General features: G+C 35.6%; 5 protein-coding genes across 9 annotated transcripts; 2 read left to right on the top strand and 3 right to left on the bottom strand.

Annotated features, from left to right (window-relative positions):
* The first annotated feature begins 8,033 nt into the window (after positions 1–8,033).
* Positions 8,034–31,588, top strand: prkag3b (protein kinase, AMP-activated, gamma 3b non-catalytic subunit). Its single transcript, XM_056464748.1, has 13 exons — positions 8,034–8,147; positions 12,029–12,071; positions 15,144–15,256; positions 15,483–15,564; positions 18,830–18,888; positions 21,623–21,668; positions 21,753–21,807; positions 21,895–22,021; positions 24,344–24,509; positions 24,607–24,644; positions 26,277–26,423; positions 26,522–26,695; positions 31,327–31,588. The coding sequence occupies exons 1-12, from the start codon at positions 8,130–8,132 to the stop codon at positions 26,636–26,638; spliced, it is 1,011 nt and encodes a 336-aa protein (XP_056320723.1). The 5' UTR covers positions 8,034–8,129; the 3' UTR covers positions 26,639–26,695; positions 31,327–31,588.
* A 2,862-nt stretch (positions 31,589–34,450) lies between these two features.
* On the top strand, positions 34,451–81,340 carry fer1l6 (fer-1 like family member 6). Of its 2 annotated transcripts, XM_056464741.1 has the most exons (42): positions 34,451–34,550; positions 36,146–36,225; positions 36,412–36,529; positions 36,627–36,681; positions 36,781–36,912; positions 37,002–37,064; positions 37,138–37,216; positions 37,303–37,459; positions 39,265–39,451; positions 40,574–40,766; positions 41,149–41,453; positions 41,585–41,693; positions 42,787–42,943; positions 47,133–47,253; positions 47,344–47,444; positions 48,341–48,431; positions 48,744–48,863; positions 48,958–49,110; positions 49,345–49,522; positions 49,756–49,880; positions 52,861–52,995; positions 53,086–53,232; positions 53,803–53,910; positions 56,184–56,345; positions 56,447–56,618; positions 59,744–59,865; positions 60,444–60,566; positions 60,652–60,697; positions 60,780–60,824; positions 66,833–66,909; positions 67,031–67,159; positions 67,250–67,390; positions 70,028–70,155; positions 70,249–70,419; positions 70,504–70,658; positions 72,952–73,094; positions 73,223–73,311; positions 73,880–73,978; positions 75,436–75,677; positions 76,245–76,402; positions 77,962–78,062; positions 80,128–81,340. In XM_056464741.1, exons 1-42 carry the CDS (start codon positions 34,516–34,518, stop codon positions 80,306–80,308), a joined length of 5,433 nt encoding a protein of 1,810 aa, XP_056320716.1. In that variant the 5' UTR covers positions 34,451–34,515; the 3' UTR covers positions 80,309–81,340. The 2 variants fall into 2 exon arrangements, with proteins under 2 accessions (XP_056320716.1, XP_056320717.1); XM_056464742.1 differs by lacking the exon at positions 60,780–60,824.
* si:ch211-67e16.4 (uncharacterized) lies at positions 80,430–102,856 on the bottom strand. 4 transcript variants are annotated; one of them, XM_056464746.1, is made up of 6 exons: positions 102,169–102,856; positions 98,921–99,361; positions 88,327–88,374; positions 87,847–88,046; positions 87,605–87,764; positions 86,636–87,396 (listed from the first exon to the last, which is right to left on the bottom strand). In XM_056464746.1, the coding sequence occupies exons 1-6, from the start codon at positions 102,707–102,709 to the stop codon at positions 87,293–87,295; spliced, it is 1,494 nt and encodes a 497-aa protein (XP_056320721.1). In that variant the 5' UTR covers positions 102,710–102,856; the 3' UTR covers positions 86,636–87,292. The 4 variants fall into 4 exon arrangements, with proteins under 4 accessions (XP_056320719.1, XP_056320720.1, XP_056320721.1 ...); XM_056464744.1 differs by lacking the exons at positions 86,636–87,396; positions 87,605–87,764; positions 87,847–88,046; positions 88,327–88,374 and adding an exon at positions 80,430–83,754; XM_056464745.1 differs by lacking the exons at positions 86,636–87,396; positions 87,605–87,764; positions 87,847–88,046; positions 88,327–88,374 and adding an exon at positions 80,430–83,754 and having other exon boundaries at positions 98,921–99,358.
* An 11,004-nt stretch (positions 102,857–113,860) lies between these two features.
* On the bottom strand, positions 113,861–122,690 carry si:ch211-67e16.3 (uncharacterized). The gene is made up of 5 exons (XM_056465160.1): positions 122,591–122,690; positions 119,313–119,636; positions 119,024–119,202; positions 114,890–114,937; positions 113,861–114,789 (listed from the first exon to the last, which is right to left on the bottom strand). Exons 1-5 carry the CDS (start codon positions 122,643–122,645, stop codon positions 114,673–114,675), a joined length of 723 nt encoding a protein of 240 aa, XP_056321135.1. The 5' UTR covers positions 122,646–122,690; the 3' UTR covers positions 113,861–114,672.
* Positions 122,691–127,081: 4,391 nt separating this feature from the next.
* Positions 127,082–131,026, bottom strand: LOC130234992 (T-cell-specific surface glycoprotein CD28-like). The gene is made up of 4 exons (XM_056465353.1): positions 130,978–131,026; positions 130,178–130,522; positions 129,031–129,182; positions 127,082–128,032 (listed from the first exon to the last, which is right to left on the bottom strand). Exons 1-4 carry the CDS (start codon positions 131,024–131,026, stop codon positions 127,955–127,957), a joined length of 624 nt encoding a protein of 207 aa, XP_056321328.1. The 3' UTR covers positions 127,082–127,954.
* Between the last annotated feature and the right edge of the window lie 13,153 nt (positions 131,027–144,179).

Below are 144,179 nucleotides of genomic sequence, written 5' to 3'. Positions count from 1 at the left end.
CTCAGTTAAGATTTGGCCCTTTTGAATAAAAAAAAATTATAATAATATTGTAGAGCTTGACGATTTTCTAGCCTTTCGTAAAAATAAAAAAGTACATTTTAAAAATCCATGGATAACAATAGTAGCCAAAATAGTATTCAAATTAATTTTAATATGGGCCACTTATGGGCTTCACACCTTTTTATTGGTCATTTTGTGTTTTAAGAATAAGGTCCAATATTTAGAATACAAGTTGCTTGTAAAATATTTTTCTCTATTTATGACAGTACAGTAACTTTAAGATGACTTTATTTACATCAGATTGTATGTTTTCTTGCACAACTGGGGGTTAGATATACAGTTAGTCAAAATTATTAGCCCCCCTTTGAATTTTTCTTTTTTTTATATTTCCCAAATGATATTTAACAGAGCAAGGAAATTTTCACAGTATGTCTGATAATAATTTTTCTTCTGGAGAAAGTCTTATTTGTTTTATTTTGGCTAGAATATAAGCAGATTTTAATTTTTTTAAACACCATTTAAAGTCAAAATTATTAGCTCCTTTTAAGCTAAATTTGTTTTCGATAGTCTACAGAACAAACCATCATTATACAATGACTTGACTAATTACCCTAACCTGCCTTGTTAACCTAATTAACCTAGTTAAATCTCAAGTTAAGCTGTATAAAGTGTCTTGGGAAAATATCTAGTCAAATATTATTTACTGTCATCATCACAAAGATAAAATAAATCAGTTATTAGAAATGAGTTATTAATACTATTATGCTAATAACTCTGACTTCAACTGTATATATTTGTTAGCATTGGCCAAAACAGATTAACTGAAGTTACACTGAAGCGACAGCCAACAGAGGATTTTGCTTGGTCTTAAAGCCTTTTGATGGCTTTCAATGTGTTGTTTTCACTGTTTATGATGACATAGCAGTCAATATAGGACAAATGAGCTCATGTATGGGACAAATTCTTGACCTTTGTCCTTGAGGGGTGGGTCCTCCGAAACCACTCAAACCCTCCCTGGCTACAAGCCTGTCTTGGAAAAACAAAATAAATTTTTTAATTGTGCTTGTCAATGGTTTGAAAATTTAAAGAAGCTAAATGAACAGGGATTTGTTTATTTAGTTCATACTACACTGATATGCAAGTGCAGTGCTTCAGAGAGACTACATGAATATGTATATTAACTGGGCTTTTATTGACAGGAATCCAGCACTAGAGGATCAGGCCTGTGATCGGATTTATAGGGTCGGACAATCTAAAGATGTTACAATTCACAGGTGAGGAGCTGAGGAGCAGTAATGAGCTGGGTTTCCATCAGCCTGTGTTAATACAGATTTTAAAGAATCACATGAGAAACAAGTGAATACCAAATTTAAAAAAAAAGCCTTAAATTTGCAAAAATGTTTTCGTGACCTCTTGAGGTGGTTTTGGACTTCTGAGACAAAAGGTTATTGTGAATAATGAGAGAAAGCTATAACTTTTATGTGAATGCATTGTTCACTGTTGCTTACTAGGTTACCAATACTGCAGTCAGCCGCTCTAACCCCTTTATGGAAATGCACCAAATTTATGTTTAGGATTTTTATTTATTATTTTTTTTTAACTTTGAAAAGATTCACTTCGCATTAGGAGTAACCCAGCTATTGACAGCTATACAGTCAAGTTGTGGCTCTTAGTCAAAATCAGCTTGACGAATAAGACATGGTAATAATAATATGGCATGTAGCACAGTTTTATTTCAATTCAAGAAAACCTTAAGACCATATTAAAATCAAGTAGTTACATTGATTGCATGGTGTCATGGGTCAATCTCTTCACAGGTTTGTGTGTGACAGTACACAGTGGAAGACAAGATCTCTTCTCTCCAGGAGAAGAAGAAAGAGCTGGCTCAAAGTCTTGTCTGGAACTGGATCCTCATTCACTAAACTGTCTCTGGCAGATCTCAGGGTCATCTTTGGTGTGTGATGTACATTTTATTTCATGAAAGACATATTACTCTGTAGTCATTGTTTTGTTAAAAACAATATTTTTGCATGTTTATAATAAATAAAAGGCATGTAACTAGGTTATCTCCTGTTATACAATTTTATTATCTGTTAGTGTCTCTGATGTTAAAGGTGCCATATATTCCATTCGTTCAATAAGTTAAGTTGTTGTCTTATATCTACATTGTAGGTATGTGTCTTAGGTTAAAAAAATTCTCCAGAAAGTTTTTTTTTTTAGGATCAGTCTTGAATATTAATGTCGCTCGCTCTTTCTCAAACAGACAGTCAAAATAATAAGTTTGTTTTAACAAATAAATGTAGATGTCTAGTTAAGTCTTTTTAACTTAATGGGTGGAGATTTATTTAACCTACAGTACATGGATTGAGTGAGCTAGTTAATAAACCAGAGTAATGTTACCGTTTATTTTGTCTTCAAAATATGAGGTCAGAAAATCAAAATCTGCTGCTGCTTTCATGGCAATGCATGCATTCAAACTCACTCGTAGGCCCACACAAAATCTGCACGTGCAGATTTCCGCAGATTTTTAGCCCATCATCGATTCTGTTTATTTACTTGTGTAAATGTGTGTAAATTTATATTTTAGTTTTGAAATTATTATTTTTGACTAATATGAAAATGTTCATATGATTTATGTACAATACAGTTTGTGAAGTAATATTTTCTGTCTTTTAGTGGATATATTATTTGAGAGAGTTGCTTTTTTACCAAATAAAGTGGATCTACTTGGACTTAAAAAGTTAAAAAGGTATTACTTTTTATTTTATATATTGAGGTTTTAGTTATTCATTCATCCATTTTCTTTTTGGCTTTGTCCCTTTATTAATCTGGGGTCGCCACAGCGGAATCAACCGCCAACTTATCCAGCATATGTTTTACGCAGCGGATGCCCTTCCAGCCGCAACCCATCACTGGGAAGCCCATACACACTCATTCGCACATATACATACACTACGGACAATTTACTCTGCCCAATTTATTTGTACCACATGTCTTTGGACTGTGGGGGAAACTGGAGCACCCAGAGAAAACCCACTCAAACGCAGGGAGAACATGCAAACTCCACACAGAAACACCAACTGATCCACCGAGGCTCGAACCAGCGACTTTCTTGCTGTGAGGTGATAGCACTACCTACTGCGCCACTGCGTCGCCGGTTTTAGTTATGAAAGTCCTAAAATCATTCTGCATAAATCTGCGCAGAAACAGAAAAAAATGTCTGCAGATTCTGTCTGGCCCTACTTATTGGTACCATTACCACTAAATAAAGTGCATAATCAGTACCTGAGGTGATCATTGTCTTAGTAGTTTTATGCTGTTCCTCAGCCATAAGAAATAGACCTGAAACCATTTATATAAAATAGAAATTTCAGGTGATGGTAATTACAAAAACTCCTTTTAACATGTAAAATATTCCTTTTTTTCCACATCATCATATGTAGTTATGTATGCTTGATAGTCAGGCACGTTTGCTGCCATTGGTGTCATCAGAGGAGGGGCTACGTGAAAAGTGTTTTAATTTTGGACTGCAATACTTAGTTCAACCACTGGGTGTCATTTTTACATACTACACTTTTAATAAAGGGAATTTCTTTTACTCCAGAAAAATGACAGTAAGAGTTGCGAGATACATGATTTAGCAGCCTACATGTGTTTGTTGAAGCATACACAGCAATTTCACAATAAACATAATAAATTTAAAAAAGATACAAATAAAATACTTTATGCCTCTTCAGGATGGAGCTGAATAAATGTATAATTTGTATATCCTGCATTTATGGCTTTTGAACAGATGCCTTGTGAAGTCTTTGCTCAGTAAGGCATAGTAAACAATCTGCATTTCCTGTTTTCTAAATTAAGTCCCACATTCATTTATTCATTTTCCTTGAACAGCGGAATGAACTGCCAACTTATCCAGCATATATTTTACACAACGGATGCCCTTCCAGCTGCAACCCAGTACTGGGAAACTTCCAAACACACTCATTCACACACAAACACTATAGCCAATTTAGTTTATTCAATTCACCATACCACATGTCTTTGGACTGTGGGGGAAACTGAAGCACCTGGAGAAAATCCACATGAGCAGGGAGAACATGTAAACTCCACACAGAAATGCCAACTGACCTAGCTGGGACTCAGACCAGCGATCTTCTTGCTGTGAGGCGACAGTGCTAACCACTGAGCCACTGTGTGTCTCGTCCCACATTCATAGTAAGTTAAATATAAACTTTTTGATTCACTCATTTTCTTAATGAATGAAAAACACATTCTTTATTAATCTGGGGTCACCACAGTGGAATGAACCGCCAACTTATCCAGCACATGTTTTACGCAGTGGATGCCCTTCCAGCCACAACCCATCACTGGGAAACACCCATACACACTCATTCACTACCCAATTCACCTGTACCATGTCTTTGGACTTGTGGGGGAAACCCGGGCACCCGGAGGAAACCCACGCGAACATGGGGAAAACATGCAAACTCCACACTGAAACGACAACTGACCCAGCGTAGGCTCGAACCAGTGACCTTCTTGCTGTGAGGTGAACGTGCTACCTACTGCGTTGCCCCTAAACTTTGTGATGTTATTTTATAAACTCATTTCGAGAGGATCGCGTGGTTATGATTGTTCAAAGCTGGTCTCGCATCAGCTCATAATTGATTCTCCAATCAGATGATTCCTAACTCGTTTTGAATAACCAGTTTTCTTATCTCAATATCTTCATCTTCAGGCTCATAGTATGGACATTTTCATGTACTGAACTTATTATCTGACTATGCTTAGCTACCCAGATTTTCTATAGGGCACCTTTAAAGCCGATATGTATCAAAACTGACCCAGGGAATGCAAACACTGCATCATTTGACATAAGTGTCACCCAATTTAACTCTTGTAGACTCTACTAATAAGCTGGCAAGTGGACTCAGTTGTTAAGTCAGGATAACACACAAAATATTAATTGGGGTTTCCTTGGACAGGTTTTAAAAGAATTGGTTATGTAAATAGATTTTTTTTACAGTAATACTGTCTTGAATAACGAAATGTTCTGTTTAACTTTTTAGGTCGAAACTGAGGTAACATTAATTATTATTTTCTATCTTAGATGAGAATTTACTAAAGTTGGTGTCGTGGATATTTGGTCACCTTATACTAAGATCCAAACTCTCAAAATAAAAAGGCAGCACCAAGTTCATGATCTTATTTGGCAGAAAACCTTTTTAAAACTGCTGCTCAAACACCTTTATAATTCAGAAAATTCAAAAGGATTTATTTATGTTTTTATTAAGGCTCTATAATAACATAGGGTCATGAAAAAGGTTATGAAGTAGTGATATTTAAAAACAAATATATATATATATATATATATATATATATATATATATATATATATATATATATATATATATATATATATATATATATATATATACACATAAATGTTACAAACTGCCAATAGGCTGAGTAACACACACACACACATTTATTTCACTATCTTTGCGATGACATTGCATAGACGTCCATTGTTTTCAAATTAGTGTTGTATATTGTATGTAATGTTGTATGTTGTAACCATGCTGTCTATAATCTAAATCTATCCCTAAACTCAACCCTCACACAATCAAGTGCCAATCATTGTAAACTAATCAAATGCAAGGCAAGTTTATTCATATTGCACATTTCATACACAATGGTAATTTAAAGGGCTTTGCGTAAACAATAATAAAAGAAACATAAAATATTAGTAAATAAAAACAACAGAGAATGAAATTATTAAAAACAAATTAAGATTAAATTATGTCAAAAGCAGGCTTTCAAAGAAATGAAAAAAAAAAAAACATAATAGTGCAATGAGATGTACAGTGCTAATTCAGTAAAGGCACAGCTAAATGTGTTTCAAGAGTTCCCACTTAGATATGCTTGGCGTATAAAGCAGGTTTGGCATGCTGTCCCGGGAGAGAACCCTGAGCTCTGAGATATTTGAGCCCAGGACTCCCGCCCGGTCGATAAGCATATCAGGAGATCCGAGATCAGGTAGGTCTCGAGAGCTCCACCTTTAGAAAAGGGAGGAAAAGGAGGAGATGGGGTGGAAAGGGGGATTCTTCCAAACGAAGAAAGAAACAGTAGGGAGAAAATGATCCATTTATAGCAAACTAGGATCATTCTGATTGGATTATTACTGATTACAGATAAGTGGCCAGACGTGCTCAATCATATCACGTGCTCCTCTCGAAATTAGTTTATGAAACTTCACTTCAAGAGTTCCCACTTAGATATGCTTGGCATATAAAGCAGGTTTGGCATGCTGTCCCGGGAGAGAACCCTGAGCTCGGAGATATTTGAGCCCAGGGCTCCCGCCCGGTCGATAAGCATGTCAGGAGATTCGAGATCAGGTAGGTCTCGAGAGCTCCCCAAAATGCTATCAATTCGGGACAGCAGCCGTGTATTTTGAAGAATTTTCCCCCAAAAGTTAGAAAGGTTTTGCTATATCCGGCTGCTGGATATAGAGGTTATAGAAAGTGAAAGAGGCTAGGGAGCTCCAGCTGGAGCAAAGAGTGAAGCAGGGGGGTGGGGGGAGGGTGACTAGTGGAGGGGGGCCAAAAAAGGGGTGGCCAGGGTTGACTCCTTACGAGTCAAAACAAAATATGCTCGAGGAACACTCCTGACGGAGATAGAGCTGGGAAGTGGCAGTGCTATATATAAATATATATGTATATATGAGAGTATATAAATAAATATATATATATATATATATATATATATATATATATATATATATATATATATATATATATATATATATATATATATATATATATATATATATATAAATAAATATATATATATATATAAATATATATATATATATATATATATATATATATATATATATATATATATATATATATATAAATTTATATATATATATATAAATATATAGATATTTATTTATTTATATATATTTTTATATTCATATATATAATATATATATAAATATAAATTATATATAAATTTAATTAATTAATATATATAAATATAAATATAAATATATATATATATATATATATATATATATATATATATATATATATATATATATATATATATATATATATATATTTATATTTATAATTATATTTATATATATTAATTAATTAAATTTATATATAATTTATATTTATATATATATTATCATTAATTTAATAAGATATTTTTCTAACTAATGGGAACCGATAACTCTCTTTAACAGTAGTCTGAGATCGTTTAATTTTAGGGTAAAAAGCTATCACAATTCCTTTAATTGCAAGCATCAATTTTTTGTTAGATTTTTTTTCAAAAATGTTTAAATACTCCGCTATTTAAGTTACATTTTTGCTTATTTGATTAAATCATTTGGTTTTTTGTAGTTCCATATATTCAAGTTCATATATAACTTGGGAAATTATCTCTCTGTACAAACCTTAAGAATATCATATCAATAAAACAGTACAGTCTGCTCTTAGTGCTGCAGAGTTGGAAATTCAGCAGTAAATCTTTAAAAAACAGTATGTGACGTATGTAAACGTAGAGTCAGAGCAATAAAAGAAACCCTTAAAAGCATTTACTGTAGTATCTATTATACTGAAAAGGCCATAAGGTAAGACACTGCAGGTAAAATCATTTTGTGTTTTATTCCAATGTTAAAAGATCCTAAATAAACTTTTAATCATTTATTTTGTCGCAATTTATCAGTTACTATCTGTAGATTTTAATTAAATTGTGTGTTTATAAAGCTCTGAATATTTTCTTCTGTACTGAGCCATAAATATTCGTAAATCTGTACAACAAACTGCACACCAAACTGCACAGATCTGTGTTCTTATGGAGGGATATATCAAAACAGATTTGACCTAATTATATACAGCATTTTAGTTATTTACAGGAGTGTTGTATGTATACACAGCTACAAGTGTTTCTCCCCCCCCCCCCTTCTGTGTCCAGCCCTCTGCATGCCTGGGCCGGCTTCTCTCCTGATTTAGACCACACTCTTCACACAGCGACAGGAGCACAGCTGAAGTTATGCTCGGCTCAGGACAGATCGAACACTGAACGCGTTCGGCTAATGCTGGGACCCCAAAACCATGGACCCTCTGACAGAGGTAAGACCCAGAGATCAAACTGTACATACAGTGAGTCATAGTCCAGGAACAGTTCAGCCAGCTTATTGAACATGAACACATTATTGTATCAGCGTTATCTTAATATGTTTCCTAAAGTTAAAAGAACTAAAAGTCTATAAACAAACTGCCCCCCCCTCCTCTTCAGGCAAGTGTCAATGTTGGTTGTCAAATAGTGGATTTACCAGATAACATACAGTAAGAATAACAAGTCTTTCTGGTTGCTTTGCACATTGTTTATGTTTGAGGTTATTTTTGGATAGTCTGAGCAGTGCACGGAGACAAGGCCTCTGCGGAGATCAACTTTAATGTGTGGTTGAGGTACAGTAGGTAGCACGAAAACATTATTTCTAATAATAATTAACTACATGTCTATTTCCTGTAGAAAAAAATCTAATTGCATGGAAACAAAAGAGTTGAGAGATTTGGTGCAGGATAAATATGCAGGCCTCACAGTAAGAAGGTCGCTGGTTTGAGCCTTGGCTGGGTCAGTGGGTGTTCCTGTGTGGAGTTTGCATGTTCTCCCTGCGTTCGCGTGGGTTTCCTCCGGGTGCTTCGGTTCCCCCCACAGTACAAAGACATGTGGTACAGGTGGCTAAATTGTCCTTAGTGTATGAGTGTGTATGAATGTTTTCCAGAGATGGGTTGCAGCTGGAAGGGCATTCGCTGCGTAAAACATATGCTGCATAAGTTGGTGGTTCATTCCACTGTGGCAAATTCAGATTAATAAAGGGACTAAACCGAAAAGAAAATGAATGAACTCCACATGAACTAAGAATTTCATTATTCTGCAGAAATATATATTGATAGTAGGGCTGCACAATATATCGTTTCAACATCCATATCATTCGCAATAGTCACATTATTGTATTGTAATTCATCATTTACATGAATTTTTGATGCCTGTGATTGTATAATGACTTTAAAAGCATTTAGGTATAAGAGATTGTACAGTTTGTGTCCTTAACTACGATTAATTTTATTAAATTATTTTTATTTTAATCCTTCAGTTAATGTACTTAAATACTGTAAGACTTAGGAAATGATAAAACACTTTATTTCAATTGTATCTTTGTATTGATTGTATTTATAAATTATGCATGAAAATACTCACAAATACAGAAATGCACTTCAAATAGCACAGACCACAACAAAAATGTGTCAAAGGGCCCCAAAAATTTTCTGTTTATTAGATTGTATGGAGATGCACTTCCACTGCTAGAATCATCCCAATCAATCTAACATTATATATTTTTTCCAAATAGAGATTATTAAGTGATCTGGTTAAATTGTATTCATATCGCAATGTATATCGCAAAATAAAAAAATTGCAATGTTAAATGTTCCTAATATCCTGCAGCTGTAATTGGTAATACAGTATATGAGGAATGTTAAGTTCAACTTAATTTATTTGTTGTCATAAGACTGCAGGCAATATTTGAAGAGTTTAGATGCAAAAACCTTTAAATGCTGTTTGATTTTTTTTTTTTTCTAAAATGAGCATTTTTCTCAGAGTCCTGTGTGTAGGCTTAGTAATTTTACTTGTATAGTGACGAATAAGTTCTTTTCATTGCCTTTAAAGTGAAGTAACTGAACATAAACATAGGAGGCTGAGAAAAAATGCTCATTTTAGGAAAAGAATATACCAAGATACATTATATACATACACAATTATAGCTGTTTGTAATAACCGCAATATTTAAAGAAATATCTCTGGAATGCTTGATTCTGATTATACAGTCTGATTTGTCAGTTGACTCGATGGGGTATGTCCAGGAATGTTTACCGCCATTTTGCAATGGAATAATAATTAGGCATGGGACAATAACTGGTTTCAAGGTTTACCGTTGTTTTAAAAAAGTTACGGTTTTAAAACCGCTAAAATGTTCTGATATACTGTTCCTAAGGCATATGTAATGTATATGTAAAGGATTTTTGAAAACATATGAAAACTAATGCACTAACATCCAAGCATGCTGTAGACCTGAACAGTGCAGTATTGCAATTAATGGGAAAAAGGGGTTGTTTTTTGCTCAGACTTTTAAAAAGAACTTATATTAGAGTAGTAATCACAAAACCGTGGAGCTGTGATGTTTTCAAACCGTCAGAATCTTATACTGGCCCACCATGCCTATCTCAATTCAATTCATCTTTATTTCTATAGTGCTTTATTATGTAGATTGTGTCAACGAAGCTTAACATAGTAGATTATAGTAAGTTGAAACTGTTTCAGTTCAGTTTTCAGAGTTCTGTTCAGTTCAGTGTGGTTTAATTTTCACTGCTAAAAGTCCAAACACTGAAGAGCAAATCTATCGATGCGCAGCTCCACAAGTCCCGAACAATGTAAGCCAGTGGCGACAGCGGCAAGGAACAAACTTCACCAATTGACAAAAGTGAAGGGAAAAACCTAGAGAAACCAGGTTCAGTTCTGCACGACCATTTCTTCTCTGGCCAAACTTCTTGTGCAGAGCTGCAGTCTAATAATAATATAAGGTTACTGTAGACTGCATCCAGCCATTTTTCTTAGTAAAAGCTTAGTTTAATTAAAGCTCTAGTAAATTATTAAAGTAGTATTATTATTATTTGTGATTAGTACCCATGTAATAGTTGTGTTTTAGCAAAATAAAGCACTTTAGTCTTTTAAATTACAACTGCTGATAAGCCTGTCTGGCTTTATGCTGCAAGAGCAACTGGTCAGATGTTCATAATCCTTTACTTCATCCAGGATTATTATTATTTTTATGATGATGAAGAACCTAATGTTTGCATGTGTTTTATTATTATTAATCGATAGAAATGTTTTGACATGTTATGAAATTTGAAGAGAATCGACACACAATTGCATCAGTATTTTTATGATGTTCAGATTAAGTAGTTTCATTAGGGATAATGTGCGTTCACAGTGTAATGCTAATCAGCTTTTATCACTGTATAGAGTAGTATAAAATAATAACATTTTCTCCCTTATTCTACAATAAGAAACCACATCACTTTACAGAAAGAAGTTATTTCAAACACTCAATTGACGCTGTTGTAATTCTTTTGGATATGTGTAGTAAAAAATCTAATACCGCCATGGCTTTATTCAGATCAATGGCATAATTGCTAGTGTGCTTTAATAATTAATTAATTAATTAATTAATAATTGTATTAATTAATTAATTAATTTATTTATTTATTAAATTGTTAAGTAATTTATTAATTAATAAAATTTTAATTAATTAATTAATTTATTTATTTATTAATTTATTAATTAATTAAATTATTAATTAATTAATTTATTTATTTATTTATTTTAAACAGTTCAGCATATGAGCTAAAAAAGTGTCTTTGATTGCAGACAAACTTTAGAGCTGCTTGGTTTATTTTATTCCTCTATTAAAGTAAATCGTGCCTAACCACCATCATTTCTAAATAAATGAGTGTTTTTGAAACTCTGGGTTAAATGAAGGATTCAGTAATTTATCGCCATCTGCTGGTGTTATGTAGTTACCTGCTTAATAAATCACTGAAGAATTCCAATTACTGCCAAATAACACGATTACTGAGGAGGCTAATTTATGTTATGTAAGTGAAAGCTTACATGGTTTAATAATTGTAAATGCATCTCCCCTGTGTGTCCAGCAACAGAACAATCGATCAAATTCAAGCACTGGAACTAACTGTTGTTTAATCAGTAACTGTAGCTTAGTTACCAAAACCAAATATGGTGACAAAATACTCGGCGAGCTGACTCTGATGCTGATAATTTTAAGCAGGTTAAAGTATAAGCTACACAAAATTATGCCATGTCCTCTTCACTTCATTTGACTGCTTTTTTTGTATCCGGTTTTCTTAATTAAAATCTGTATTATCTGTTTTAGTTCCCATTTATGGAGGATGAGGGGCTCACCATGAAGAGGACAGGTATCTATCAGTATCTTTTTTTTTTTACAATAGCAACAGTCTCAAATTCAGCTTAAGTCAAGTGTTGCTGATTTTATCCTCTTGTTTATTTGACACATTTTAAAATATTGTAGATATGTAGCTTATGCACATCTCTGAGACTGACGTTGATTGTTAAACTGATAATGATTAATTAAAAATTGAAGTAATGGTTAAAGACCCTTTGTTGGCTCTCCTTGCAGTTATACTCTCCCAGTTTTGATTATTAAACTGATTATTAGAATTAATGGCCACACTTTATGTTAAGGTAAAATCCTTGCTATTAATAAAATATTAACTGACTTTTAACTCAAACTATTTATTAATATGTATTAAGGTAATAGTTCGGTTTAGGTGTTAGGTAGCGTTAGGGATGCAACACTTTATAAGTACTTTAAAATAAAACAATAAACAGCCGATATTGAACTTTTATCAAAATAATTATTACTAAGAACAGATTTTTTTCAGTAAGGGTAAGTTTATGATGTTAAAAATATGTATTTTGTATTTTCATTTTTAATTACTAAACTTATTATTATTATTATTATTATTGTTGTTGTTGTTATTATCATTATTATTATTGTTGTTATTATTATTTCAGTGTTTTTTCCATTAAGTCACAAACAATTTTTTTTGGTAGGCTAAAAGTTCACCAAATGGGGCAAGTAGGTCTCGCTGCCGCCTGGAGACCTACAAGTGGGAGGGATTACCCCGCAAGTAGATTGGGTGACCTCTAAGTAACCACAAGTAGATTGGGTTTAGGTGGTGTAGGTGGAGCAGATATTAATAAAACACATCATGTTACTGTGAGGTTGGGTTTAGTAATGGGGTAGGTGTAGACATTCACAAAGCACAATATTGGACTTTGTGTCATGTACAAGACTTAAAATAAATATAAATAAATAAAATATTAAATAAATAAATAAAACTCCTGGTTTGTGCAGCCCACTTGGAGCTCGAAGGCCCACCCATTTGTAGCTCAAGTCTCATGCACTTGGAGCTGCCTCCGACCTCCGTTTATACCCCTCATAACCATTTGTGGCAGAGAAATATGGTGACAAATTTTGCCAAATGGACCATTTTTAAAGAGCTGTATACAGTTCTGTATAGCTGTAGAAATGTAACCTTTTTTATTGTATTACCTAAGATAGCTTGTTGCTGACAGAGGGATGGTGCATTTGACATTTTTACCATCGCTGTAATCAATCTCTATTTGTTTCTTTTTTGGGGGGGTAACTGGAGCTATGACATATGACTATTTCTGTGAACCTCACAGGTCCATGACTTATACGGTATGTCACAAGTGTGAAGTATAAGCTTCGTCTACGTAACTTATATTTGCATTGATAGTTTTTTTTTTTGACCTTTTTTTTCACTAAATAAGTCTATTTTGTTTTTTTTGTATTGCTGTATACAATCTTCAATTTAAAAAAATCTCCTTTTTGAACTATTTTTTAACTGTGTCCGACCCTTCCTATCTGAACATACAGCTCAACTCATTGTTCAAGCTCTTGTTCTCTCCAAACTGGACTATTGCAACTCTCTACTAGCCAGGCTTCCAGCTAATTCTATCAAACCTCTTCAGCTGCTTCAGAACGCAGCAGCACGAGTGGTCTTTGATGAACCCAAAAGAGCACATGTCACTCCGCTACTCACCCGTTTGCACTGGCTGCCAGTTACTGCCCGCATCAAATTCAAAGCTCTGATGTTTGCTTACAAAGGGACCTCTGGCTTTGCTTCTTCGTATCTGATCTCACTCACATACTGCAGTTGTATGTGCCCTCCAGAAATTTGCGTTCTGTGAATGAACGTCGCCTCGTTGTTCCATCCCGAAGAGGGAAGAAATCACTTTCCCGAACTCTCACATTCAATCTGCCCAGTTGGTGGAATGAACTCCCTAACTACATCAGAACGGCAGAGTCACTTGCTGTCTTCAAGAAACGACTAAAAACTCAACTGTTTAGTCTCCACTTTCCTTCCTAATCTTAACTGCCTCTCTGGCTATACCACTAACTGTACTCTCTCTCTCTCTCTCAAAAAAAAAAAAAAAAAAATTTTACTAATGCTTAGCTACTTAGACTTTACACACCTGAAACTTGTTTATAGCACTTGTTCACTGCTGGTCTTATAGTTGTGTAAATTGCTTTCTTGTCCTCATTTGTAAGTCGCTTTGGATAAAAGCGTCTGCTAAATGACTAAATGTAAATGTAAATGTAAACTGTTTAAATGACAAGTGTGAATGATTGCTAAATGAAATAATTAACCCTCAACCATCCTTTGCGTAGTAGCTCTTATGTGTTCAAGTGTGAACACTTTTGGGCACAAAGGTCTCATGTACAATATGATCCCATTTTTTTTTAACTTTTTTTTTTTAAACAAATGCCATATCACTTTTTTAAAAAACAATACCTCAATTTAATTTTTTTTCATATTTGTTAAGTTCTTCAGAATGTTTTTTATGCAAAATATGCATATTTTATGCTCCATATAATATTTATTTTCCATCAGTAAAAATATGTAATTCCAGTAAGTCCAAACCCTTAAAATCTGTTGGTTTATGATTGTGAAAAAAAATAAAATAAAAAATAACAGCAAAAAGTAAATTGTTTTCAATGGCATTTTGGCATTGTGCTTTAATAAATACTTTAATTGTTATTTTTATTGGACAAATAATAATTAAAAAGCTTGTATAATAATAAATCATGCATATTTTGGCACAAAGACAAAATCAACGTTTTATTTTACAACATAACCTTGTTGAAGTCGAGTCCTCTTTTTTTTCTGTGTATGTGTGTGTGTGTTTCGATGGCAAACTTACAAAAACTAGCAAAGTTCAGAATGCCTCAGATTAAGGAAGCTATTAAAACTAAAAAAGTCTAAACTAATTGACTTTGCCCAAGTTCTTTGAGATGCTTGGGGGTTAACCATCTTGAGCTCCAGTAGCGATGTTAGTCTTGTAGTGTTCATAAGATAACACGCATGTATCAGGACTGTAGTTTGTCAGCAGACTGACCGACCTGCAGCAGGGGTCTCCCTCTCTGTCTCCCTCTCTAGGGCCTCTCCAAGACCCTGATGCTGACGTGTACGCCAAGTTCTTCATGAGTCACTGCTGCTACGACGCCATTCCAACCAGCTCCAAACTTGTGGTCTTTGACACAACCCTGCAGGTGAACTCATGTCACGATTGTGCAGTCCACTTTCAAAACACATGCCTAAACGTTTCTAGAGCTCAATCCTGCTGAATCATGGCCCTCCAGGAATAAAACCAGACACCCCCAGCTTAAGTGCTTATGCAACGTCCTATACTAAAGTCTTTGAGTAGATTGACTTGCATCAAAAATATTCACACCCTTTCCAGAGCGCAATTGCTGAAATATGTGATGATGTGTACAGGTGAAGAAGGCATTCTTCGCTCTTGTTGCAAACGGGGTGAGAGCGGCACCTTTGTGGGACGACAAGCTGCAGTGTTTTGTAGGTGAGCAAATGTTTGAGTTATGCCAAGTCTGTTGACAAAAGTGTCACTGGCCCTGCTGCGAGCCTGCATCAGATTACTGAAATCTTATAATGTCACAACAATATCTTAACCCATAAATCTAAGAAAAGCAAGCAGGATTTACAACATACGCCAAAAGCTTCAGGATGTGCAATCCTATTAAACCAGATTTTAACTTTTGATACATGTAGAATAGGAAATGGGTTGGTGATATTGATTTTATGGATATAATACAATGTTTTTGACAGATTCTTCACTGGTTTTGAGTAAACGTAAGCATAGGCACTCATGAAATGCAGTTAGAAAGATTTGTACAGTTTAAAAGCATGTGGCAAAATCTGACCAAAATTTAAAATGTCTTGTAAGTTTAAGATAAGCAAACAAGAAATGTCTCTGCTACATTAAACTAAATCTATGATGACTGTTAGGATTGAGGCGAAATGAACAAAGTATCGGTCTGCATTACAGTTAATGAAATAGTTAACATAAAAATAATTGGGTCATCATTTACTTAAAAGATATTTTAAAGAATGTTGAAAACCTGTAACCATTAACATCCATAGTAAGTAAGTAAGTAATCTGTTTTTATATAGCGCATTTATTGTGTATGGCCATAGACCCAAAGTGCTTCACAATCATGATAGGGGGTCTCGCCACACCACCACCAGTGTGTAGCATCCAGTTGGATGATGCGACAACAACCACAGGACAACGGCGCCAGTGCATTCACCACACACCAGCTATTGGCGGAGTGGAGAGACAGTAATGCTGACAATTCGGTGGATGGGGATGATTGGGAGGCTAGAAATGTAAGGGCTGACAAAGGGAATTTGGCCAGGACACCGGGGTTTCACCCCTACTCTTTACGAGATGTGCCATGGGATTTTTAATGACCACAGGGAGTCAGGACCTCAGTTAAACATCTCATCCTAAAGACAGCCCCTACTGACAGTTTGGTGTCCCCTTCACTTTACTGGGGCATTAGGACTCACACAGACCACAGGTTGAGCGCCCCTGCTGGCCTCACTAACCCAACTTCCAGCAGCAACCTAGATTTTCCATGTTGGTCTCCCCTGCCATAGTAGGAACAACAAATACTATGCAAGTCAATAATTACAGGTTTCCAACATTCTTCAAAATATATTCTGTTGTGTTCATTAAACTAAAAAAAGCTAACTAAAGTAAAGTGAGTAAATGTTGACAGATTTTCATTTTTGGGTCATTTTTGGGACCTTTTGACTTTTGTAATATATATATATCACATATTAATTATATATTAATTAATAATAATAAATTAATAATAAATTTTTAATGTCTTGTTACTCAGCATTATTGATCAATTTTGCAATCTTTAACTGCTACTAAAAATTGTATAACTAAAAAGAAATCTAGTGTTTGTTGTTGTATTGTATGAAAATGTTATTTTTATTGTTGTTTGACCAAACTATTCATTTCAATAACGCATCTTTGCTGTCGTACATGTAGATATTATTAACTTATATTTAACCAGCTACTTAACAGAAATTGCATAAACTGTTACCAATGAAATATTATCAAACTGTTTTAAATTGTATAAGAGTTTTAATTTTTTTTATTGAACGTTTTCATTTGAAGATGATTCATCAAAGTGTGTTTATAAATAGTTCTCGTAAAATGTTTTCAGGTCAACACTGTTCTTTTGAACTTATTATGATCAAGTAATATTAAAATCAGTGAAGTTATTCCACTAAATATAGCATTTTTATGCTTGTGAATTAAACTTAGAAGTTAAAATGTAAAAACAAATACAGTAATAATGTGAAATTTGATTACAATTTAAAAGAAATCTTTTTGTTGTTTGACCATTATTTCATTTTAGCCAACACAATTTTAGTATTTAGCGTTGTCTAAAATTTAATTTTAAAACTCTAATAAAAAGACTATTCTTATAAATTGTAATGACATTTCACATTATTATTGAGTTTATTTACATTTTTTATCAAATAAATACACTCTCAGAAAAAATGGTACAATGTTGAACCAAAGAAAGTACCAAGCCTTGTCACTGGGGCATTATCTTTTTATGGGACAGAATTGTACCTTAAGACAAAGAAACAAATTTGTAGCACTACAGTTTGTACCTTTATGTACATGATTTGTACTGTGGGAAACCCAAATGTACCTTTGGTTTTTAAAACCTGCAGATACAATATTGTACCTTCATCAAAGGTACAAATCTGATCCATGAAGGTACCACTACAGTGACAAGACACTTTGTACCTTAACAGTGTCAAAAATTCTTACCAAACATTTAAAATGCCTTAAACGTTTAGTTTACAATACATGTAGTTTTAACTTTTACCAGTTGTTTTGTATTATTTTATTATAGAACTTAATAATTAGTGTTTAGGTTTCTTTAAACGTATGCTTTTAAATGATGTTTCATTTTTTAATATGGAAATTATTCATAAAATCACTTTGCCTTTCCAGTCATATTTATTTTGATACATATTGTAATAAAGAAAGAGTTGTCCAACACTTATGTACCTTTAATATGAGAACAACTGTGTACCTTCATTTCAATTGTACCATAAAAGGCACAGAACAGTATCATAAGAGGTCTTTTCTGTACCATATACGATACTATTTTTACAAAGGTACAAAACTGTTCCTCTAGGAACATTATTTTTACCACCGTGTACCTTTTTTTTCTGAGAGTGAATAGTCTTAGTGAGCATAATAGACTTTCAGGAAAAAAAAAAACATTAAAAAGCCGTTTAAAACATTGCTGTACAAGTGTCTGATCATGTATACATACTGTACATGAATGCCTGTGCTGACACAGCTTTGATTGATAATACTCAGCACCTCATCTTCTCCACCGGTGTCAGCGTCTAAGTTTAGTGTGGCTTCTGGGGGACGTGGTGTCTGGTGGGAAATGGCAGGGTAAAGCTCTAATCCCCTAAACCTTCTCTAGGAGTAATAATAGCCATGCTAGTGAGAAAGCATATCCTCCTACTGAAAGGAAACCTGGGCACAGGAGCGCGTTCCTGTTTCAGCACATAGTGACATTTAGTATGTTTATGCTAATGATAGCCTTCTTGATACTTTAATTTCAAGCTGTGATTTGCTTAATAACTTCATTTAAATGCAGAGCTGTCTGGTCAATTTTAGATATGCTTGTGTGAATTAATTGTTGAATCTGAATTGAAATGAGTTTAAAGCTGCGTGTTCACATTTCTGTTCTGTACTATTTGTGTCTTTGCAGGGATGCTTACCATTACGGACTTTATCAACATTCTCCATCGTTACTACAAATCTCCATTGGTAAACTAGCATGTTTTTGTTTCCAAATTTAAAGTCACAGTATGTAAGATTTATTCATTAAAATATCCAAAGAACACGTTTAGCCATGGGACGATAACCACAGTTATAGATATACCACGGTTTGAAAAACTCAAAGTTTTAAAACCACCAAAATTGTCTGCCATACTGTTCCTAAGGTATGTGTAGGATTTTTTATTTACTTTTTTGTTTTTGTTTTTAAAGACAACAGTATCTCCAGCAGAAAAGATATTCAAAGATGCTGTTTTAAGTTGTGAAGAAATCTGTTTTTTGGAACCTAACGAAGACAGCAAAAGTCAATGATTCATTTGAATTATTCAGCCTGACATGTTTACTGCTCCAAAATATTTTAAAAGTTTCTCAAAATAAAATACATTGTGTTCAAAGGGGAAAAAAGTTTTGTTTTTTACCCAGACATTTAAAAAGAATATTCTTTAGAGCAGTTATCATAATACTTTTATTTTTATCCAAGGTTATCATAACGTCAGAATCTTATACCGGCCCATGCCTAAACACTTTATTGATTTTACTCACTGCTCTTATATTATGCCAAATGATTTAAAGGATGTTCAAATTAAGAGAAATAAGCTACATTTTAAAATTGTTATTAGTTTGTTTTAGGAGTTTGGTTTGCAGAGCACCCACTTTTTAAATACATATCATATTTTCCTGACAAAAAATAAAATTCAATACATTTCGCTTGCTTTTCAAAATACACCTTTGTTTGTTGTGAATTTGCACCCTCTAGTGGTGAAAATTGCTTATTGCGTCTTTAAGAGATACTGGGGATAGTTTTGAAACATGACTAATATTACGTATATTTAATAAGAAAAAGGTTGTAACACTTTAAGCTTTTGTGACATGCACCAATACTTCAGCAATGTATAAGCCTCATCTAAATTCACATAAATGTTGAGTAAAATAAATATAAAAATAGAATTTATGGAACAATTAACTTATACACTACTGTTCAAAAGTTTTTACAATATTTTTTTTTATATTCATAATTTTTATTTATTTATAACTTTTATTCAGAAAAGACACGTTGAATAGATCAAATTTTTGATGTTCTTAAATATTTCTCTTCCACATTTAAAGTCAAAATATGTAAGGTTTATTCATTTCAAAATCCAAAAAAACTATTTTACAACATTTATTTTACTGGCTCATGCACTTGCATTATGCCAAATGTTTCGAAGAATGTTCAAATTCCAAGAAATAAGTAATTTTTTAAAAATCTGTTATTAGTTTGTTTTAGGAGTTTGGTTTGCAAATCACCTACTTTTTTATACATATGATATATTTTCCTGGCAATAAATATAATTGAATACATTTTTCATGCTTTTCAAAATACTAGTCACCATCTCATTAAAATACGTCTTTGTTTGTTGTAAATATGCACCTTCTAGTGGTGAAAATTACATACTGTGTCTTTATATGTTAGGCAGTGGTCTCAAAATCAATTCCTGGAGGGCTATGCAGCCTTGCATAGTTTAGCTACAACCACCTCCAACTCACACCTGCTTAATAGTCTTTAGTAGTCTTGAACACCTTAATTAGTTGGATCAGCTGTGTTTGATTAAGGTAGGAGCAAAACTGCAGATCTGCGACCCTCCAGGAATCTAGTTTGAGACCTATGATGTAAGGGAGACTGGGGATAGTTTTGAAGGTTTGTACTGAATATTGCTGAAAACTACTACTACTACTACTACTACTACTAATACATATATATATAATATATATATATATATATATTCATTCATTCATTTTCTTGTCAGCTTAGTCCCTTTATTAATCCTGGGTCGCCACAGCGGAATGAACCGCCAACTTATCCAGCATTTGTTTTACACAGCGGATGCCCTTCCAGCTGCAACCCATCTCTGGGAAACATCCACACACACTCAATCACACTCATACACTACGGACAATTTAGCTTACCCAATTCACCTGTACCACATGTCTTTGGACTGTGGGGGAAACCGGAGCACCCGGAGGAAACCCAGGGAAACAGGGAGAACATGCAAACTCCACACAGAAACACCAACTGACCCAGCCGAGGCTCGAACTAGCTACCTTCTTGCTGTGAGGCGACAGCACTACCTACGCGCAGTACTACTTCACTGCGTCACCCCATATATATATATATATATAAAGTTTTTTTAAAAAGGTTATAACACTAAGCTTTTGTGGCATGCATCACTACTTCAGAAATGTATAACAGTATGTATTGGCCCTATAATAATTCCAAAAATGCTGCGAGTAAAGCAAATATAAAAATAGAATTTGTGGAACAGTTTACAAAGCGACAGTCTATGGACAACTAGATATCTGGTTAACTTGTACACTCCTGTTTAAAAGTTGCTTTCATCAATACTTTTTAGATTCAATTTTTTATTTATTTATATCTTTCATTCAGAAAGGACATATTGAATAGATCAAACTAACATTTTTGATGTTAGAAAATGTTTCTCTTTCAAATAAATGATCTGAAGGATCATGTGACACTGAAGACTCAAGTATTGAGGCTGAAATTTGAGCATTGATTTACAAGAGTCAATTGCATTAATTTCACAATATAATTTTTTTCTGGGTATTTGTTTTTAAAAACAATATGCAAGCTTGGGAAGCATAACAGACTTCTATTCAAAATGAATCAATAAATTGAGAGTTAGAAATCTGAAATGAACAAATATCACATTCATTTTTTCCATTTTAGGTTCAGATCTATGAGCTGGAGGAACACAAGATTGAAACGTGGAGAGGTGTTGTGTTTTTTGTTGAGGACAAATTTGCAAATCACCACACATGGTAGTGTTTTAAAGACTTGTGTTTGTTTCCTCTTTCAGAGACCTATCTACAGTATTCCGTCACCTCCCTGATTAGCATCACCCCTGACTCCAGGTAAAACCAGGATCTCTACACCACTTTATTATCCTTCATTATTCTTCCATCTTTCTAGTAACAGATGAATGTGTTTTCTCTTCACAGCCTCTTTGAAGCCATATATTCCTTACTGAAGAATAAGATTCACCGGCTACCTGTCATCGATCCAGAAACGGGGAATGTCCTCCACATACTCACACATAAACGCATCCTCAAGTTCTTACACATCTTTGTAAGAGCTTTTTATCTTTTAATTTATTTCAGATTTTTTTTTTATTTACATTTTTCATAATTGCATTAATTGATGAGTAGTACTAATGTTTTAATGATGTCTGTGGACTCTATTCATATTTTTGGGTTTCTTAGCACCAAATGTTATCATAGCTGGCTGGGTAAACAAAGTGCAGCGATTTAAATAATTTTTTGTGTTTCTATTTGCTCAAATAATAAAAGGAAAACTCAACATTGGTGATATCAAGACTTTCAGAAAAAGGAAAATAAAAATAATAGTGTGAGGCTGATAACTGCAGCCAGAAGAGAGAACGTCAAATTTACTGCCCTGCCCATAGACACTGCATTAGAAACACCCCACATAATTGTTAATTAGTTGTTGTTGTTTTTTTCATTTGATGCAAGGATGATAAAATACAAAGTATAGCTTTATAAATGTAGTTCTGTGTTTTAAAAAATATTATATCAAATGCATATGAAATGTTAAATGCATCTTAACTATCTTATGAAAAGGGTCTATTGTCATGAAATAGTGGCTCCAGTCATATATTATCAGGTACATCTTGTTAGTACCAGGTTGGACGCCCATTATGCCCTCAGAATGGTTTAGTTTTTTTGTGGCACATATTCAGCAAGGTGCTGTAAACTTTCTTAAAAGATTGTAGTCAGTATTGACATGAGAGCATTAATGTGCTCGGTTGGGTTGAAATCTGGTGAATGTGGAGTCATTTGAGTTTAGTTAACTCACTGTCAAGTTCGGGGGACAAAAACAGTTTGAGATTATTGGAGTCTTGTGACTTTTATGTGTATGTAAGCTGTCACATTCACCGTTTTTGTACAATTTTCAGGGGCAAAATATCCATTTTGATAAGAATATACACAATATAGGTGCAAAGTTATTTGTTAACCCTGTTAACCAACTGAAATCTCATTGGTTTATACTGACTTCTTTTCAAGTTGTGTGATGCTGCATACTCATTCTAGAGCTGCATCAATAATCACATTTTACTCTAGTAGGTACTATATTTGGATTTGAATTTACTGGACTGTTAGAAAAGTACTTTCTATGTAGTATGAATGATGCAGCCTAGATGTCATTATAAACTATTGTCATATTAGCTCACAAAAAAACTTAAAGGGGTGGTCCAGAGTGTATTTTTAAGGCTTGGTTGTGTTTATAAGATGCAAAGCAATCTGTGCTCATGTTTCATTTGTAGAAAATCACGTTATTTTTTCAAATATCCTACTTTGATTATATTCAGCTACACAGCTAACCTGAAAATGACTGTCATATTTCTTAGTTCCTCTAAAGACCCACCCTCAAGAGGCTGTGATTGGTCAGCTAACATAATGTGCTGTGATTCACAGATCAGCTCTGCTTCACCAGGATGCGTCTCTGTTATAACATTACAGCACCTCTGGTCACGCCCCCTTCACTGCGCAGGGTGTATGTGCATAACCTAAAGGGTTTATGACATCATTAGCCCGTTTGTATTTCTTGTATGTACTTTTGTAGTCCCCTAACTTCGTTCACTAAGCCAACTCTGTAAAAGTCAATGTCTCCCCTTGCATTGAACTTTGATCCGCTAACATTTAGAGATGTTTAGAGATGTTTATGTTCACACAGCTACACTACGAATCAACTAAAGTTTAAAATATGATATCGTAGTGGACCACCTCTTTAACTCTTACATCCCAGTCTCAAAAAAAAAAAAAATTACAATATGTCTATTTTTTAAATTGTGATTTGTATGAAAATGTACAAATCATGCTTTTAAATAATAAAAAAAGACATTAAAGGCATGACTCACCCCAAAATGAACAATTATATCATCATTTACTGTTTACACCATACTTGTTCCAAACTTTTATGAGTTTTTTTTCTGTTGAACACCAAAAGATATTTTTTAGAAAGCTTGAAACCAGTAACCATTGATTTCCATAGTATTTGATTTTCCTACTATGGAAGTGACATGTTTTCAGCATTCTTCTTTTAATATTCAACAGAAGAAAGAAACTGATAATGCTTTAGAACCACTTGAGTGTGTGTAAATGGTTAGTCAATTTTTATTTTTGGGTGAACTATCTTTTTGAGGCACACCCCTAACCCACTACTAAAATGAACTTACATGAGGGTTTGTCAAATTAGCCATCATTTAGCCAATGAAATATGTAATCTTGTTAAAAATTACAGATTGTTAACATCCAGAATGACTACAAATTACTTTAAGTGTATGTTTGGCACTTTTAATGTGTATCATAGTACAATGAGTTAAACCATAACTGTGTGTTTAATGATGAACATTTGATTTGTGAATCTCAGGGCTCGATGATCCCAAAGCCACGATTCTTACAGAAGCGGATTGAGGAAGTGGAAATCGGAACTTTCAAGAGCATTGCAACTGTCAAGGAGACAGAAACTGTTTATGATGCTTTAACGATATTTGTAGAGCGACGGGTTTCAGCTCTACCCGTTGTCAATGAGCAAGGTACTACGCGTAGCTGTTTGAATTAGTTTTTCTGAAGCCAACTGAATTGCACACCTTTTACTTCAGAGTGGTCATTGAGATTTTATCTTCTCTTTAGGCAAAGTTGTGGCACTTTACTCCAGATTTGATGTCATTGTACGTAGACCCACATTTACACTTGTATCATGGGTAACACTTTAATTTAGGTCACAATTCATACAATTAACAACTGGCTTATTACTTGACTATTCACCTTTTATTAGCACTTATAAAGTATGATTTTATTTTACGTTCCTAATCCTACTCAAAACTTAAACCCAATTTTTACCTTACTAACTATTGATAAACAGCTAATTGGTGGTTTATTAAGCTAGTAATATTAGTTAATGGTTTGTTAAAACTGAGAATTGTGACCTAAGGTGTTACAGCATCATGTAATGTATGTATTTCTTTGTGTAATAAACAACAATTCTGCATGCGAAAATCATGTCAAAAAACTTTAACTTAAAGTAATTTTTTTATTATGTAAAGAGATACACAAATTACCAACCCTGGCTCTTTATGGATATGTACCCCTGTATACAGGGTGGGCCATTTATATGGATACACCTTAATAAACCTATTGGGAATTTCACAAGAAAAAACAATAGTGTGCTTGGTTTTAACGTAACTTTATTGTTTCATTGGTTATTTACAAGCCCCCTCACATATACTAATGTGCCACTAACAGGACATTGCTATCACCAACCATTCCTATTTTATTAAGGTGTATCCATATAAATGACCCACCCTGTACATTACTGAATTGCTTCCCAATAGGTAGTTTTTTTTTTTTTTTGCAGTTTTTGTTTTCACGAATTCACCAGAGTATGCTATGTATGCCTTTTCAGATTTCTCTCACGAGTGCCATTCGTGACATTCTTCTTGCATAAATCCATCAGAGGCAAATGTGTACTCTTTTTCAGATCTCAAGTTTTTCTCACGAGTGACGTTCGTGGCCGCTCTTCTTGCGTAAATCCACCAGAGGCTGCTGTGTATGCTTTTTCAGATTTCAAATTTCTCTCGCGAGTAGCATTCGTTCCTGCTGTTCTTGTGTAAATCCACCAGAGGTCACTGTCAACTGACTGACTGATTGACCGACCGACAACTGATATCCCCAACCACGCCCTTCCCTAAACCCAAACGATAATGTTTTCCAAAGCACTGATTAACCCGATCACCCCGTTCCCTAAACCCAACCAACAGTGTTTTCAAGAGCAATCCAAAAAAAGAGAAGCTGCTTGATTTTTACCACGTTTTCAGATCTTACCCCATTGTCACCCTGTTATTTACTTGTTTATTTGATATTTTTGCGTTTTGTTTTTGTCTTACCTGCTTTCTTGAACCGTTTTTCACCGGAATTGAAGCTCGTCATCATGGTCAACTCCGCTCTGCCTCACAAGTTCGCCAACGTACACGGCGAGCTACTGGGCAAACTGGTAAAAGCGAAAAAGCTGTCCACATGGAGGTAAGCGGTCAGCTGGTAGCGCAAAATGGAACAGCGGCATCACACCACCCAGTAGCGTTCGTTTGAAAGACGAAATCCAGCCATAAATACCTCCTGGCTACATAACTCGTGTTCTATAGAAATGTATACAGGGGTATGAATTCACAATGAGCCTGTGTTGCAAATGACACAAATACAAAAGAAAACAAAATCAACACTTGATACATGCAAAAAAAATACATCCAGTATATTAAATTGAACGTTGGTATCATCTGCATTACATTTTGCTGATTGTTTAACAGAACTTGGCTGCGCAGAAAACCTACAACCATCTGAACATGACGATGCAGGAGGCCATTCAGGGGCGCTGGTGTTGCATTGAAGGGGTGCTGAAGTGTTACCCTCACGAAACCCTCGAAACCGTCATCGATCGCATTGCTGAGGCAGAGGTCTTTGAACAAAGAGTTTCCATGTGATCTTATTTCTCCAGTCTTTCTATGTAATGGCGTTCAAGAACTTCTTCATGTCGCCGACTTCTTTATGTCAGGTTCACCGTCTAGTGCTGGTGGACACAGAAGATGTGGTGAGGGGAATCGTCTCGCTCTCGGATTTGCTTCAGGCATTGGTCTTGACTCCTGCAGGCGTTGAAGCACTCTTCTCTTGACACCAGTGGAGGGCACTGTTTCCATCATGACACTCATTTCAGATCCTCTTACAGCAGGTAGGTAGAGCTGTTTGCTGACTGCTGTATTAATCCTTCAGATAAAAAAGTCCCTCTGTTTCTGAACACACCTCTCTATGTATACTATCATGGTACATTCACATGAAAAACTTAAAACTCTATTTATCTTTTTGTCCATTTGTTTGCATCATATCTGCATGTTGCGAGTCTAAAAAACACAAGCTTATAAAGGAATAGTTCACCCAGAAATGAAAATTACCTGATTGTGTATTCTCCTTTATGTAGTTTTAAACCTTTGAGTTTGTTTTATCTGTTTAATACAGTAGAGGATATTTTCAATGCTGTAGTTGGCACCCATTGGCTTCCATGGTAGAAAAAAAATGGTCAATTGGTTTTGTGTTCAACAGAATTAATAAATACAAATGGGTTTTGAACAAGTAAAGAGTGAATAAATTATTTAAATTTGGAGGTAAACAATGCCTATAAAAATATCTCCATTTAAGCTGCAAAAGCAAAATTGTGAAAACTTCACACTCATGAGTTTAACATGTTTAGTATACAGACTAGAGGTCTGCATTCTCACGGCTGTACCGCAGGAGCCGCAGGACTCAGCCAGGGGTGCGTTTCCCAAATCCATCGTTAGCCAACTAAGGTGGCAAGTTCCGTTGTTACAAACATAGTTCGTTGATTTACCGTTTCCCAAATCCATCGTTCCAACGAACATTCGCAAACTGCGTCGCAAACTTGTATGCTTGCAACTACACCTCTGGAGCTGTAGTTAGAAACACAGTTCCTGGCTGTGTTCTATTGCCACTTATCCCTCCTATGCCCTATTAGTTTATAAATTTCTAACATTCAAACATCAAAAAAAAAAAAAAATCATTAAAGTCATCACTCTGAGGTGTATTTTGCTTTCAAAGTATTTTTACAGTTCAATTTTAGCAATCTTCATGTTTACAATTGCGCTCCATTCACAGTGCACTTTGAAAACACTGATGTTCTTTTGAACACAGCCGTGGCTCATGATGAAAGCTATAGGTGACCTGTTATTTAAAAGCATAATTTGTTACATCTCCAAAGCTTGTAAAAACAAAAAAGCATAGCATATGTTAATGCTTTTGATTTATAGTAGGTTATTTATTAAGTATCTGTACTGTATATGACATGGGCCTGTTGGTTAGCACATTTCTGCAGTGGTTTACATGTGTCAAATAGTAAAAGTAGACTTTTAAAAAAATAAATAAACAATATCCTACTTAATAATAATAATAATAATCTTCACCACCATCATCATCATTATTATTATTGTTATTATTATTAAAGTAGGATTTTTAATAATATTAAATAATAAATAAATAAATATTATAATATTTAATAATAAATAATAAACAATAAATATTAAATTTCATTTCTTAATAAATAGCCTAATTATTTATTTATATGATTTAAATATGATATTAGAATACATGTTAGCTTTTGTTAGTGATTTTATGTTTTAGAATAGAATATGTAATGTTCTCAATAATATTTGTAAAGGAAACACAGGCCCTATATGTGCCATTTACATTATATTTCAATTAATATAAAAAACGAGTGCATGTTTTTACCAAAACTAATATTGGATTTGTTTTTAAATGCATGTGCATGTAAACCAATATAATTTGCACAAAGAAATGATGGGGTTCTTCTCTAAAAAAGTTGTAATCACCCCATTTAGAGCATCATTATGGGCGTTTTACGTTATAACTAACGTGGGTCAAACGATGGATCTGCGATAGAGAAACTACGGGTTTTGGGAAACACTCGTCAGTACATCGTTCTTTTTCCAAAGTATGCATCGCAATATGATAGTTCAGCCGCGAGTAACATCATTGTTTGGGAAACGCTCCCCAAATTTCCGAACAAAACACGGTAGCGGTTGGTAACTCTGTAATTTAAACAGGATCAGCCGGTCTAACGATATAGCGTTCCTGAGACATAGAGAGAGAGAGAGAGAGAGAGAGAGAGCGGGCATCTACAGTGGTGCTGTATGTCGCTTGTCATAGGCTGTCTGGACTCTGCTATGTGTGTAGAAATAATGCTGATATGCTATATGAAACACAATCGGTAGTTGGTAAATATATTGAGTGGATATGTTTGTAAATCTGATTCTAAAAGAGTCAGTGCCTCACCAGCCACAAACCTCACCACACGTCCCTGGTAAATGCCTCATTCAGACTAGCAGCAACTTCGTAGCTGCCTGTCACTCTGAGTGGTGACCTGCTGCAATCGCAGGTCTGTGTAGGTCTATACAGCATGAATACCATCGGCCTCTGAGCGAGCTGAGAGAGGATCACGTGAGTTATATTGGTGCTCCTATTGGCTGTCGCTCAAGAAAGTTGCTCTTCATTTGTATAAAGTTAAAAGTTTCTCATCATTCGCAACTTTGTTGTGTCGCTCGACATGCCCACCTGGTTGCCAACGGTCACGGTTGCTTGCGTAGATGGAGGTCGCTGGAAGTTGCTCGCTCTTTGTTGAAATGAACAGTCGCTTGACGCTTTGCTGCTGCGAGTCGCTTGTATTGAATGAGGCCTAAGGCAGGTCTCACTCAGGTCTCATCACAAAGAGGCAGACAAAACTGACATTTACCCTATAATCCTTGCACAGCCTACACTTTTATTTGTTATCTCTCTCTTTTGGTAATACCAAATTTTAACATGAGATTTTGAAAATCTGATCTAAATTTAGCGGGAACAGTCGGGTCGGGTAGAAAACGGGGCAGGTCAGGCAGCGGGGGGAACAAAAGCTTAATATACAGCGGGAGTGGTCGGGTGCAGAATAAAACCAGGTTGGAGCGGGACTAAAAATTCAGTCCCGCGCAGATCTCTAATACAGACAGTACTTCCTTCCAAAGTTTTACAGTTCCACAATTGTAAAATCAAGCAAATGTCACACAAATCCAAGAAGCTGTCATGTATTGCCTTGTGCTACAGGTGTCCCGAATTGTAGACAATTCCCACTCTCCCAAACTTAATTTCCTGTCACTACTATTCTATTACAACAACAATGAATTCCCACAGATGCTGAGCAGGTTTAGGGCACATTTTTTCCATTTCAATGCAATTTTCTATCCCGCAGTGCTTTTAAAAATGTATTTATTTGTTTTTTTTACTAATAATAAGTTGTTTTTGACCATTTGTTTTAAATGCAAATAAGCAGTTCCAGCGTTATGGATGTGACATTTGCAGTAAAAATGTAAAACATAAATTCACATAGTAGGTATATGTTAACATTACATTTTCCAAAACAAATAACCACAGAGTTAATGAATCAGAAAAATATCAATCTGTAAACATTTTTTATATTTTAAATGAGGAAAATTAACATGCGTTATGGATGTGACAAAAAAGTCTGCGAGTTTACAGTATATAACATACTTTGTTGAAATTCTGTGAATTAAGCTGCACAACCCAAGAGAAACAATGCTAATCAAAAGTATAAGAGTTGGCTCACTATGGAAAAAAAATTAGATTTATTTTATTTTTTGGATTTAAAAAGAAAAAGCTTTGTTATGGAATTGACCGATGTGAAAATGCCACTTGTGTGACTTTGGTAAACCAAATATAATTGCTTGAAAACATTGACAGAGAGATTTTTGAGTATTTTTAGTGTACTGTTAAATACAAGCCTACACAAAAAAAAACCTAGACAGGGTCTTGCTATTTTGGTGAAAACATTATTTGTTTATATTTTTATGGCAAGGTTGACATTTGTATGGAATTGCGCAGATACACGTTCTGTGTGAATGGTCCCTTGGACACATTGTGTGACATTATCACAACTGTCATTCAGCCAAAGCTCTTTGAAAGAGATGCTGAATGATAGAGTTAGTTCAGAGTTTAACAGAAGGAAACTTTCATTACTTTGCTTCTGTCTGCACTTCACAGATTTTACATGTGTTCTAATAACAATCAGACATAATATTAAGGAGAACCTAATATTCACACTCCACACTTCTCTTGTATGTTTTAGTCCTGATTGTGAAAGCAAAAGTTTGAAAATTATATATTACAGTGGATATGCAAAATCTGTTATTTGTATGATGCAGAAATGTGCAAAATCCTGTATAGGGAAGCATAAATACTTAACAGTGAAAATAAACAATTATTGACTATGATATTGTGTTTGTTTAGGCATCGCCAAGTAGTCTGGCATGCATAATGCAGCATTTTTGTCTTTTTTTTTTTTTAAGATCCATGTAGCCAGGGATTGTTTTCATTTGTATGTTAAACTTTTTTATAATTGTTTTTAGTGAAATGTACTATGCTTGTGAGGGTTATACAACCACAACAAAGTTTGCCACTAGAGCAGTAGACTTTAAGACGCTCCACCATTATACCTTATTTACCCTGAGTGGTTGCGCATTAGTTCCTTTGTGGTTCATATTACACCTTTACAGATTATATATCATATATTATAAATTATAAATGATACGGCCTCAGTAATGACTTTGCTAAGAGTGTATTTATCTGTTGTGTCATCAGGTAAAGAGTACAATGTTTGCTTAAGAGTGCATAAACCGTTCAGGTCTTTCAAATATTTGTTACATAATAAAAGTTCTGCATGGACATTAGCGTAGATCAAATATTAATGAAGATTAATGCTTGTTCTTATGTTTGTTTATTCTTCAGATTTTTGTCACAAACCAAAATGAGCCATGAAGTCGAATACTCGAAGACAGAAAGTGTAAATATGTGTAATACTGGTGGCACTTTGGGATTTTATTCATCACTCTAAACATGTCTAATCTCATTTGGAAATTTTACTTGTGTATATATGTATAATTTATTAAACAATTGCCACAAAATCATTTGTATCATGCAAATTCTATGTGAGATAAAACTGCAGACATTTAGCATGTAATAATGTTAAGACTTTATTAGAAATTTAAATAAATTGTTCACCCCAACATTTCCTGATTATTCTCTCACCCCAAGCCATTCAAGATGTTTTGACAGTGTTTGTTCAACTGAATAGAAATGAAAATTTTAAGTATTTTTATTTTTCCCATCTGATACAAGTGTAACACACAGTAAGTATAACTTTAGCTGTTCAGAATTCATATTTAGGCAGCTTCAAAAGTCACATGACCGCAGCTGATAAATAAGCCTCTACTCCAATCAAAACAGTATTTTTAAATACAATTCACAATACACATTAACAGGACAGTTTAATGCATGAACTCTTGAGTAACCAAGCGTTACACAGCTGAAATATTTTCTAATATATATTTTAAAGGCACTTCACACCATTGTTGTGATTTCTGTAATTAAAGACGCAAGTTAATAAGAATACTTTAACAATGCAACATTAAGGCTTTGTCGTTAGTAAAAGTAACAAAGGCTGCACTGCGCTCTAGCGTTTTGTTTTTTGGTGCGTTAATCTTATTAATAATAGCATTCACAACCTCATGATGCACGCTCTTTAAATAAATACATATATGCTCACTGGCCACTTTATTAGGTACACCTTATACCTAATATGGCTTGGACCCCATTTTGCCTTCAGAACTGCCTTAATTTTTCGTGGCATAGATTGAACAAAGTACTGGAAATATTCCTCAGGGATTAAAGTCCTTATTGACATGATAGCATCACGCAGTTGCTGCATATTTGTTGGCTGCACATACATGATGCGAATCTCCCGTTCCACAACAGCCTATGTTGCTCTATTGTATTGAGATCTGGTGACTGAGGAAGCTATTTGAGTACAGTGAACTCATTGCCAAGTTCAAGAAACATGTCTGAGATGATTTGCGCTTCATGACATGGCATGTTATCCTCAGTTTCCTGTTCTTAGCTGACAGGAGTGGCACCTGATGTGGTCTTCTGCTGATGTAGCCCATCCGCCTCAAGGTTGGACATGTTGTGCATTCAAAGATGCTCTTCTGCATGCCTCAGTTGTAACAAGTGGTTATTTGAGTTACTGTTGCCTTTCTCGAACCAGTCTGGCCATTCTCCTCTGACCTCTGGCATCAACAACGCCCACAGACTTGCCTCTCACTGGATATTTTGTATTTTTCAGACCATTCTCTAAACCCTAGAGATGGTTGTGAGTGAAAATTCCAGTAGATCAGCAGTTTCTATAATACACCAACCAGTCTGGCACCACCAACAACCATGACGCATTCAAAGTCACTTAAATCGCCTTTCTTCCCCATTCTTATGCTCGGTTTGAATTGCAGCTGATCTGGCTTGACCATGTCTACATGCCTTAATACATTGAGTTGCTTCCATGTAATTGACTGGTTAGAAATTTGCGTTTACAAGCAGTTGGACAGGTGTACCTAATAAAGTGACCAGTGAGTGCATCTTTACATTCTTAGGTGATAGAAAACAGACGTTTTGGCACAATTCCTCAGTCCATTGTTTTAAGTAACCCACTCCTCCAAAAGCATAAAAAAGATTCTTAAACTGTAAAATCTCTTTACATAAATTATTAAACAAATTACATATTCATGCTTGTATAACTTCTATTTTTTAAATGTTATTTGTGACATTTTGTTTTCATATTTTAGTACATGATTAAACATAAAAAATGACCCAGCCTGCTGATGACAAATACAGAGATCAATGTTTGAGTAGCATATTTGGTGCATATATTTACCAGAGGTGTATCCTTGTACATCCTGCTTTTCACTGTCAGCAAACAGTGTAACAGCCTAGTTTGCTTCAGGTGTGCTGCTGACCAATTTGAACATCCAATTTAGTATGTGGCTAACACCTTTGTCATTAATTAAGACACGCATTTAAATTACACACTCAAAATAAGAAATTAATTGGTTGATGCTGTCTAATTTTACCGCCTGTTCAAATAAAATTACACTCTTAACAATAAGCCTATGTTTATACTAACGTTACCCAAGGCAGTAATTAGCATTTACTAATAATAACAGTGGCTTTTATTATTATTGTTATTAGTATTATTATTATTGTTAGAATTATTATTATTATAGTCACGCTTTACAATAAGGTTTCATTAGTTAATGTATTTACTAACATGAACTAATTATGAACAATACTTGTACAGAATTTATATTCATAGTTCAACATATACTAAAGCATTATTGAGATCTAAATTGTTAGCATTAATACACCATGAGTGAACATGAACTACAATGAACAACTGTATTTTCATTAACTAATTTTAACTAACATAAATACTGTAATGTTTTGTTCATGTTAGTAAATGCATTAACTAATACAACCTTATTGTAAAGTGCAACCATTTTTATTATTACTATTATACAAGTTAAACATTAAGCTATTTAACATGTACAATAGCATGTTAAGAATTATTTGACATCAACCTAGATTAATGCTGCAAACTTGTAATATTATTGAATGATATGCATTATATATTGTGTATGTACGCTTACTGTAATGTCGTATAAGTTCAGATGGAGGAGCTCGATTGTCAGATGTTGTTTTATGGCCTCTGTGATATTTTTATTCAGATAAGGACGAATGTTGGAGCACGCAGGTCATGCATAACATTACCCATCTTAAAATCATTATACAATGCTTTGCTATAAATTTAAATCTTTTACCACACAACTAGTATCTTATTTTTGGCAGTGAAGTGTTTTGTTGTATTAACTATAGTTGTAAATGCTGTTCATGGACCTCTTCCTGAGTTTCCTTAAACTGCACACATGCCACACTCTTCCACCCCTGTTTGTAATGCAATGGTTCAGCAACAGAAAGTCAAACAGACGTTTGGGAGGGAAGTGCAGCTCACTGTCTTGCTGGATATTGTGGCTTGCAGTCACAGATTCTGTGCAGGATATTGAACTCTTTGAATGAAATCCTCCTACAAGAATGGACCAAGATAAAGAGAGCACTGCACCACATGGGTGAGTTGCAAAATTAATTATTAATTGGTTATCTAAATAGCTAAGTGTTATTGTTTTTATTCTGTTGTTAGTTTTCACATTGGCTTACCTAATGAAAATTGTAACTTTGTCAAAAAAAGATATTTGTATTGCACTTATGTTAATTATGTTTGTATTGAACTTATGTTAATTACAAAAAAGGTTACAATAACATTTTATTTTAAGTACCATTCCTCACTATTAACTAGATATTTGCTGTTTATTAGTATTTGAAGTACATATTCGGCATTGTTCCTAATGCCTAAACCCAACAACTACCTCAATAACTGTAAATATGCAGCAGATTAGGGGTTGTTGTTAGAAGGGATACAGATGCGGCCAGATGTTAACAGGAATTATTTATATTATTTATTAAGTTACCCATTATTTGTACTTTATTAACGTCTACCTAAACCCAACCCACACAGTAATGTAAAAATTTATAGCAAGTTTTATAAATATACCAAGTATTATTCATATTATTTGTTAAATTACCCATTAAATTGTAATTTGTTAATGTCTACCCCAACCCTAAATGACCCAACCTCACAATAATGTAAAACGTATTATAAATATACCAAGTATTTTTCATATTATTTATTAAATTACCCATTAAATTGTAATTTATTAACGTCTACCCAACCCTAAACCACCCAACCCACACAGTAATATAAAAACATGTATCAAGTTTTATAAATATACCAAGTATTATTCATATTATTTAATAAATTACCAATGAAATTGTAATTTATTACCCAACCCTAAACCACCCAACCCACACAGTAATGTAAATATGTATACCAATTATTATAAATATACCAAGTATTATTCATATTATTTATTAAATTACCCATTAAATTGTAATTTATTAACGTCTACCCAATCCGAAACACCCAACCCACACAGTAATGTAAAAAACAGTAACTATTGTTGTACGGTAATCGCATTGTTGTAATTCAAATAATAATTATTATTAACTTTTGGCTACAGATCTATCTCTTCTAGACTTTGCTCAGATTAGGATTAGATTATTGAACTAAAAATCACAGTTAATAATTTGTTGATAATGGGAATCTTATCTTAAATTTGTACCTTAAATTTAAGTGTGACACAATTTTCACCTTTAGGACTAATTAAAACTGCAAATCATTTATCTAAACAAACTGTAATTTAAGGTAAAGAATTTAAATCTATGAAATTTTGTGAATTGGTCTCATCAGGACTGATACTGGTAAATAAATCTACATAAGTGGAAGTGTAACAATATTTAAATATACTTTTATGATGTATGACTTTTTTTGTCCTTTATTTGACCTTTGTGCAACTTTTTTAAATGAATGCACAACGGTAATACCTTAGCGGAATAACATGTCTTCACATTTTCAAAAACCCTCATGTTGTAAAAAGAAACTCAAATATGTTTTGAACAAGCGTGAGTAAATGAGAACAGAATTTTAGTTTTTAGGAGAACTATCCCTTTAATTAGACTTGTGGGGTAATTAAAAGCAAATGTTGTGCTTTTATTTACTTTGTTTACTACTGTATGACTTACAGAGTTTGATGCTTCTTTTTTGTAGCAAGAAGTTTGGAATAAAAGTAAAGAAGAAACATCGGAAAGGACACAAGGGTGTTGTAATCTCAAACAAAGGTGCTCTAGGTAAGGCCATGAAAGCAAACATGTGTAAGTAAGTATGGTGAGAAGTAAAGATGTTGATCATTTCACGAGGATTATCAGCCTTGTTTTGTTGATACAGAATAGACAGACAAATCAAACATGCTACTGCTACCAAAGGTTTGCTTGTGAACCAGTTGTGACTGAGTTGGTTTAATCATTACATGATAGAGGCTGAGGCTGAAACTAATCCTGAAGATCCAGACGTGATAGATGTACCACAGCCTGAGTTTGCTGAAGAGTCCACCTCGGCCCATGCTTCATTCAAACAGATCGCTAACACTAAGAGGCATGTCTTATTTTCTTCTCCAATCTTTGAATAGTGGAATGTGTTAATTCTTGTAAATTTGTGTGTTCATCATTTGAATTTTTTGTACTTTTTAAAGATGTAAAGCTGTGTCCAAGATCTTGGAAGGTGAAAGCAAACCACAAAATTTCCAGGTACAAATTGTTTTACAGTTACAGCTTAAAAAAATAAGAATTTAACAGTTTAAGTAGCCTCGCCAGTACCTAGAGATGCCAAAATCTTTTCTTCCTAAGATTTCCATCAATATAACAGAGGTCAGGCAGCTGGTTGGGGACAATATAGACCCTAGTGTTGTGATTGAAATTGGAGATGATAAAAAGCAGACATCGGTGAAAGAAGGAACCAACGCTCCCTTTTACAATGAGGTGATCAACCTCTTTAACTTTTAGACAATCTCTGAAATCAAAAGTCTTCACAGACAATTTTTAATTCTCTTTGTTTTCTCACCCAACAGTATTTTGTGTTTGACATATATTGCAATCAAGATATCTTTTTTGACAAAGTCATTAAACTATCAGTAAGTATTAACATAAACACAATAATGTATTGCCATAACCTTGAGAGCTTATATAAATGTACTTTCCCCAAAGGTAATGCACTCAAAGATCATGAAGAGCTACTGTGTGGGAACGTTCAAGATTGATGTTGGGACTGTTTACTCCCAACCTGGTAATCACTTTCAGTGTCAGAAGTTGGTGAATTGTTTGGTTATTTTGGTTTTTATAACCTAAGTCTTGTGCTTGTGGTGGTCCCAGGGCATCAGTTCATCAATAAGTGGGCCACACTAACTGACCCTGCTGATATCCGCGTTGGGGTGAAAGGATACCTGAAGTGTGATATCAGTGTGTCTGGAAAGGGAGATGTTGCACCACCTTCCCAGAAATTCAGTGATGCTGAGGAACAAATTGATAAGTAAGATCTCAGTTTTGTATGGATAAAATCTGGATGTTGAATGCATCTTACCTACCTATACCTACTACAACCCTAAACCCAACCATCATCGTTATTAACGTCTGTAACTACCACAACTCAAAACATAACTATCACAGTTATTATTAACGTCTACACCTTCCCCAACCCTAAACCCAACCATCACAGTTCTTAACGTCTATATCTACCACAATCCTAAACCCAACCATCAACGTTATTAATGGCTATATTTATCACAACCCTAAACCTAACCAGCAGTTATTATTAATGTCTACACCTTGACCAAATCTAAACCCAACCATCACAGTTACTAATGTCTACACCTACCACAACCCTATACCCAATCATCATTGTTATTAACGTCTACACCTTCCCCAAACCTAAATCCAACCATCAGTTATTAACATCTATACCTACCACAACCCTAAACTCAACAATCAGTCATTATTAATGTGTATACCTACCACAAGCCTAAATTCAACCATCATCGTTATTAACGTCTACACCTACCCCAAACCTAAACCCAGCCATCAGTTATTAACATCTATACCTATCACAAGCCTTAACTCAACCATAAGTTATTTTTAACGTCTATACCTACCCCAACCCTAAACCCAACCATCATAGCTATTAACGTCCACACCTACCCCAAACTTAATCCCAACCATCAGTTATTAACGTCTATACCTACCACAACCCTAAACTCAACCATCAATTATTATTAACGTCTACACCTACCCCAAACCTAAACTCAACCATCAGTTATTAACATCTGTACCTACCCCAACCTTTAACCCAACCATCAGTTATTAACATCTATACCTTCCCCAAACCTAAACCAAATAATCAGTTATTAACGTTTACACCTACCACAACCCTTAACCCAGCCATTAGTTATTAACGTCTACACCTACCCCAACCCTAAACCCAACCATCATAGCTATTAACGTCCACACCTACCCCAAACCTAAACTCAACCATCAGTTATTAACGTCTATACCTATCACAACCCTAAACTCCACCATCAATTATTATTAACATCTATACCTATCACAAGCCTAAATTCAACCATCATAGTTATTAACATCTACACCTACCACAACCCTAAACCCAAGCATAGTTATTAATGTACACACCTACCCCAACCCTTAACCCAACCATCACAGTTATTAATGTCTATACCAATCATCATCATCATTAACGTACAGCTGTGAGTTGCTAAGGCTTTCATACTTGACGCGCTCGCCATTGTATTGTTTTTTGCAACCACAGGGGCGATGCCGAGTAGGCTAACTGTGATGACAAAATAGATGAAGTCAGCAAGTGGAGTTGCATGGTGGAGTTACTAAATGAATGAATATAATAATATATCAAGTGAATTGGCTGTGGATAAATTTGAAGAAAGCTCATGAAAATATTTAATGAAAATGTTCATGAATATTCGGTATCTTTCCAACAACATCTCGTTGTGACATCTCGCATGGTTCAATGGGATCTCGATAACTAACTAACTAACTACAAGTTATGCCCCTTCATGTTACACCCCTGTCTTTAAGTCCGCAGACAAATACTCTTGATGTAAAGTGGTTCATTCTAAAACCTCTCATTTTGTCAGATTGCTTCAATACAAGGCAAGAAAGAGTTGAGCTGTAAAACTTGCAGGATGTTTTTAGCGTACATTGATCATTTTTAAGTCAAATGGTAATTTAGATTTTTTTTAGTCTCCCCTATAATATTATTAAACAAGATATATTCCCATGAAAGTGAAAAGGTTTGTCTTCCCCTAGGCACCTCCTGCTTCCTGAAGGCTTAAACCCAGAGCGGCCGTGGGCTCGGTTTTATGTGATCGTGTACCGAGCAGAAGGTCTTCCCAGAATAAACTCCAGTATTATGGCCAATGTGACCAAAGCTTTTGTTGGAGACACAACAGCCCTCATTGATCCTTATGTTGAGGTGTCATTCTTTGGTCAAGTTGTAAGTTCACAATCTAATGCTTACTACAAAACTAATACACTTGTCATTGTTACTTGCCTGAATACAGTATTATTTAGAATTAAGTGAAGTTTATTTATAGAGGATCACGTGCTTATGATTGCTTGTGGCCGGTCCTGCATTATTCAATTTATGATTTACCAATCAGACAATTCCCAAGCCACTATAAATACCCTAAGTTCCATATAACAGCCATCTTCATTTTGAAGAATCCACCCTTCTACCCCAATCCTCCTCCTTTTCTGGATGGGTGGCATGGTGTCCCAGTGGTTAGCACTGTTGCCTCACAGCAAGAACATCACTGATTCTAGTCCTTACCAAGCCAGCCGACATTTCTGTGCGGAGTATACACGTTCTTCCTGTGCTCACATGGGTTTCCCCCAGGTTCCTCGGTTTCTTCCCACTGTCTAAAAACATGCAACTCAAGTTATTTGACTTATCCAAATCGTCACCATAGACATGCTCCTAGTAAGTAGTTATTTCTTAAGAGCAATCACTATCTGTTCATTAGCTACTACAGCAGGGGAGGCCTCAAGATCTACCTGAGCTCAAACTCCCCTCTCGCCTTGCAAACGCGAGGGAGCCCCGGGCTCGAGGATCTTATGAGCTCAGGACTCTTTCCTGGGACAGCATGCCAAGCAAGCTTTATAATCAATCATCAGCTAAGTGTGAACTCTTGAATAATTATATAAGTATTTACAGCCATATAATGTGGTTCTTCAACTTAATTGTTACTTTCTTTTCCAATTGTGGTGCAGTGCCTTTGTAGAGATTTTGTAAGTAAAGACCTGTTCTGTTTAAATGACTGGTGCTTTTTGTTTTTTTTAGCAGTGTGCAAAATATGTATATTCCACAGACACCCTAGGGGTCCTTTGGGGTACCCTGGGGCTCCCAGAACCCAGAAATGTGAACACACTACTTGGACTATTGACTTAAAAACTGCGTAGAATAGTTCATCATTTTGCGAACTTTATATCGTTATAGTTATATCATTATATTTATCATCCTTGGTGAGGACAGGTCAGTAAGTGTGGTTGTAACCTATAGCAAGACCTGAGTAACGATTCTTTCTGACACTCCTTTTTCTTCTTTCCTACTTGAAAGGGAAGGACATCAACTCAAAAGAGCTCAGCAGATCCAGTGTGGAACGAGCAGGTGGTGTTTAAGGAGATGTTTCCTCCACTGTGTCAGAGATTAAAGATTCGGGTTCTGGATGAAGGAAGCATGAATGATGTGGCCATTGGGACTCATTACATTGATCTGCACACCATATCAAATGACACTGATGGAGACAATGGTTCGCCATTTGCTTACATTGTAAAAAATAGTTTTGATAAATGCGCTTAAAAATAAAGGTTCCTTATTGGCATCTTTATTATTATTGATGGTTCCCTAAAAAACCTTTAGCATCTATGAAATCATTTCATTCATTTTCATTCATAGATTATGAAAATGCTCTTTACACTATGAAAAACTATTTCTTTGAAAAACTTTTTAGTAAAAAGGAAATCAAAGAGGTTCTTCTGTGGCATCACTAAGAAAATACTTTTTTGGTTCTTCATGGCACCTTTAGGTTTGAGAGTGTAGTGTCCATAATAGTTATTTACATTAGAAAAGCAAAATATCAGACACCTGTAAACAAATGTTAGTAATTAATTAGCATTCTTTCATCATTCAAGGTTTCTTGCCCACATTCGGGCCAGCATGGATCAACCTGTATGGTTCTCTTCGTAATTCGACGCTGGTGGATGACAGCCAGGAACTGAACGAAGGTGTTGGTGAAGGGGTGTCCTACAGAGGCAGACTCTACATAGAGCTAAGTGTAGAAATCCTGTCTGGAGGAGCTGCTGAATCCAAATCCCTGCTCTCAAAGTTCAGTCCAAAAGATGCCAAGGGTGGGAAAACTGGTACCGGAGCAGGAGGTGAGGAGGAGAAGTCCAGGATGATAGGACCGGAAGTGATGCCAGTGGAGCCACCGCAGAAGGTAAAGTGTTTGCAGCAGTATTTCTACTTTTTACCCTATACTTTTATTCTGTCCTCTTCATTTTCCCCAATTCTTTGCAATATAACAAAAAGCAAGTGAGTATATAAAGTCATGTTTACCTTTTAATTTAGATGAGAGATGAAGACATGGAGACTTTCCTGCTTTTTGGCTGTGTATTTGAGGCCTCCATGATCGACAGAAAAATCAGTGATAGACCAGTCACCCTTGAGTTCACCATTGGTAACTATGAATATTTTAATCTGGGTTGCTTAATCTTCAGAAAATTTTCATAGTAAGCTTATCAGAAAATATAGAGAAGATCCAGTAGAGATTACCATGCAGTTTTATTGAATTAAACAGGCAACGGTAAGACAGGAGGGTCAAGATTGTGGCAGCAGGTGGTAGCATAAACGTGACTGTACTCCTTCTCCAAAGAGCACTTCCTGGCACTATCAGAGGGTCTTACTTGTCAATTGAAATAAGGGACAGATAAGGCATAAGCATCTCTTCTCCAGGCCATGACCTTCTCAGAAGACCAAAAACTGGAATCCACATCGCCTCTGAAGTTCACAATATGTTTGACCAATTAAGTGGGCTCCCTATTTTAAAGTTGTGACACTGGGGACCTGGAAGATGTGGATTTACAAGGGAATTAAAAAACTGATTTCAATTTAGAAACATGAAAGATTAAATTAATGCTCGTGTTTGCTGGAGGAGGTTTAAATTGGAACTGCAACTGGTCTAAGGATTTTGGTGACTGAATGGGCCAGTAAATCTGAAAGCAAGCTTGTTATAGGCAGAGCAGAGATGGATATCTTTGGAAGAAAGCCAAAGTTTTTTGACAAATGATGTTGCTTCAACCAGTAGCGATCATCCTGAGCCTTTCCCTCAGATGTAATGTAAGCGTAAGCGTTGACAGATGACACAGTGACTTTGGATTTGCAGTGTGGGGAGAACTGTTGACTGATAACCTAAGCTACACTCAAGTGGAGAATTGGAGGGCTGTAGATGAAACTGCCAAATAGTGTGTACTCCACCCACTAAAACCATTGGATTCAAGACTGGTTCTGAGAAACCAAACATTACACCTGCTCTATATCCCAATTGGCCTTCTCTGACTGACCGTTGCTCTGAGGATAAAACCAGAGAAAAGACTAGCACTCACTCCATGTGACTTACAAACCTCTTTGCAAAATTTGGTCAATTATCCAGATTGTCAAAATTGGGATGATATTAGAACAGTTATATGATAGGACCACATTTTAGTAAGGCATAATTTATGTATAAAAGAAAAAAAAAGTTGTTAGCAAAATATGTGCACTTGTCTGTCCAGGTAACTTTGGGAACTTAATTGATGGTGCTGCACCACCTCCATCAAGAAAGAAGCTTGACGATGTATCAGTGACTGCTCCTCTACTGGACACTACAGCCACAATGCCCTGCAAATCTACTACAATACCAGAAAGGCCTATTTTTGGAGATGCACAGAGGTTGTCAGATCAAACATCACCTTGCTCAGATAAAGAGATTACTGATAATTAATTTATGTATCCATTTTCCTGTTACACTTTAACTATACTGTACATGTAAGTATTGAGTAATATTAATTAACTTCATGTACTAACTAACTAACTAACTAACTGTGTGGCATTGTTAGGCTTGCAATTTAATACAATACAAGTAATGTGCTTATAGTGTACTTGCCTACAATTTACTGGATATTTAAGGTTACTATGTGGGGTAGGTTCAGGGGTAGGTTGAAAGCTCAGAGCTCAGCATTGGTGGTAGTTCAGCATTGTGGTCAGCAAGACATAATGTCTCATGAATATCTATCATAAAGGATAGCGCAACATCAGCCAGACAAGTTTGGAGGTTTTCTCGATAAGCTTACCAATCAATAATCAGTTTCTTCTTTTGAGCAAAGGCATGTCTTGTCCAGGGAGCTCTAGTCTGAGTGATCATATCAACTACCATTAGAATTAGCCTACTTAAGTCATGCACATCTTGTTTAGAAACCACATTTGAAGGTTCCAGAAGTATGGATGAGGGTGCCCTCATCCCTCAGAAAGGAGGGGAATTGTGAGAAAGGGACTGTCATGAGAAAACTAATTCCAGAACCAAGTAGGCCAACACGGCACAATCAGAAAGACTTGCTCCTCATCTGTCCTGACCTTGGACAGTGTCTGTTTGACTATGCTCACTGGGGAAACACATGTTTGCATAGACCTTGCAGCAAATTGTGTGCCAGTGGGTCCATCCTGAGAGGGGCCTTGGTCAGGGAGTAAAATAATGGGCAGTGGGTGGTATTGGGAGAGGCAAACAGATTAACCCGAGCCTCTCTGAGCTGATCCCAAATCAGCTGAACAACCTGAGGGTGGAGTTTAAATTCCTCCAGGATTGTAAGTGGACAGTGTAGTCCTTCATCCACATGCTTCTTTTCAGAGGAGGGAGAGGTACTGAGATGCTCGTGCAGCACCAAATCTTTGCTTCCTACACATCTTTTTCTTATAGCTTACATTTATATTTCATATAAATAAGAATTACAAAAAGAATTACAAAAATAAGAATAAATAAGAATTACAAAAAACTGTAAAAGTAAACATGGCTAATGTGACCAAGCCCAGCTCCAACCTGAGAAAAGCGATGGTCAGTGCTGGTGTCAACTTTTCTTGGTTCACTCAACTTGACCTTGCTGAGGTGTAAAAGCACTGTGTTTCTGTAAGTAATAGACCACATTTCTCGGATCAAGCCACCTCATGTAAGGGGCAAGGGATTCTTCTAGGCCCACAAAAACAGGGAATGCCCAAGGACGAGGACTAGGACTTTCAGGGTCAGGCAGTACAAAGTAAAATGAAGATGAAAGTACGTTTCCTTTAGGTTGCAAACCAATACAAAGGATAGACATATTTAAGAATGTGTTTCTGCATTAACATTTTGAATTGCACCTTGTGAAGGAAGCTTTCCAAAATGTGCAGTATTGATAGTAAAAGAGCCAGTATTGGTCTTAATCATACCCAAAAAGTGCTAATTAAGTATGGGCTGTAAAATCTAGACTTTATCTTGGCTGGAGGGACTGGCTTGATTGCATGGGGATGGCTCTGTAGCTGGCCACTTGTTACTTCCAGCTGAGGAAGATTACCTTATTCATCATGTCTGACTGCATTTGCACTACAGAATTTTGTCTGCATCCTTCATCTCTGCCATGTTTAGAGAGATGTCGCTCCTGTACTGAGTGTGGACATTACTTTCCCCAGGGAACACACAGCCATCTTATTTGTTATTAAGGTGTAATCAGTTTTAGTGCACAGAGCATGCATTAGCCCTGGAGAAGACTTACCCTTGTACATGTCTTTCAAGGGACATATTCTGGAAGGTTTGAATAGCATGCAATGTATAGACAACCTGACATACAGCATCGTAAGCAGATCATATCTGACTTTAGATCAGCCTGAGCATTCGGGACCCCAGTGGGAGGAAGAACAAATGACTCGTCACCATGACCGCTCAATCTCTGCTCATCCTGTCTGTCCCTAATGAGTAAGAGGTCCATACGCTTATTTCACGCGGCCGGCATTTTAAAGAACCAAAGCGAGGCTGTGGTGGGAAGAAACGCGGAAGTATAGCACTGTAAACAGTGCAGTGACATGCTGTGGACTGCAAACCTCCAGCTGTTGCCGAGATTTCAAAATACAGATATGGTGTAAACATCACTTTAATATCAGTCAGTACGTTTAATTTAAACAATTAAAAGCAATTTAGCATCAAACAACATCACAATCTCTTTAAGAGTAATATGCTCAAGTGTCCTCCTAGGCTTCAGTTCATGGCAGCAGGTAAACAGAGGGGACGCTTCCCTGCTTCAGCCTATGTAACTTGGTGAGCGATAAACACTGCAGTCCTCTGTAGCACACCCTCGTGTTGTCCCGGTACTGAAGTTTTAAAACAGTCTAATTCCCGCTAAGTTAAAATTGGAGCGCCGCTGAGCGCGGATGACTCGACTGATCTTCACGGCTGCTTCGCGATCCAGTCTCCATGTATCTTGTGTTTGCACTCAGTTTACCGCTCTTCACCCAGGGCAAACACAGATACACAGAGACTGGAGCGCAAGCGCGAAACAGCCATAAGGATCAGTAGAGTCATCAAGCAGATCGCTCGGCTGTGTTTGTGCTCAGTAAACAGCGGAGAGTGAACTGATGACCTTCTCGGCCAATCACAAACATATCAGTTGAGCACGTGAACCCAATGGCCAATCAGCGCTGTTTTAAGAAAGCCATCAACAGTGCTTTAAATGTTAGCGGGAAATTGACAAATTTTCTTTTAATTCAGTAACGTGACAAGTCTAATATAGTGAAAGAATCAGTTCATTAACTTGAGTTTGATAAATGGCATCTAAAACGTGTGTTTGGGAAAGAAAACGTTAGCTAACTAGTGCCGTTTCCCTTAACTTAGCTCAAAATGAGCTCTGATATCCCTTTATATTTTCACCATTCATTCAGAATGGACCTTCGGGTCACTCAGAAGGCGGTGAAATGATAAATTTGTGTCTCTTTCTATTCGCTGATAAGATATACAGCCAAGTACACAACGTTCTAATGTAACTCCCAACGATACTTCCGGGTTTCTTCCCACCGCAGCCTCGATTTCGCTTTTAAAAATGGCAGCCGCGTGAAATCAGTCTATGGAGGTTACTTGGCGCCATATCTCCCATTGTGATCATCAGATTACCTTGAGTTTAAAAATGTTTACTAACAAGAAGGCCCTTCTGATGAAGGCACTATGGTTTTAACAAAGGGATCACACTATAACACAACCATAGACATACACTTGCAGCATGAGCTACTCACAAGCAGTCTCCACATGCTGGCTGCTCTTTATTTTATTTTTCATAATTATTTTTTAGGGGTTTTCACCTTTATTGATAGGACAGTGGAGATTTACAGACAGGAAAGTGTGGGGAGCAGAGATAAAGGAAGGATTGGCAACGGACCTCGAGCACCTCGGTGCTATGTGTCGATGCACTAACCATTAGGCTATTGATGCCAACCTGGCTGTTCTTTTATATAGACAAACCAATGCTCAATGATGTGCCAAGAGACAGCAAAAGAGACGCTGTTGCCGCCACTGAATGCAACTTTCCACATACTGATAAAGTTCACTGCGTTAACCTCAATTTTCATACAAACTAGTGCTGTATTGGCCCACATGGACCTAGAATTAGTTAATTCCTTACATTTTATATAGCGCTTTTCTGGACACTCAAATCGCTTTACACATTGAGTGAAGCCAATTATGATATGGGGATGGCTAGAAGGCCATGATGGACAGTGGCCAGGATGCCAGGGTTAAACCTCTACTCTTTTCGACGGACATCCTGTGATTTTTAACGACCACAGAGAGTCAGGACCTCGGTTTTACCGTCTCACCGAAGGACGGCGCTCACTTAGCGGTATAGTCCCTGTCACTATACTGGGGCATTAGAACCCACACAGACCACAGAATGGGCGCTCCTGCTGGCCTCACTAACATCACTTCGAGCAGCAACCTAGTTTTCCCATGTGGTCTCCCATCCAGGTACTGACCGGGCGCAGCCCTGCTTGGCTTCAGTGGGCGACCATGTGAGAGTTGCAGAGAGCTAGTTATCGTCATGAACCAAACAAAACTAATAATCTTTTTTTGCAGGCATTATATGCACTTGCCCATCGCTGCACAGAAGCCCTGTGTGTATGTCTACAGCAGCTGGGAGGATCGAGCGTACCGACTCCATCACGCCAACATGCTAGACACAATTGCCCTCCTGTTTGTATGTGATCCTTCAAAAGTAGTGTTTCATCACATTACCTTATAATCGGTTAGTAGTTCATGCAGCCGTTTTCCCTTTTATGTTTGTCAGGAAGAGGGAGTCACTAAGGTCACAGAGCTGGATAAAATGTTATCTCCTGAGGCATGGAGTCTCATGCATCACGTTCTTCGGGAATTCAGACGAGATGCCAAGTACGTTAATGGGGAATTGCAAGTTAAATATTGAGAGACCTAAAAATGGTAATGCTGTCATCATTTAGTCACCCTTGACTTGTTACAAATAAGTTTTTGAGTTTTTTTATTGTGTCAAAAAAAAGAAAGATATTTTTAAGAATATTAAAAAACCTGTAATCATTGACTTCTGTAGTATATTCTTTTCCTACTATGGATGTCAGTGGTCACATGTTACCAAAACAAATATCTTCTTTTGTATTCAACAGAACAAAAAACAAACTGAAACAAGTCAAAGGTGAATAAATGATGATGTTAGTTTTATATTTCAGTGAACAATCCCTTTAATATGGGAAAAAGAACAAAAGTTTTTGCTAGTAATGGGGACACTGGGGATCTTTTATGCATAGTTTATTTTTTATACTTTGAATTCATGATGTTAGTAAAGTATATAGTTAGAATATTGCCAATAGATGTCACTGTGGTGTTAATTTAGGTAGAGGAGATCTACTACTATAAAATGGATTATTTCATATGGCTTAAGAAAAATTATCACACATGAGCTTTATAAAAGGGTAGGTTAATCGGTAATGAAAAATCTGATCATTTACTCACCCTCATGTCATCCAAACGCCTATGGCTTTCTTTTGTGAAATGGAGAATGAGATATTTTAAAATAAATATCTTCATACCATCAACATTAGTTGAATGTGATGATGCTGTTGTGTTGTGCCACCCTCACTATTGTATGAACAGTACTGTATTAATTCACTGAAGAAAGTCATTGTTTGTTTTGAATCACATGAGGGGTAAGCTTTTTTTTTTTTTTGGATAAAATATGTAATGTCTGCTTCATCTGTTCTACAAATATAATCTAAATTTTGCTTTCTCTGAATCTAATGTTGTTTTCACTGCAGGGAGTTTATTGTTTTTGCTGAAAAGAAGGTGAAGGGAAGCAATTTAACCTTGCTGGACAAAAAGAGACTAACTATGTGCAAACAGGAGCTGGTGGGTCGGATTCATTAGCTGTCCTCATTAGCTGCTTATTAAAAAAAACATCTTGCTGTTAAACCTCAGACTAACTTTCTTTCTGTTAACTATTTGTGACTATGAATTAACTATGAATTATTCCCATTATTCAATCAAAGTGTAATTTAAAAACCTAAATTCTAATTTGAAAATGCATCTGCAAAAATAATTTCATGAATTTAGACTAATGACTGTTTAGTTGAAATGAATTTTGAGGTTGATAATAAATTCTGTCAAGTGTATTTAAGCTTTGTCCTTTAGTGAATTTCTCCGATCTTTGACTCCCTGCAGGAGAGTATGACTGAAATGGCAGGAGGACTTCTTGAGCCCAAGAGGAGGTCTTTGACTGTGAAAGAAATGCTGCTGGAAGCTCAAAAAATTAAAAAGAAGCTGCGATTTCTGGTGGAAGAGGTTGTTATTATTTTGTCATTATGTAACATCCATATCCTCATCCTCTGAGTCTCCATAATTACTAACACTCGTCTTTGTCTCACACTTATCTCAGCCTCAACACACTTTACCAGATGTGTTTGTGTGTCTGGTCAGTAATAACAAGCGTGTGGCGTATGCCAGAATCCCTGCTCGGGACCTGCTCTTCTCAGAGATCCCAGAGCAGAGAGGCAGAGACTGCGGGAAGATCAAGACCCTGTTCCTCAAGGTCTAAACTCTATCAAATACATAGTTTATGGGATTTTATATAGTATCATAAAGGGTTTTCAACCTTATCTAATGAAAGTAAACACATGTTGACTGGAATTAAGACAAGGCATGAATTAGGACCATCTAGTGGGTGAATTACGAATAGAAGTGGTGCAGTTGAACACCACATCAGAATAGATCACATCACCCACCATTATCTACTGTAAGTTTAACTTTAAAATGTGTTGTTCAGCCTCCAGTGAAGCGTGCACCGGGATGGACAGTCCAGGCTAAACTTGATGTGTTCTTGTGGCTGGGAACTTGCGGAGAGTCATCCCGAATGTTAGACAATCTCCCATCAGGCTTTGAACTTGTGTCCACCTCTTTTGAGGACAGGACTGGCGTTCCTCCTGAGTATTTACTCTACACAGGCAAGACTGCTCAGCTGACATTGAAAATAGAACTTAATAGATGCCTTTATTCAAGGTAGCCCACCTTGCATTGAAGGTGTACATTGTTTTTACCTCAATATCACCCTTTCTTGGTGAAATTCTCTAATGTTTGAAATGCAAGAAAGCTACAGAAATGTCAACTCTTCCTAATTGTGAAAATCTGATTTGCATGTCTTTCTTGTTGACCCACCCTGTTTGTTGTTGGTTTGCAGAGCAGCACATGTTCGAGCTGAGGGCTCATATGTACCAGGCTCGTGGTCTTATCGCAGCAGACAACACTGGCCTCTCAGACCCTTTCGCCTGGGTGTCTTTTCTGTCTCATAGCCAATGCACTGGTGTAAGTATGAGTTTACATTGCAGAATAATGACCATCTAAATACGAAAAATAAATGACCAGACTGGTCACGATTCAAATGATCTGGCAGTGCAGTAAGATTATTTCACTTGGAAAGATTTCTTGTATTAAGAAAAATTACCAGGCTTTAACGCCTTATTCCAAGCTGTCTATTTAATCTAATTATCTTAAAACTTGCTTATTAATTGTTTTTTAAACAGTTTTCTTTTCTTATTTTGTGTGAAAAGGTCAATAAACTACGTTTACTTACAGGAGAATTCCTCTTAATTTAAGGAGTATTGTTATATATTCTGTCTTAAAATCAGCCAAAGGATTTAAAATGAAAACAATAATTTTTAAATGTTTTGGGGGTCAGTAGGATTTTTAGATGTTTATGTTTATATATATATATATATATATATATAAGGGCACATAGAAACAAAAAAGACCTACAATGCGAATGCCAAAGGCCACCGGATACAATCTTATTTACATTCGTATTTATGGTTGATAGAATGTTGCTGTATACAATTTTGTTATAAAATTGCTAAGTACATATAAAAGATCAACAGACTCCATATATATATTCTCAACCATTTCCCCAGTATGCAGAAATTTTATGGACTTATTGTCTCAAGGAAGGTGTTAGTACTTCCATATCATACACCTCTTTTACAAAATCATGCCATTCACCTACAGATGAAGGATCTTCTTTGAGCCATTTCTTTGTAATGGCCTTTTTGCTAGTTGTTAGTTGTCACAAGGGAGACGCTGACAACAGGTTTATTAAATGGAATCGTCAGGCAAGCAACGGTCAACACGGGGGCAAACAGATGTATGCAGGCAAATCCAGAGTCGTAGTCAAATACACAGGTGAAAGTCAGTACAGGCAGGCAGCTGGCAACGTAAACAAACAAATAAGGCGAGTGTCAAAAACACAACAAGACAAGGCAAGGAAAATGCATAGTAATGTTTTTATAAAATTGTTTAACAAGACTCAGCACTGATGTGTGTGTGCTGTATAAATAATCCTAGTGATCAGTTCATGAGTAGCTTCAGCTGTGAGTGTTTGTGAGTGTTTGCAATCAGACAGGATCTAGGTCAGGTGTGTGAGCGGTGCATGACTGGATCTTGTAGTCCATTTAATGGCAGATTTGTAGTTCTATGCAAAACTGTGTGTTTACCAGCGATCTGCACAGCCTGGTGATCGTGACGTTATAGACATGCGTCATTTTTTGTCTTTTTGAAGAGTAAATTCCCAATTTAGTTCCCAATTTAGTCAATTTAGATTTAAAATTACATTCCAGATCCTATCCCATTAGTGTGTTTATCTCTTTATTCAAACCTTCCAATAGGTGTGAATAATATTACAATCCCAAAATATGTGGAAATGATCAGCCTAGCTTGAAAGTATTTTATTTCAGGTGTCATAAAGAACCTGATTATATTTTTCCATATAAATTCCCTCAGTGAATCTGAATTAATTGTGATCATCTGGGTTTCCCAAATAGTTAACCATTCCTCATTTGTTATAATTATATTGGCATCCTTTTCCCGAAAACAAGATCATTGTATAAATTCAATCAGGAAACACAAAAATGCATATTAGCCACAATTTGTATATTCCAGCTAAGATTTGACAATAATTACAATGTAAAATTATTTCTTGTTGCTTCTCAAAATACTGAAGCTTACTGCAACAAAACCTAGCACAATGTATTTTGTCATTAAAGAGCAAGTATTAACGTCTGAAATAGGCTATGAACACTTCGTTTTCTTCAAACAGCAGTTCTCATGCAGAGCCCGTAAGTGGTGTTTTTCTTAAGACACAAAAGTTTTATTTTATGTTTTTTAATAATTTTTTTTTTTCATTAACATTTGGGTTTGTAAGTTTAAGCTTTGAAAACTTTGCATATGTTGGATGATCTGAATTTTTCAGTGATCCTTTGCATAATAATTTTATTCAAAGCCACCTAATTTAATTAAATTCAATGTTTTAAAATATTTGTTAAATTAGTTTTGTAAAAACAACTGCTTATATGCATGTTAAATCTGTACAACAAAAGCATCTAGGCCTTGTAGGAATTGATCGGGAATAAAATAAAAAGATTATAGGTAACAGTACATGAATAATATTGTATTAATATGTTAACTAAACATTACTTTAATATGAACTAATTATGCGTTAATGGATGCACTAATCATGAACTAACTTTAACTACAACATGAGTCACATGAGTTCATGTGATTGTCTATCTGTAACTGTGTATGTGTGTCTGTGATTGTAAGCAGAAAGAGAAAAAGGTTTTCAAATTTGGGTCAGTATCTGCCAATTTCGCAGATATATAATGGTCTCCAGGTCTGTCCAAATCTGATTGCAATGCTGCTAGTTTCACCCCGATTTTTTCCAGTTTGTGGTCTATAACCACAGTCTGGTTTGTATGAACCCTGCTCACCACCGTTTCAATCCAGCCGGCCAGCTTGGTGGGGCTTCGAGCCGCACTGACCGCTTTCATCAATCGTCAATACCCCAGCGCTCCGCCTAAGCCCAAGTTATCAAAGTTCTGAATAGATAGATATCTTCAATATCATCCAGGGACAAAGCAGCCAGGCACACGATGCGCCATTTCTCCCACCCGTCCATGATGTATCCAGTTGCAAACGTCCCCGCAGGACAGTCGAGAAGATGGTGTCATTTGCGTTCAGAGACCAGTCGATCAAATCCATAATATTTTTCTGGAGAGCAGGGCAAGGAGAGCCTCAGAGATAGAATAAGACAAGGCAAGAGGAGTCAGTCAGGAGAGATATAGGAGGGAGAGTAAAGAGTGCGACCGCCTTCGCTGAGAGCCAAAGAAGAAGAGTAGACCAGCTTCTCTTGCAGTGGCTAAAAGAGTTGCCCCTTCTCTGCCATAAAGCAAATAACATTATACTACAAGTAATTCATATATATTTTGAAATTCACATATTATATATATTTTTTCAGATCATCAAGCAAACATTGACCCCCACATGGAATCAGGTGATCAAGATGACTAACATGTCTCTGTATGGAGGGCTTTACGACATAGCCCAGGAGCCACCGCTGATTGTGATTGAAGTGTATGATGATGATGCAGTGGTAAGGAAACCACATTCACAGATATAGGTGTTCCTGTCATGAAATATTTCTCAGATGTTATGACCTGAAGCGTTGGTTTGTTTTCTCCAGGGTAGCGAGTACCTGGGCTCGACGGTGGCTGTTCCTGTTGTCAAACTGTCAGAAGAGCGATACTCTCCTCCTCAGCTGCAGTACAGCCCTCTGTTCTGTGGCAGCCTGTCTGGAGGAGACATACTGGGGGCCTTTGAGCTCATTCAGGTCCAGTCTGGCACACACAACACATGATAGTAGTGTGCATTTAGAGAGAAAACACTTGAAGGGGTGTATATAAGACTGTCACGACACCTTTATAATCACAAAAGGTGTCAATGCTCTATCAAATAATTGTTCCACTGTAGTTGAGGTCAAGAAAATATTACGGATGCCAATATTGTTATCAAAATATTACTGATGCTAAAATTCAAGACACGGTTATAATGGCATCATGACAATCGTGTTTATGACAGACTTGTTATGTTGTCTTGGTAATTTCAAGCTGTCATAACAACGACACTGACAGGTTTTGTTGTCATAACAAAGACACGTCAACCTTTGCATATAAAATTACATAACTGAAAAAATGATACAGAGAGTTGTCATAAGCATGCATAATATCTCATTCATGTCATGATTATTACATTTTTCCTTCATGACAGTCCTATGAACACCCCTTCAAAGAAAGTGTTTGCAAAAAGGATAAAGAGTTATGCTGTGTATTTATGCTCTACTAACATGCTAAATCAAATGTAGAATGTAATGCAGTATGTTGTCTGCTGTAATATTCTGCAGATCTCAAAGTCAGGAGAGCACTCACTCCCTGATTTAGATGAGCCAGATGGAGTTGTTATCCCAGTGCCATCATACATCCGACCGGTACTCTGCAAGTACAGGATTGAGGTGAACAAATTACACCTATAAATAATGTCTACTGATATGTAAAAGTAAAAGAACTCAATGGGAAAAAAAATATTAGCATCCTCAAGCTATCCTAGGTGTATATATCTTCCTTTTCCCAGATGAACACAGTTAGAGTTATATTAAATAATATCCTGGCTCTTCCAAGCTTTGTAGTGACAGTGAATGGTGCCTGTTTTTGTACTGTAGCACATCCATTTATCATTAAACTGTTCTATACAAATCCAGTGGAATAATATGTGCCAAGTGAAAGCCAAGGAGCACTATTTTAACAATATAAGTGCATGAGGGTTGTCCTTATTCTGTTATTGAGGTATGGGTGTGTTTTGGGTGTAGCATACATAAAGCTAGAGTCTCATCTCCCGTTCCCTTTAAGAGTGAGTTGTGGTCGCACCATGACGCATTTGCTATTTACTTGGCAGATTTTGTTAGTGGATAAATGGAACCACCAGATTGTAGAAGGCATGGGAGGAGGGTCATGTATATATGCTGTATATATATATATATATATATATATATATATATATATATATATATATATATATATATATATATATATATATATATATATATATATACACATATATGTATGTATGTGTGTGTATATATACAATTGAAGTCAGAATTATTAGCCCCCTGAATTATTAGCACCCCTGTTTATTTTTTTTTTTTGCCAGTTTCTATTTAACCGAGAGATTTTTTTCAACACATTTCTAAACATAATAGTTTTAACAACTCATTTCTAATAACTGATTTTTTATCTTTGCCATGATGACAGTACATAATATTTGACTAGATATTAAAGATAGTCTACAGAACAAACCATCATTATACAATAACTTGCTTGATTACCCCAATCTGCCTAGTTTACATAATTAACCTAGTTAAAACTTTAAATGTCACTTTAAGCTGTAGAGAAGTGTCTTGAAAAATATCAAGTCAACTGTCAACTGTCATCATGTCAAGTTACTGTCATCATGACAAAGATAAAATAAAGCAGTTATTAGAAATGAGTTATTAAAACTATTGTATTTAAAAATAAGTTGAAAAAATCTCTCCGTTAAACAGAAATTGGAGGGCTAATAATTCTGACTTCAACTATATATATATATAAATTAGCATTTTTCTCAGGCTTCTATATAAGGGTCCTAGAAAAAACACTCATTGTAGAAGAAAGTTCCAGATGGCACTTAGAGGTTTTTGCATCTGTACTCTTCATATATATTTATGCATATGTAGAATACATTGTACATTTTAATCATTTTATTTTTCATATCTAAAGACATTTATGTGCTGCTGCACATCTTTGTATGTGTAATAAGCAGCGTTTACATGAGTTTTGAACCTGCCTGTAGGCACATATCACTAACGTGTTCTTTAAATAAAAAAAAAATAATAATAATTCTGCAACATTGAAAAAGCTGGTTTAAATTCAGTTTCAGTTGCCACAACATTGCAAAACACATCAACAATACACCTTAACACAACTCCTTTCAGACCAACAACCCGATGGGTGCACAATTGGGCATGAATGCATTTGCTATTTTAAACAACAAGGCACCGGATGTGAAACTGATACCTGAGCTCAGCTAAAACTATCCAAAAACACCCAGGCACCATATTGCACTGGTTGCATGATGGGGCCCAGTGGGCTTTTGTTAGAAAAATATCCATATTTAAATTTTTATATCCTAAACTCACATTTTGAAGCTTCACATTGTTAGGCACCATTCACAGCCAGTAGAGTAAAAATTATTTACTATACTGTAGCTTCACATGTCTTTATCTAAAAGACTTGAATTTAAGTAAATTTTAGATTTCTTTTTAGTGGTACAAATATGTATACTTTAGGTACTAATATGTACCTTTTGACAGATTATGTGCCTGTCTTGTATCTTTAAAATTGCACAGTAGGAAAATGAATAAAACAATTAACACAGCATTTTTTTCTTTATGAGTCTAAATCCAACTGCTGCTTGTTAAATCTTCTACTTTGACCAAAGTTTTGTAAATTTCTCTTAGCCTTATAAGCATTAATCAAATGTCTTTCAAGTATCTGTGTAATACTTCCACCAATAGTCAAAGCTGCATGTTAGAAATAATCTTGCGGCCTGTATATTAATTCTAACTGTTATTACACGTTACTATTTGTGCTCTATTTACATTTGTGTTGTAAATATTATGTAAAACAAGTATCATTGCTTCTCTGCATTTTGAATACAATGTTGTTGAGGTTATATTGATGTGCACTGCAGGTTTTGTTCTGGGGCCTCAGAGAACTGAAAAAGGTTCAGCTCTTATCTGTCGATCGTCCTCAAGTTTTTATCAAGTGCGCAGGATCGGGCGTGAACTCCTCTGTTATACAGAGCTACAAGAAAAACCCGAACTTTACAATAATCGTGGACGCCTTTGATGTGGTGAGTGAACCTCAAAGACAGCAGGGCTCTGTTTATCGCTGATGTCCTCGTCGCTCAGCTCTTGTGTTCCGCTGATCTCAGCTTGTCGTGTGTGTCTGTAGGAGTTGCCTGAAGATGAACACCTCCTCCCTCCCCTCACTCTCACTGTGGTGGACTGGAGGGCCTTTGGCAGAAGCACACTTGTAGGTAGTCATGTGATCAACAACCTGGCCTTATTCAAACATGTTCCTGTACCCATACAGCAGCCACCGCTGGAGCCCAAAAATATAGCAGGTGATGCATGTCTCCATTACTGTCACAATGAAAGAAATGTCACTTTATTGCTATAGTGCTTTGTACTGTATAATACAAATTGTGTCAAAGCAGCTTCTCAAAGATCTACAGGAAATTAGTAGTAGCTCAAATCGGCAGATTTGACAATTATGTTTATGACAGATTTACAAGTTATGGTGTGATAATGTCAAGTTATCATAAAGACGTGTTAAACAATGTCCCCTTTTGCATTTAAAATGACAACTGAGCTATATATGTAATATGTATATACAGTTGCCATAAGCATGCAAAAAATATTCCTATTCTTGACATTTCGTGATTTCAGTCTAATGAACACCCTCTTCATGTTAAATGTTACTCTCTTCTAAAGTTAAAACACTGGTATTGTGTTGTCTATAACTAAATATAAGTATGAACAAAAGATACTTTTATCTAGTTAGAAGTTAGAAGGTTAATTGTGCTGTTCATTTACTGTGTTTCTTATCAGTCTACCAGCTAACATCAAGATTTAAGACATTTGATGCGTTTATAACAAGTTCAGCTCAAAATATTCAGACACTAGTAAGTGTCTGAAGGTTCATTCATTTATTTTATTTTCGGCTTAGTCCCTTTATTAATCTGGAGTCGCCACAGCAGAATGAACCGCCAACTTATACAGCAGTTTTTCACACTCATACACTACGGACAATTTAGCCTACCCAATTCACCTATAGCGCATGTGTTTGGACTGTGGGGGGGAAACCGGAGTACCCAGAGAAAACCCGCGTGAACGCAGGGAGAACATGCAAACTCCACACAGAAACACCAACTGACCCAGCCGAGGCTCGAACCAGTGACCTTCTTGCTGTGAGGTGGCAGTACTACCTACTGCGCCACTGCGTGGCCGTGTTTGAAGGTTCTAGAATATAGTTTGGATTCGGATCATCGTCTGTGACAGAATTAAAATGGTTGATTCAGATGCAATGCTAATGTCTACTTATGCTAACAGTTGCATACTACAATTGCATACCAGTATATGGAATATATCATTGTGATTTATTGTATTTTTTTGGTTTCATATTTCTTCACTATGCCATTGTAGATATTTTATTATTTCCTTTTTATTTTTTTCTTAAATAAATGTAAGACCCTGCCTGGAAAAGTGGAAAAGATTTAAAGAACTAAAAAAATATAATAATTCAGATTATAAATATAAGTTTGGGCACTCAACCTCAATCAAATATGTTGCCATATATATATTTTTTTTTTTACATTTTATTTACTTGGTTTTATTTCAGATTCAAATTTTAATTGTAAATTAGGAATAAGGAGCGGCACTGTCACCTCACAGCAAGAAGGTCGCTGGTTCAAGTCCTGACTGGACCAGCTGGCATTTCTGTGTGGAGTTTGCATGTTCTCCCTGCGTTCGCGTGGGTTTCCGCCGGTGCGCTGCTTCCCCCACAGGTCAAATACATGCGCTATAAGTGAATTGGGTAAACTAAATTGCCCGTAATGTACGTGTGTGTGTGTGTGTGCGTGTGCGTGTGAGTGTGTGTGTGTGTGTGTGTGTGTGTGTGTGTGTGTGTGTGTGTGTGTGTGCGTGTGTGTGTGTGTGTGTGTGCGCGTGTGTGTGTGTGTGTGTGTGTATGAATGAGTGTGTACAGGTGTTTAAGTTGTGGCTGGTAGGGCATCCACTCCATAAAACATATGCTGGAATAGTTGGCGGTTCATTCCGCTGTGGCAACCTTTGAAATAGAGACTATGTCAAAGTAAAATGAATGAATGAATTAGGAATAAGGTCTCTAGTTTTCTATTAACACTAACACTAATTCTAAAACATTACTTTAGCTAAAGCCTGCAAGAAAAACATTATTAATATTGTTTAAACAAATTATAACAAACACCAAAAACAATCTTCACTCTGTCTCGAACACGTGTGATTTACTGTACAGCAGTGTCACGCTAACTAAACTACACCCCATATGCTATTTCCAGTTTTAATGTACAAAAGCAATAAAAAGTAATAGTAAACAGGAATAGTAGCTGTCGTCAGTAAAAAAGAAAGTTCAAGAAAGAGATGCAAAAAGAAGAGAGGAGAGATGTGAAATAAAGAAGTGATTGTGTATGCTAGCAATACAAAGCCATTGGCACTAACTGTCTATGTGCAAAATGTGTTCTTGACTTTTACCACAAAATCATTTGCATATTCATAATTGATCACAAGTTTATTTTGAAGGCTTGTTCAGAGGTCTAGATGCAAAACATGTGGTTAAGTGCATTCTATCTTAGGTCAACTGGGCTTTGATACAAGCATTATATATCAATGGTGACATCAGTCAGTTTAGTAGATTTGTTTAGTGTTGTGTAGTTTAGTTTTTGCTGTGTCTACCAGCTCAGACATGTTGAAAAGAAAACATGCAGTTTGGTTTTGTGAACTATTTGAGTGTATTTATTGTAGGGGATCAACCTACGTTTTAAGATCAATCAGGGATTTATTAGCTCATTTCAATGAACCGGATCTTGAAGGTTCGAATCATTGATTCGACTCAATTGAGTCAGACTGTATCAGATTAAAAGATTCACACTTTATCTATCATTTGTCCTGCAAATAGTAGACATTGTATCTTACCAATTGTGTTAATATTATTTACGTGGCCAACGATAATAACATAACACAGTACTGTGTTAACTTTTAGCAAGGTAACAAGATCTACAGCTCGAGGCAATGACTTAGAAGCACATAAACAAGAACACAGTTCTTACAAAATGAGAACAAAGATTTATTGAGCTACACTACGATACATGAAACTAACTACGTAATAAGCAAACAACAAACAAACGCACACACACACATTCACACATGCACACAGAGGCAGTTCAGAAAATGCAAAATGAGTTAAACAACCGTCCCAAATTAATTCTAATACTTCTTACAAGATCCTGCAAGAAAAACATTATTAATATTTGGTTAGAACATTTCCATCACAGTCACTGCTTCTGAAAAATATGATGATTCTAAGCTCCCAATACTATATAATACCAGTGGTCTTGGTCAGGGATGATATATAATGATGCATATATGATGTTATTCATCAAGGTCATAAAATTCACTATTTATTTGTTTGCTTGTTTTATTTTGCCTACAGTGGCTCAGCTTTCTCTGCAGCAGAGTGTTATTCCACCTCCAGATGAAGAGATCGCCATTGAAATAGAGCACGAGGAGATCATCGCCCCCAAAAGCCAAGAGCCTGAATTCCAGGACACAAAGGTTTGCTTTCAGTACATACTACTTTTTTTAATAAAATGTTTAATAGTAGGAGCGTCACGGTGACGCAGTGTGCAGCACGATCACCTCATAGCAAGAAGGTTGCTGGTTCGAGCCTCAGCTGGGTCAGTTGGCATGGGTCTTTAATTTGCCAGGAATCAGTTGCAGTAATGAAGGAATATAATATTAAAAGACATTATGAAACAAAACATCTGGCCTTCAGCTCTTACACTGATGCACAATTAACTGATCTATCTATCTATCTATCTATCTATCTATCTATCTATCTATCTATCTATCTATCTATCTATCTATCTATCTATCTATCTATCTATCTATCTATCTATCTATCTATCTATCTATCTATCTATATATATATATATATATATATATATATATATATATATATATATATATGCGTGTCTGTGTGATGTATGCAAAATTTTGCCCGGGACATTTTTTTTTTTTTGCATCTGGCCCTCGGCCCAAAAAGTTTGGACACCCCTGGCATAGAATAAATAGTCTATAATATTTTCTTAGCTTACAAAATGTTGATTATATAAACTGTCCATCAATGCCAGGTGTCAAAAAAGAGCAAACGAAGGTCCACAAAAAGGAAGAAACGCACCACGGCTGATGAGTCTGCAGATAACGTCATCGATTGGTGGTCGAAGTACTATGCATCGATGGAGAAAATCAAACAGGTAACTGGTAAAAGCATTTCATTTGTTAGCCAGAGAGGTTTTTTTTGCTAACCGATACTGTTTTGTATCACAACTTCTGTCTTAGGCAAAGCAAAAAGAAGACAATCCTTTTCCACTGCTCTTTGAAAATAGTAAGTAATATCTGTATTTATGTCCTCTGCAACGTCTTGCTCCAGCTTTAGTCAAACATGCCCACGTTATGATGTATTTCAGTTACTCCTCTGGAGAACATTATTTCCGAAGGATTGATCAATCTGGGTAAGAATGACTGGGAAACTGCATGACTGCATGGCCTTCTTCTTTTGCTTCGGTCTACAGGATTTCAGAGTGCTTTGCTTATTGTTCACAAGTCTTATTCATTTACATAACAGTGCTGATGCGAAATTGAATCCATGTCATACAATTGAGTTGGAGTAAGATGCAAATCAACAATAAAAGTGAATCATAACTTAACTGAACTCAAATATAATCCAGTTTAGATGTAATAAATGACATTTTAATAATCAGCATGCATACGAGTGGTTTGCGATTAATATTGATGCGTAAGCTCCCGCTTTTTAGCCATGCTATTCTATTAAAAAGAGGTGCAACAGTCCAGTTCCCAAGAAACAAACTTTAATTTGGTTGATGGATGTGGAATTACAAGAATTTAAGTATTTTTAATTGGTGTGCAGGTGTGTGCGTGGTTTCTATTAATAAATGTAGAAAATACAAAATGACCACACATTTACAATTACTGAATCTAATCATAGACCTCTTCAAATATTTCAATGGCATTTAAACAATATAGATTGTGTAACACAACAGAAATTAACATAATGTCGCAGTTATAATAATGTTCAAAATGGCATCATTAATGTGCATCGTATAGTCACAACAATCACCAATTAACTCACAAAAAAATAAAAATAAAAGTACTGTTCGTCGCAGTTGTAAAATGAATACAAACAACATATTGGAAGTGACTTCAAAATTTGTATTGAAAAGCTTAAATGAGCTTACAATGAATGCCTTTGAGGCAGAAAGCTGCTTAGTCATTCTCATAGTAATAGAAATGTAAGGAAAATATTTCCAAGCGAAATAATCATAATCATGTCTGACGTTAATATGTATAGATCACTTACTTTTCTATAATACACACAATAAGCACAAATTATAACAAACACCAAAAACAATCTTCACTCTGTCTCGAACACGTGTGATTTACTGTACAGCAGTGTCACGCTAACTAAACTACACCCCATATGCTATTTCCAGTTTTAATGTACAGAAGCAATAAAAAGTAAAAGTAAACAGGAATAGTAGCTGTCGTCAGTAAAAAAGAAAGTTCAAGAAAGAGATGCAAAAAGAAGAGAGGAGAGATGTGAAATAAAGAAGTCATTGTGTATGCTAGCAATACAAAGCCATTGGCACTAACTGTCTATGTGCAAAATGTGTTCTTGACTTTTACCACAAAATCATTTGCATATTCATAATTGATCACAAGTTTATTTTGAAGGCTTGTTCAGAGGTCTAGATGCAAAACATGTGGTTAGTGCATTCTATCTTAGGTCAACTGGGCTTTGATACAAGCATTATATATCAATGGTGACATCAGTCAGTTTAGTAGATTTGTTTAGTGTTGTGTAGTTTAGTTTTCGCTGTGTCTACCAGCTCAGACATGTTGAAAAGAAAACATGCAGTTTGGTTTTGTGAACTATTTGAGTGTATTTATGTACTATAATTGACCTGTTTGAGTTCTGTGCCAGTTTATACATAAGCAGCTGCTATTCTCGTGTGTCTACCTTCAAGCAAACTATGGACTCAGCCCTTCTCAAAGTGGCAAAGGTACTAGTGATGGTACCTTTAATTGTTCTTCAATCCTGGCATGCTGGATGTAATATTAGAGGGTCACAGATGTTCTTTCACAAAATCACAGCTTCAGAAGCAGCAACAGCAAAATGTATTAGTTTTACATATGAAGGGAATATCTGGGTAAAACATGCTTGTCTGTGCAAAACATTTTTCGTGTGAATATATGTTTGTTTGAATACATTTTACATTGATAATGGCAGGCTGCAGTGACCTGGCTCAATCTCACATTTTATCATCATAATGTGAGAACGGCTTCAAATACGCAATGTCTGTCACTCAGACAAAATCTAGCAGTAGCTTGAGGCTTGGTTTAGCACTGTGTGTGTGCTGGCCCATTTTAGATGTTCCTCAAGAATGCAGTATCAGAAATACTAATCCAGTCTCAGAGACAGAGTGGGGAGCAGCGACTATTTAGCACTTAAAGGAATATGACTCGAATTGCTTACTGTGGACAGGAGTGTTTTTGACAGGGTAAAAATAGGGATGCACTGATCTGATATTTGGATCGGATATGTGTTTGATTCAGCATATTTTTGCTGGATCGGGTATCGGCCAGCTGGCATCACATTTTTGGTGAGATTGTGTTGACTGTCATATACAGCAGGCCTATAGGTCTGTTAATTTTACTAGAGAAGGTATATTATTTGGATTTAAAATTAGAAGAACTATTGAAACCGCATTATGTTTAAAAACAAACGGCACAGTATCAGACTGGATCTTTATCGGTCGATACTTTTGGTATCAGGATCGGATCGGTTTACAAAAAAGGTATCGATGCATCTGGTGTTTATTTACACTTCTATTGAGAACTTAGACTTTTCAGTAAGAATCATATCAAGTTGTGTAAAATGGGCATCCGATGTCACCTTTAATCTTTTAGATTTCCCACAAGTGAATTTATCAAAATTTTAAATGTGTAAAAGAGATATTGGGATGTATACTGAGACATAACTAATAACATATTTCAAATGGCGCACAATTAAAATGATTTTTAAGTAATGGATCCCCCAGCTGTGAATTAGATATAAACTGTTATGCGAATGGAATTAAAGCGTGACACAACATTTTGCAATCCAACAGTGACCCTATATGCACCTCTATGTTTTTGAAAGTTTGGGATTGGTTGGTGTTGTTGCAATGCTACTTTATACGGTTTTGATACAATTTATGACTCAATACAAATATCGAATACCATGGCAAAAAGTCATTGAATAGTTTATTTTAACAACAGTTTGATGATGCAGTTTGAGGTAAGAGAATAATCTAAAATAGTACTTTATTTCCCTTATACACTTTAATGGTAAATTTACTGCGTGTCCAAAAAAAGACACACTTAAATAGGTTGTTGGACCGAGTTTAGCTTTGATTACAGCATGCAAAGATAATCAATCTATCAGGGTTACAGCGCTTCATGCACTCTTCAGAGTTAAAACATGGTGAATTCTGACATTGACTTCTTGGAATATACTCATGCCATTAGAGAAGGAAAAAATCCATTGATGGAATAACCTGCTCATTCAGTATTGTATTTTAGGGTAGTCAGCTGACCTCACTTTTGGTCATATAATGTTGCTCATCCTAAACCTGACTGTAGGAATGGGTTTTAAAACCACAGCGGTTCCAACTGTAGTTCTGCCGAATGACTAAAAAATGATCAGTATTGATGGTAAAAAACTGTACATTCTAGTCAAACCATTCTTCTGCAATCTTATACCAAATACAGAAATTAGGGCAGTATTAATAGCTATAAATGTGGGAGAGCGTTGATATTATGTGATTGTATTGTATTGCAATATGGAACAGTTAAGTGTTGATGTTAAATCAAAAGTAATTCACAAATACTTGAAAATGAAATTATTTAATGACAATAATTCTCTATGGTTACAACTGAATTAGTTACAAAATAAATGTATAAAATGATCAAATATGAAATGAACAATATGATATAAACATATGATATAAATTGTAACCAGCTTAAATGTAAAATTAAAGTTACCAGAGGTAGAAGGAGAGACACAGGGGGAGGGAGAGAGAGACAAAGAGAGCAGGCCTAGAAGTTAGCCTGATTGCAGTAGAGCCAGAGAAGATAGACTCCAGAGGAGGAGAGGAGCAGAGCAGGAAAGCAGACCAGGAAAAGTCAGGCCAGGAAAAGAGGCAGAGCAGCATTTAGCCACCTATTTTGTATCTTTTTAACCATGTGACTTAAACCCAAATGCTGAGATATTCAAATTTACCAATCAACATGTGACCACATCGTAAAACCCCCAAAGTCCACACACCAGGCCCTGATCTTATCAGTATCTGCCTTTGGAGTCAGTATGGACCTTTTTTGGTGAAAGACATGTTTTTTCATATAAACAAATGCATATGATAATTTTCATTCCTACATGACCAATGTTGGAATAGCAAATGTTTAATTTTGAAATTACAGAACTTATACATCTTAAAAAGGTAACATCGTACTTGAAAGATGTGTTCATAAGACTGTCATGACATGTTTATAATGTCATCTTTGCATTTAAGCTGACATCTATAGTAAGCGGATGACACTTGATGACAGTTGTCATATGCATGCACAAAATCTCATTCATTTAAATGATGTAATGGGAGGATTTATGTTTTTATAATTTTATTGGGATTTTTAAAAAATATTATGACATTGTAAATGTATTATTTGTCATTTTTAATACAGTTTAATCATCTTGCTAATTAATGCATTAAATTTCATTAAAAAAAACTTTATAATTAATAATTGTAGTTAAACTTAATAATATAATTGTAGCTTTGAAAAATCTTAATGATCTCAACTTTTGTAAACGGTTTGGACAGAACTGTGTAGGTATAGTGCAGGGGTAGGGAACCTATGGCTCGGGAGCCACATGTGGCTCTTTGACCAAAAATACGTGGCTCTCCAGCTGTCTCTCTTCAATAATATTTTAAAGTTAAAAATTATAACTGTCACTATAAATCAGTTTCCTATTAAAAATATAAATACAATTCCCTTTTTTATTGTATTTTCTGCAGCAAAATTAATAAGAACTCAGTTTACAATAAAATAACTTTTTAACCAATGCGCATATGTGATGCTGTGGTTTAACTTGAATCGTGACCACTAAGGGGCAAGCACCTTACATTTCATTTTGGTAACCTCGCACATGTAAATTCAAACATTCATGAGTATCGATGGCAAAAAAATCTGTAAATTGTCCTTTGTCCATACATTATGATGCGTTATATTTGTTTATTTTTGAGTTGTGCATGAATATAAACAAAGGTTTTGTTATATACACACCCCCAATGGCTCTTTAAAAAATACATTTGATAAAACAAATCAGAAATGGCTCTTTGCTGAAAAAAGGATCCCGACCCCTGGTATAGTGTGTCCACTGTCATATTGCAGTGATATAAACACAAGAAACTTTTTTTAAATTTCCTGACGATAAAATAGGACCCAAATCCCAGTGATTTTGAGTCCCACCACAACGTGATTTTGGAGTGAGGTTTTCCCCACCCACCCAATTGATTGACAGGTGCCATATTTTTATAATAACATCTACACACATGTCCACGGAACATTGTTTTTGAAAATAAACTGGTATTAAAATATTTGCTACAACTCTCTGTGATTGTAATAGGTTTTATAAGTTTAAAACGTTTTTAAACAGCAATTTACTGTCATTATTACAAACATGCTCTATCTTATTTTAACCGCTATAATCACCATGACCGCATGGTGTCAGTAAACACTAATATGTGTGTGTGTACTGCAAATGGCATTTGTGTGAGACTCATTATTTCAGAAAGGCTTGAATAAACTCCACCACAAACACATGAAATAAACTTACATGGTATTTCTGATGATGAGCTGAATTTCAGCTTCATTCATGTCTGTCTCTATCACTGACTGCTGTTCATCTGATGTAACGCATGATGTGAAGCAGACATGCACATGGGAAGGGTGGGCAGGGAGAAGCAGCTCATTTGCATTTAAAGCCACAGGCTACAAAAACAGCTACAATGTACTCAGACACCAAAATAGGCAGATTCTGGAGGCTATAATAAATGATCTGATGGGTATTTTGAGCTGAAACTTTACACACACATTCTGAAGACTCAAAAGACTTATCTTACATCTTGTAAAAGGGGTAAAATAGGTGCCCTTTAAGTTTGTTTGGTGAGGGTTTAAATACTAAAAAGCTAAAACAGGCATTCCTTATTATTGTAGTACACTGGTAAGCTGTCTGTTGGTTGGCTGGTTGGTTGGTTTTGGTTAAAGCACTTAAAATTGCTTTTGGAAGTGATAAAAGCATGTTTATTTGCATCTTTTTAATTTACATGCAATCTTTAAAAAAACATGTTTACTTTTAGAGTCTGTTAGATTGTGTGCAAGTTATTTTCTGCTGTATATTTAGCAACAGGTATGAAGGATAAGAAAAAAGAGGTGAACTACAAGAGTGTGATTGAACAGCCCAGGCTTGCAACATTACAGGTAAAATGAGCCATTTCATTTTTGACAATGATTTACATGCAAAATATTGTTTATACCTTAAGTGCAGATTTATCCATTAAATAGAACGTGCAGACTCACCTTTTTTGTTTAACCACTCCAGGTGTACGACAAAGAGCTGGAGGCTGAATTTGGGCCATTTGATGACTGGGTAAAAACCTTTGAGCTCTTTCGAGGAAAGGCCAATGAAGAGGATGGCTCTGCTTATGAGAGATTTGTTGGGAAGTTCAAGGTAAACTGTTTGTGTATGTGCAACCATAAGATACATGTATGTTTTTCGATATTTGGATGACAGAGTTCCTATCTCTGATTGATCCATCAGGGCAGGTTCTGTCTTTACAAGCTGCCAGAAGCAGACGGTGAGGCAGAAGAAGGCTATGTGGATTCAGGGCAGTTTAAAATCAATCAGGGAATTCCTCCAAACACTGCAGTGAACGTCCTTATCCGTGTCTACATAGTTGCAGTAAGTACTTATCATATATTCCAGACATAACAGTACAAGTTGGAAACTTTTCAAAAAGTAATTTTTGTACTTTTTAACCTTTGTGTATTGTTCAAGTGGAGTACCCTTTTGTTATGTTCGTGGCTGTTTTTGCCCCAGTGATAATGAAATAATAACGAAATTTGTTTGATTGCAAAGCCATGACATATAGCATATAATCATGCATTCCTGATTGTTGGTAGTTTTCTCTGTTTGGATGAGGTAAAATATGTCATTTTTACTGTTGGTCATCAGTTGAAACCATTAACCCTTTAGATAGGCCTGTGTAAAAAAGTTTCTGGTTTTGATTTTCTCAGACATATCAATATAAGTGTTCAAAGGTCTCACGCACACACACACACATGTACTCTTTATAACTCCATATAAAAGCCAGAAACTGCAACTGATGATCAACAGCACAAATTACAAATTTGATCTCTTCCCAACAGGAAAACCACAAACAATCAAGAATACATAATAATATGGTGTCATGGCTTTGGAATAAAAAAAAATGTCATTATAATAGAAATCAAAAAGGCGAAAACATCCACGAACATAACAAATTGGTATTTGCATCTGTTGTTGAATTTTTGAATAATTTCAAAGCATTTTTACAAAATATATGTCAATAATATTTGTCACCAAAAATCATTCTATTTGGTGAAACGCAGAGAAGGTTGTGGACAAATTAAGACTAAAAATCACTTCATCCTCAACAGAACACAATGGTCAATTGCTATATGTACATTATAAAAAATGCGGGGTTGTTTCAATCCAAAGCTGGGTAAAATATGGACAAACTCAGTAGATGGGCTAAAAAAGTGACCCAATTATGCATTATAAAAGGTCTAACAACAGGCTAATATGCACGCAAGTTCAAAAAAGGATTGTCTTATAATATGCATATATTTGTACCTATTTTTTCCAATGACTCCCATATAATTTATTCAGTGGTTTATTTTTTCAAACCCTTCTTTGCATGATGCTAATCGATCTGAAGACCCAGTCTGTTGTGATTGTCAACTGCAAACAGAACACCCATCATGGATTATTAGTGTTGAAGCAACCATGTAGCCAATGTACAGTACATGTGTTAGCCCAATGAAGGAAAGTTTTGATAAAACACTGCAGTTTGCACAGCAGAGTTTTGCTCTATTCATCATAACTCATAGTAATAACAAACACAAACATTCAGTATTAATCGACACATTTCTGTGCAGCAATTTTGACCGCATGCACAAGCTCTGCTTGGTTTGTTCTGCTGTATGTGGTTTGTACGTTGTGGCTCAAGCCATTTGAAATTAATTAAAGTTTCAGATCCCCAGAATGTGTTATTGTGTTTCAGGGAATGGGGTGGGGGTTCAAGTTTTCTTGGCTGCACAACTAGCTTTCTTGGGACACAACTAGTGGTCAAGCAGTGTTTTACTCAGACATCACAACAAAGATCCATTTGAAGGCCGATTTGTTTTAACGAGTCTGAGTTGACTTTTTCTTTTTGTAAGAGTCAATAACTTTATACAAAGGCCATTATCAGATTTAAAATCAGCGGAATGTTTTCATTCAGTTAGAGCTGTTACACACTGTATGAAAGGTCATTTAAAAAACATAATAGAGGCGCTTTTATTCATTCATTCATTTTCTTTTAGGCTTAGTGCCTTTATTAATCAGGGGTCACCACAGCTGAATGAACCGCCAACTTATCCAGCACATTTTCACAGTAGATGCCCTTCCAGCTGCAACCCATCACTGGGAAACACCCATACACTCTCGTTTACATACATACATTACGGACAATTTAGCTTACCCAATTCATTTATAGCGTATGTTTTTGGACTTGTGGGGGAAACCGGAGCACCCGGAGGAAGCCCACAGGGAGAACAAATGCCAACTGACCCAGCCAAGACTTGAACCAGTGACCTTCTTGCTGTGAGGCGACAGCACTACATTCTGCGCCACCGCGTCGCCCCAGACGCCCTTTAATGAAAAAAAAAATCGAGTTCGTCCATCGTATCGAGTTTGTCCATAATTTACTCAATTTTTGGGTTGAAACAATCCAGCATTATATTTAGTTTACACTTTATGTACTAATATGTTCTTTTATGTACCAGTATATAGACCCTTTAAATACAAACGTGGACTTTTTCAGAGTTGACTTTGTGGACAGTTAATACACATACTCAATGGTCAGGTGTGGTTCTTTATTGTGATGCTTAAGTAGCAAACCATCAATGCTATCAACTCACATCTTACATATATTGCTTTGTAACTTGTTTGTCATAGACCCATGAACTAAGTGATTGAAAAGTTTGGAGAAAAAAATTTGTAGTTTTAATCAACAAGGATTAATTAAATTAATCAAAAGTGACCATTCATACTAATAATTAGAAAATATTTCTCTTGATTTCTAAGGTTTCAGTAAATATCTCTTAAATGCTATTTTCTAATATATTCTATCTAAATCTGATTTGAGTTGAATTGAATTATTTTAGTTTTTCATTTTCAAAAATGTTTCATGATTTTTGTTCAAATACAAACATATTTTATGTACTTCAGCAAGCTTGGTGACCGGCTTTGCTGGTCTAGCAACAGGAGTTTTCACACTCTCTTATGCATTTTAAGGCCTTCAACCTGCACCCTGCAGACCCAGATGGCAAAGCAGACCCTTACATAGTGCTGAAACTTGGGAAAACTGAGATCAAAGACAGAGACAATTACATCCCAAAGCAGCTCAACCCAGTGTTTGGAAGGTGAACAAGCAGATTTGATTAATCAATTTATTTCTTCTAACTGCAAGTTTCATTGAGGCTCATTCTCTCCCTCCATCTTCCTCCCCCTCTCAGATCCTTTGAATTTCAAGCCACTTTTCCCAAAGAATCCCTATTAACAATCCTAATCTATGACTATGACCTGGTCGGTGGGGATGATTTGATCGGAGAGACGCAGATCGATTTGGAGAACCGGTTTTACAGCAGACATCGAGCGACCTGCAGCCTTCCTACTGAATATGCCATGTGAGTATTGTATTTGTATTGTAACGTTTATGGTTTTATGAGATGAGTTTGATGCTCACCCTTGATCTGTCTCATGTCACATAGTGAGGGTTATAATGCATGGAGGGACTGCATGAAGCCAGTAGACCTGCTGATTAAACTGTGTAAAGACAACAGACTGGACAACCCTCAGTTTTCTCCAGGGCGCATTACCATCGGAAATAAAGTCTTTATGGGGAAAACTGTATTTGCAGATGAAGGTGGGTCACCCTTTTGGCTTTCAGTATGGTATTGTTGATTTAAAGAGATAGTTCACCCAAAAATTAAATTTTACTCATTTACTTACCCTCAATGTGGTTCCAACGCATTATGAGTTTCTTTAGTCTGTGGAACACAAAAAATATATTTTAAAGAAAGCTGAAAATGAGTAACTTCCATAGTAAAAACAACAAACACTACAGAAGTCAATGGTTACAGGTTTCCAATATTTTCATTATGATGATGATGACGTTTAAACCTTTATTTGTCACGTACACTTTTACATACAGTGAATTTGGACACCCCCCAACCATACACAAACAACACACATTTCAGGGGAAGACAGGTCAGACGAGAGGTAGCTTTTAGAAAAAGGAAATAAAATACATTAGGGAAGAGGAAGGTGAAAAAAACCCCTCTCTTCTGCCGTTGAAGTAGGGCAGTGTGAGATCAGGAGGAAAAGAGCCCCAGCACAAGCACAAACATATATGACATAGACAAAAAATCGCAACTGGGGATGAAAACAGGGGATGTGGATATAGTCAAAAAAGGCAGCAGCGATCTGATCCTGCAGCCAGGGGGTACTGGTCACAGACCCGCCTACCCACACTGGTGGGTGAAAGCACACAAAGGCGTGGGATGTTATGGCGTGAGGGTTATGCAGTGATTGTCTATCTGTAGCTCTGTACATGTGTGTGTGCGTGTGTGCGTGTGTGTGTGTGTGTTTGTGTTTGTGTTTGTGTGTTTGTGTTTGTGTTTGTGTTTGTGTAAGCCTGGAACAGGTAGCAGGAATTCAGAGCGTTTTGTTAGCATGTTGTCAGGGGGAAATTGTTTGTCTCTAGTTGAGGCCGTCTGGTGGGAGAGTCACAGGGAAGCCGAAAGAGAAGAAAAGGTTTTCAATTTTGGTCAATATCTGCCAATTTTGCACACATCTGGTATCTGTCACTGGTCTCCTGGTCTGATAAAATCTTGTTACAACACCGCTAGTTTCTCCCCGATTTGCGATCTAATGCCACAGTCCCCATAGTACCAACAACCTTGCTCACCACCGTTTCAATCCAGCCGGCCAGCAATCGTCGATACCCCAGGGCCCTGCCTAAGCCCCTCAGCAGAAACCCTGTTATCAAAGTTCTGAATAGATAGATATCTTCAAAATCCTCCAGGGACAGAGCGGCCAGGCACACGACGTTCCACTTCTCTCAGCCGTCCATCATATATCCAGCTGCAAACATCCCCCCAGGACAGTTGGGTTCCCCCGAACCCAGACTTCTCGTCGAGAAGGTGTTAATTGTGTTTAGAGACCAGTCGATCAAATCCATAATTCTTTATTTGTTTAGAGAGCAGGGCAGGGAGAACCTCAGAGATAGAATAAGACGAGACAAGAGGAGTCAGTCAGAGATATATGAGAGGGAGAGGAAAAGAGTGCGACCGCCTTCGCCGAGAGCCAAAAAAGAATATCTTATGCATTAAACAGAAAAAAAAAGAAACAAATAGGTTTTAGGTTTTGGGTGAACTATCCATTTAAGGCAAGACACTGGAGGAGATTAGGGTAAAAAAACAAAGTCTATAGTTTTTCTTCAATTTTTGTTTTATTGTTTGATACAAAGATTTTTCACAGAGTGTATTATGGGAATGTATTTTTATCTTCAGAATTCAGAAAATATTGTAAACAGCCAGAATGTTTACTTTTTTAAAGTGAAATGTATGTAATCAGGCATGTTATTTATGAACATATACCCTCATAAAACCAATATGAATAAAACTCAAGTTTGGTTTATGTAAGTGATGCTGATATGGAGATTTATGGCTCTGTGTAAGAGAGAAAACATTACACAACCTCTAAAATAAGTATTGCAATTGAAATCTACACACACACATTTTTTATTGTAGGCCCACAAGAAGTTATATTTTCTGAATTTTAGTAGATATATTGTATGAGAGACTTGCTTTGTTTACCAAATAAGTCCATCTAATCGGATTTGCATTTTAAACATTAAATAAAAGTTAAAAAGGTATTCAGTTTTATTTCATATATTAAGTTTTTAGTTACGATACTGAAAAAATCATTCAACATAAATCTGCAGATTTTTTAAAACTAAATTCTGCACAGAAATTGCAAAAAATGTCTGCAGATTCTGTCTGGCCCTTCTTAATTGTGACAAAAGACATACAATACACAAAAGTGTATTAAGGAAGTATTCTTTACATTAAAAAAAATCTATGTTCTTGGCTTTATTGTCTCACCTTAATAACCCAATGAGCAATGCACAATTAGTGTTTGCTACCGCTTCACAGATCAGATGGTGGAGTCGTATGAACACTTGGCTCTCAAGGTGCTTCACAGGTGGTCCGAGATGCCCAACGGTGGCTGTAAACTTGTCCCAGAGCATATTGAAACTCGCGCACTTTACCTCAAGGACAAACCAGGAATAGACCAGGTAATGTGTGTTATTTAGTCATTTACGCAACCTTAATGCACAATATAGAGTATACACACATTAGATTTAATATCAGTTTAAGGGTTGTTAGTGTGATTTTCTAAATTGTTGATTTGTATGTTCCTCAGGGCCATCTGCAGATGTGGGTGGACATTTTCCCACTGGACATGCCTCACCCTGGCCCACCTGTGGATATTTCCCCTCGCAAACCTAAAGGGTACAATGAAGAAACACTAAAGTATCTTCCTGGGTTGTGCAGTTACATTAAAGGGGTGCTGTTATGCAAACATCACTTTTGTAAGGGGTTTATACACTTTTGTGTGGTAACTGTGTGTGAAAATAACCAGCTTCTAATGGTAAAATATATTAATTTTATTTTTTATAATCACACTTGATAAAAACAGTCTGCAGAAACACTTCTCCCTCTGTATGTGTTATCAGAGGGGGAAAACCCCACCCATTAGTAACGGTCGCTCCCTCATTAGCATAGGATATTAGTTTTGTTTTGGCACATAGACATTAGTACTCTTTTGAAATGAAAACAGTCTCATTTGAATTTAAAGCTACAGTCACCAAAATGGCACAATTAGGACCAAAGCCTAAAAGGGGCAGTTTAAAGGTACTGTAGCAGTTCTAAAACATTATTTGTGGGGTATTTTGAGCTGAAACTTCACATACACATTCCAGGGACATCTGACACTTATTTTAATTCTTGGAAAATGGGGCATAATTGATCCTCTTTAATATTTGTTTGTCTCATCTCATGTTTATTTATTTTTATTAAGGTATGAACTGAGAATCATTATCTGGAACACTGAAGATGTAATACTGGAGGACACCAACTTCATAACAGGACAGCAGTCAAGCGACATTTATGTTAAAGGGTAACATTAGGGACAATTTTAATAGCTATTTATATATGTGCTGAAAGTTGCTCAGAATATAGGGTATTAGTTTAGCAAGAAGTTAATATTTTAAGCAAGGCTGCATTACACTGATAAAAAAATATTTAAGTTGCACAGTATATTTTTATTATAGTCTCTGTTCTAAGTTTACATGGCACGCATAAAAAGAAAGCTTTAATCTTTTTTTAACTTCCTTTGAGAATTGGACTTTCCAGCAGTAACACGCACTCTCTTGTTTTATATACATTGTACTGTACCCAAAAATATATTAAGTTGCTTTTGTCGTATTGTTTTTCTGATCATTACTGTTAAATTAGAATATTTGTTATATTGTTGTTATAATTATTAATATTAGAGATTAATTAGTATATTATATTAAATAAATAATATTAATATTATTTTTTAATATATTAAAAAGGTAAAGCAGTCATTTTATAAAATTTCACATGATTTCAAATAAATACCACCAAATAAATGTCTGAGCATAATAAATGTTTTTAATTAATTATTTATTTTATTTATTTATTTTAAAATATAACTTTTAATTAATTAAATTTATTTTATTTTATATTATCTTATTTTTTATTTAAATGTATTCTTTATTTTATTTTATATTATATTTCTTTATTTTGTTTTTTATTTTATATATTTTTTATAAATGTATTTTTATTTTATTTTATTTTATATTTTATAAATTTTTTATTTTATTTTATAATATTTTATTTTATTTTTTATTTTATAATTTTTTATTTAATAAATGTTATATTATATTATAAAATTTTTGTTTTATACATTTTTTATTAATATATATTATTTAATTTTTAATTTTGTTTTATTTAATTTTTTATTTTATAAAATATTTGTTTTATTTTATTTTCTATTTTATTTTATTTTGTTATTTATTATTATTATTTCTATTTATTATTATTATTATTATTATTATTTCTTTTTTAATGTATTGAAAGGTAAAGCAGGCATTTTATAAAAGTTTTTCTTATTAATTATTTTATTTTATTTATTTATTTTTTATTAAATATTATATTATAATATTTTATTTTTTATTTAATTTATTTTATTTTTTTATTTTATTATAATTTTTTAAATTTTATATATTTATTTAATTTTTAATTGTAATTATTGAAAGGTAAAGCAGGCATTTTATAAAATTTCACATGATTTCAAATAAATGCCGCCAAATAAATGCCTGAGCATAAATGTTATATATATATATATATATATATATATATATATATATATATATATATATATATATATATATATATGTATATATATGTATATATATATATATATATATATATATTTTTTTTTTTTTTTAATCACTTTTTAATGTTACTCATAGATAACATTTTAGGTCAATGTTGTCTGCTGCATCAGAAAGAACAGTAGTTAGCACTGAATTTCTCATCATTCATCAGGTGGTTAAAGGGTCTTGAAGACGACGGGCAGGAAACTGATGTCCATTATAATTCTCTGACTGGAGAGGGCAACTTCAACTGGCGCTTTGTGTTCCCCTTTAACTACCTGCCGGCTGAGAAAGTGGTAGTGGTACAAAAGCGAGAAAGCATCTACTCTCTGGACAAAACTGAACAGAAGATGCCTGCAGTTCTTGTTATGCAGGTGTGGGACTTTGAACGGCTTTCTTCTGATGACTTTCTGGGTAAGAAATCGATCTTGCATCACATTCTAGCATTTAAATCTATTTATATGTAATGCGTCCTCCCAATGCTAGCTTACAGTTCCTCTACTATGTCATTAGCAAATTCACAGATTAATCCCTTATAAACTTGTTAAAAAACGTATATTAATATGCGTTACAAGGCTGTCTGGAGTACTATTTTCTGATTGGTCAGTCGCGACATTCCAAGGTATGTTGTTTCCAGATAACAAGCATTAAATCTAGTAACACAGACTAATCTGGGTACTTTAAATCATCTTGACCTTCAGTGAATATGTAGATTGGTGTATGCTTTATTCAAGTGTTTTTGTTTCTATCAGCTTTGCGTTTAATTAAAGAATTAATATACTGTTATTGCTCAGAACTATTTTTTGTATAACTTTAGCATTCTGTGGTAAGGAGCTATGTAAAAAACACAGAATAAGAATAAATTATTTTCACAGAATAAATCCCATCAACATCCCTGTCAGGCTTTATTCTACTATAACAACCGCCAGGATGTACTTTATCCCTTACGTAACGAGGGTCAATTTTGTGTGTTATATTTAGGCTCAGTGGAGTTGGATCTGCATGGGTTTCCTCGTGGAGCTAAGTCAGCAAAAGCTTGTAAGATGGAAATGCTGACAGAAATCACAGAGAACATCTCCATCTTCCAGCAGAAACGTTCCAAAGGCTGGTGGCCCTTCATCAAAGCTGGAGAACTAACAGTGCGTAATTTTCCATATATGAATTAAACATTCAGTGTGATATAGCTGCATGTTTGCAACCATATTAGCTATTAAGGCCCCATTTACACTAATACATTTTAGTTTTAAAATGGTGTTTTAGAATAAATACGATCTGCGTTGTTTCACCTAGCATTTCTGAACAGCTCTCTGTTCACACTACACTGCTGAAAATGCACATCACGTGACCACACACACTCTGGCATGCGCTGCAGCGTATGCGCGTGTTTGAGCTGCGGGCAGTCAGCGGGTGCTTTGAGCACAGAACCCAAGGTGAGAGCTGTGCACGTCGGACGGTTCATCAAGAATGTACTGCTGGATCTAATCTCACTATATATATATAACTATATATATATATATATATACGTTAAATGTGATATTTAATCCATCGTGTTTTCTATATCTAGCATAATATTCCCCAAATTTGGTCTTTTGAATCTATTACTTGTTCTCAGGTAACTTGTTTTGGCTAAGCGCAAAGATAAGTTAGGTGAATATATTAATTAATGTAACCGCGTACACTGATTCTGCACATTTGACTAATTACTTACCTCTATTTCCTATATTGTATAAACTTATTGTACGTTATACTTTTATAATGGCCATTATTGATCACGTACACTGATTCTGCACATTTGACTAATTACTTACCTCTATTTCCTATATTGTATAAACTTATTGTACGTTATACTTTTATAATGGCCATTATTGATCATTAAAACTGATATTCAGCAAAAGGCTACTTAATATTGAGAAAAAAGCCCCAATCAGATAGGTGAATGTCTGCAGCCACGTCTCCGTTTTCAGATGCCTCCGTTTTCCCCCATCCATATCTGAGACGGAGCAGCAGCGTTTTAAAATGAGAACGGTTTCGTGAGCGTTTCCAAAATGCTCCGTTTCGCTCCGGCACTCGAAAACTCCGCCGTACTGTGGACAGAAGGTGTTTTAAAACGGAAACTTAAAGGGTTAGTCATTGCAATTGCCCAGGGTTAGAACGACTACATATAATGCAACATCGCTCCGGCTCGTTGACCTTTTCTTGATCCTGTCACACTCTGATTCCCACTTCCTGTAATTCTACTGTTCTGTCAAATAAAGGTCAAATTAATCAGAATACTATAAATGATTGATGATTATCTTATTTCAACAGTTTGTGCTTGTGAACACTCGCCTTATACTGTCACTAACTGATGAATAAAGTCATTATATTTGTTTTATGTGCACACAAAAATAGTATTATCTATTATATTCAGATTGAACCACTGAAGACATGTGGACTGTTTTGAGGATGTTTTTTGATACTTTTCAGAACTTGTTCTGGACCATTATTGTCTTTGGAGGAATAAATATCTGAATTTGTGTTCAGAAAATGAACGAAGGTCTCATTTTTGAGAGAACTAACCCTTTAAACTTTGACAAATGTATTTTTAACACAAAGACTTCTACTAGTTATGGTATTGAGACTTTAACATAATGCTTTGCTTGTGACTTTTGACCTGTTAAAAGCATTCAAGCTGTTTTTGTTTTGTTTTTTTCTGTAGGGAAAGGTAGAAGCTGAGTTTCACCTGGTCACTGCTGAGGAGGCTGAGAAAAACCCAGTGGGCCGAGCACGCAAAGAGCCAGAGCCTCTGGAGAAACCAAAGTAATCAGACTAAAACACTTCATACTTCTTTTCAGATGTTTTTATCCACCTTATAGATGGAGCAGCAGATGGGTTCTGGAAGTAAAAACTCATTCATTATCAATAACTGATAAATCTTTATAGACAGACCTACTATGAGCTCTGACTGAGGTTGTTAATTGATTGTTTGTGCTTTTCTTAAGAACATCTCTCAGTTTATATTAGTTCAACACATTTTAAAAACATTCAAATAAAAAATTGCATTTAAAACTTGCCCGCTTATGTATATTTTAGAATCGAATTTTATAATAATTAAATATATTAAATATTATAATAATTATATATTTAATAATAAAATTAAATCAGTAAAATAATGTAAAGCACGTTTAGTGTCGAGATAAAAAAAAAACCTATTTATTACACAGGAAAATAAATGCATAGATTTGGCGCAGTACCCACTTCCGCCACTAGTTGTCAATGTGACATACTACACCTTTAAGTACACAGTCTTAAACCTTTTTCTTTTCATATACTGCTTTTCTTTGCTTCAAAGTATTTAATGTTGTAATTCTTCTCATCGCTGCTTGGGTTGATTCATGGCCTATACGGCTTTAACAGAGTTTCTGCAGGTTTAAGTTAAATTTAAGACTTTTTTTTAAGACCATTATAAATGAAATTTTCGACTTATACAGGTCTAAATGTTATCCGAGTTAGAAAAGATTTGCACTTGCCCTATAACAAATGATTAAAATTTAACACTTTTGATAATACAATAATAATAATTAAGTTTTTTGTTTTATCAATATTAATTTTCAAATATATCCATTCACAAACCCGATAACCCTTACCAAGAATAGAACAAAACATAGCTGTCAGACAATTACTTACAATTACAATAATAATAATAAAATTAAGAAAAAACATAATAACAGGAAAATTAAGACCTGTTAAAAAATCTGTTTTGAGACCTACAACACATTTCAGTGGATTTAAAGGGCACCTATGACGAAAATCATCTTTTGTAAGCGGTTTGGACAGAATTGTGTAAGTATAGTGTGTCCAGTCATATTGGAGTGATATAAACACAATAAGTCTTTTTTCTTAAAATTTCCTGACGTTAAAAGGGATCCAAATCCCTCCCATTTTGAGGCTGACGAAGGAGTGCGGTTTCCCCGCCCACCAAATTGATTGACAGACGTGTATTAACATGTCTCCATAGTAATGCGTATAATCATATCAACAAGATATGCGCAAAGCAAGCGGGATTAAAAGATCTGTTCAGCTCTCTGTGATCATCAATCATCATCAAATGTGATCAAGAATGAGTTTTACAAGTTTAAAATGTTTTTAAAACTGCATGTTTGTAATGAATTACAGCGATTTTTACCGTCTTTATCACCGCTGTGCATGTGTCTGTGTGTGTGCGCGTGAACTTTGTAACGACACTGTGTGTGACTCATCGAAAGGCTTGAATTAACTCTACAACAAATACATGAAATAATCATTGGGAAAGTTCTTACTGTAGTATTTCTCACAAATGTTACGTGAGATCTGCTTCCTTCAAGTCTGTCACTGTGCTGTTTATCTGATGCAGCCGAGGCGGAGACTGAGGCACACTCTGAGAGGCACGTGGGAACGGTGGGCGGGAGAACAAGCATTAAAGGCACAGGCCACAAAAACAGCTACATTGTGTTCAAAGCAGAAAATCCAATTTTCTGAAAGGTATAATAAATAATCTGATGGGTGTTTTGAGCTGAAATGTTAAAGACACATTTTGGAGACACAAAAGACTTATTTTAAATCTTGAAAAACGGGTAAATATGTGCCCTTTAAGAATTTTTAAGGCCTAAAATTTTGCCTTTGAGATTTAAGACTTTTTTTAGACCCCGCGTTTACCCTGTTTAAGCTTTTTTTTTAACTCTGTGAGAAAGAAAAAAATGATTGGGAAAAATGCTTCCAGAATCTGAGCTGCTAAACAGAGGACGAGTACTAATGTGCTTTATTAGTACTTTATAAAAAGAACACTCTATAAACTTTGCTGTACATGTGAATTATTTCTAATATTAAACTTTGACTTTTTCTCTAGCCGTCCTGACACATCCTTCTCCTGGTTTATGAATCCTTTCAAGTGCTTCTTTCACCTGATCTGGGGAAACTACAAGAAATACATCATAGCCGGACTGGTGCTGTTGATTTTGACCTTGTTCCTGGTTCTGCTCTTCTACACCCTTCCAGGGGCGCTCAGTAGTAAGATAGTCAATGGGTGAAAAAAAAAAAAGCTGGGATAAAGTCACTGGACACAATGGAGCAACACCAATGTAATGTTTTAGCACACATTTTTAGATACTTGCATCGTCGGAAGTTGGATAACTCAGGAACATCACTAGCTTTGGTGATTTTTAGGAACAATCTTATATTTTTATTTCACATACACCAAGAAATGTAACAGTGACACAACATTGAACATTTAAGAACTGCATAAAACACTGAACATAGCAATTGGAAGATGTAGGAAAGCTTTTTAAGGCTCAAGCACCATTATGGAATTGCTCTGTTTAGTAATAATTACATCCTACATTGAGACAATGGTTGGACTTTCTTTTTAACTGATTAAAAAAAGATAATAGTAACATTTGAAATGACACTAGTTACTCAAAAAATGATTTATGTAAATACAATTGCATAAAACAACAAGCTTAACCCAACCTAATGTAAGTGTACAAATATCACAGACATTTGTTTGTAGTCTTTATTGTGTATTGCCTTAAATTGGTATTGAATTACAGCTACACTTTGAGCTGATTGAAATTTCAGGTTACTTTGCTGAGTACTTCATAAACTGTAGCACTTGTGTTCTCCAATAAAGATATGTAGCTTTAAGTTCTTTTTGAAGAAAATGTACTGTAGTACTTCAGTTACATGATGTTGATGAAGGTCCTAAATTAAGAAAGGAATGTTCACAATACCTTATTTGCACTTTAAGACACAGTGGCTTAAAAAAAAACTATGAAAATAAGCTATAATTAAACCAATACCAAAACTGATTTAACTCTAGGTCTTAGTTTTTCTCTTTAATTTGTCGGTAAAATATTCCACACCATTTCTTACCAAAACATCCCATTACATCAGTTGCCAAAACAGAGACTCATTTCCAGAAACTATGAACAGCATTCATCACTTTTTACATAGTCTGTTAAACCGCATTGCTGCTCAAAATCAAACACATTAATCTGCTTATCCAGCACATTTGCAATGTGTGCTCATTTAGAAAGCAATGGCACACATTTTTTTTTTCCTTTTAACAAATGTCAGCCTGGCATTTATACCCAACAACATTATTTCCTAGAAATATATTAGACCACAATGGTAAATAGGAGGTTATAAGTTGATGAACGGCCAAATTCAAAATAAAAATAAAGCTCCATTCAAAGAAAATCAACAAGCTAACCAACTTAACTAGAACATTTGGTCTGACGTTGTTTTCTAGGACATGGTTTCCGCTGAGTGCAGAACACAGACAACCACAAAATCCTTGAGAAATATTTATGTTCTTTTGTGTCTATTTCTTAATGGGGTCAGTTTATTGGGAAATTTAAGTTATTCGAACGTCACATAAAAATACTAATCGTAATGACCAAAAAAAAAAAGCTATCAGTTATATCAATATGAAGTTCTTTTTAATAGTATGATTACATGATTGGGGTTTGCAAGTTAGACTTTTTTTTTTTTAAATGTCTCTGGGGACATTGTGTATTGAATGCCATTAGGGCCAAAACATGTGAAACTAAAGGCTGGTTTAAACTTCTGCGTCGAGTCAATAGTGTGACCTACGGCGCAAGCCTTGCTCGTTATACTTCTGTGTGCTGTGTGTTTGCTCTGCAATAACACTTCCCAAACACTAGTTGGCAGTAGGTTACTATGTTCCTCTGTGTCAAGTTTCTTAGTGGGTATTTTGTTTTTTCTGAACGCTACAAGTAGCTAAAACTCCATTATTCACAGGCGTCATTTAGTTCTGGAGCTCCTTCACGAAACTCGACACTTGTAAACACTCACTTCATCCGGCTCGCAGCTCTCAGCACAGCCCACGCTCGTCACCGATACCAAGCCGGCCTATCACAGAGCTTGCACTATGCGTCATTACCATGTGTACTTACATTTTTTGAGAGGTGTGCATCAGCGTCGGTGTCAGCCACGGCCAGGCTATGTGACAGCACGAAGGCTGCGCCAGAGCATACGTGTGCACTTGACGCAGAAGTTTAAATCAGCCTTAAGGTGTTAATGCATAATTGTGTTGTGTTAATATGTAATCATCATGTTTTTGGTCCTTTGGTGTGTTGGTTGTCGTCTGCCATGACACACTTTAAGAGATGAATAAATCTTGTGTCTCGACACAAATTGCAACTTTTCTAATCACGACGACACCCTGTTTTAAACAGACTGTGCCAAAATTGAGCTGATAGTATATAGCCTGAACCTGTAATTGTGTGTGAAGCTGCGGTCACACTGCACTTTTCTCCCCATAGACTTCCTTTCATATGCATGTGAATGTGGCAGACTGGAAACGCATGCTTGTGCAACAAGTTTTGCAGTTCGCTGCATTGCAAAGTTCAAGCTTGGTGAATTCTGACCTGCGAAAATCACATCATGTGATTGCGTGAGAGCAATCGAAGATTAAAACATGACCTCTCAGTAAAGAAATTTAAAATATGGAGCAATTGCTCGCTTTTTTAATGTCTAATCATCTTGTTTAATCCCGCCCCTTTTCACAACGCTGTATGACAAGTGTGACTGCGGCTTTAATATGGAAATCACACATTGCTTTCCACAGTAATGAAGCATCATAAAGGCCTGTTCAATTGGTATGTACTCTGACACAATTTCTGAGATAAATGATTAAATCTAGTCTCTCAAATCACCATGACCCCGATTAACATGCAGTTACAGGTTGGAGTACATCATACATTTTGGCACCATCAGCCTTCGACAGTCAAGAAGCATCTCAGACTTGCTGTCCTGCACTATTACACAGGTTATCAGATAAAATATACTTGATCTTATTTCTCGACTCCCATTCCTGTTTTCAAATCTCAAGATACTCTGCCAAACAGATTGTGTCAAAATCAGGATGACATTGTTTAATAGTGTGTGTTTCTTCCAGTGAATTATTGGTAAGGTGATCTAGCTACATTAGTTCTGTGTGGTGCTAGCACTGATGAAGCGGTCTGCATGACCCCTTCATTGATGCCACGTGGCGGTACCGATTGTGCAGAACTGGGCCCCAGCTGCAGCAGCAGGTTATATGTGCCAGTCTCTGCCAGGCCTCTTCTTAACCCAAGCCCACCTCGCTGTGCCACCCCTCCGCCTCGCCTGCGACAGGGGATCAGGCCTCCGCGCTGGGCTGGCGAACTCTGTCCAGGGGTGCCATTAAACTGAGCAGCCTGCGAGGCCATCAGACAGGCTTGTAATTTGCGTTTGGCACGCCAGCGGGCAACTCGAAGACGAGTTTTTTCCCTTCGTTCTCTGACCAGGTCGGCCAGTAGAGCCTGTGGTAGAGTCTGCTCCAGCTCACGCCGCCGATTTGTAGTGCGTCCTCTGTTTGTGTTCCGGCCTCTCAGAGTTCGGCTGCGTTTGTACTCTTCATACAGGTTCAGGTCCTTGCGTCTCGGACGCACCTGCTTTTGGACCCCTGTCACAGACAGCTGAGAGTCCTCATCTGAATACAGGCACAGAGGAAAGACATTCAGTAAATACAATTTTTGACATATTATTTGAGCCACTTTTTCAAACAACGGCAGTCTATAAGTGTAATTGTTAAAAGACTAATTAGATTTCTGGTTTTTGCAGTGATGCCATAGAACAGGGGCGTTTATCCCTGTTCCTGCAGATCTACCTTCCTGCAGAGTTCAGTGCCAACCCTGATCAAACACACCTGAACCAATTAATTAGCAGCTGAACAGCACTTGATAATTACAGGCAGGTGTGTTAGATTCCGGTTGCAACTGAAATCTGCAGGAAGGTAGATCTACTGTATTCACCTTATTCTCCGTGTACGCAGCCATTTGAATCATTTCGGCTCGAGACTTCCGGTCTCATTCACTTCCATTCATTTTAGACGTTAAAAACAGCTCGTTTTGCTGCTTGATGTTGCAAACTGATATTTTCTTATTATATTATTCTACTTTTTCTGTATTGTCATGTAAACACTTGTTTGTAGAGTAAGTAGTTTGACCGTTTTCTGCCGTTTATTATTCCTAGTCACTTCTTCAATAGGCAGCTGAATCGGAAGTTCTAAAACAATCGCAAAAAAACGAGTGCACTTCCACACTGAAGAATAAGGTCAATAAGAACAGGGTTGAGCACCCCTGCCATAGAAGAACCATTTTGGTCACCCAAAGAACCTTTCCTTTAAAATACTTTCTTAAAAGAAATACTGGTAATACTTTAAATAATATTCCATTCATGTATTTACAAACATGAACTAAGTGAGAACACTGTACAACACAATACTGTACATCATTTATTAATTATAGTTCAACATTTATTGATGCATGACTGAAATTCAAAGTTGTGCTTATCACAATGCAATGGGTTACTGAACTAACAATTAACTTTATTTTCAGTAATGTTAACAAAGATCAATATTGTATTGTTCATGTTAGTAAATATATTCACTTAGATTAATTAATGGACCATTATTTTAAAGTGTATTTTAATATTTGACCAAACTGAAACTCATTAAATACACTTGGGAGAAAAAAACAGGCCCAGAGGACAAATGGTCATGCCCAACTAAGCCTGTTTTTTTTCCTCCAAGTTATTTTTCATCACTTTTGGCAATTGGTGAAGTTTGTTCCTCGCCACTGGCTTGCTTAGTTTGGGACTTGTGGAGCTGCGCATCAATGGATTTTCTCTTTAGTGTTTAGACCTTCAGCAGTAAAATTTAAACCACACTGAAATGAACTAAACTGAATATTTCAATTTACTAGAACTTCTATGTTAATCTGCTTTGACACAATCTACATTGTAAAAGCGCTATAGAAATAATGATGAGATGCACCGGAATCGCAGGGTGGCACGTAAGATCACATGAAAGATTTCACGTGAATCTCAAGAACTGGCTGATGAATCGCGATTCCATGTATTACACATCTACATGTGTGGTCAAAACAATGGTTTCTGGTGTTTCACGTGTCAGCTTTTTCCTCTCAAAACTGTTTTGACTGCACACTGCAACATCACATCCTGTCAGTTTCTTGATAACCGTAACCTCGCATATCTTATCAATGTTTGCTGAGCAAGCTTCTGATACAACGCTATCAAATTATTTGGTTAGCATTTGGATTTACACGCTAACCTACTTCCAATCACGTTAAAGAGATTGTTCAAGCAAAAATGATGAAATCTGAAACTACACAAAATCTATGAGTTTCTTCTCCTGAACACAATAGGGTTGTCGCGATACCATTTATTCACCTTACGATAGTATACCAGCTGAAGTATCACAATACCACGTAGTACTGCGATACTGTAATTTATAACTCAAATTAGAAAGAAAATTGTCAGAAATACTATATTTTGTAATAATAGGCCTACTTGAATTTAATTCATAATGCCCTGATTATTGAAAAAAGGTATTATTTGCATGTCACTTCACCTAAATTTGATAATTTTTGGTTTATTTTGTAGATAATTGACCAACAAAAAACACATTAAAATAATGATACAATTCATACCAGATGAAATCTGTTACAGAGCATTTTTATAGCACAATTAGGCTGTATGAAGTGGTCAAAAATTGTTTCAATGTTTCCTGCTGCTATTTTGGGTTTTTCATCTATTGTTTTATCAGGTAACAATCCAAAGTAATTCAAAATTTCATTTTGTGAGTCATTCTACTTTAAAGATTGTTGTAGCTACTAAATCATATTGACAGGAACAGAAATGAACCCATTTAGATGTGTGTTCGAACTGAAGCATTAGAAAACGTGTAATAGGCTACCATAAAAGGCGCGAATTCTACAGTTTTGCAACCTTAAAGGGCTCCACAGACTATTAAAATAAAATGGTCTATTGTTGCACAAATGCATGAGCATTTTAGTGACTTTCCACGTGCAACATTATCTATAGTAGATGGATCATTAATGACGATACTACAGTTTACAAACTACAGTGGCACTGCCAGTATGTTAGAGCCATAGAACCGCGATACTACCATAGTACTAGTTAACCGTGCAACCCTAGAACACAAAATACAATATTTTGAAGAATGTGGGTTGCTGGCAACCAATTACTTCCATAGTCATTTTTCCTACTACTATGGAATTCAACCACGATTCTCCAAAATATTCAGAAGAAAGAAACTCGTAAAGGTTTAAAACCATACGATTGAGAATAAATGACAGAATTTTAATTTTTTGTGTGAACTATTCCCTAAATTGCTGGATTACACTGAATATTTGTACTTCACACACCAAAACAACTTTAAACTAGAGACGCAAAATTATTATTTACAAAAAAAAAGTTAAGTATCATACATCAATCAAACATCAAACCAATACAAATGCACATTAGAATGTGTTTTGTTCAATTTTATTTTGGTTTTGTGAACAAAAAAATTGTGAATATCATGCATTTTTACCATGACCTACAGAAGACACACAGTAAAAGTATAACAAAACAATATTGAGGCATATTTCGATAAACAATCAGTTGTTGACCTATTAAAACACTCTATTTAAATATCAAAGTGCAGCCAAAATGGTCACTTTTAAATCTTTAGAATTTATCCTTCAAACCACTGGGCTTCTTCCATTTGTCAGCACTTATTTTTAAACATTTAAAATGTAATGGAATTAAATAAGATCTCCTATTCTTTTATATATTTTAATGAACTGCAATCTTGTGTTTAAAAGACATCTAATAGACATCCAAATGTAGACATCTCGGCTAAATTACTGTTAGACTTTCATTAGATGTTTACTGGCAGCCCAGATTTAGCCATCTATGTCTGAACATCCATTAGACATCTTTTAAACAGAGTCAGAGGTGAGACTAAGTGCTACTATATAAATAATGTAATAAATAACAATAGACTTTGCACACGCAAACAACCATAATCAGCTACTCTCGAACATTTCAAACAACAGCTCAGGTATTTAATCGACTTACATGTATGAAACCGCATACAACATTGTTTTTATTTTCTTGTACAAATGACCTGAACAAAAGCAAGTAAAATTTTTGACAACAGATTAAGAGGACATCCTTCCTGGGGCCAAACGCAGGTAATCTTTGATATATTTCTCTGCCTCTGCTTCTGTGGGACTCTGGAGAACACTGTTTCTCATCGCTGCGGCTGTGGGTTCAAACCAAAAAAAATTGATTCACCATTAAAACAAACCAACATATCATTTATTATTCAATCTAATGTTACGGAGTAGTCCATATATACACAATTATAATATTCCAGTAAGCCACGATTGCTTTGCTAAATTAAATAAAAGAAACTGCAACATAAAATTTCAACGATTCTTTTAAAGCCGTTCAGTTTGATTCAGACATACCTATTATTACCGCTCCAATATTTGTTTTTCTCAAGCCTCGTTTGTCCCCTCGTCCACACCAGTTGAGCTGTTTGGCCACGTTTAATGCTAAGACCTTGTTGCAAATTCTCCCTATGGTCTTTTTCATGGTTTGACCTCCGCTAACAGACAATCTGTTCACCTGAAAACAAAAATACAGATCATAAATAACTTTTTCGTAGCATTTCTGTCACTGCTTTGGTTGCTTAATTGTATTAACTCACCAATCTTTGCATCACCCCTCTGTCCACAAGTCTTTGCTCCAGCTGGTCCAGATCCTCCATTGACGTCACGGGCAAAACGCAGTCGTTTTCCTCTTCCTCCGGCTGCACTGTGTTCCCAACCAGATACTGAACTAATGTGGTCAGGCGGTTGATTTTCCACTCCATTTCTCCTTGAGACTCGAGAAGAGCCTTCTCCACTGCTGCAAGAGCACAGGTAAATTTACTTTCACCGTCCTTATAACCATGGTTTTATTATAAAATATTTTAAAATAAGACGACTTATTTGTTAACCACAAATAAACCATGGTTTTTCTACACTAACCATGGTATATCTTATACCATGCTGTGGTTGTGAGCAAATATAAATGGTAATTAATATGGCTAAATTAATAACCATGGTTCATTTACATAAGAATGACACTTGCTAAAAGGTAAACATTTACAGTATAAACGCTCATAGTAAAATGTCAATTAACGTACCTGTACACTGATTATTTTCTATGCTCCTCGGACTGGCATCTGACAGACCTGTAGAAAGTAAAGTACAAGCATTACAGTTTAATAATAATGATAAATCATTTCAGAAATGTAAAAATATTAGCCAGTCGATGCTTCAAATAAACTATTTAATCAAAGCAACAATAAAACTGCCTTAAATGTGTCACTTTATCACTAACTCTCAACTCTTATTCGCTCAATACCCAGCAAGCATTTTTTGTTTGTTTAAAAGACATCTAATAGACATCCAAACATAAACATCTCGGCTAAATTAATAGTTCAAATCGGACAGTTGATTGAGTATTTTTGTTAAATGTCTAATAGATTTTTATTGGCCTTTTTTAGCCAAGATGTCTGTTTCAACCAGCCTGATCTCACAAGGAAACCTAACTATTGATACGAGTTGAAAAATTTATGATTTTTAAAAGGAGGCATGGCACCAGACCCCACCCCTAAAACCAACTGTCATTGGGGATAAGCAAATCGTACTAAATTGCACGAATGAGATCGTACAATTTAATACGAATTAGCCACTAAATCAAAAAGTTACGAATTGATGCGATATTTCTTGGTGGGCTAATATCAAATACATGTTTGAATTTAAAAACAAGTGTGAGTAAAAGCCAGTATTAAGCTTTCATTCTTAATGCGTTTTTAGATTTAAGTTGACGTTTACACGAATGATACACTTCAACCCTGTTGCAGCCACAAATCTTTATTGAATTGATGTACTATAGAGAGTAACAACCTCATCAACAAGCAGAGTCTAAATGGGTTTTCAAATATAGAATTGACCTCTTTCTCAGTATGAGCCGATTTGAATATTTCAACCCTGTGACCAATTTTCATTCAACAACTGGTTACTGAAAATTCGATTCTCATGACCTTTGACTGTCTACCAGATCTGTAACTATCAACCCTGTTAACATCAACCCTGTTACCTTTATCCAAACCCATATTGATATTCTCAAAATAATATATCACTGGTAAATTCTAAATGCTATACTGTCTGAAAAAATAAAAACAGTCCTTCAGTATTTACTGTAGAAATCTTCATGTGTCAGAAGCCTATTAAAGTTGAAGTAAAGCAGCTAGACTCACCTGTTTATGTTGATTTGTCTTGTGATCCTCATCACTGAATGATTGGCAATGTGTAAAATCATCAAACAGCCTCATGGGAGAAAATGTGTCTTTCTTTTAAATACAGATCATTTTGTTTTTATCTGACAAAATGTGTATTTTATCACAAATCAAAAAATAGCACCAGTCTCATTCATTGTATATCAAAAAAAGTATAAATATGCTTTAAATGTTCAGTGATTTGGTCTTTAATGACATAATCTAAAAGATTTAACAGTAGTAAGCAGAAACTAAAAAGCTGCAATGTGTGCCTGACCTTTTGAGAAGAGGAAAGATACTTTTTGGTTGGAATGATCATTAAAATATTGTTGCTCTTCTCAGGAAGTGATATTTTCCCCACTTTAGGCCCAAAGTAACAACATTTATGGAAGCTTGTTAGTGCCATTCAATTTGGGAAAAAGTGACTTCTATTGATTTTATAGCAGTTGTAGGTCTCTCCGAATTTGGATGAGTCTTAATAGTACACTGTAAAACCCAACAGTCAACTTTATGAAATGGAATGAGTGTAGTTAACTTAAAGATGTTGACTGAAAGTTAATTCTCCTCATTTGAAAAGAGTTTTGAACTCAGTGTTGAAGGTAATGTGTTAATTAAATTCTTCATTACTTCAACTTACATGGGTTAAGTTCACAGTAGAGCTGCACGATTCTGGCTAAAATGAGAATCGCTATTTTTTTGCCTAAAATCAAGATCGCGATTTTCTCACGATTCTGTAAATGTACAATAAAGGTTAATATCAGTAGGCTAATATTATTGTTATTTCTCAAACATATGGTTAATCAATAAAATTATGTGTAGGTCTTCTGTTGGTCTGATGTTGAATTTTTATGTTTGAGACATATGCTTGAAATCTGTCATTGACAACATTATTAGACCATTTTTTCACTGGTAAAATCAGACATTTGTCATTTTCTGATTCCCTCTTGCATTATATTCAACGTTATATAGGCTACAGTAGTTATACTGACACTGTTAAACATTTATTTTCATGCACAACACCCTGTTCGCTATGACAGAAAAACATATTAAATGCTTGACGTAATCATAACTCTAAATGATGCGCGCTTTCGGTTTTATTTTTACTGCTAAGAGTGGTTAATACTTTCCGCGCGGCTCCCAAACGATCACTCTGTGCCATAAACTGAATGTTATTTACAACTTTATTAACTGTTATTCCTTAGCAGGTTCTGTTCACTAAAGTAGACGTGTGCGCGGATATCATTAAGTAGGGCGTGTGCCCGCCCTCTCTGTGGTAACGGCTAGCTCACGGTCAGCAGCTCACGTCACATGTGTTTTTGCGGACATGAATACATCTTTGCATGAAGACAGAAATGACATTTTTGGGTAAATTTTACCTTATAAATACAGTATGTGACTCTTTCAACACCATTTGGAGGTGTCCATGTCGCCAAGCAACATATGTAAAACAATGTGAAGACTCGTGCAGCCACCTTTGCTTCTGTCCTGAACTTGAGAATATGATTGGCAGAACTGTAGAAATGCTGGATTAAGATCATCTAGGAGGTCGAATCAAGATCGCGCTATTTTTTCGATTAATCGTGCAGCTCTAGTTCACAGTAGTTCCTCAAACGGTTTAAGTTGCCTTAACTTATTGGGTTTATAGTACTCTGTTGCTTTGAGTACTCTTTATTTATTGGGTTTTACTGTGCTCAAATTGCTTCGCTTACTCAAATGGATTAAGTTCACAGTACACATTAGGATTGGTTTTTGAACTTAAACCATTTGAGGAAACTGTGCAACAAACTATTTGAGTTAACCTCTTGGGTTTTACAGTGCAGTTCATACTGTAAGTCAGAGTTTTTATTTGGAGTAATCTTTCTCACAATTCAGAATTGAGGAAAAACATCAGAATTTTCAAATATAAATCAGAATTATGAGAAAAGTCAGAAATGTGAAAATCATAGAATTATGTTTTAAAAATGTAGAATTTTGAGATTTTAGTGAGATTTAGAATTCAGTAAAGGAGGGCTGAAAAGTTTGTGATTAAACTCAGAAGATATTTCTATCTCTATCACAAAACGTTCTCAAAACTTGGAAACGGGCTTCTGTGGTTAGTCATAGGGCTGGGCGATATAGCAAAAATGCAATCTCGATAATTATTTTCCATATTGAATGATAACGATTAGGGATTCAACGATTAACTTATTTCACTAATAACGGCGCTTTAATCATGGTTAATTAATCGCAAAGGCTTCTCAACACTGCGTTTCTGCATGGAACAAAACTGCTCCAACTAAAAGTTATGCCAACTATGCGCTAATTTAAAGTTTTACGGTTGTACACAGAGGTTTATATGCACACACACTGGATTGACTATGGCTGAGGGTATTAACTAAGGGCCGTTCACGTTTTGCGTCTTTTGTGCTTGAGAGTTTTTTATTTTCTTGCACTCATATTGGCAGATGGCACGACTTGCTCACACTTTCCAGGCGCACATAAAAAAAGTCGCGAGTTCAGCTTCATACTTTGTATTGTATACACAATTCTACTCCAAAAACAAACAAACAAACAAACAAACAAACATATATATATATATATATATATATATATATATATATATATATATATATATATATATATATATATATATATATATATATACATATATATATATATATATATACACATATATATACACACACACACACACATATACACACACACAAAATGAAAATATTAAACAAGTTCATAATATAGTTGATCAAATGAGATTCAGCAGCCTTTGACTACATTTGTTTTGTTTAAAAGGGAAATACTTAGCTAATATAATGCTTAGACTTACATTAGAAAAATACTTTTTTTTTTATTTATTCATTCATTGTTCTGTCATTTATTTTCAGTGTAAAATTATTACTTATGTTTAAATTCCAAAAAGCTTTTTTCACTTATTTTTAAGTTCAAACAGAAATGGACCATTGTTTATTTTTTACTGTCTTTTTGTGCTGTATTAATTGGTTACTGAGACGCAATAAATAACACTTAAAAATAAGGAGTTTTCATGTGATTTTCTAAACTAGTAGCGTTTTGAAATTAATGAAGGCATAAAAATCATAATAACCGTGAAACTGTGATACTCCTCAGACCATAATCGTACAACCAAAATCTATAATTGTTGCATCCCGAATGTCGATATATATTTTATATCAGTTGTTAATGTTTTGAGATTTAAAACAGTACCACAACAATGACTGAAGCCACAAGAATTGGAGGGTCCATTAAATGGCATAACATATTTCAGATGATAAATTTTTCATGGCTGAAATTCGGTACATCTCTAATATCAACACACTTTTAGATTTCCATTGTTGCATTTTCTGCTGTGTGATTGGCTCTTATATTAATAAAGAGTAAAAAAGTCCAGAGCTTACCATTGTTATTGACATACATTTTGTCAGCCCAGCCCTAGTTCTAAATCCTGTTCAAAATAATGATAGAGTATTCTGAAAATATTCAGTAATCCCAAGTATTAAACACCGTAATTACCGATTACTTTAAATACAGGCACTCTAAATCCACATGATATTAAAAACACAGTGATGTTAAAAACTGTAACAGGGTTGAATGAAATTCAAGGTTAAAATAACAGGGTTGAAAAATGATAACAGGGTTGAAAAGATGCAGTTTGTAAATGTACTCTATTGAAACACAACTCATTGATACAAAGTGTAAAATATTTATTTAGCTTGGCCCACACATCTTTGTGAATTTAAACGTCACTGGGTTCAATGGCGATGACTGATTCTCCATCATTTTAATCTCTGCATTGTGCAGCTCACTGTCTTGGTCACAAGTCATTTTACTGGGTCCCCGAGTTGATGCACTTTGTTGTTGACCACCTCATTTTTAAGCCTGAACTGGCCTGGATAAGGTCTCTGGTGATTTGTCCATGCACTTGGGACATCCTGATTGTTCAGCAACGCCATCAGACTGGCTTCGGGACTGCGTTCGGGGGAGGCAATGATTTTGAAAAACCTCCTCTTCTGTCGCTCTTTGGCTTCTCTCCACTGTTTGCGTCTCATTATTTGAGCCTTTTCGCCCAGGTCACCAATTCTCTTCCTTTTCCCTGTCTCAATATCCCTTCTCCATCTCTCTCGCTCATTCATGAGGTACTTTTCCCTGCGTGCAGGATCAGCGTCCCGTCTCCGTCTGTACGCTCTCTGTTTTTCAGCAGACGCGTTTGCCATTAGTGGGTCTGAAAAAAGGAATCCAATATGAAGACTTGCTCAGCTTCTCCATATTCCAAATGAACAGATGCTTTTTAAAAGTCTGCATGGCTTCGATCACATGCTCCAACTCATCGCTGTGAGCTAAATTTTTATATTCATGATACTAATATTCTAAGAAATGTTAATATCAAGACCATTTCAACCCTGTAATATTTAGAAATGTTTTACGATTAAATGTTAAGTGCAAATAAAAATGGATTATGAGAGCCTCGGAAATACTTCAATGCTCCAAATTTTGACCTCGTTTATACCTCAATATAAATGAATAATGATATTAATAAACCAGGAAAGGTGTAGTTCTTGTGCATTCCAGTTATATATTCAGGTATGAAAGGAATATGAACTTTGTGGCCCACTTTTGAATTGGGTGCTTCCTTTAAAAAATAATTAGCACTTTTCACATCTCTCCAAGTTTTGATTTGTAAAACCAAAGTGACAAACCATGAGTTCCAGAGAAAAGACCCATGCAGTGGCTTGCAGACCCAGTTCAGAGTTAAACATGAGGTGAAAAGGTCTGTGGTTGCATAATTTTGAGCATGCAATCAAAACAAAAACCTTTAAACCACAACAAGATACATCAGATAAATCTGTTGACATGATTTCCAATGTTGTTTTATGATATGACTGTGTGTTCATTCACTGCTGTATGTGTTTGTGTGTGTGTGTGTGTGTGTGTGCGTGTGTGTGTACTTGGGTTAAATGGAGAGCACAAATTCAGAGTATAAGTCACGACATTCACTTTCACTTTGTGACCCTATGTATGAGGTCCTTGCATGTTGATATGAAAATGAATTTGTTTTGCGCATGTGAACAAATTGGCTGCAACACTTGCGTGCAAATTTTAATTGGCTAAATCTGTTTATGCTAGTTTTATCTGCAATTATAAAGTTTGTCTTGACAGCAGTTTAATGAAAAAAATTGTTATTAATTACTCCCTTTCATTTTATTCTAAGCCCCCACGAGACATTTCTTCATTTTCACAACACAAATTAAGATATTCTGGATGAAATCACAGTACTCTGATCCTCTCTGAGTTGCGGGGTAGTGGTGTAATGGATCACAAATCTCATGGTTTGATCGCACTATGGGTTTTTTTTGTCACATATCAGACCATTTTTCAGATCAGTCAAAAAGGAGGAGACAAATGTAATTTGCTTTCCATTTATTACAAAAACAGTACAGCAAGAAACTTTTGGTTTTAACTAACAGAACTTAGAAGCTGTAAATTTTCTTTTTAAAAATTAAGAAATAATAATAAAATAAAATCAGCTGAATAAAAAAAATTGTAAAATATTCAGTACTGTGAAAAATTTAGTTACTACTGTTGCTGATAACGCTGAGCAATCAATTTTAAAGAATTATTTAGTGGCATATTTTTGATGGCTGGTTGTCGCCACTTACAACTTTCATATTTGAGCATCAAGTTACATGCATATGAAGGTGGTTTTAATCTTTAACATCAACGTCAGTGGTTTTATCAAAACTATACACTGTTGTCCTAGTACTTCTGTGTTATTTGACTGTTTGTAACTTCATAACTCAAAAGACTGAATCTCTTTCTTGATTTTTGAGTTTTTTCAATCACAGATTTGAATGCAGCGATTCAAAGGATTAATAAACTTAAGCAAATCACCATCATTTATAATTTGTTGCATGGTCCCGATCTTTTAATGATTAATCATGCAGCTTACACTCAATGCATTAACGCAGGCTAAACAAGTTATGTCAGAAAACACCTTTAATGAAACCCACCACATCCTGAATAGCCCACCACAACTTCATTATATTTTACAGGAAAGCCTAAATGCTTTCATAGATGTGATTTGAATGATGCGAGAGGTGATTTCTCTGCGATCGTTACAAATTTAGGATTAATCTACAAGTTAAAAAAAAAATGAATCCACATGTCACATGTGTTCCGAACCATGGGTTGTGATCCCAACAAATCACAGATAAATCGTGATCCCTTACACCCCTAGTTGCGAGACTTTCAAAGTCCAGACAGGGGTTTAATTGTAATGTTATGAAGCAACAAGAATACTTTTGAGTGGTATACATCATCGTATGGTGCTCGTGAACACGCACCCTATACTGGCACTGACGAGAATAAACTGTTGATGTCATTATTTTTGTTCATGCGCAACCAAAGGTGTTCTTGTAGCTTCTGTACCATTACAATTAAATCACTAAAGAAACATGGACCGCTTTGAGGATGCTTTTGCTACCTTTCAGGCCTTTGAAAGTCTCATGATTCTTGCTGTCCAGCAATTAATGACAAATCTTTCATTTTTGGGTGAACTAAATCCTTTTATTTGTGAAATGTGTGAATATATAAGATTAGTACTACACTACATTGGCTCGATATTTGGCACAATCTATTGATTGATAGGCTGTAGTGGTTTGGTAAATGATAATAGGACATAATCTTGACAATGGAAATTAATCTTCACTCAAAAAAATTTGCTTGCTCACACTACTTATTTTAAATGAGCTGAAACAACACAGTTCTTGAGGAGGTATTGGGAGGATAACTTAATTGTTTTATGGTCAATCAACTTAAAATTGTGAAAACCATTAGGTTAACTTAATTGATTTGTGTTGGGACGACATGAAGGAATAGTGTAGAGCCCTGCAGTTTTTTACAGTATTGTATCTGTTAAAGTGTTTCATTAGCTGTTTCATCCAAAAATGTGAATTACTTTTTGCACAAAACTGGATTATCGCATAAAAGACGTGCGAATAAAGCAGCGTTTCCATCCAACAAGGCAAAGAGAACAAAATCGTCACTTCCTGATTAACTGACAGCAAATATCAACAGTAAAAAGGGAATTTGCTGCGGTAGAAGCTGCGTGAATATTTTCTTTGTTTAATAAACGACTTGCACCTCAGAAGGCAATCCTGACACGCAGTGAACGTGCGGGGGCGTGAGACGCAGAGCACAGACGCTCTTGATTCTGGAGGTAATTAATAATATAATAACACTAATACTGAAACGGTTAAGGTGTTTTAGAATGACCAAAACAACATTTCAGATGTTTTACAATGTGTTCAGCCTGCTGGTTTGTCTAATCACACACATTTTTATCATCACATGATCTCTTATAACAAAATAACATGACCTTTTTTAATGCGCATACTGGAATTTGTACAGTAAACATGTTTCCATAAAAAGTTTATCCTACTCACATATGTTTTTATTCCCATTTTCAAATGTATGCGCATCTTTGCATTTCCATCACCCATTTTTATGCGCATTTCCAAAATACGCATAAAAATAGCTAGATGGAAATGTAGCTATTGTAAACGTCAACCAGTGCCACACATGAAAAACTGAACTGAACTTAAACACTACAAACTGAACTATACTGTTCCTATTTACTATGACCCTTTATGTGAAGCTGCTTTGACACAATCTACATTGTATAAGCGCTATACAAATAAAGGTGAATTGAATTGAGTTGAACATGAGAAGCTTCATGATGATGCCAAGAAATGCTAATCTTTCTATTTCATTTATTTTAGTCAAACGAGAGACGATGGTACTGGTTCTGCTAGGAAAATTGTGAGTAAAATTTGGGCTTTTCTGATGACAAGGCTGCTAGTACTTTACTTAAGCTCTTTTGGCAGCCATTGTTTTAACAGTCTTGTTTCCAAAAGTCATATGCTAGATATGCTTTCTCGATGACACCATACATGTTAAAAATGGAAAGCAATGATTATTATACTGGCTTTCAGTTATACTGGTGGTATAACTGATAGTGCTGCTATTTTATTCCACTTCTGGCCCGTTTTTTTCATTTTATACACTAAAATGTGCTGTGAGATCAGGTATGTTGTTTTTAGCAACCGCAAATGTCTGTCGAATGACAGAAGAAAACCTGTGCTACAATGATACAGTTTCAGTCCACATCACACCAACGCTAACCATGGTTTTACTGTAGTAACACTTGTGACAGAAATGCGAGTTTTTAATTGAATTAATTTTATTAACGCAAGACGAGTATATATGCTAAACATTATTAGGCTACTGTTTTCCATCACCAATACCACAGAAACCATATCATTCTGCTGCCTTTACTATGGAAGCGGTGTGCCAGATCTGTGGCCATCATCATTATCTACAGTAGTACAAATGTATACAAATTGAGGCAGTCAATATTTCGAAGACTGTAAAGTTTTTTAAATTAATCAAATCTAATTTACATCTACATCAAGCTCCAGTTACTCTCAAATTACTGTCAAATGTGCATTTTTAAAAGACAAACTTGTAATATTAATAGCAACTGATACAGGCAATGGACTCAAGGATTTTTCAGGGACTTCACACACTTCACATTGTGTTTTGCTGTGAAAAGAAAAGACTAACTAAAAATCTTGTAGAATTTCTCTCTTTTTTTTACCTCAAAATCCTGGAAGGTCTGAATTCATGTGCTGGTGCCACCATGTGTAGAACATCTGAGCTCTCAAATGTTAATCTGGAGCCCGACACAAATACCGAACATGTTCAAATAAATTCTCTTGACCTATTTTAACGTTCTCTGACCACAACAAGTATGACATTCATTTGTTTATCTCCTTAAAGTCCCAATGAAAACACTGATGTCCACCGGTTATGCGTGGAATGTTCTTAGAGTAAAACGATGACAAACGCTGGTAGTGCTTTAACAAGATGGAGGGATTTGACAGAAGGTTTGGGTTTCAGTAGAGATGCAGAACTTCTTGGCAGGTAAGATAAACTTGTTGACTTTTTTGGATCTCTAACAGCTCTGTTATGATGTTTCATGAGGACATTTCAAAACTTATTATGTTTGTAACTCAGTTGGCGCCTCTTTCAGGGCAGACAATATACATTAGACAACATTTGAAGTGGATCAAAAAAGCTTTTCCTAAGACAAGATTAGGTGTCGTTCAATAGTTTTAAGACAACTTTGATGAAAGGTTTTGAACCACTTCAAATGTTGACTACTGTATACACGTTTCATACGTTTTTTCTGCATCCATTATCCAGGATTTTAAAGCATGAAGAGACATTTTATGGATTTATTTTATGAAGTTTGAAGCATTTATCCAATACAAAACATATCTCTAAGCAACCTACATTTGATATTTGGAATTTAGAAGCCTGCGAGGCGGGAAAAAAATGGTGCACGTCCCATACAACACTGTAAAAATTTTAATGTTATACTTACAGGTGGATGGATCCATGCCCATGAATGCTGGAATGGCGAGGTCTGCGGAAGTTCCTGGACTCTGAAGAGTTTGAAATGGTGTAGGCAAATCGAGTGGGACCCCAAACTCCGGTTCCCCTACTTGATGATGAAGTTCAGCGTTGGGATATTCAAGCCTAGATGTGCTACCAGATTCTCCAGGTTCATCCTTCACACAGACTATTTCAACCTCTGCGTCCTCCTGTTTGATCTTCAGCAATGGTGATCCAAAAGCCACTGTGTTTGTCGTTTGGGACGGCATACTTTCGTCCACCATCATGGGTGCAGAGAGGACACTGCTGTCCGGCATGTCTGTGTGTCTAGCGTCAGCAGATGCCAGAGGGTTTTGACCCCATATTGGATCACTGGTCTCAGACAGAAGCCCCTGGCTGTCTATCAGATGAGGATTTGAGTTCTCCACTACTGAAATAAAAAAAACGGAAAGTCAATTAATGGCTCGTTTCCACTGACTGGTACGGTACGGGTCACCTTTATCAGGCTTGCGTTTCCACTAACAAGGGTACCCTTTTGGTGGGCGTGGTGTTTGACAGAAATTCTCGCTCGAGGAAATGTCTACAATAAAGCTGTACAGGTCACTTACATATCATATGAAAAGCTTTTCTCACAAAACATATGCTTCATACACATAAATACTTGTGTTTAAATGTTTATTACTAACTTTTCAATGAACATGGGTTGATTATAACTGCAGATCAAAGACAGTGCAAAACGGCCTACTGTAACGTCTGTAATTATATTAAATAACTAAATAAATGAACATATATAAACACATACAGCCCCTTACACTCTCCAATATGTTACCAACTACAGAAGATTTACACACAGCAGACATTTTTGTCCGTATTTAGGTTCAAAACAACACAAAATACAGCCTACAGTCAGTGAAAACCTCTTATCTGTGTATGTAATCTTCAGCAGCTCATGTAGCCTCTGTTAGAGAGTAATTCCGTCATTCCCGGTTCATATTAGTTCAAAATGTGAAGATAATAAGTTAGTTATACATGGCATTTTGTTCATGTTTGCTGAAAAAATAATGTGCTCCTTTTTCCCGACTTCTTCTTTGTTTCTTCACGCTTCACTCTCGCATTTGTCAGTGTCTGACAGAATCGGGTTTCAAAAGCACGTCAATAATCAAGCGCAGGTTATTATCATCAGCTCAACAAGTTTGTTATTTCAGATATAATGTTAGACCATGGCTCGTTATTATATGTATTTATAATTCCGCTGTAATCTCTCGCTGTGTATTTCAAACATGGCGGGTTTTTTGTTTTCATTCTGGTTTGTTGCGTAAGCGAATGACGTATCTCTGTAAACCAATAGCGTTCAGCTGCGCGTGTGGCTCTGCCTTTTGGTACCCTTTCTCGTGTTAGGTATCCTTTTGAAAGGGTGCCAAAAAAGTGGTACTGTACGGTTCGGTGCGCTTTTTGACAGTGGAAACGGCCATAAAAGCGTACCAAACCGAACCGTACCGTACCACTCAGTGGAAACGGGCCATTATGCTTGAGTTGAGTGAAAACCTAAGAAACATAATGCACTCCGCTTTAATGAACAACCATAGCAATAGCAACAGACCTATTTAGGCATTTCTAATAATAAAACTCTCCACCGTAATCAATTGTAATGTAGTCAAAAAAATAGCAAACTTACATTATTGCTAGTTTACTTCATAATTTAACCTTGTATACAATGCTGAATGAATTGTTAGTCTTTTGAACTACTGCCCTGACATCCATAATGCAGCATTTTTATTTTATTTTTATTTAATTCATCTGGTTGTTCATGCCGAAAGTGAGCTATTTTTTTTTTTTTTTTACAGCTAATCAACACTTGTGTCATTCAGCTCTGCATTTCTGATCAGCATAGTTGTCAGAAATTATCAGGTGAATGAGCTCATGCAGACATACATACACAAATTAATTACAATCATTATACAGAATTAAATACAGATACATTCATGCCAGAGGGGTTTAAACCTGCTATTTAAAAATCCTGCAGTTTGGGTAGTTTTTGCAAACAGGGCAAAACTGTCATCTGTACACAAAACAAAAAAAAAATTAAAACCATGTATTTTAGTATGACCTGCAAATTGCAATTAAAATACAACAAAAATAAACAGAATACACTTCAGGATTGTGTTCATTGTGAAGTTGTAGCATTAGTGACCTTGTAGCATAGTTTAATAAATTAAAACATGATTATTAATACTGAAAAAAACTGGCATTATAGGAATTAGACTGCATTATCACTTAAAATTATATTATATTTTATGTTCATTATATTGTATTATAAATGAAATTATAGTTATAATTGTAAGTATTTTTGTACTGCAACTTCTATTTACGTTCTTATTCATTTATTTTTTGCTTATTTTGTTATGGTAAAACACTTTCTGATAGCTTATATTTATCATTAATGCTCCCTTTTCTTCATACACAATTGTAATTTGTGTAGCAGAATTTTTTATTCTTGTGTGTCACTTTTTTAACTTTAAAATGACTTTGGTAACCTTTCGAATGTTGTTTACCTTTTTTAATAAAAATAGTGTGTTGTTCAACTAGTATATGGATTTGCTCTTCAGTGTTTGGACTTTCAGCAGTTAAATTTAAACCATACTGAACTGAACTTCAACTCTGAAAACTGGACTGAAACAGTTTCAATTTACTAGAACTTCTATGTTAAACTGCTTTGACACAATCTTCATTGTCAAAACGCTTTGGAAATAAACATGAATTGAATTTTGAACCATGTACTGTATTTTCACTGATGTTGGTATAGTTTAATAAATTATATAACAGTTATTTACAAAATGGCAAGAAAACTGGAGGATAGAAAAAAGACACCAACTGAATGTGATTATTCAAATTCAGTGTTTAAAATAATTGTGACTGATGCCAGTACCTAAAGATGTTTGTGCTGTTATCACCCAAAAACATAGTCACTTCCTGAACACTATCAACAGGATGAAGAAAACATTTCAGTTAAAAAAATACCATCTAGAATTCTCGATAAAGGGCTGGTTCAGTTAGTTAGTCAATCGAAATACCACAATGATTTAAAAGTATGCCTTAACGTAACCTAGATTTGATACTGTGACAACAGAAAACAAGCATGATTTTCATTGTAAAAATGTAATTATTTAATTAAACATATTATGAAACCCAATGGCAATATGAAAAACATTCATATTGTTCATGTCAGACGTTTCATACCTTTATGGGCTGGTGATGGTCCATGGATCTCCTCAATATGTAGATCAGCCAGATGATTGTCATTTCTTGGTGTTTCTTTGGACATGTGCAGCTGCTGCTGTCTCGCCCATGATGGTCCAGCTACAGGCCCGGGTACAGTGACTCTGGGTCTGGGACATGGGTATTGGGGTTTAGCACACACGGACACAGTACTGGTCGGCGCTCTTCTGCCGTGAAGCCCGGGGCTGGATGCTGCCATGTCTCCTTCTGTCTGGTACGGTCTATGATTGGGGTCTTTAGCCGCAATGACGCTCATGTACTTGCGCATAGTTTTCATCTGACATCTGGACGTCTCCAACATTCTCCTAATGTTCTCGTTCTCCTTCTCTTTAGCGGTCATCTCCCGTTTGATCTCCTCAAACTTAAGGCCGACTACCCGGATCATTTCTCCCAAAACGGTCTCCACCGCGACGTTCACGGCTTTCTCGATAACAGCGCCCATTTGGCCCCGCATCAGGGAGATGGTCAAATTCACATCCATGCTGATGGGAGCGGATGTCATGAGGGTCGAAAAACACGCACGACTAAAACCCGTCGACTATATGGTTAGTATTGCAGTGTATTTGTGCAAAACGGAGGCTATGGTTTTGAGACAAAGCACAGGCTTCGTCCGCCATTGGCCACGTACCGTCAACACTGAGACGGAGCAGGAATTGCATCCGGTTCAGCTGGAGCATTAAAGGGATAGTTCACTTAAAAATGAAAATGACCTCACAGTGTATTCCCCCTCGTGTGGTGTAAAAATATGGTATTTTGGAAAGGTTAATTGTACCCATAAAGCATGGGAATATGTGTCATTAAGGCGCAATGCATTCTGTGAGCTGACATCAGAACCTGGATCCCATTGATCTCTGTTGATTTATGATGTCATATACTCATCATGTTTATACACTCGCTACAAATAAAGAAGAAAAATAAAAATGTTTTCTCGTGGCAGCTCGTTGAAACCCTGTCAATAGGGTATATGCACACAGACAACACAGTTTTATGTTCAGTCCACTTAAATTTGTAAACCAAGTTAACTTAAGTGTTTTGTGTTGGGACAACATGAAGGAAGTGTGTTGGTCCAACCTGGTTAAGGGATTTGTAGTTCCCAGCATACTTTGCATATGATTGAATTAGGCTAAGAGATGGAAATGTCAACTATAAAAGTACTCTTACATGTTTAAAGTTAATAGAAAGACTTGTGCGAGTTTAATCTTTACTTCAGTTTGAAGATTTAGCAGAATTACATGTAATGTTATGAGATTACCACCTTGCAGAAGCACCCATGCTTTGGGTTTTGGCAGCTTAATTAGCAAATCTGCATTTATTCCTTTGCTTAGTGAGCAATAACTGTCCTAAAAATGAGTTCTGAGATCAGTTTGTATCAACTGTGTATGTAACTCACGAAATATGTTTAAAATGGCTCTTTTAGTTCATTTAGGATAACTTCAAATAAAACTACGAGACTTTGAAATGTGTGACACATAATAGACATACCTGATATTATAAGACATTCGAGTTTTAATTAAATAAAAATACACATGTATTTAAACCTTTATTTGATAAAATCATGTTGGACCAACTTAATTGCATTTAATTGTTTAAATAGTTTTTTTAAGTTGGTGCTAAACAAATTTATTGGATGGAAATCCTGCCCTCAATTAATTAGAGTTCATCAAATCAGTTATTGTTTGAGTGTAGATGTGCATATAGCCCAATACAGATAAGCTGATTCATTTATCTGATTCACTCTGTCTGCATCCGTACTCAGACAAACAAAATTCTCAGACATTTACATTTACATTTAGTCATTTAGCAGACGCTTTTATCCAAAGCGACTTACAAATGAAGACAAGGAAGCAATTTACACAACTATAAGAGCAGCAGTGAACAAGTGCTATAGACAAGTTTCAGGTGTGTAAAGTCTAAGAAGCAAAGCATTAGTAAAAAAAAAAAATTTTTTTTTTTTTTTTTTTTTTTTTTGGAGAGAGAGAGAGGGCACAGTTAGTGGTATAGCCAGAGAGGCAGTTGCAGATTAGGAAGGAAAGTGGAGACTAAACAGTTGCGTTTTTAGTCGTTTCTTGAAGACAGCAAGTGACTCTGCTGTTCTGATGTAGTTAGGGAGTTCATTCCACCAACTGGGCAGATTGAATGTGAGAGTTCGGGAAAGTGATTTCTTCCCTCTTTGGGATGGAACAACGAGGCGACGTTCATTCACAGAACGCAAGTTTCTGGAGGGCACATATATCTGCAGAAGTGAGAGCAGATATGAAGGAGCCAAGCTAACGGTCACTTTGTAAGCAAACATCAGAGCTTTGAATTTGATCCGAGCAGCAACTGGCAGCCAGTGCAAACGGGTGAGTAGCGGAGTGACATGTGCTCTTTTGGGTTCATCAAAGACCACTCGTGCTGCTGCGTTCTGAAGCAGCTGAAGAGGTTTGATAGAACTAGCTGGTAGCCCGGCTAGCAGAGAGTTGCAATAGTCCAGTTTGGAGAGAACAAGAGCTTGAACAATGAGTTGAGCTGTATGTTTAGATAGGAAGGGTCGGACCTTTCTGATGTTGTAGAGTGCGAATCTGCAAGATCGAGCAGTTCTAGAAATGTGGTCAGAGAAGTTCAGTTGGTCATCAATTGTTACTCCAAGGCTTTTTACCATTTTGGATGCAGTGATGGTTGCTCCGTCCATCTGGATTGAAAAGTTATGGTGAAGAGTCGGGTTGGCAGAAACTTCAAGCATTTGCGTTTTCGTGAGGTTAAGCTGGAGATGATGATCTTTCATCCAGTGTGAAATGTCTGACAGGCAGGCTGAAATGCGAGCTGGAACCGAGGGATCGTCAGGGTGAAAAGAGAGGTATAGCTGGGTGTCATCAGCATAGCAGTGGTAGGAAAAACCATGTTTCTGGATGACTGTTCCTAAAGATGCCGTGTAGACATCAGACAAAACAATCCTTTATCTACATGCTAGTCCTTTTTATTCTGAGTGTTTGTAAGAATTTCTTTCTAAAGATATAAGTCCTACTATAAAATTGTCAGCTTTTTTTATTATGATTTGCATTGGTTTTTATTTTGCACCTCTGAACATGTCCAAAAAACATGGCGGAATGCAACTCACCATGACAAGATTCCAATTCTCTATTGACTTGCATAGTAGGGGAAAAAAATATTAGTTAAGTCCATGAGCACCATCAACCAGCATTCTTCAAAATATCTTCTTTTGTGTCCAACAGAAGAAAGAAACCAAATAGTTTTTGAACAAGTGAGTAAATTAATACAGAGATTTTATTTTGGGTGAACTATAACACTCTCCTGTGGGAAGTGAAGCTGCCTGAATAAATAAATAAATGAAGGGGAAGGTTTCCATGTGGTGAAGTGAGCCTTGACAAGTGTGGTTTTAACCCATACTCGAATTTGGTCCTCTGCTTTTAACCCAACTAACTTTACACACATTTTGATTGAGGAGTGAAAGCACAAAAACAACAACAACACACATAGTGAGCATACACACCATTGCATCCAGCACACATGGGAAGCAATTGGGGGTTAGGTGCCTTTGCTCAGTGGCACCTAAGCTGGGTATCAAAGATGGCGAGAGTGCGGTTCATTTAATCCCCCATCTTTAATTCCTGCCGAGACTTTGAATTGAACCAATTGAACCAAAGTCCAAAAGGGAATTCGGAAAAAAAAAATAGGGTCAGAGTAAGGGTATTGAAATGTTTTCACAAGTTTTAAGCAGATTTTTTTTTCATCTTATCTCATTCTTACAAGAAAAATAAACTTGTTTACCTGACGAGAGCGGAAGTGATTTGGGGTTATACCTGAGGTTCAGATTGAGGTTCATTTAGGTCATAGCTTCTGTGTGGAAATCATGCTGATGTGAGAAGAAAGTGTTAAAGATAACTCTGAGTTTGCTCCACAGACAAAGGGTGTTTGATGGTATAGTTAAATGATCCCCAGTTGGTGCTTTTAAACTACACTGGACTGAACTAAACTGAAATTCAGCTCTGAAATCTGGACAACACAGTTTCAATTTACTAGAACTTCTATGTTAAGCTGCTGTGACACAATCTACATTGTAAAAGTGCTATAGAAATAAACATTAATTGAATTGTTAAGGATCCCAAAATTGTGTCAAGAATGTGAACCCACACAATGACACTACCACCAGGCTAAAACATTGATAATATGTAGAATACATTCATGCTTTCATGTTGTTTACATCAAATTCCTACTGAATGCTTCAGCTAAATACTCAATGTTTGCTCTGTTTGAAGTTATTGATTGGCTGATTAGATATTTGCATTTAAATGGTTACGATATGCAGTACCCCTGCTTATCACTGGTACATCTAAATAAGTGACCAGTACATTTATTGTGAAATATTGTCGTACTATCAAGTAGATGAGCGTCTGTATTGTTTGCCACTGGAGACAACATATATTGGCACCTCAGCCAATTATAGAATGGCCTCTGGTTTCCTCTCCTGTGTACTGACATAAAAGCCATAGCAGTAGCTGTTATGTTTTTGGGTAAAGGTTGCAGCCTTCTGTAGGCTTTAATATCTTCTAGAAATGCTTAATCTCTCTAAGCTGACATAGGTTTTACAGTGTAGTCTTGCAGTCAACTCTTGAAAACACGCTAATTTCTACTTATAAGGGAGCCAACAAGTCCTAATATGCACATTTTCAAACCGTTTAACACAGAGTGGTGGAAGTTTTTGAGGAGAATACAATAGTTAAAGGCTTGTAAATCTGTTTTTATCTTACATTTGCTGAAATTATTATGTGAAATTGCTTGTGCACATATGTGAACAGTTGTTACTTACAGTATGTTATTTACTGCACTGTGAAACCCAATTAGTTAAGGTAACTCAAACCATTTGAGGAAACTGATTGCAATAAACCATTTAAGTTCAAAAACTAATCCTAATGAGTACTGTGAACTTTCTCCATTTGAGTAAATGAAGCAATTTGAGTACAGTAAAACGCAATAAATGAAGAGAACTCAGAGTACTGTAAAACCCATTAAGTTACGGCAACTCAAACCATTTGAGTTAAAAAAACTAATCTATACGAGTACTGTGAACTTACTTCATTTGAGTTGAAGTAATGAGGTTTTTTTTTTTAATTTTTTTTATTAGAATATACAAAAGGTACACTATTTGAGATAATGCAAATACAAAGAAAATGAAACAATAACAAAAATACAAAAAAACAACAACAATACAATCAAGTACCGGCAGAGGTGTGTGTGTGTGTGTGTGTGTGTGTGTGTGTGTGTGTGTGTGTGTGTGTGTGTGTGTGTGTGTGTGTGTGTGTGCGCGTGCGTGCGTGCGTGTGTGCATGTAAAGGTAACATGGTAAACAGGTCAGAGTACATACAAAAGGAACAATAACAGTCACTAAATGAAGCAAGTAACATATATAAGGAGTGACAACAATGCTAGTGATATAATGATAGTAATAATGACAGTAAACAAGCAAGAAAGGACAACAGTAATAATCATTAACAACAACCACTACAATAATAATAATAAAAATAAATCCCAAGTACTACACCAGCTACTACTACAGAGAGTTTCTAATGCTACAACTATTACTACTGCTACTACATCCACAACCACTACTACTCCTACAATGTGTACTACTACTGAACCTATTACAACGACTACTACCTCTGATACTACTACTACATCTACTACTGATACTACTACAGGAATGACTGCTACTACAACATCTACATCAACAATGTCTACTGCTTCTGATACTACTACACAGACAACGACAAGGACTACTACTACTACTACTACTACTACTACACCAAACTACAACTTCAACCATTACTACTACTACTACTACTACTACTACTACTACTACTACTATGACTACTACTACAACTACAGCAACATGAATAATGACAATGGTAGAAATACTTGTAATAATGAAAATGAGGGGATAACAGGACATTTACATTTACATTTAGTCATTTAGCAGACGCTTTTATCCAAAGCGACTTACAAATGAGGACAAGGAAGCAAATTTACTATAAGACTATAACTATAAGAGCAGCAGTGAACAAGCGCTATAGACAAGTTTCAGGTGTGTAAAAGTCTAAGAAGCGAAAACATTAGTAGAAAATTTTTTTTTTTTTTTTTTTTTTTTTTTTTTTTGAGAGAGCGAGAGAGAGAGAGAGGGCACAGTGGTATAGCCAGAGAGGCAGTTGCAGATTAGGAAGTAAAGTGGAGACTAAACAGTTGCGTTTTTAGTCGTTTCTTGAAGACAGCAAGTGACTCTGCTGTTCTGATGTAGTTAGGGAGTTCATTCCACCAACTGGGCAGATTGAATGTGAGAGTTCGGGAAAGTGATTTCTTCCCTCTTTGGAATGGAACAACGAGGCAACGTTCATTCACAGAACGCAAGTTTCTGGAGGGCACATATATCTGCAGAAGTGAGAGCAGATACGAAGGAGCACAGCTAGAGGTCACTTTGTAAGCAAACATCAGAGCTTTGAATTTGATGCGGGCAGCAACTGGCAGCCAGTGCAGACGGGTGAGTAGCGGAGTGACATGTGCTCTTTTGGGTTCATCAAAGACCACTCGTGCTGCTGCGTTCTGAAGCAGCTGAAGAGGTTTGATAGAACTAGCTGGTAGCCCGGCTAGCAGAGAGTTGCAATAGTCCAGTTTGGAGAGGACAAGAGCTTGAACAATGAGTTGAGCAGTATGTTCAGATAGGAAGGGTCGGACCTTTCTGATGTTGTAGAGTGCGAATCTGCAAGATCGAGCAGTTCTAGAAATGTGGTCAGAGAAGTTCAGTTGGTCATCAATCGTAACTCCAAGGCTTTTTACCATTTTGGATGCAGTGATGGTTGCTCCATCCATCTGGATTGAAAAGTTATGGTGAAGAGTCGGGTTGGCAGAAACTTCAAGCATTTCCGTTTTCATGAGTTAAGCTGGAGATGATGATCTTTCATCCAGAGTGAAATGTCTGACAGGCAGGCTGAAATGCGAGCTGGAACCGAGGGATCATCAGGGTGAAAAGAGAGGTATAGCTGGGTGTCATCAGCATAGCAGTGGTAGGAAAAACCATGTTTCTGGATGGCTGTTCCTAAAGATGCCGTGTAGATAGAGAAGAGAAGTGGCCCAAGCACAGAGCCCTGGGGTACCCCAGTGTTTAGATGCTGTAGGTTGGACACCTCTCCCCTCCACGACACCCTGAATGACCTGTCCGAGAGGTAGGAACTGAACCATTGAATAACAGTGCCTGCGACGCCCAGTGACTCAAGCGTAGATAGCAGGATCTGGTGGTTTACAGTGTCAAAAGCAGCTGATAAATCCAGTAAGATGAGGACAGATGATTTAGAGTCTGCTTTAGCCAGTCTGAGGTCCTCCACGACCGAGAGCAGGGCAGTCTCAGTTGAGTGGCCTTTTTTTAAAGCCAGATTGCTTGTTGTCCATGAGGTTGTTTTGAGTAAGAAAGTCTAGGACTTGATTGAACACTACTTTCTCCAAAATCTTGGCCATGAATGGAAGCAGGGATACCGGTCGGTAGTTTTCAAGTAGCGTTTGATCCAGGTTGGGTTTCTTTAGCAGAGGGGTTACCCTAGCCTGCTTAAATGAAGTAGGGAATAGACCAGAGTCAAGAGATGTGTTAATTATGTGAGTCAGTGTTGGTATGACTGCAGGAGAAATGGCTTGCAGGAGATGAGAGGGAATGGGATCTAGCGGACAGGTGGTTGCATGGCTTGATAGCACGAGATTGGACACCTCAGACTCAGAGAGCTGGGAGAAAGAGGTGAGTGTGTGTGGTGTTGGTGGTGTATCTTGAGTGTTTGTTGTAGGTGCAGCAAATTGAGCACTGATTTTTGCAGTTTTGGTGCAAAAGAATGTAGCAAAGTCAACAGTAGTGAGTGTGGAGGATGCGGGTGGAGGAGGAGGATAGAGGAGGGAGGAAAATGTTTTAAAAAGCAAGCGAGGATTGGTGGCACTGTTGACTTTCTGACGGAAGTATGTCTGCTTTGCAGAAGTAACCTCAGTCGAGAAAGAAGACAGAAGAGTTTGGTATGCTATGAGCTGTTCAGGATTTTTAGTTTTTCGCCAACTTCTCTCAGCAGCCCGAAGTTTTGAGCGATGCTCACGGAGAACATCAGAGAGCCAGGGTGCAGGAGGATTTTCCCGGGTTGGTCTGGATGTAAGAGGGCATAGTCTGTCTAGACATGATGTTAGCGTGGAGCAGAGTGTATCAGTGGCACTGTTCGTATCAAGTGCAGAGAGTTTGTAAGATGGAGGAAGAGAGTTAGAAACAATGGTGGATAGTCTATTGGGTGAGAGAGAGCGTAGGTTTCTGCGAAAGGCAACTAGAGTTGGAGTGTGTGGCGGCTCAGGAGTAATGTGGATGGACAAGTCAGGACAAGTCAGGACAGTACTAATAATAATGATAACAAAAGTAGAAGTAATAATATTGATGATAATAGTGAGAAGGTGAGGGGGGTTGGGATTTCAGGAAGAGAACAAATAATAATAATAATGATAATAATAATAATAATAATGATAATAATAATAATAATAATAATAAGTAGAAAAAGGAAAGAGAAGAAATAGAAGATTAGAAAATTAGAAAAGGAGAGAGAAAAAAAAGAAAAGGAAGGAAAAGAAAGAGTAGAAGAAGAAAAGGAAGTGGAAACAATTTGCAGCAGACAAGACAATGAGAATATTGAGAGAAGAAAAAAAAACGTTACTATAATAATGATAATGAACAGAAAGTAAAAACTCAAAGTAAAGAAATATTGAAAAGAAGAATTTAGGTAATACTAGGATTAGTTATTAATAATAGTAATAATAATAATAATAATAATAAAAGAATGAAAGATTGAGAGGAGGAACGATAAACGTGATAACTATGATATACTAACATCGATAATATTAATGATAATAATAATACTAATAATAATAAAACAACAACAGCTTTCACAATAATTTGAGGTGGTGGAAAGTATATAATAAGAATTAAAGTGTGTACTGTTTGTCAGTTGCTTTATGGTGCATTAAAAAAGTATGACGTGTGGCATGGATCAGTCCGGTGCAGTGCACAGGCTGCCATGCCCACGCCACACTTACCCTGTGAGTGTAGTATATGTAAGTATATGCAAGGAGTTTTTTCTTTCTTCCTTTTTTTTTTTTTCTTTTCTCTTTCTTCTTTCCATTAAATCAAATAATTATTATGATTGTTACATTTGAAGTTATATGGAACTTGGTTATGAAAAAAAAGGAGAGGAAAAACTAAATAAACAATAATAATAATAATAAAAAATAAATAAATAAATAAAATAAAAAAATTGATAGAAACAGAAAAGGAGAATGAATAGAACGAAAGGGGAAATAAAAAGTATGTAAATAACGAATTATAATGTGGGGAAGTATTAATAAGATTAATATTAAAAACTTTTTGTTTTTTCCTTTTAATTAATTTATTTTTAATTAGATTTGATATTAAAGACATTTTTTTATTATTATTTATTTATCTCTTATTTATTTATTTATTTTTTCTCTTACCTCTACCTGACCCCCTCTCCCCCTCCCCTCTTGTTTATGTACTGTTGAAGGTGTTGTTGGGGCATGGCTTCAGGCAAAGAGAATCTTCTATGGAGATGAATTCTGTTAATACATTTTTCCAGGATGAGATGTGAATGGTATTTCTTGATTTCCAGTTCATGAGGATAGTTTTTTTGGCAATAGTTAGCGCCACCAGAAGTAATTGACCATTTCTATTATTTATATCTATTGTGGATATGTCACCTAATATGCAGAGGAAAGGAGACAATGGGATGTGACATCCCATTAAGTTGGAGAGTGAGTCAGTAACCTTTTCCCAAAATTTTTTAATTGAAGTGCAATGCCATAAGGCATGAAGATAAGTGTCTGGGGTGTTTTGTCTGCAATGTGAACATATTCCTGACGTGAAACCCATTTTAAATAATTTCTGCCCAGTTAGATGTGATCTGTGAAGTACTTTATACTGTATAAGTTGTAATGAGGTATTTAATTAACTCATTACCTACAACGCTGAGCTCAAAACTCTATTCAAATGAGTAGAATTAACTGTAAATTTTGAGTTAACTACACTCATTTCGATAAAGGTGACTGTTGGGTTTTACAGTGTGTAATGCCAAGTAATCGCTTTAAAAGCAACAGGTTTACTCACCATTTTAAGTAAACTAATTGCTTTTTTTCAACTGTGTATACCAGCCTGGAAGTATATGAAATTGTATCCAACGTTTCACTTGGTTAAACTTACAAACTCAAGTTGCAGCTGCCTTGAAAATGTGAGTCAACTCAATTTAAAGAGATTCTTTGTTTCAACTTGAGATGTTGAGTTTCACAATACATTTAACTATAACTCAAAATCTCAATTTGAAACAAAGTTGAGTTGACTCACATTTTCAAGGCAGCTGGTGAACTTGAGTTTATAAGTTTAACCTAGTGAAACGTTTTACAGAATATGCAATTATGCTAAATTGTGTCAAACTGCTTAAAATGCCAATAAAAGTCACTTTGTAATATTTTCAAAATCAAAAGCAAGTCAATAAGGAGATTGAGGTCTCATAATGCAATTCAAAAGCACAAATAAACAGAAAGCAACTGAATAATGATTAAAAAAAAATTATTTACAGTATAATTTGGGGTCGCTCTTAAAATAACTAATTGGATTTAACAAACAACGTCAGACACATATACAGAAATGTCTTTTTAAGGAACTAATGCACACATGCAAGGTCAAAATATAAGAATTACTGTTCATTTTTAGTGACTTTATTTTATTGTAGATTTTTTTTTTAATGCCACACTAATGTTTATTGTCAGGGTTGGCAAGGAGGACCCAAATGCAGAATAGACAGGAGAACACAAGGTTTATTTACAGGAGGTAAACAAGGCAACGCAGAAGGACAGTCCACACAATAGTGAAGGGTGATGGCAGGAGAAAAGGCTGGTGAGGGGAGGAGACTCAGGACGATACAGAGGGGAGTGTCTTATGGGGGGGGGATTGGGGGCGAAACAGGCTGGTCGGGAAAGGGGAAATTCCAAACTTCAGGCCAAGCAGCTGTCAATAAGTAGCTAGCCGAACCTCCGGTTTGGGACAGGGGTGGCAAACAGATGGAAAATCAAATGAAGGGGATCCACAACCAGCAAAGACTCAGGAGACAAGTGACAACAGGACTAGACAGCTGGGGAGACAAGAAAATTAAAAGTGCAGGCAAAAAACAAACTAGAACAAGAATAAGAAATAATTGGGGGGGGGGGGGGGGGGGGTGGGATGGGTAGAACTTAAATGAACTAAAAACTACAAAAAATTAAAACAAGGGCGAAAGGAATAAGCTATACCTTAAAATAAAACAAAGCAAAACACAACAACCAGAACTAAAAAAATAAAGAACTAACAGAAGACTAGGTCCAGAATGGGACGGAGGATTACAAAAAAAATAAAATTAAATCGTAATTAGTCTTGAACTACAAACAGAATGAAAAATGAAAATAACAGCAACCTTGCTGAAAGAAGAAAAACAAATATACAGAATCCAAAAGGATAAATGAATTCGAGATAAAGATCAAAAAGAGTAGTACTAGACTAAGGCTAGACAAAAGAAACAAAACTAAACTACATAAAAAAAAAAAACCCTCTATCTGGCACTAAACAAGATTTAGCGACAAGCACACAAAAGACAGTATGACGAACTGGCGAGGACAAGTGGAAAATGAACTCATTATGAAGGGAGTAGAGAGCACGAGGAACAGGTGAACATAATTAGACAAACAAGGACTAAACAAGGGGGCGAGGTATAGGAAAACAAGGAGGCGGGACAAGGGGAGCACATGGCCAACACAACAAAAGAGACAACCATGTGCTTATACACAAAACAAACAAAGAGACATTAAACACAGACAGACAGGAGTGACAGGACTGTAAGGGCTGGATCCTGACAGTTTATTGGTTAGTGCTGCATTCCCTCCTTCTATATACAGATCATGTAGCAAAGTCATTCACCAATACACACATTTACACAAATGTAATTCATCATTTAATAGTTGGTCTATTATATATTAAAGAATGATACAAATGATCTTCATAACAGATTCAAAAAATGTTATACATGTATTCAAACAAAATATTAGCATTGAAAAAAAAACAAAAAATATGATTGTCCATCGGATCAAACTTAATAACAAAATATGCCCAAAGCTAGAGTTTTTTTTTTCCCTTTAGCTGGGCATAGCTACAATTCAGCATCAACAATTCAGATGAAAACTCATCTACAACAGAAAACATGACTGTAATATGAGGGCGACAGTGAATTCAGGCATTTAGAAAGTCTTTTGTCTGGCGAAAAGGCAAAAATTTGGTCTTGAGATATTGTTTAGTGTAGCTTAACTGTATTTAATCCAGCAAGGACAGTTAAAGAGCAGTTAAAGCATGATCTCACTCTTGAGACGGGCTTAGAAATGATTTAAATGAGAGTTGTGGTTCATGTCTTTGTGGGATCCTCCTCGTTTCTGCACTTCACGCATGTCCACGTATTCTGTGTTGTCAATATCACGCCGTTTTACATTCCTCTGCAATAGAGAAGTCAATTGTTTTTGAACTATTAGTCCACAAAACATCCACAGATACGAGCACACACATATTGAAGACAGACATTAAGAAAGCTCCTACCTGCATTGGCACGTAGGTCAGATTGTCAGCAGACTCAAGTTTCTGGTCCTTTGAGAAAAAGACACAATATTATGGTATGTACACTGTAAAACCCAAGAAGTTAAGGTAACTGGAAACTGATTGCAACAAACCATTCCAAGTTCAAAAACTAAACCTAATGAGTACTGTGAACTTAATCCATTTGAGTAAATGAAGCAATTTGAGCATAGTAAAACCCCATAAGTGAAGAGAACTCAAACCAACGGAGTACTGTAAAACCCATTAAGTTAAGGCAACTCAAATCGTTTGAGGAAACCAATTGCTACAAAGCATTTAAGTTAAAAACTAGTCTATATGAGTACTGTGAACCTACTCCATTTAAGTTGAAGTAATGAGGTATTTAATTAACTCATTACCTTCAACACTGAGTTCAAAACTCTTTTCAAATGAGTAGATTTAACTAGTCAATTTTATCAAATGAAATGAGTGTAGTTAAAATTTAAATTAACAGAAGTTTATTCCACTCATTTGAAAAGAGTTTTGAACTTATTGGGTTTTATAGTACTCAGTTGGTTTGAGTTCTCTTCATTTATTGGGATATACTGTGCTCAAATTGCTTCATTTACTCAAATGGATTAAGTTCACAGTACACATTAGGATTCTTTTTTGAACCTAAATGGTTTATTGCAATCGGTTTCCTTAAATGGTGTGAGTTACCTTAACTTTTTGGGTTTTACAATGTACAGAAGGCCAAACAATAACAAGAGGTGGAGGCAATTAGTTACTGGAGAGCAGGGTTGCCAAGTCTGTATTTGTTATCGTGGAGTAGGGCTACTTTTAAACTGCTAGCTCTTAAAATTTTGACATATGGCTTGAGTTATATTTATATGGTTACGTTAAAGTATTTGGTAACACTTTAGTTTAGGTCACAATTCATGCTATTAACTACTGGTGTATTACCTGTATATTATTAAAATGTTAACTGTTCATTAGTAATTATTAAGTATGATCTTATTCTACCTTGCTAACTATTAATACACAGCTAATAAGTTAATTATTAAGCTAATAGTGTGACCAAAACTAAAGTGTTACCAAGTATTTTACTGTAATCTAAAGTGTGGACTGTTTATGCTTTATAAACCCTTTATAAATGACGATTAAAGGCTCAGTTATATTCTAAACAGGACAAAAAGAAAATAAATGACTGTTCATTTCTATTCATTTCAAGATACACGAATGAAACTAACTATTAAAGGAAAAATACATCTTTGCATTCTTATTTAAAATAAAATACTGTACAGTTTCGACATTGCTAAAATAACATTGAAATATTGTATCATGATATATTGATAAATTATTATATTGTTTTTGTTTTATCCAATTGTATTTTGACACTCCTGTTATTCAGCAATGTTTAAACTTTACAGTTATTTTATGCTTTTAGATACAGGCCTGTAGCCATGGGGGTTCGGGTGGTTTGGAAGACACACCCCCACCTGACAAAGGTCCAGAATTTGTCCCATACATGAGCTCATTTGTCCTATTTTGACTGCTATGCCAACATAAATAGTGAAAATAACTCATTGAAAAAAGTTTTAAGACCAAGCGGAATCCTCTGCTGACTGTCACTTTAGATAATTAATTTTGGCCGATGCGAACAAATATTTAAATTTTATAATCTGTCGTAAGAGAAGTCATCTTTCGCTACTGTATTGTTTTTTAAAAACATTTTACAGGTGACATTTAGGCCCAATTCCAATTCTTTTTTTTGTACCCCATCCCCTTCTCCTTGTCCCTTGAAACAGAGTGTGAAGGGGAAGGGCTTCAAAATTTACCCCTAAGAATTGGGACAGCACTACAACGCCTGCACACGTCATCATATGTCATCGCGATCTCTTGCTTCATATGAGATTGATGATCGCGGCTGCTGTGGTTATTCCAGTTGTGTTATTTTTTGGTATTAATCTTCAGGAAATCACTGAAGGCGTATATCATGTTATCATAATGATATAATGTCGCAAAGAGCTCATAACTGTACTGTGCATTTACACAGTGGCCATATTCATCAATGTAAACGCACCAAAAACAACATTAACATTAGCAGACACTGTAAAAACCCCATTTTCAGCCACTAGACTTTTCTGACAGGGTATTCGAGTGTCATCGAGTGTCAGAATGTTGTGGGACTACTATACAGGAGTTAATATTATGTATGATAGATTTTTATTTTATTATCATATTTTATTATTATTTTTTTAGGTTTTAATTTCAGCAGTTTTTAAAAAAGCATGATGGTAAAACACAAATGCGGTTATGAATGTATTAAAACATATGTTTGTAGTAAGAATTCGCAATAATGACAAAAAAAATAGCAATTTGTGCATCTCTTTACTTCTGTGTGCAGCCATGCTGCCGTTGTAGATGATGTATTCTGAGAAATTTTCTGGCCCCTTGGTTTTGAGTGTGGTCCTGAAAAATCGCAGTTTCAGGGAGTATCTAGCCCTTCCCCTTAGCCCTACGCCTTCAAGCTAAAGAGAATTGGGACACCCCTACCCTAGGGGTAAGAAGAAGGGCTAAGGGTTAGAATTGGGATTGGGCCTTATTCTAAACCTAAGTATTCTAAAAATAAGGTGTGAAGCACCAAAAGCGGACCATATTAAATTAATTTGAATACTATTTTGGCTATTTTGTTATCCATTAACTTTCAAATGCACTTTTTTTTTACAAGAGAGGCTCTATATTATTATTATGTTTTAAAAATGTATTTTTTTATAGAAATAGCCAAATTCTGACTGAGGACAGTTGAATATGCTGGCCATTATTTTTTACTAATGATGTAATAAATATATAAAGTTGAAGTCAGAATTATTAGCCCCCCTTTGATTTTTTCTTTTTTTTTTTCTTTTCCCAAATGATGTTTAACAGAGCAAGAAAATTTTCACAGTATGTCTGATAATATTTTTTCTTCTGGAGAGTCTTCAAGCAGTTTTTTAATTTTTTAAAAGCCATTTTAAGGTCAAAATTATTAGCCCCTTTAAGCAAATTTTTTTCGATAATATACAGAACAAACCATCGTTATACAATAACTTGTCTAATTCCCCTAACCTGCCTAGTTAACCTAATTAACCTAGTGAAGCCTTTAAATGTCACTTTAATCTGTATAAAAGTCTTGAAAAATATCTAGTCAAATATTATTCACTGTCATCATGGCAAAGAGAAAATAAATCAGTTATTCGAAATGAGTTATTAAAACTATTATGTTTAGAAATGTGTTGAAAAAATCTGCTCCCTGTTAAACAGAATATGGGGAAAAAATAGACAGGGGGGCTAATAATTCAGGGGGGTTTATAATTCTGACTTCAACTGTATTTTAAAAATATGACCATCCGACAAGCTAATCCAGCTAAAAAATACTGCCTAAATGCAGTATTTAAATATCATAATTGAATAGAAAATGAAGCGTATAATTGCAAAAAAGTTCCACTTTTTGAGAAAAAAGAACCACCCCTTTCACCAGACTGGCTACTGTCCCGAGACAGGATTGCAAAGAGTTATTGTTTATTTGATACTGAGCCTTTAATTGTCATTTATAAGGGATTTATAAAGCATAAAATAGTCCTCACTTTAGATTAGGTCACAAATTTGGATGTGGCATTTATTAATAGACAAATTAATCATTGAATAATAAGATATTTAAATGTTAATTTGAATAGTTTATTAATCATTTACTTATGCATTCTGAATGATCTAAAAAAAATCAACTGTTCTTAAATAACTGGTCTGTAAATAATGCGATACTTAATTTAATAGTGAAAAAAAATCATTAACAAAGTATGAAAACACAATCATCAAGCACATTATAGATGTACTTATAAGTCAAGAATATGCATTTGTATATGCAGTTATAAACTGCTTACTAACGTCTGTTTATGTAGAGCTAATGCTTAACAAATGATGAATTTACTATTTGCTAATGCTTAAAATGTCTCGCAGTATCTTAAATTGTCACCAATTTGTTTGAATAATGTTTATAGGACCAAATTTAACCCAACGTTTGGATTTGTCCAGAGTCAATTCGAGTTGAAATGACACAGAATTTATTAGTGTAATAAAACCACACAGAGACATGCAATAAAAATTCTGTAAATGCGTTACCCTTAATCTGATGTAGGCCACAGTTACAATGATGCTGTAGAAAGAGAGCATCACCAGCACTATGGTCAGACCTAAGATCAGAAGGGGATAAATGTCTTCAAGTTGAGGCCTTTGTACAGGTGGGGGGACCGTTATGTTGTAGCATGGACAGCTGAGAGGTGCCACGGCATTATTGCAACCTTAAAATAAAAGCCATTTAAGTTTAAAAATGAAAGAAAATGATGTGCCCCATTATTTCAGTGACTAAAAAAGTGATGTTTTCATTACAGTTACAGAGTTGATAACATACCTTGGAAAAGCTTAGCTTGTGGCCCTGTCTTCGTTTCGACAGGAATTGGTTTAACTCTTGATATCTCACAGGAAAATGTAGATTTGTGTATGTCTTTGGGATTCTTCAATTGAAACATGAATTTGTTGTCTTTATGATGCCATAAACAGTTTTGTCCACTAGCTTCACCTTTGCCTGCAACCTCACACACATATTTGTCATTCATTTTCAGCTTGGCATCCGATGTGTAATGTTTCACTCCCAAAATCATGCATGTGACATTGACTGATCCATCGTCATTGAGTGTGTGGTTGAGAGGTTCACTCACGATCCAGGTACAGTGTGCTACAAGGTAACAAAGGTAACAGTTTAGTTCATTTATTGATCAAACAGTTTAGATTTATTGTTTACTTTGAGAAAACAGTTTGACCATGTTTAAATGCACATACAGTACTTTTACAATTAAGTATATTCTGCTTAAGTAGAGTTCACCCAAATATGAAAGGTTTGTCATCATATACTCATCATCTACTTGTTTCAAACCGATTTGAGTTCCTTTTTTATGTTGAACACAAAAACAAAACTAATTTTGAAGAATGTTGGCATCTGGTAGCCATGAATTACATTGTATATTTTTTTTGCCTACTATGGACGTCAATGGCTACCTGTTCCCACATTCATTCACTTATTTTCTCTTCAGCTTAGTGGCCACAGCGGAATGAACCGCCAAGTTATCTAGCATATGTTTTACACAGCGGATGCCCTTCCAGCCATAACCCAGCACTGGGAAACACCCATATACTCTCGCATTCTCACATATACACTACGGCCAAATCAGCTTATTCAATTCACCTTTAGCGCATGTATTTGGATTGTGGGAGAAACCTGGAGGAAACCTATGTGAACACGGGAGAACATGCAAACTTCACACAGAAATGCCAACTGACCCAGCCGGGGCTCGAACCAGCGACCTTCTTGCTCTGAGGTGACAACCAACTGTGTTGCCATCCGGTTCCCACATTTAAAAAAAAAATCTATTCTGTTTAACAGAAGAAGGATACTCATAAAGGTTTGGAACCACATAAGAGCAAGAAAATGGAATCATTTTTCATTTTAAGGTGAGCTATTTTATTATTTATAACATTACGATTAAACACATTTATAAAGGTTGAATATAAAATCACACAGAATGTCGACTTTTACATATGTTACCTCAAATTTCACCTTAATTCAGACGCAAGTATGCAATATGTGTGCAAGTATTGTTATTGACCTTATTCTTTAATGCTGAAGTGCGCTTGTTTTTGTGATTGTTTTAGAACTTCCGAATCAGTCGTCTATGGAGAAATGACTAGGAATAATAAATAGCAAAAAATGGTCAAACAGCTTGCTCTACAAACGTCATTGCTATACATAAAAGTAGAATAATATCATAAGAAAACATTAGTTTGCTACATAAAGCAGCATAACAAGCTGTTTTTAACTTCTAAATATCAATGGAAGTGAATGGGCTTAGTTTGAGTTTTAAAGTATGAGTTTTAAAGCCAATGATAAACTTTCAGTGAAAGCTTAATGTGACTATTTTCAATTTCACATGGTTGTTTTTACAGCATCGATGTTGTAATGTAATTACAATACATTCAGTTAAATAGACTTAAGCATTCATTTAGTTGTTCAAGCATAAAACGAGATGAAAGACTGTTGTAATCACTAGCACCGTCAGTAGCAACAGGCTAGCATAAAAATTTCATTGAAAAACTCATATATTAAAGACATGGTGGGGGGAAATGGAATTCAATGCAGTGCTTCTTGTCCGATCTGAGACCCACGTCATATCCTATATCTAACAGGCAGTGAAGATCGCTGATTTTTTAAAGAAATCAGATCTTAAACGTGACAGTTTTGTAATGGAAAGACAGTTCTCTGGAAGCTCTTGGGCTGCCTGCGCAAAAATTAAACGTCTGTGTGCATATAGCCCATGAGACTGGAAGTCTTGAGCGAAAATGATTCCAATGGCTGCGCCCGCTCGTAGCCTACTGTACGTAAAGAATAAGGTCAATATTCAGATGGATTTTTAGCCAAAGCTCTATGAAGATCTTAAGATTAGCACTGGTTTGTTTTTCAGGGTATTTGTATGGTACGACCACATTCTGATTAACACTTATGTGTAAATGCAATGTTTGAATTTAACAAGCTTAGCTTTTTTAAAGATATGACTGGAAATTATACTATTTTAGATAACTTACAAGAATATTGCATACTTTACTGTTAATGTAAACAAATAAAACCAAGTAAAAATTTGATTATTGAAGGTTACCAGTGTAATATACATTTTTCCTGCTGAAAAAAACAGCTGAAACCAGTCTAGGCTGGTTGGCTGGTTTTAACTGGTCGACCAGCCTGGTTTTAAAGGGGTTTTGGCCATTTCCAGGCTGGTTTCCAACCATTTCCAGCTTGGTCTTAGCTGGTCAGGCTGGAAAATGACCAGCTAAAACCAGGCTAGGCTGGTCAAGCTGGTTTTAGCTGGTCAATTCCCAGCCTGTCTGTTTTAGTGGTTTTACCCAAAACTTAAAGGGACATTTCACCAAAAAAAGGACAATTTTATTTATTATTACTATTACTCACCCTTCACTTGTTTAGAACCTGTTTGAGTTTATTTTTTTCTGTTGATCACAAAAGAAGATATTTTGGAAAAATATTTTTTTCCTACTATAGAAGTCAATAAGTGCCAGCAACCAACATTCTTCAAAATATCTTCTTTTGTGTTCAACGGAAGAAACTCACACTGTAAAAAAAGATGTGATGACAACTTATGTCAGCAGTTGTTTTCCACTAGTATTTATACGAGTTGCAACTACTGTAAATTGTTTAAGATATATGATGTTTAACATTAAATTGTTGTCATTTTGGTCATTTTGTTGTCATTTTGGTTTTAATTCAACTTAAAAATGTGCAAAAAGTGCAAAATGGTGTAAAACCACATGAGGGAGAATTAATGATGAGGTAATGTAAACTGTACAAACTGTAAAATATGCAGGGTTCCATGCAATTCAAGTCATCACAACACAAATCGATTAAGTTAACGTAACGCATTTATGATCATAAAACAATTAAGTCTTCCAAAGCAATCTCCAAAATTGTGTTGTTTCTGCTGTTTTGAGTGCATTTAACCAACTGAGCCATTAAGAAACTCATTTGCTAAAACAAAGCATCTCGTATTTAAGTTGATCCAAATAAGTCTAATCAAGTTGAACGTACACAGATCAATGTCAACAGTTAAAGGCAAGTGAGTCTCTTACCATTGTGAAGCATGAGAGAAACGCTGAGAGCGATCAGAGTGGAGATGTCAGGCATGTTGTCGTATCCTCGTCAGTTTGACAGTATGATCCTGGGCGAAGGTCTTCAGCTTGTTTTTGCTTGAGTAAGAAAACACAGGAAGTATGTAGGTTCATGATCAATATCCACCCACACATCTGACACCCGCATGTGGAGATGTTTAGATGAGGAGATAGGACAGCAGTATTTACATGGGCTTGCTAAATGTTCTTTTTGTAAAATGAATCATAATATAGGAAAGAGTTTGTTTATAACAGTGATGTTGGCTCTTTTTGCTTCACGTGTCCTAGGCGAGACGCTTGTCTGGCATTAAAGCAGTGTGTGGGCAGATTTCTCGTAATATGAAGTTGTCAAAAGGGAAATGTTTGATGCACAAGTATGTTAGGAAAAACCCATATCCTACTGAATGAGCAATATCTCGATTCACCTCATGCAAAATGTGTTTTAGTTTCATAAGACAGGCTAGAATAAAAAACAAAATCAGTTCATTCTCATGTTGTTCATAGATAGAAAAACGGCTGGGTTGTTTTAACCCAAATTTGGATGAAATATGTGATAGAAATTTGGGTTGGTTTAAAAATGTCAATCAAAAAATAACACAAAAAATGGGAAGGTCCATATTTTAGCAAAAATTGGTTTAAAATAATCCAGCATTTATTAAAGCTTAAAGTCAAATGTTAGGCTAAGATTGTGCGTAAACTTTTAGGTAATACTTTATTTTGATGGTCCATTTAAGTATTAGTAAACTGTCTATATAATATCTTTTGATACAGCTCCTTCAACAGACATTTAACTGACTATAAAAAAACTTTGCAAGTACATGTCAATTTACACTAACCCTAACCACAACCCTAACCCCAACCTAATAGTCTACTTATAATCTCATGAGAATTAGTTGACATGCACTATATGCAATGTATCTTAAATTCAACAAATGGCCCACCAAAATAAAATGTGACCAGCGTTTTTTTTTTTTTTTTTATCTGACAGAAAAGCTGTTGTTTGAAAAAGATAAACAAGACAAGTAAATGGTTGAAGCTCAGTTAGCCTTTTAATGTTTTGTGGTTGCGTTCATTTGCAGCTTCAGACCCAACATGTTTCTCCATTTCAACATCCTGTTAAAGCATCACAAACATGAAAGCGCAGCAAGTTATCTTGTAGTCGTGTCCTGTTTTTGTGATGGATAGCTGAGCTTCACAGAACTGAGACATGTTTGTGATATTTCTGTGTGTATACTTGTATTCCTGACCAAATGTCCCAGCAGTTATAGCAATACCTCTACATTTTTACTTTGTGTGGTCCTCATGAGCAGTGTTAGGGAAAGTTACTTTTTTTAAAGTCATGCATTACAATATTGAGTTACTCCCCACAAAAAGTAACTTGTTGCATTACTTAATTATTTTGTATAGTAATGCATTACATTACTTTTGAGTTACTTTTGTGTTATTTTTCATTACCTGTCTGAGGCTTAACCTCTTTCATAACTTTTTTTCTTTTCTTTTTTTAAATAGAGGAGCTCTGCAATTAACAATGCACTCTGTAACCTACTCCTACATTTACCTTTAAAAACACATCAAAAAGAATATTTTAGGAAAATGTTATTTGAGAACTTGCTGACTCCAGAGCTCTACATGCTGTATTTACAGATTATTGAAAGTTTAAAGCAATGTGTTTGCTAACTTTGTACTATTTGTCTTAAGTAAAATCTCCGTCCATTGAGACAAAACCCCCTTTTCCTTTTCTTCGATGTGTTCAAAATAATGACAACATTCTCTCATTGACTACGTGATTCATTGTGATGACTTACATTTACTTTTTTTTAATTACCTTTTTAATTTTCTTTTTATTATCTTCTTAATTTAATTTAGGTTTTACACTTACATCAGGTACATGTCAGAGGTCACACATATTAATACAATCACAAATATAAGCACAAATTCTGTACATCCACTTTTTCTTTGTGCGCATGTACTAATGTTATACATAATAAAAATAATCATAAAAATAATACTAGTTTAAATAAATCAAATAAAATAAGGGAAAGGCAGGGGACAATTAAGTAAAAACAAGTAAATAAACCAGTAAAATAAGATATACATACACGTCAGCAACAAAACTATGTACATGTAGGGAGTGATCCTTCTGATTTTAGGTTAACAGAAAAGTTCAGGTCTGGGATGTTGCATAGTTGGTCCATTTTTCCCAGAATGATTTACAAATGCAGTAATTTGTTTCACTTTATAAATTTCCATTGTAATTTCCATTGAAGCATTTAGGGTAGAAGACTACTTTAATTTGAATTCAGCAATTCATTTTTTAAAAGTTGATTAATTAAACTAAAAAGTAACTCAAATAGTAAAATTTTTTTAAAGTAATGCGTTACTTTACTCATTACTTATAAAAGTAATAGTATTACGTAACTCGCATTACTTGTAATGCGTTACCCCCAACACTGCTTATGAGGAGATCAGCTCATAAGTCACACAAAGTATTTTAAAAATGTAAAAACTACGCAGAATGTTTCCTGTGAGGGATGGGTTTAAAGAAATGGTTTGGATAGTCATACTTTTCTATAAATTCTAAAAGTTTGTACAGTAAAAATCATTATATCTATGGGAAGTCCCCACAAAGATAGTTGAATGTATGTGTGTGTGTGAGAGAGAAAGGAAAAACACAAAGAAGAGTCTGATTGTGACAGCTGACAGGATGACTGATGGCTATAAAAAAGTGATGTAATGCACTGAAAACATGTTGAAGTAAAATGACTTTGTTTTTAAAATAATGTTTAATTACTTTGTCAAAACAAAATAAGAATAAAATATGCCATTTGTTGTATATTTACAGTCTTAAAAGTAAAGGTTCTACTAGCATTGATGTTCCATCAAGAACCATTACATCCTACAAAATGTTTTAGAGCAAAACAATATACAATTAGACACATTCTCTCTCTCTCTCTCTCTCTCTCTCTCTCTCTCTCTCTCTCTCTCTCTCTCACTACTTAAACCATTAGATATAAGAAACATGGCTCCCATTAAATAATTAATGTCTCTTATGCCACAGTGTTACATATCTACAATATCCAATAGCGGTGTAAGTATTTATATTTACATGTCCTCATTTCGCAGATCCTTTTATCCAAAGCAACTTACAAATGTGGAACTGCTTACATGTAACAACCTTAGTATGTATAAGTGCCATTTTGTAACAGTACATTGAGGTACTACACTTACCTCATCGGAAACTACACGTGTAGCAAGAATTATGAAAGTGTAAGAATTATGTAAGTATTTTGTAACAATGTCACACTACTTGCACAAACAGACTTCAATGCTAAAAAAAAGTCAAACTTAACATGTTTGTTACTTTATATTTCGTATTTCATACTTTAACAACAATATAAACATTATTTTTAACGTTCACATGTATAAGGGGCACTTAATATTAAAGGGTGACACCAACACAATCTCACGGCGATTTGTAACTTTTTGATTTAGTGGCTAATTCGTATGAATTCGTACAATCTAACTCGTACGATTTAGTACGATTTGCTCATCCTCCAATGACGGTTGGGATTAGGGGTGGGGTTTGGTGCCACGCCTCCTTTTTAAAATCGTACAATTTCGTACGACTGAACTCGTACGAATTAGCCACTAACCAGACAAAACGTAAAATACTTACATTTTTTTCGTGAGATCAGGCTGGTGACACGGTGGCTCAGTGGTTAGCACTGTCGCCTCACAGCAAGAAGGCCACTGGTTCAAGTCCTGGCTGGGTCAGTTGGCATTTCTGTGCGGAGTTTGCATGTTCTCCCTGTGTTTGTGCGGCTTTCCTCTGGGTGCTCTGGTTTCCCCCACAGTTTAAAGACATGTGGTATAGTGTATATAGCAGGGGTGGGCAAACTCGGTCCTGGAGGGCCGGTGTCCTGCATAGTTTAGCTCCAACTCTAATCAAACACACCTGCTTATAGAATTCTAGTGACCTTGAAGAAACTGATTAGCATGTTCAGGTGTGTTTGATTAGTGTTGGAGCTAAAGTCTGCAGGACACCAGCCCTCCAGGAACGAGTTTGCCCATCCTTGGTATAAAGTGTAATTGGTCATAGTGTATGTGTGTGAATGAGTATGGATATAGAGTGTGGAAGTGGGTTGCAGCTGGAAGGGCATCTGCTGTGTAAAACATATGCTGGTTAAGTTGGCAGTTCATTCTGCTGTGGTGACCCCTGATTAATGAAGGGACTAAGCCGAAAGAAAATGACTGAATGAACTTAATATTAAAGTGGGACAGAAATTGTTTTACTGGAAAAATGAAACTGAAAACATGAAACTTGAATAATTGACTAAATGATTTGTCAAAATAGACCAAGTACTGTACATCTTATCATGGAAAACAGCTTTATTTTACTATGCATAAAATTGCATTAAAAATACACAGAAAAAAAGAATACATTTCCAACAATTAAACAAACTCTTATAACAAATTGTGACATCTTCTCCCTTCGCCATATGTAAAAGTAGAACATTTATTAGAACTGTTAGAACAATCCGTTTCCCTTATTTAACCTTAAAAAAAGATTGTTGCTCAAGCATTTTTATTTTAAAGGGGACCTATTATCCTCCTTTTGACAAGATCTACACAAGCCTCTGATGTCCCTAGAATTTATTTGTGAATTTTCAGCTCAATATACCCCACAAAAAATGTTTTATAAACAGACCCTTTAAGGCTTTAATCCTAATTGTGCAATTTTGGTGACTGTTGGTTTCAATGCAAATGAGATTGTGTCCTTTTCAAACGAGGGCGGAGCTACAGATGCCTATGTGTCAGCATAGTGGCAATTTAAAAAACAAGACTAATGACCTATGCTAATGTGGGAGAAATAGTCACTAATGCATGGGGCTTTCCCCCTTTGATGACATGTACAAAGAGAAAATGCCAATCAAAGTGTTTATGCATACCGTTTTTTATGAAGTGTAATTATAAAAATAAAACCAATAAATGTTTACCATTAGAAGCTTTTTATATTCACAGACTGTTGCCACACTGTTTAAACCCCTTATAAAAGGTCCCCTTTAAAGCGTTTTTTTTTTTTTTTTCATAAAAAAAATGTTCATTATTGTTTAACAAAAATAAAATAAAGTCAAATATCAGTGTAAATACATGTAAATACATGCAGGTAGGAATACATGTGAGTACATGTAGAAAATACAGTGCATACATGTCAATACATGCAGGTAAAAATAACATGTCATTACATGCAGGAGAAAATGACATGCGAGTACATGCAGGTGTGAATACATGCTAGGTCATGCAGGAAGGGGGAAATCACGCCCCCTAGAATTTCACATAGCTATCTTTTTGGGAAAGCATAGGTGCCATAGATGAAGAAGTTCTCCATTTGCAGATGGCGATCTGTTACAGAGAAGAGGAACATGTAAGTGACATCTGTTCACATAATTGTCAAACTGTAAATAAAAGTTCATCTACTACCTACAGTAATTTTAGCCTGCTGAAAAGACATGAACTACCTGCTTTATACATCGTTTGGCAGTAAAAAAACTATTAATTAAAAACGAGTAAACCCGCTGCCGCAACAAATTGACCTTATGTAAAAAAAAAAACCTGTTGTAACTTGGAACTGTTAAGTTGACTTAACTTAATTCCTAAAGATCTTGCACATAACTAAATTTTAAGGCAATGGTTTATTCACTTTTTGTAAGGGAAGCCAACTAATACCTTTTTCATAGTGTAAACGTGCACATATTGTGATACGGACATTAATGATATCATTATCATGGGCATTTAAAAATACAGCAAACAGTTATTCATTATTTACATTTTTAGAGTGCCTTATATGAATAGTCCGATTGTTGTATTTCAGTGTTCATCATGGCACTAAAATGCTTGAAAAGATTTTGAAAAGTGCTGGTTGATAGACCATTGATTTTCATAGTCATTCTATGTGAACATTGGTCACTGTAATGTATGAAAGGTGACATCTACGTATTCCTTCTCCAGTCCACAGTCTGCAAACCTCTCAACTTCTACTTTTGGGGTACACTTCTTCTCTGGCTAATGCAGAAGGTTTACGCTGTCTTTAGTTTATTTAAATTCTTAGTTCAGTTCAACTCTGATTTATTGAAGATGGATGGATGGATGGATGGATGGATGGATGGATGGATGGATGGATGGATGGATGGATGGATGGATGGATGGATGGATGGATGGATGGATGGATGGATGGATGGATGGATGGATGGATGGATGGATGGATGGATGGATGGATGGATGGATGGATGGATGGATGGATGGATAGATAGATAGATAGATAGATGAGTAACCACTGGGTGGAGATCCTGATCTTTTCAGCAGTGGAATATGGAATAAAGAAAAATAGGCATATTTCTCACCTGTAGAATAAAACTGCAGGAAGTGATGATCAAGATGATGTATAGCAGAAGAAGTGGACCAATGTCATTTTCAACAGTTTGCCGATCTGAAGTCTGGCTCTGGCTTTGACTCTGGGTGGATGCATTGGGTGCAGTGGGGCAGTTTGGGATTTCTATGAAAGAACAGCAGTTATTAGTAAAATTGTCCTCTGGATGTCACCCTACCACACATCTACCACTTTCTGTGCACAGAAAACCAATGCAATGTAAATCATCCTTCATTTAAATTCTCTAGCAAAACAAGACCAAAAAGTGACAGTTTAACAGTTGAGGCGTGTTCTGTTTTGAAAACAGGAAGCTCGTGCTCTTCAAGTGCTACTCTTCTCATCTTTGATGGTTGTTTTTCAACCCTTTAGCATTTAGGAGCTTACATTTGCACACTTCAGTTTCGTCATAAAGAAATCTACATTTTCAAAGAAAAACATCATTCACATGTAAAGTCAAAGTTTCCATGGGTAATATCAAAATGTAGAGCACAATTGCTGTAAAGTAGAGTGCGCCGGGGAGGCCCCGTTTCCACCCTTGTATTTTCAGGTGACCTCAGATTTTTTCCTTCACTCGTTTATGTTATACTCTGCTCTCTGGCTCCCTCTAGAGCTTTAAAGTGATGGTTCACTCAAAAATCTAAATTCTGTCATCGTTTATTCCCCCAAACCCGTTTGAGTTTCTTTCATGCGTTGAACACAAAAGACGATGTTTTAAATAATGGACGTCAATGGCTACGTATTTCCAGCAATTGTTTTCAGAATATCTTAATTTGTGTTAAAGAGAAACAAAAAGTACCCATAAAAGTTGGAAGCCACTTGAAATTACGCACAATATTCGCAAATTTTCATTTGTTTTTAAATAAACTCTTTACCAGTGAATTAAATTTGCCAGTATAACCTATGTAGAGGCTTAAATAATATAAGAAAACACCTCATTATGAGATCTACATATTCTAAAAACAGAATTAGCCTATTATTATTATTTCGGTATTCGTAATATAGCCAAAACACAAAACTCTGTAAACTTCCCTTACCAAGTGCGTACAAAAAAGGTGAAACTGGTAAAAAAAAAAAAAAAAAAAAACCCACATGTAAGAGACTGAAAACAAGATGTCGCTTACCTTGTATGTAAACAACAGTGCCGTTCCCGAGCGCTCTGAGATATGGAGGTGGAAAGAGGATCTCGATCTCGCAGCGATAGAGGTCCGTGTCTTCCCCTCGCAGTCCAGCGATGATCAGATCCACTCCTCCAAAGTTAATATTCCCTCTGCAGCGAACTGAGCCATCTGTTGCGAAGTAGGGCTGGGAGAGGTTGACATACGCGCTGCAGATCCTCTCATGTCCATGCAAACCTTTATACACAGAAACCTGGACCTCTTCCGGCCTCAGTTTGGATCTAAAAGAGCAGTGCATGGAGACTTCTCCATCTTCTCCTGTCACACGATAAGGCTGAGACACAATCAGAGCTGGAAGCAAAACAAAGAGATGAATGAAGCATTAGATGTAACTTACTTCTTTTTATAAATTAGTTTGGATAATTATTCTACTTGATAACAATTGTATTGAAAGTAAAGAATACATTTGAATTACATAGTTTCAATTAAACTCAGTATTTAATAAACAAATAAATACATAATATATGCATTTATAAGGGAATTCTTGAGGAAGCTTTAAAATTAGGTCAGCATTAACTTCAGTTTGCTGCATAATGATCTCAATATCTTTAAATAAAAAAGCTAATGCTTAAATTCCTAATAATAATAATAATTCTAATATTAATAATAATAATAAATAAGTATTAATAAAAAATATGCTCCTTTTCAAGCTGTCTTGCCCCCACAGGGGTAAAGCTGTCCCCATCTAAAATATCTGTGCCTGAAAAGCAAAAAAACAAAACATCTGAAGCCCAGAAGGTACTTACCGAATCCCAGGGGGATATATATAAAGATTATAATAAGTGTGATAATCATTGTGTCGTGCAATAACTGAGAAAGGGGATATCTGTCTCTTATACTTGAGTGAGTTCTGGAAAGCTTTGTGACATCAGTAACGTGGCAGGAAACCTCAAGCTGACTGCAAATGCCCGTAAAGTGCTCAAATTTTGCAAGTAATGTAGCCAATTTGCACAATATGTGTAATCGAGGGGAAAAAAATCGAATGAGACTTCAGAAGAAAAAAAAACAGTAGCTGAGGAGATGGAAAATTTGGTTAAGGGTGTGGCTTGACTCTCAACTTATCATATAGCCTAGTGGTCAATAGATTATTTGATTCTGAATTTGTGGAAAGTATTAAAATCAAATAGACTTGAAAGCAGATTCAGCACTTTCGAAATGATCCTTTCCAGTTTTGCAATTGGTCATTATGCTTTATCTGCTGATCACTTGCAAAGTATTGCATCACGTCAGATTATAATGAAGGCTGGAAATTTGGAAGATGGAAAGTTCAAATATGATCAAATTGAATGCAGTCATTTCTTTTAGAAGCCTTTTTATTTTTTTGGTTTATTTGCTTTGGTTCTTTGGTTCTTGGCTTTCATTAAAATGTAGCATTTTATATAAAGCAGTCATTGTGTGCTGTGTACATGTTGATCTGTGAAGCTAAGATTTATTTTTTGATACAATGTTTATATTAATGCAAAAATTAACCAATCTATCGATCCTGCATGTGAATTTCACAAAACGTTTTGCAGAAGACTTTCCACCCACTGTTTTTTTCCTGTCATTTCCTGTCACGAACGAATTTTAGACTTCTGATATAATCGTTTGTTTTGGAGTCTACAGTGGTTTGCATATTGCACGGTTGCATATTTGTAATAGTAAGCGGAATAGGGTAATGACATATACCGCAGTTATAGGCGTTAAAAATAACAAGGGAGGCTGTAAACTTGTAAAAATTAGCTGACAACAGAACATTCATTCATTCGGCTTTGTGCAAACAGATCTTGATCAGCTCAACTTTTTTTATTGAATATTGTATTTTTTATTGAATAGGTATCATATATTTTGTTAGTACACTAAACAACATTTGCTTGTTCAAACTACTTATTTAAAATGAGCGGAAACAACACAATTCTTGAAAGTTTTTGGGACAACTTATTTGTTTTATGTTCAATCCACTTAAATTTGTTAAGTTAACTTAATTGCTTTGTGTTGGGACAACATGAATAAAATGTGTGAAGCTTACTGTGTAAAGTTATGTTATTTTAAGTTAAATGAAAGTTATTTTGCAACAAACATGTTTCCATTAAAGGCGAGCATCATTCAGTGATAAAATAAAATAAAAACGAATGGTTTATAACAGTAGCTGAAAGTTTTTCTCAGCTGTTTTTTTTTATTTCTCAAATCTTCATTAGCAATTTCAAACCAATTTCCTGCAATTTCCCCCAAAATATTTCATATTTCACCCAAAAAAAGATAATTAACTTACTATTTACTAGGGTTGTACGATATTGGAAAAAACAGACATTGCAATATTTAGATTGCGATATGAATATACAGTGCATCCGGAAAGTATTCATAGCACTTCACTTTTCCCACATTTTTTAATGTTACAGCCTTATTCCAAAATTGATTAAATGCATTTATTTCCTTAAATTTCTACACACAATACCCCATAATGACAATGTGAAAAAAGATTTTTTTTAAATTGTTGCAAATTTTTAAAAATAAAACAGCTGAAAAATCACATGTTCATAAGTATTCACAGCCTTTGCTCTGAAGCTCTAAATTGAGCTCAGGTACATTCTGTTTCCACTGATCATTCTTGAGATGTTTCAGCAGCTTAATTGGAGTTTACTTGTAGTAAATTCAGTTGATTGGACATGATTTGAAAAGGCATTCACCTGTCTATATAAGGTCCCAGGGTTGAAAGTGCATGTCAAAGCACAACCCAAGCATGAAGACAAAGGAAATGCCTGTAGACCTCCGAGACAGGATTGTCTCGAGGCACAAGGCTGGTGAAGGTTACAAAAACATTTCTGCTGCTCTGAAAGTTCCAATGAGCACAGTGGCCTCCATCATCCGTAAGTGGAAGATGTTTGGAAACACCAGGACTCTTCCTACAGCTGGCTGGCCATCTAAGCTGAGTGATCGGGGGAGAAGGGCCTTGGTCAGGGAGGTGATCAATAACCCGATAGTCTCTCTGTCTGAGCTCCAGCGTTCTTCTGTGGAGAGAGGATAACCTTACTGAAGGACAACCATCTGTGCAGCATTCCACCAATCAGGCCTGTATGGTAGAGTGGCCAGAGAGAAGCGACTCCCTGTCTGGAATTTGCCAAAGGCATCTGAAGGGCTCTCAGACCATAAGAAACAAAATTCTCTGGTCTGATGAGACTGAAATTTAATTCGTTGGAGTGAATGCCAGGCGTTATGTTTGGAGAAAACCAGGCACCGCTCATTACCAGGCTAATACCATCCCTACAGTGAAGCATGGTTGTGGCAGCATCATGCTGCGAGGATGTTTTTCAGCAGCAGGAACTGGAAGACTAGCTAGGATAGAGGGAAAGATGAATGCAGCAAGTGCTCTTGACCTCAGACTGGGGGGATGGTTTATCTTTCAGCAGGACAATGACCCAAAGCACACCGCCAAAAAATCAATGGAGTGGCTTCACAACAACTCAGAGAATGTTCTTGAGTGGCCCAGCCAGAGCCCAGACCTAAATCCTATTCAACATCTCTGGAGAGATCTGAAAATGGCTGTACACCATCGCTTTCCATTCAACCTGATAGAGCTTGAGAGGTACTGCAAAGAGGAATGGGCAAAAAATCCCAAAGACAAGTGTGCCAAGCTTGTGGCATCGTATTTAAAAAGACGTGAGGCTGTAATTGCTGCCAAAGGTGCATTAACAAAGTATTGAGCAAAGGCTGTGAATACTTAAGTACATGTGATTTTTCAGGTTTTTTATTTTTAATAAATTTGCAACAATTAATTTTTTTTTTTTTCACATTGTCATTATGGGGTATTGAGTGTAGAATTTTGGAGAATTAAATTAATTTCATCCATTTTGGAATAAGGCTGTAACTAATGTGAAAAAGTGAAGCACTATGAATACTTTGAATACTTATGAATACTATGAATATACAAGATAACTTTATGAACTCTATTTGTAAAGAATTCATAATTTTTCTTTGATTGGGATTTTGTAAGTGAGTTCATCTGCCTAAAATATACAAAATAACCCCAAAACCCAACAAAAACAAATGACAGCACGAATGAAAACAATAGCACAATGATAGAAATTAAATAAACAGCACTTTATGGTTTTTGGTGGTGTATTGAGGTACCGAAATGAAATCAAACGTAAAATAACTCTGCATGGAGTCTTCATGTAAATAAATAAATAGATTAATTCTTTGTTAAAGTGGTAGACTTTATCATTTCTTGTGCCCAAATAGTCACGGGCCTTGAAAACACATCAAAAATATTTCACACATTATATTAGGTTTAAAATTTGCAATCACATCATGTGCTCTGAACTTTTTCCTGGTTAATTATAAATTCAACTTAACATTGTAGATCCTGCGATGTGTCTATTGAGGATTCGCACATTACAATATCGATGCTCAAACGATATATTGTGCAGCCCTACTATTTACTGTCCCTTGTGTGGTTACAATACATCCTTTATGAGTTTTTTTATTCTCTTGAACACTAAAGAAGCTATTTTGAAGAAAGCTGAAAACCAGTAACCATTGACTTCCATAGTAGGAAAAACAAATACTATGAAAGTTAGTGGTTACTGGTTTTCAGCTTTCTTTAGTGTTCACCAGAATAAAGACACTCAAAAAGCTTTAAAAGAAGTGAAGGGTGAGTAAATGATGACAGAATTTTCATTTTTGGGTGAACTATCCACTTTAAGAATAAATAAATAAATAAATAAATAAATAAATAAATAAATAAATAAATCAATAAATCAATAAATCAATCAATCAATCAATCAATCAATGAATCTTTTGTTTAACCAGCGCCATAAAATGGAATCTCAAAACTTTCAGAAACAGTTTAAAAAGCTGTTACCATATGGTTGTATCTTTTCCAGAGGTACATATTTGTACCTAAAGGGTTCACATTAGTACCTTAAAAAGTACATAAAGAGTATATATTAATATATATTAGTACTAAAAAAAGTAACTTCTGCATTACCACAGTGACAGCTTTATTTCTGAGAGTGAAAATAGTGTGTAAATGACACACTAATCAGTGCCATCACAAGACATTTTGTTAACAAACAAGAATGCTTCTTCATGTTTTCAATATGTGTACTCAGTCATTATTTCCTGCGGTTAGGGTTTTGATGTTTTGATGACAATGACTGAAAACTGCACAGTTGGCTGTATGTTTTTCTACTGTTGGTGGATCACAGTAATATTAAGGATTACAGCAAGTGTTACATACACCCTACCTATATTTGCTTGGAGGTTCATGAGATGCATATCCGAAAAATTTCTGGTCAATCTAACATTTATTAGATATTCTGCTTCATTAACCTCATGATTTACCTGCATAATTAATTAATTCAGGACATATTTATGTTGCAAGGGTTAATTTTTGGAAAATGAGATTTAGTAATTATGAATAAAAACTGATATACAAAGCTAAATAACTAAGGTTTTTATTCATGTATGGTTGATTGGGAAAGGGAAATATTTGACAGAGATACAACAATTTGAACATCTGGAATCTGAGAGTTACTATAAATCTTTTGTGCAAATAATAAAGTTCTTAGATATGCATTTTACTGATCAAACATTAAGCATTGGTATATTCATGGAAGGTAATTTACACAATGTTTTCATGGAACATGATCTTTACTAAACAATATGAGATTGGGTGTAAAATAAAAAATATAAAATGTATAATTTTGACTTGTACATTGTATTTTTGGCTGTTCCCAAAAATAGAACTGCAGCATAAGACTGGTAGTCTGTAGGGTCCCATTTACAAAATGCCTATTAAAAAAGTATTAAAATAATAATTTGATAATACAACTATTTAGCAATATCTTACTAATGCAACAAACTGTACTGTACATGCTTTTCACGAATAAAATTAATTAATTTTTCCAAAACAAAAAAAAACTAATGTGGGAAACAGCAGACAACTATTTATATATATATATATATATATATATATATATATATATATATATATATATATATATATATATATATATATATATATATATATATATATATATATATATATATATATATATATCAATTGCATGAATGTGCCAAAGCATTAACAAAAAAATAAATAACTGTGTTAATGATGACATGGACCTGATAGGCATGCAGATTTAAGAATTAAAATTCTCAAAGAATCGATTCTCAAAAGAATATGAATATGAATTGTAAACACTGTAATCATTTGACATGTATTTACATTGCACTTGTATTTAACTTCTAATAAGACTGTAAATAATTGTAAATAATTTCCATTAGACTATTGACATTATTAACCCCTAACCACAATTTAAACCTAGCATACAGCTACACGTGACCTGATTTTTCAGGGTGAAAAATGCATTTAGAACATTGAAAAAAAATTATTTCTGCAAAATTGTTGCAAACAATTTATATGGGTTGGATTTAAACAAACACATTACATTTTGTAATGTTCAACTTCATTTATTTGTTTAAATTAAATCCAAATAAAATATTTACAGCCACCGAACATAACATTTTTAGTAAATCCAAGGAATCATCTTTGAATGATCTTTTCAGTGTAATTTGTTATTTGTAATATGGTGTCTATTTACTGCTTCACTATTTTCACTAGTTTTGTTTACTGAATTGATTTTTTTAAATTCTTGTTAAGGATGCTAATCGTTTTCTAGATGTTTTATTGATGTTATTAAGTGATTTTTTTAACACAAAACATTTAGGAAGTTACACCGTTTTTTTATCAGCATAACGTCTATATGTTCATTCATGATTTTATTTTTATTCTCATGTAGTACATCACTGTCACATCATTTCATCTCACTATCAGTTACACTGTAAAACATGCTGAATTCCACACAGTCGATTTGTGTTGGGACAACATAAAATATTTAAGTTAACTCAATAGTTTTTACAATTTAAGTGGATTAAACATAAAACAATTAAGTTGTCCTAACGAAATTTCAAGAATTGTGTTGTTTCAGCTTATTTTAAATAAGTAGTTTGAACAAGCAACAAAAAATATTTGTTTGAGTGCTGAATGGTGCAGGAAATAAATTGAAACTTGACTGAAACTTACAGTAATGCGATTCAATGTTAATTTTGTTCTTCCAATTTTCTATGATATGATTTCCTTGATTAGGCTATAGTTTCACATCACAAAACTAGCACTTGAAGAGTTTTTATTTTCTTAAAATAGCATGTGCAACTAGAAAAACACTAACAAATTGAGAAAGCATTTGACAACTCGACAACACATGCAAATTCTCACAAGAAATGCAAATGCATAAATGTGCTGCAAATAAAGCAGACCACAACAAAAATGTGTCGGGGGACCCCAAAAAGTGACGAACCTGACTGCTTCCTCTTCAGAGTCAGTGGTGTTATCGGAGATCTGAGAGGTATGTATTTTTGTTGTTGCTTATTTTAACAGTCTGACCATACAGTTCCTTGTTGTTTGTTTATTTGTAGATCTAATAATCTGACAAACTGCACAAGTAATGTTAAACGAAAGGTCATGTTTTATTTTGATGGTCCATTTGTTGAATTAAGTTACACTGCATCTACATGCCAACTAATTCCCATTAAATTATAAGTAGACTGTTTGGGTTAGGGTTGGTGTAAGTTGACATGTACTTGCAAAGTTTCTTATAGTTAGTTAAATGTCTGTTAAAGGAAAAGTATCAGCAGAGATTAAGTAAACAGTCTACTAATACTCAAGTGGACCATCAAAATAAAGTGTTACCTAATAAAATGTTTTTTTTAATGCCATGTTACAGCTCATTCATACAGAACAAGTTTTTCCATTCCAATGATCTACTTTTCCATAGTTTTTTATGTAAACCTGCTTGAAGGACATGCATGACTGTTAAAGCTCAGAGCACACGACTGATTAATTTTTTCAGACGTCGTGTCAAAGTTAAAAGAACTTCAACCTTACAGGCCCTATCATACACCCGGCGCAATAAGGTGCAAGATGTGTCTGGTGCTATATTCAGACCAGCGCAACAGTAGTTTTCACGTTTTTCACTACGTTGTTTAAATAGCAAATCCATTTGTGCTACTTTGCGGACTCATGGGTGTGCCGGTCTAAAATAGAGATGTGTTAGGGCACATTGTTGGTGTGTTGCTATTTTGAGAAACTGAAATAGACCGTGCCATTGACCTACTAAAACCTAGTCTAAAGTCCAGCGCAGAGCACGTTAGTTGTGCACCTATGCAGGTTCAAATGCTTACACACTGCTTAATAAACATAGGATGTACAGCAATACACAAATATCTTCACATATGAAGAAAATTAAAGGATTAAAATGTTACAAAAATGTACTACATAGTTAAAAAAAACTCAGGATATAACTGTGTATTTGGATATAACTCATTTATTGGTTCATTTATTGGTGAACTGAATTTAGAAATGGTTTTGAAACAAATCTTTGCACTTAACAAACTAAATTAAATATGTAGGCTAATGGATGTCTTCAGTAGAGTGTGTACAACACTGTTTCCTCATCAACGAAAGTAAAGGAGTAAAGAGTAAAAGTAAAGAGAAAGAGAAAGTAAAGAGGGCAAATGGAGGAGGCTCATTCTTTATCCTTGCGCAGATGGTCTGTTTAACTGTTTTCTCTTCAGTGAAGCATTCAGTTTTTCCACTTACAAAGTCCGCCTTGTAAATAGCAAATGCGCCATGGTGTGATGCAACTGACTCTTAAAGGGAATGGGAGATGAGACTCTGATGTGTTTAATGCACATTATGCTCAAAATACATCCATAACTCATTAAGAGAATTAGCACATCCTTGTTAGACCATGTGCCGCAATGCAAACCATATTTTTCCGTCCTCAAAATAGCAGAAGTGGATTCAAACACTTAATGCTTTTGCACCATGCGCTTTAGACTTTGCGCCTAGATCATTAAAATAGAACCCTACATGTAGCACTACTCATTACAATAGTTTCTGAATGCAGCCTTCATGATGCAAGCTAAGATTGCATCACTCAGCGATGCAATGTCAGACAGAGTGCACTCAATGGAGTGAGTGACGGGTAAGGTTAGGGGTGGGGTTAGGTGAGCTATTAAAAAGCATTGGATGCAGCTCAGATTGTACTGCACCAGGTTTGCATCCAGACCCCTCTCGCTCATTAGGGTCAATTTCAAAGCGGTAGACCAATCAGGAGAACTCGGAGGCAGGACAAGTGATGCAAGTTTCTGTTTACAAGTGCTCAATGGCTAAGCTCTATGCTGAACTTTTTAAAAATCTTTGCTGAGCACAGCGTCTTTTGTTTTTAGATGCAAAGATGAGTTCTGTGTGAATGAGCCCTTACTCTCGGAACAAAAAATTTACAAACATCATTTTACAAAAAAAAAAAAAAAAACTAATTTCTCAGATCTCCGACAACACAACTGACTCTAAACAGGAAGCAGTTGGATTTACCCATTTTTTGGGGTCCTCCGACACATTTCTCTTGCAGTCTGTGCTATTTGCAGCATGTTTCTGTATTTGCATGTTTTGTAAGAATTTGCATGCACGTGTATAGTCAAATTCATTAAGATGTTTTCTCAGTTTGTTAGTGTTTTTCTATTTATGTGAGTTTCCTTACCTTGCAGAGTGTTTGAGCTCTCTCGGCCAGCATACATATGAGACAAAATACACATTTTTCATAATAAGTTGAGTCATAAAGAAATAGTGCTGAAATATAGGCAGAGATATGTTGTGACCCTAACTAAACCATAACTTAACCTTACCTATATCCCACAGTTAACAATCAAATATTTTTGCACAGTAAGTACAATGCATGAACATTTGTTTAATGCAAGTACATTGTAGTTAATATAAGTAGGTATTATAAAGTGGAACAACATATGCATGTATAGCAATGGCAATGCAGGAGCAATTAGTAGATGTGTTTAATACTGAGATGGAGGTACAAATATAACTGTCACAGTCAATGAAAGATTCTGCTCATCAGCGTCGTCTGAATCCTCCTGGTCTTGTGTTCATGTAGATGCCCTCATTTGGCTTTGTGCTTTTGAGTTTACACTGAAACAAAAAATAACATCACATCAACAATTCTGTAGTGCTAGTTTGTGCAACAATGTTGAAATCATAACTTTGTGATATTATTATTATAAATAGTTTAGATAGGGTTGAAAATGAAAGGAATAATGGTCGCAGAGTCGTTGAATTATTAAAAAAATAAGGTGGTATGAGGACGTAATGTGGACACAATGCTGAGTGTCAATTATTCCACTTAAGCTACAGTTACCAGACCCGAAGACACTGTTCAGATGCACACAGACTTGTCCAATGCACACAAGAATACCAACAAACACCAACAAATGTGTTGCCGGTTCGATTGTTGGAAAAATCACTGTCATGTTCACACTGACCAAACAATTGCCACACACAGCAATTAATGAATTTATTATTTAATTAAAAGCTAAAAGACATATTATGCAAAGTCTATCTGGTCTCCTCTCAGAGCATGTCAAAGTCTGTTGCCAAATAATGTTACACTGCACAATCACACAGATTGAACATAAAAACAAACATGGGTGAAAACAAACTGTAACAAGAGTAACTGACAGATTTGTTTGTTGGTGTTTATCTGTGTTGTGTTAAATGGCTCCTATCATGCAAAATCGAATTTTGGAAGCTGTTTGGACAGAACTGTTGGTAGGTATAGTGTCCACAGTCATATTGGACTGATATAAACACAAGTCTCCTTTTTAAATGTCCTGAAGTACTAATCCATATCCCAGTGTTTTTGAGGCCCAACACAACGTGAAGTAGCAGTGTGATTTTTCCCGCCCTTCGAATTGATTGACACACATATATACATGTCTCAGTTGTAACATGTGTAATCATATCAACAAGACAGGATTTGCCAAGAAACTGGGATTAAAAGATCTGATCCAACTATCTGTGATCAGCTGCACTTGAAGAATGACTTGTACACGTTTAAAATCTTTTTAAGTCAGTGCATGTTTGTAATAATGAAAAGACAGTAAAATTGATATGTAATTCATTACTGCTGGAATCACCACAGTCACAAAGTGTCAGTACAACAATATACGAGAATGCTTCAATCACGCAACAGGAGTCCTGGTTTGTGCACGTTTAAATCTGGTTTATTTGGTACAGTTTGTACAGATATCCATAAAGCAGTCTAAATTAACTGGTGTCCTGTCACAGTTGCCGCTAATAGACATGCAAAGACAATGCAAATTTAAAAGCGGGTGTATGTGCTCGGCATTTGTGTGACTCATCATTGCAGAAAGGCTTGAATAAGCTCCACAACAAATAACAATTGGTAAACTTCCTGCTGCCGTGTTACTGTGGTATTTTTGACTGATGTTTGTCCCTGTGCTGTTGATCTGATGTGATGCAGGGAGAACCAGCTAATTTTGATTTAAATGCATAGACTACAAACACAGCTACACTTTGCTCTGAGCCCAAATTTGTCATTTTTAGCAGGAAATAATAAGTGATCTGATGGGTATTTTAAGCTCTGAAGACTCTGAAACTCTGGAGACAACAAAGACTTATCTTGGGCCTTGTAAAAGGTTTAAAATATTAGCCCCTTAAAGTTTAAGTGAACCAGAAGTTGCTGAGACTTTTATTTGAGTATGTTGATGTTCCTAAAACTAAAACAGAATATTGAATAGGGGCGATGCAGTGGCGCAGTAGGTTGTGCTATCGCCTCACAGCAAGAAGGTCGCTGGTTCGAGCCTCGACTGGGTCAGTTGGCGTTTCAGTGTGGAGTTTGCATGTTCTCCCTGCATTCGCGTGGGTTTCCTCCAGGTGCTCCAGTTTCCCCCACAGTCCAAAGACATGCGATACAGGTGAATTGGGTAGGCTAAATTGTCCGTAGTGTATGATTGTGAATGAGTATGTAGATTTTTCCCAGAGATGGGTTGCTGCTGGAAGGGCATCCGCTGCGTAAAAACGTGCTGGATAAGTTGGCAGTTCATTCCACTGTGGCGACCCTGGATTAATAAAGGGACTAAGCCGAAAAGAAAATGAATATTGAATAGGGGGCAGGCATTCTTTTGTGCATCACTTCCTCATAGCAAACTAACGGTTAAAGGGGCATAGTTAAGAATATTATAGCTGAAGCCATCAAACTGACATCAGCAGTTAAAGACCACCCCTTAAAAGCAGAAGCAAAAAAGGTCATACTTTGTTTTTACCAAAACAAACTTTTTTTCTGTGGCTTAACTTGCAGAGATTACTTGTTCATCTAAAGAATAACAATGTAAGCTAGCAAACTCATCATTGTAAATTTTGATTTCATACAGACTTTAATTGGCCTTATGCCAATCAACATCTACTGTTTTATTTGTTGCTTTGATTTATGACTGTTGTAGGCTGTATTTGAAATCATTCAATGCAGTTGTATGGTACAGTATCTGAGAACTATGAGACATACCTGAAACTATTTTAGCTGTGCATTTATCTGAGAATAATTTCACGCCAGGGCGGCACAGTGGCTCAGTGGTAAGCACTGTCGCCTCACAGCAAGAAAGTTGCTGGATCCAATACTGGCCAGGAGGCATTTCTGTGTAGCATTTGCATGTTCTTCCTGTGTTTGCGCGGGTTTCTTCCGGGTGCTCCGGTTTCACCCACAGTCCAAAGACATGCGCTAAAGGTGAATTGGATGAACTAAATTGGCCATAGTGTATGGGTTTGTGTGTGAAAGAGAGCATGTACGGGTGTTTCCCAGTACTGAGTTGCAACTGGAAGTTGGTGGTTCACTCTGCTGTGGCGACCCCTGATAAATAAAAGACTAAGCCGAAAGAAAATGAATGAATGAATAGTTTTACACCTTCATCAGCCAATTAGAATCAAGCGTTCCACAACATGTAGTGTAAGAATTGATGTACTGTAGCTAGAAAACAAGTACATGTAAGTAAATGTGATTGCAAATACTCACTGCACAGAAACAGCCAATGGTGATGAGCATGCTGTATACACCTAATATCGCGCAGCCAATAATAAGTGGCAGTGTTCGATCAGCCGGACAAGGGAAAGGTGTTTCTGTGGGCTGATCTGAATTGTAAGCATCTGAAATCATATAAATAATAATAATTAGAAAATAAGAAAATAATATTAAAACACAAAGTGATATAATTTACATTTTCTACTGTGAACCGTGAACAGGTAAGCATGTACAATAACTGACAGGTGCACTGGACAGGTGCACTAAAAGATGCTGAAAAAATATTACAAAAATATCAATGTTTATTCTAGTTTATTTCTAATATAAACATACTGTTTTATAGGTTTTATGTACAGTTGTTGAAATAATAATAAAAGAGGTCACTTAAAATTTGGAATTGGAATAAAAAATGGATTTATTAGGTTTGAATTTTGAGTAAAATGTTGATAAATCTTTTATTATGTAAAGTCAGATTTTCTTCCAAAATCCTAATACAGTATTGTTATTAGGGGCTTTTTTTCAAAAATTGACAATTATTGAAATCAAAGTTATTCCACCCAATTTCTGAAGCATTCTGAAGTTAAAACATTGATGTTGTGTTGTCTAAAAATGAATATAAACATGTTTAAAAGCATGATTTATATATTTTATTCAAAGAAATGCTCTTAATGACAACATTTTATATAAATTTTGTAAATGTCAAGACTCAAATTACATTTTACTTGACACATAGCTTTCTTCAAAGCATCTTTCATAGCATCTTTTTTCACAGCTGTAGAAGGAACACTGTTTAGTCATTTTACTTATTAATACTTATAAGTTTACCATGCAGTACTTTATTTCAAGTGCATTTAACTCTGTCTTAAGTTTTACTCACACAATGTAACACTGAATTAAGCCTTTGAAAGTGAATGCTTTAAGTAGAAACATGTAAGTAAACCACAAAGTACATCTCTTATTACAGTGTTTCTCAACCACGTTCCTGGAGGACCAGCAGCTCTGCAGATTTTCCATGGCTCCTT

The sequence above is a fragment of the Danio aesculapii genome, chromosome 9, assembly GCF_903798145.1.
Source record: "Danio aesculapii chromosome 9, fDanAes4.1, whole genome shotgun sequence".
In the NCBI taxonomy this organism is placed as follows: Eukaryota; Metazoa; Chordata; class Actinopteri; order Cypriniformes; family Danionidae; genus Danio; species Danio aesculapii.
The sequence above is the reverse complement of the archived record's forward strand: the minus strand, read 5'-3'. Positions and strand labels throughout refer to the sequence as shown.

Bases quoted from the DNA above. Each gene is read 5' to 3' on its own strand.
- prkag3b (XM_056464748.1), top strand. The intron at 18,889-21,622 runs GTAAACTAGCAT...TTTCCATTTTAG, and splicing joins GTTACTACAAATCTCCATTG to GTTCAGATCTATGAGCTGGA. The intron at 21,808-21,894 runs GTAAAACCAGGA...TTCTCTTCACAG, and splicing joins AGCATCACCCCTGACTCCAG to CCTCTTTGAAGCCATATATT.
- fer1l6 (XM_056464741.1), top strand. From the start codon at position 34,516: ATGGACCAAGATAAAGAGAGCACTGCACCACATGG. The intron at 36,226-36,411 runs GTAAGGCCATGA...ATTACATGATAG, and splicing joins CTCAAACAAAGGTGCTCTAG to AGGCTGAGGCTGAAACTAAT. The intron at 48,432-48,743 runs GTGGGTCGGATT...GACTCCCTGCAG, and splicing joins CTATGTGCAAACAGGAGCTG to GAGAGTATGACTGAAATGGC.
- si:ch211-67e16.4 (XM_056464744.1), bottom strand. From the start codon at position 102,709: ATGACATCCGCTCCCATCAGCATGGATGTGAATTTGACCATCTCCCTG. The intron at 99,362-102,168 runs GTATGAAACGTC...TTTTTATTTCAG, and splicing joins ACCATCACCAGCCCATAAAG to TAGTGGAGAACTCAAATCCT. The intron at 83,755-98,920 runs GTAAGTATAACA...GCCTGTATTCAG, and splicing joins GGGCATGGATCCATCCACCT to ATGAGGACTCTCAGCTGTCT.
- si:ch211-67e16.3 (XM_056465160.1), bottom strand. From the start codon at position 122,645: ATGCCTGACATCTCCACTCTGATCGCTCTCAGCGTTTCTCTCATGCTT. The intron at 119,637-122,590 runs GTAAGAGACTCA...GTTACCTTGTAG, and splicing joins TTCTCTCATGCTTCACAATG to CACACTGTACCTGGATCGTG. The intron at 114,938-119,023 runs GTAACGCATTTA...TTTTTCTCAAAG, and splicing joins TGGCCTACATCAGATTAAGG to GACCAGAAACTTGAGTCTGC.
- LOC130234992 (XM_056465353.1), bottom strand. From the start codon at position 131,026: ATGATTATCACACTTATTATAATCTTTATATATATCCCCCTGGGATTC. The intron at 130,523-130,977 runs GTAAGTACCTTC...TTTTGCTTCCAG, and splicing joins ATATATCCCCCTGGGATTCG to CTCTGATTGTGTCTCAGCCT. The intron at 128,033-129,030 runs GTGAGAAATATG...TCTCTGTAACAG, and splicing joins CCTGCAGTTTTATTCTACAG to ATCGCCATCTGCAAATGGAG.